The sequence below is a fragment of the Dendrobates tinctorius genome, unplaced genomic scaffold (assembly GCF_039654945.1).
Source record: "Dendrobates tinctorius isolate UK_male_01 unplaced genomic scaffold, ASM3965494v1 ptg000126l, whole genome shotgun sequence".
Lineage (NCBI taxonomy): Eukaryota > Metazoa > Chordata > Amphibia > Anura > Dendrobatidae > Dendrobates > Dendrobates tinctorius.
The window spans coordinates 28,569,298-28,713,476 of record NW_027361794.1 but is presented as its reverse complement, the minus strand read 5'-3'; the positions used below and the strand labels follow the sequence as shown (position 1 = coordinate 28,713,476).

Below are 144,179 nucleotides of genomic sequence, written 5' to 3'. Positions count from 1 at the left end.
ATAAATACACAAGCCACAAGCTGAGCACAGAGGACTGAACCAGAGGAGAACAGCGCTGTATCTGGCAGATTCCGGCCATGTGCTTTGCGCTTTAGTAGGGTGTGGTACTTTCCAATTGGCTGAAGTAGGGAGCAGATTACTCCAGCTGGACAGCAGGAACAGATCCCAGATGAGATTGGACACACCATATGCAGAAGCCCTAATATAACTAAATGCCAGAAAACCAGAATAGTAGAAATCCCCATAAAGTGATTCCATATTATTAATTAATTCACTAAGGGTTATAATCCTTAGGAGGAGTGAATATTTTGACTCCACAGCCACTTTCTGGAAATGAACATGCAGTGGATGTTGGAGAGTGAAAATTACACATTTGCCATTTTATTACCCAGCACATAGTGCCCAGATTGTGCTCCAGGAGACACACACCGCAAATTTGTCATGTCGGACGCTATTCACACCACAGCGTCCGGCAGGCAGCGGTAGTTCCATCTCCGTCCACTATAGCCGCAGTGGCGCCGGCTTGATTTTACTCAGGTTATCAGGGGTTAATCTAGCTGGAAATCAGGTGGGATGTTTAGTCACGCCCACGGTCTTTAAATAGTCGTGCTGGCCTATGGGCGTCGCCGATTATAGCTTGTGTTTTATGCCAAGTGGTTCCGGTCTGGAGAGGAGGTGTTGGAGAGAGAAATTCGTATCTGGTGGCGTATGATCCGTTGTTACCTTTTCGCCTTCCTATATTTGTGTTTTGTTTTGCCCTGTTCACATTACGGTATTGTCCTGTGTGTATGCGGCGCGGTGCGGTTTAAGTTCTCCCTGTCTGTCATTACTGTGGGGGCTTTGGTGGTTTGATGACTCACTGGGTGGAGGGTGGAGGGTTCAGCTTAGGGCTGAGCAGGAGATAAGGAAAGGTTGGAGGCTCAGGCATTTGCACCATTAGCAAAAACCCTGGGTTGAGGGTCAGACAGGGTTTTCCCTAGTTGGAGGGACTCCGCAGGGGCCCCGGGTATTTCAGCCTTCTTTGACCTAAGCCCCGCGTAACATTATAATCGGCCCACAATATTTTGGTAGTCCATGGATTTCATGACTTCCATAAACCGCCAGTTGGTGGCGCTGTCCTTACAGGTCACCGAGTTGAAGGGGGCAGTTCAGTAGCAGGGCCTGGTTGTAGCTAATGTGCAAGTTGCTTCTGCAGGTGCAGGTGCAGAGTCGAAGATTCCGCTGCCAGAACGATTTGCTGGGGAACGCAGCAAATTTGTCATCTTTCGGGAGGCCTGCAAGTTATACTTTCGCATGTGCCCTGTCTCCTCAGGTAATGAGGCTCAGCGGGTGGTTCTGGTGTTATCATTACTGAGTGGGGACCCCCAAGCATGGGCGTTTTCCTTACCAGCTGACTCTGCTATGTTTCATTCGGTTGAGAATGTTTTTTCATCACTCGGGCTCATTTATGATGATCCAGACAGATTGGCTCTAGCAGAATCTAAAATCTGCGCCCTCCGTCAGGGGGAACGGATGGCGGAAGACTATTGCTCAGAATTTCGCCGTTGGGCAGTAGACACACAGTGGAACGACCCAGCGCTGCGGAGTCAGTTTATTCATGGGGTTTCAGGAAGAGTTAAACAGGCCCTCCAGATGTATGAGACTCCTGCATCGTTAGAGTCTGCCATGAGTTTGGTTATTCGTATTGATCGACGTTTGCGTCAGGGGGCACAGGAGACGCTACCCCTGGGGGAAAGCAGGGGTGCAAGTGTGGTTACTGCAGGTGAGCCCACGGAACCTATGCAAATCGCTGGGGTATCACATGTTAAGCGTCGCGTTCCTGGGTTCAGGAAGCAAGGAGCATGTTTTTACTGTGGTAAAAGAGATCACTATGTAAATGCTTGTCCTGTGTTACCAAAGAAAGTCGCACCGGCGGAAAACTGGTAAGCTCAGAGGGTATGGAGGAGGCCCAGCTGAGCGTATGCATATCCTCCATGATGGTATCTCAATGTATGCTCCCTGCCAGGGTTATTATTGCGGGCAGAGAGCTACCAATATCAGTGTTTGTGGACAGCGGTTCCACCACCAATTTCATGGATGAGGAGTTTGCACGCACGGCCGGTTTTAAGATCGAAAAACTCCCTCATCTTATTCGCGTGGTTACCATTAATGCCGCTCCCCTCCCACAGGGGGAGATTACTGAGTTTGTAGCTGAGGTTAAACTCCACATTGGGGTCCTACATTCTGAGTGGGTTACATGTAGGGTACTCAATAATCTCCCAGCACAAATGGTCCTGGGTTTCCCATGGTTGTCCAAGCACAACCCGGTGATTGACAGGAGAACCCAGGACATAGTCCAGTGGAGTGGTTTCTGTCAGGAAAATTGCTTGGCCACATGTGTGTCCGCCGTGAAGTCCAGCCTTCCGGAGGCATTGCTGTATTTTGCAGATGTCTTCTTTGAGAGGGGATGCTCAGAACTACCTCCACATCGAACCTATGACTGTGTGATTAGGTTAAAACCCGGGGCCAAATTGCCAAAGGCTAGGATGTTTAGTATTTCTGGTCTGGAGAGACAAGCTCTTAAAGACTACATCGCAGAGAGTCTAAGTAAAGGGCACATCCGGCCTTCATCCTCGCCTGTAGCAGCGGGGTTTTTCTTCATTAAGAAGAAAGATGGGGGGTTACGCCCGTGTCTGGATTTCCGGGAGTTAAACCAGATTACGGCCCGTGATCCCTACCCGATGCCTCTGATCCCTGATTTGTTCAACCAGGTGGCTGGTGCGAAGTGGTTTTCCAAACTTGACCTCAGGGGGCGTACAACCTCATAAGGGTCCGTCAGGGGGATGAGTGGAAGACGGCGTTTAAAACCCCTGAGGGTCATTTTGAAAGCCTAGTTATGCCATTTGGGTTGACAAACGCACCTGCTGTTTTCCAACATTTCATAAATGATGTATTCGCTCATGTGCTGGGGAAATTTGTGATTGTGTACCTGGATGACATCCTCATTTATGTGAGTGACTGGGACACTCATTTAGAGCATGTCAGGCAGGTGTTACAATTGCTCCGTGAGAATAAGCTCTATGCTAAGCTTGAAAAATGCGTATTTTTTGTTCAGGAGTTGCCTTTTTTGGGATATATTGTGTCCGCCGCAGGGTTTAAAATGGACGCCGCGAAGGTGCAAGCGGTGCTGTGATGGGAACGGCCTGATAATCTAAAAGCGCTCCAGCGGTTCCTTGGGTTTGCCAACTATTATAGGAAGTTTATTAAGAATTTTTCTACTATAGCCAAACCGCTCACGGACATGACGAGAAAAGGTACCAATCTCGCTATCTGGTCTGAGGTTGTGGTGCGTGCATTTGAGCTTCTGCCCCCATTCTGGTGCAACCGGACGTACCTAAACCTTTTACTGTGGAGGTCGATGCGTCTGAGGTGGGAGTGGGGGCAGTACTGTCACAGGGCTCGTCCTTGAGCAATATGCTTCCATGCGTCTACTCCAAGAAGCTGTCGCCTGCCGAACGGAATTACGATATCGGCAACAAGGAGTTGTTGGCCATCAAATTGGCTTTTGAGGAATGGCGTCACTTCTTGGAGGGGGCGGCCCACCAGGTCACAGTCATCACCAACCATAAAAACCTGCTCTATCTGGAGTCGGCCAAGCGTCTGTCTCCCAGGCAGGCTCGCTGGGCATTGTTTTTTACACGATTTAACTTTCTGGTGACTTACCGTCCTGGGGCTAAAAACACCAAGGCGGATGCCTTGTCCAGGTGTTTTCCGGGGGGGAGAACCTCGGGAAGATCTGGTACCCATCCTCCAGGAAGGTGTAGTGGTTTCGGCTCTCACGACTGAGGTAGAGGCGGAGATTGCCGAGGCCCAGGAGGAGGTACCGCCAGGACTTCCCGCTAACAAGTCATTCGTACCCCTTCATGTTCATCTTAAGGTGTTGGGGGAACACCACGACTCTGTCCTGGCCGGTCATCCAGGGGTTAGGGGCACCTTGGAGCTGGTATCGCGCCGCTTCTGGTGGCCAAAAATCCGGCAGGACGTGGTCTCGTACATGGCAGCTTGCATCACGTGCGCCAGGGCCAAGTCGCCCAGATCCCGTCCTGCTGGCACTCTACAGCCTCTGGGGGTACCTAGTAGGCCATGGACAGAAATCTCCATGGACTTTATCACGGACTTGCCTGCCTCGGTGGGGAACACGGTCATCCTGGTGGTGGTTGATCGATTTTAGAAGATGGCGCATTTTGTGTCGTTGCCTTCCTTGCCCAACGCGAAGATGTTGGCTCAGGTTTTTGTGCAGGAGGTGGTCAGACTACACGGAGTTCCGTCGGACATAGTGTCTGATAGGGGTACCCAGTTTGTGGCGAAGTTTTGGAAAGCTTTTTGCTCACGATTGGGGATCAAGTTGTCTTATTCGTAGGCGTTTCATCCACAGTCAAATGGTCAAACTGAGCGCATGAACCAAAATCTGGAGCAGTATTTGCGATGTTTTGTGTCTGACAACCAAGAGGAGTGGTCGCGTTAAATAATCACCGCCAAGAATCATCGGGAGAGTCTCCGTTCTTTTGTGTTTACGGGCACCATCCTCAATTTTGTACCTTGCATCAGGGTGGCTCTGGGGGCGTCCAGGAGGAGGAGCAGCTTGGAGTTCAACTATCATCGGTCTGGAGGAGTGTGAAACAGCAATTGCTGAGCATGAGTGCAAGGTACAAACGAGTGGCTGACGCTAGACGCGTGCCAGGTCCGGACCTGTGTGTGGGTGATTGGGTGTGGTTAGCTACTAAAAACATAAAACTCAAAATTCCATCATTGAAATTGGGTCCAAGGTTTATTGGCCCTTTTAAGATTGCTGCCATCATTAACCCGGTTGCTTATCGGTTGGAACTTCCTGCGGTATACAAGATACACAACGTGTTTCACAGGGCTTTATTGAAAAAGGTGGTAGCCTCTGTGGACACGACGCCGATGCCACCTCCAGTCATGGTGGATGGCGATTTAGAGTTTGAAGTCTCCAAGGTGGTGGACTCTCGAGTACTGCGCCGTACTCTTCAGTATTTGGTACAATGGCGGGGGTATGGTCCGGAGGAGAGGTCTTGGGTACCAGCCTCGGACATACATGCGGATCGGCTGGTCAGTTCGTTTCACCGCCGTCATCCGGACAAGCCGGGTCCTATGAGTCTTGAGGGCCCTGGGGTCCCTCGTAGAAGACGGGGTACTGTCATGTCGGACGCTATTCACACCACAGTGTCCGGCAGGCAGCGGTAGTTCCATCTCCGTCCACTATAGCCGCAGTGGCGCCGGCTTGATTTTACTCAGGTTATTGGGGGTTAATCTAGCTGTAAATCAGGTGGGATGTTTGGTCACGCCCACAGTCTTTAAATAGTCGTGCTGGCCTATGGGCGTCGCCGATTATAGCTTGTGTTTTATGCCAAGTGGTTCCGGTCTGGAGAGGAGGTGTTGGAGAGAGAAATTCGTATCTGGTGGCGTATGATCCGTTGTTACCTCTTCGCCTTCCTATATTTGTGTTTTGTTTTGCCCTGTTCACATTACGGTATTGTCCTGTGTGTATGCGGCACGGTGCGGTTTAAGTTCTCCCTGTCTGTCATTACTGTGGGGGCTTTGGTGGTTTGACGACTCACTGGGTGGAGGGTGGAGGGTTCAGCTTAGGGCTGAGCAGGAGATAAGGAAAGGTTGGAGGCTCAGGCATTTGCACCATTAGCAAAAACCCTGGGTTGAGGGTCAGACAGGGTTTTCCCTAGTTGGAGGGACTCTGCAGGGGCCCCGGGTATTTCAGCCTTCTTTGACCTAAGCCTCGCGTAACAAAATTAAGTGGATTCTTCTCACTATAATATTGCTAAATACAGGGATCCTAAATGTAGTTTGCGCACACTGCAAGACTCCGAAGTGAGAGCGGATTTTGCTGGATTGGTTTATAGAAACTCTGTTGCTTTTCAGCAGCCTTTGAGCCACTAATAGTGTGGGAACCTCTGTTTTTCCACTGACAGATGATGGACCTGAGTGGGGACTTGTTTTTTGTGAGATGAGAATTGGTATTATTTTCACCTACATAGCATTGATTGGTTTCTTTATATTTTATATTTGGGAGGCAGAATGAACAAACAGTTGAACACCGCACACTACTGGTTCATCCAACAAGGTTTTCTATTAGACTGTGAACTGTCATTGTCTTGGGAAATAATTAAAGTTTTTTACATAAACTGTCCATAAAAATGGCAAGCTAAGTATAAATGTTCAAAAATATAAAACTGAAGGATATTTTATTAAAAAAATAATTGTTTATCTTAGCAGATGACTGTACCAGGAGATCAGAGGGACAGCTGACATCTTCAATTTTTAAATCTGATGATCTTGAGATCCTACAAGATACAACTGAAGTGATTGCTGTTACTCCAGATATACCATCATCCATTCACAGCAAAGATCTGTCATCTGATCCTATGAAACAGGTCCCATCTTCTGATTCATTACTGACTACTAAGGAAAATCAAAGTCACAGAAGAGGCAATAAAAAACAAACTGCTCCTAAAACAAAGAAGCCATTTTCATGTTCAGAATGTGGGAAATATTTTGCACAGAAATCAAATTTTGCTATTCACCAGAGAACTCACACAGGGGAGAAACCCTTTTCCTGTTCAGTATGTGGGAAATATTTTGCACAGAAATCACATTTTGTTATTCACCAGAGAACTCACACAGGGGAGAAGCCTTTTTCCTGTTCAAAATGTGGAAAATGTTTTAACAATAAATCAGCTTGTGTTAATCACCAGAGAATCCACACAGGGGAGTTGCCTTTTTACTGTTCAGAATGTGGGAAATGTTTTAACAGTAAATCAGATTGTGTTAAGCACCAGAGAACTCACACAGGAGAGAAGCCTTTTTCATGTTTAGAATGTGGGAAATGTTTTGCACAGAAATCAAATTTTGTTACCCATCAGAGAACTCACACAGGGGAGAAACCCTTTTCTTGTTCAGAATGTGGGAAATATTTTGCACAGAAATCACATTTTGTTACCCACCAGAGAACTCACACAGGAGAGAAGCCTTTTTCCTGTTCAAAATGTGGAAAATGTTTTAACAATATATCAGCTTGTGTTAATCACCAGAGAATCCACACAGGGGAGAAGCCTTTTTACTGTTCAGAATGTGGGAAATGTTTTAACAGTAAATCAGATTGTGTTAAGCACCAGAGAATCCACACAGGAGAGAAGCCTTTTTCATGTTTAGAATGTGGGAAATGTTTTGCACAGAAATCAAATTTTGTTACCCATCAGAGAACTCACACAGGGGAGAAGCCTTTTTCATGTTCAGAATGTGGGAAATGTTTTAGGCATAAATCAGATTGTGTTAAGCACCAGAGAACTCACACAGGGGAGAAGCCTTTTTCCTGTTCAGAATGTGGGAAATATTTTAATCAGAAAGTCCTTCTTGATCGCCATCAGCGCAGTCACACAGAGGAGAAGTCATTTTCATTTTCTTAATGTGGGAAAAATTTTACTTGGAAATCAACTGTTAATAAACATCAGAGATGTCACATAGGGGAGAAGCCTTTTTTATGTTCATAATGTTGGAATAGTTTTAACCAAAGTTGAATCTTCTTAAATGGGTTGTCTCTTGTCATTCCTCATGTTTGCTGACAAAAGGATAAAACTAAACCTTATTAATTCCAAATGTAAAGCTATACCTAAAATTCACCCCCTGAAGGTTAGTCGGAAAGTGACTAATAGAAAAAACATGTACCCCACATCTCAGTATATAGGGTGAGGTGACGTATACACACTCACTCTCCAAGTCTCTCATTTCTATGTGTTTCATTGTCCTCATCAAAGACGACTCATGAAGAGACTATTTAATATTGGCATATACTCAAGTGAGACTAGACAAAAAAAAACTAAAATCATGTATCATGTTATCCGAAACAGTCAGAAAACTAGCCACATATTGGCAGATCCCAGACCTCAAACTATATACTTCGGACGTGTATAAGCCACTCCAGTGTCAGGAATAGATAGTATGAATTTGAATTTACGAAATGGCTGCAATGAAACAATTTAAAAATTGAAAGGGGTCTGAATACTTTCCATACCCACTGTATCAGTAAAAATAACTCATCTTTATTAGGTAAAGTATAAAAGAATTGCACCATTTTCCGATACCCGTCGCGTCTCCATTTTTCATGACCTCGGGTTGGATGAAGGCTTATTTTTTGTGTGCCGAGCTGACGTTATTAATGGAGACCATTTTGGTGCAGATACGATCTTTTGGTCGTCCTTTATTGCATTTTAATGCAATGTTGTGGCGGCCAAAAAAAAGTAATTCTGGCGTTTTGACATTTTTTCTCGTTACGCCATTTAGCGATCGGGTTAATTCTTTTTTATATTGATAGATCAGGCGATTCTGAACGCCGCTATAACAAATATGTGTATGTTTGATTTTTAATTGTTTTATTTTGAAAGGGGCGAAAGGGGGGTGATTTCAACTTTTATACTTTTTTAAAATATTTTTTAAAACATTTTTTTTTTTACTTTTGGCATTGTGAAGACATACAGCATTGTATCTTAATTAACCAGACGATTTTTTTTAGCAAAAGAAGAATAATAGAATGTTATCTGTATGTTGGCTTTAAATTTAAGTCTTGATTTCTAGTTGGTCAAGAAAACAGACTTTTGTTTGTGTAAGCCGGTAATAAATGACTATTATTGTGCTTATCCTTGATCACTAGTGATGATTGCTGATATGCTAATTATGCATTGTGTTATCGAGCCAGTTTGTTGACTTCTAAAGCAGAGAGGGAAAAACTATGCAAATAGTTTACATAATCACCCTACACTGTCATTTCTGTCTGTGGTTCCACTATTACTCCCCAGCAACAGGCCCGCTGTCTTGGGGTCATACTTGACTCCGAGCTTTCCTTTGCCCCCCACATCTGATCACTGGCTCGCTCTTGTTATCTGCATTTCAAAAACATTTCTAGAATTCGACCTTTTCTTACTTTTGATTCCGCAAAAACTCTTACTGTTTCTCTTATTCATTCTCGTCTCGACTATTGTAACTCTCTTGTAATCGGTCTCCCTCTTACCAAACTCTCCCCTCTCCAATCTGTCTTGAGTGCTGCAGCCAGGATCATATTCCTTGCCAATCGTTACACCGATGCTTCTACCTTGTGCCAGTCATTACACTGGCTACCCATCCACTCCAGAATCCTGTACAAACTTATTACCCTCACCCACAAAGCACTCCATGGCTCAGCGCCACCCTACATCTCCCTTGTTTCAGTATGTCACCCTACCCGTGCCCTCCATTCTGCTGATGACCTGAGGTTAGCATCCTCAATAATCAGAACCTCCCACTCCCATCTAAAAGGTCAATATGATTAGTCCCCAATCCCTACAATTTTAAGCGTGCCCTGAAAACGTATTTATTCAGATTGGTCTACCGCCTCAACACATTAACCTAACTATGCCTGTGTGGCACAGTCAAAAGTTTTACCATAACCAGGTTCCCCGTATCATGTTCCCACATGCTTTATGCATCCATTAGCCCTCTGTGTCTGTACTGTTACACACTTAACATTATGGCTGGTCCATACAATCAGGGCAACTGTTACCACCCACCTTTCGTGTTTACCTTTTTTCCTCATAGATTGTAAGCTTGCAAGCAGGGCCCTCATTCCTCTTGGTATCTGTTATGATCTATGTGATTATTGTTATGCTGTAATGTCTATCGTCTGTATAAGTCCCCTCTGAAATGTAAAGTGCTGCGGAATATGTCAGCGCTATAGAAATAAAATGTATTATTATTTTAATCAAGTAATGCTATAATAATCTCATCTCCATTCTTACCCTTTATGTAAATACTGAATGAGGGACATTTGTTAAGTCTAAAAATAGGTTACATGCCTCTGTATAAAGAGACTGAGAGAGAAACAGCCAGAGAGATTCTGCCAAGATATCTATACATCCAAAGGACAAGAGACAGGACAGCAGCCACAACATCATCACAAGGGACACGGATCTATCATTCTATAGGAAACAACCTAGGGATTTTCAGCCTTGGCTGGAAGAATACAGTTCTGCTCCATTGACCATCATTGAACCATGGATACGTTTCGAGAAGCCAGATTGTGATCTTTGGATCAACTGGCCTTGCACCTTGTATGGACTGTCATCTTCCTACGCTTGTCGTTACTTCCTCTCTGTGTGTGTGCCACAGGTGGAGTAGTGACCCTGGAAGATCTGAAGTCACAGCAGCTATTATCCCAGTGGATCAGTTGCGGCAGTGATAAGCATAGAGGTCTGCTGGAGACCTCTGGTTATCATGTCAATCCATCGGTGACCCATGATCATTTGGCGGGGTCACCAATGGGCGGGATTTCTGGCGCGCTTGCTGGAAGTGCACATTAAATGCCAGTCAGAGGCTGTTCAGGGCAAATGGCAGCTGTTCAAAACAGCTGACGTGCCGGAAAAGATGTGGGCTCACCGCCGGAGCCCAGATCAAAGGGAGGAAGTACATTTACGCCCGATGTCGGAAAGGTGTTAAAGGAGATTGTTTTTACAGAGACAGAAGTGGTAATCAATCATGTATACATACAAATAATTACAGAAATACACAGCTTCTAATGATAAATAGTATAGAGTTACCACAAGAAAATATAATTTATGTAAACCATGTGTAGAGATAAAAATTCAGGCAAATGTCAAATGTTGTAGCGCCATCTAGTGGCCATGTGCAAAAGTGCCATCATAGAGTAACATGTATCCTAAGAGAGTGTCACTATCAAGGGGGAAATGAGATAAGTGCTCCGTATTTATTGAGTGTAAGATAAATCCATACATAGATATATGTAAGCGGATTGTAGATCTATCACTGGATATCAGTGTATAAGGGGAATAGATGCTGTGCACTTATAGATGAATAGCTTATATAATGATGACACGGGGGGGCGTGTCAGGATGAGGAGCTGAGCGGGCGCAGGGAACGCTAGCTCCGGGCCCCAGCAGCAACTAACGGTGGGGGAAACCAGGAATTCCACTCACCACGACCTCAGACGGGGTCCGTGCACTAATGGGGCGCGCAACGAGGAGCATTGGAGCAGCGCTGGGCAGGATGCCGTTCATTTTGCCGGAGCCTGGGAAAATCCAAGATGGCCGCCACAGCACTCACCATGCGGCCAGCGGTGGTGTTGAGCGCTCTGGGGGGTCTGATCTGACACTGGGCCAGACCTTACTGGAGAGGGGTATGAGTACAGAGGAGCAGGCACAGGAAAGATCGGGCAGCTCTTTACCCAGGAGCCCGGAGAAGCACAAAACGCAAGTATATGCACCTGACACAGGGAACCCCTCCACCCCTATCACTGAGGACACACTGAAGTCCCTGCTGGGAGATCTAAAGCAGGCTATACATAGTGACATTACCTCAGCCTTCACTGCACTACAGAAAGACATTGGGCACATAGGGGACAGAACAGCCATACTGAGGAGAAGCTGGAGGAGTCTCCACAGCCCACAACCACTTATTGGACTCTCATTATGAGGCAGATGAGATCACCGCCCTAAAACTAAAGCTGGTGGATTTGGAGGACTGCTCCATGCGCAACAATCTGCGCTTCAGATGGATACCAGAAAGCGTTACTGCAGACGCGTTGAAGAAGTTCCTAATATTTCTTTACCGCACTAGTCTCCGAGGCGGAACAGCGAGACCTCATAATAGACAGAGCGTACAGGTTCCCCAAACCCAAAAATGCCCCCGCTCTGTGCCCAGGGATGTAATTGCCAGGCTTCATTTTTATCATTTTAAAGAAACCATTATAAAAGCTGCAGCGGGCGGACCGGAGCTCCCAGAGGTTCAAGAGCATCATGGTGTTCACCGACCTATCCGCCGTCATCCTGAACAGAAGGCGGGTGTTCTCCACAGCCACGAAGATCCTACGGGACAACAGGATCACGTACAAGTGGGGCTACCCGGTGATCGTCACCAAGAATGGGGTCACACAGGTCCTGACTTCCCCCTGAGAGGCCATGTCTCTGCTGCAGAAGTGGTCGCTGGCGACGGTGGACGGGGATACCAGCTCCCCGCTGAAGAAGATGCCGCCCACCCTGATGAAGGAGTGGACATGAACAAGAGAAAAGAATACAAGACTATTTTTCACCATGGTCTGCGGAGGCACGAGAGGAGAGGTTTTTCTTTCTCTTCACCCCCCCCACTATATACTGGACAGAGGAGCATATCAGCCCCCAATGCCCCCACTATATACTGGATAGAGGAGCATATCAGCCCCCAATACCCCCCCACTATATACTGGATAGAGGAGCATATCAGCCCCCAATGCCCCCACTATATACTGGATAGAGGAGCATATCAGCCCCCAATACCCCCACTATATACTGGATAGAGGAGCATATCAGCCCCCAATACCCCCCACTATATACTGGATAGAGGAGCATATCAGCCCCCAATACCCCCCACTATATACTGGATAGAGGAGCATATCAGCCCCCAATGCCCCCACTATATACTGGATAGCGGAGCATATCAGCCCCCAATGCCCCCACTATATACTGGATAGAGAAGCATATCAGCCCCCAATACCCCCCACTATATACTGGATAGAGAAGCATATCAGCCCCCAATACCCCCCACTATATACTGGATAGAGGAGTATATCAGCCCCCAATACCCCCACTATATACTGGATAGAGGAGCATATCAGCCCCCAATACCCCCACTATATACTGGATAGAGAAGCATATCAGCCCCCAATGCCCCCACTATATACTGGACAGAGGAGCATATCAGCCCCCAATACCCCCACTATATACTGGATAGAGGAGCATATCAGCCCCCAATACCCCCACTATATACTGGATAGAGAAGCATATCAGCCCCCAATGCCCCCACTATATACTGGATAGAGGAGCATATCAGCCCCCAATACCCCCACTATATACTGGATAGAGGAGCATATCAGCCCCCAATACCCCCCACTATATACTGGATAGAGAAGCATATCAGCCCCCAATGCCCCCACTATATACTGGATAGCGGAGCATATCAGCCCCCAATGCCCCCACTATATACTGGATAGCGGAGCATATCAGCCCCCAATACCCCCCACTATATACTGGATAGAGGAGCATATCAGCCCCCAATGCCCCCACTATATACTGGATAGAGGAGCATATCAGCCCCCAATGCCCCCACTATATACTGGATAGCGGAGCATATCAGCCCCCAATACCCCCCACTATATACTGGATAGAGGAGCATATCAGCCCCCAATGCCCCCACTATATACTGGATAGAGGAGCATATCAGCCCCCAATGCCCCCACTATATACTGGATAGAGGAGCATATCAGCCCCCAATACCCCCCACTATATACTGGATAGAGGAGCATATCAGCCCCAATGCCCCCACTATATACTGGATAGAGGAGCATATCAGCCCCCAATACCCCCCACTATATACTGGATAGAGGAGCATATCAGCCCCCAATACCCCCCACTATATACTGGATAGAGGAGCATATCAGCCCCCAATACCCCCCACTATATACTGGATAGAGGAGCATATCAGCCCCCAATGCCCCCACTATATACTGGATAGAGGAGCATATCAGCCCCCAATTCCCCCACTATATACTGGATAGAGGAGCATATCCTGGAGATTCACTTAGAACCAAACTCTATTTTTGAAACTGTTACAGTTTTTTCACAAAATTAAAAAAAAAAAATTGTTATTCCCCCATTTTTTCCTAATTGTCTAGTGGTGACACATAGATTGTATTTGTAATCTGTACATGGTTCTTCACATTTCTAGCATTAATGTAAAGGGACTGAATAGTCCATTGAGAAGATCCCTTCTGTGGAAAGAGGCCCAATCCCTAAAAGCAGATGTATTGTGCGTTCAGGACACCCACCTATATAGCACTGACGCCCCCAGACTGCAGAATAGAAATTTCCCAAATGTCTTTCATTCCCAAGCAATTGACAAAAAAGAGGAGTAGTAATCGCGATAAAGAACACCGTCACCTTCCTGCTAATCACCAGCGTAGTGGATGACGAGGGCAGATACGTCATCCTAGTCTGCACCATAAATAACAAGACCTACACAATTGTCTCTATTTACAACCCTAACTCCAAGCAGATTTCATTTCTTAAAGACACCCTGGCGGTAGTAGCAAAGGTTAAAAAGGCGCCCTGTTAGTCTGCGGGGACTTTACCATCACCCGATGTCCTAACATTGACAAATCGGTGTCCCCTCAAAAGAAAGAAAATACCCGATCACTCTCTCAGACCCTCCTAGCGGAAGAACGCTATGATGTCTGGCGGGTTCTACATGCCTCCGAGCAGGATTACACCATCTACTCACACTCCCATAGAGGCGACTCCAGAATTGACCTAATGGTGACAGATAAATGGTTATTACAGGACGTCCAAAAGGCCACGATAGGGAACATCACCTGGTCGGACCATGCCCCGGTCTCCTGCCAAATTACAGAGGGACACAACTATCCGACATATTCCACATGGAGAGTAAATAACTACCGAATCACAACCCATAAAATTAGGCCCCAATTTCAGGAAGCATTATCAGAATATTTCACAATTAATATCACACCTGATGTGTCCGTATCTACAGTATGGTGCGCCCACAAGGCCAACATCCGGGGTAAAATAGCGTCCCAGAATAAAAAACCAACACTACACCAAATAGAGGAAATTAATCAAAACATAGCCGCCCTAGAAGAGGCACACAAACGTAGCCCCACAAACACAATCCTCCAAACATTACAGAAACTAAGGTATGAACTATACCAACTGCTCCAACACAAATACGAGCACAATCTACGGAAAAGTAAAGCCAAATATTACTGGCAGGGGAACAAACGGGCAAAATTTTAGCCAACAAAATCACAGCCAAAATGACCAAAGATTGTCCCACATACAGGGCGACCAAAAAATATATATAACCCTAAATTGCTAAAATCTTCTCAGAATACTATTCCACCCTCTGTAATCTGCAGGAAAATACCGCAATTCCACAACCCCACCCCCAACTAATAAATCAGTTCTTAAAGAGCGTAAAACTTACTAAAATACCGGAAGACGAATTACACATGTTGAATCAACCAATATTCCAAACAGAAATACAGCAAACAATTAGAGGGATGAAAAATAATAAGTCCCCCGCCCCGACGATCTAACGAGCGAATACTTCAAAATATTCCAAGATATGACATCAATTTTCCAAAATTTTATCCTTGTTTAACTCACTGAAAAAGATCAATTGATGGCGCATCGTATCCATTGACTGACACCTGAGTATAAGGTTTGCATGGAGGTAGTGAACATATTGTAAGAACTTCGGGCTGAGATTTTCCCTATCCAGGACTCTGTATAGAAGGGGCCATGACACTTTGTCAAAGGCCTTTTCGGCATCGAGACTCATCAGCATTGCAGGTGGCCACAATGTATCTTGAGCCAGGACCGTGGCTGCGACCGCCATGCGAATATTTGCCACACTGCTCAGTCCCTGGCTAAATCCTGTTTGAGCCTCACATAGGAGGCCAGGTAGCAGCATCTGCAGTCAGTTCACCAGGATCCTCGCCAAGAGTTTATAGTCGTGGTTGAGGAGTGAGAGTTGGCGATAAGATTGTGGCAATAGTGCGTCTCCTGAAGAAAAATCACATCTGGTCGGAATCATTTTATGTGTATTAAAACTGTTTTGCATTTAAGGGTGGTGTTAAGGCCCGTCACGTTCCATGGCAAGAATTGTAAGTGCGGAGAGGAGTAAATGGTGTCAGAATCTGGTGTCTGAGGTATACTTATCCTTGGTCCCAGGGCGAGGTCAGTGCGGAGTGTAGTATTAAGGTGTGACCATCCCTTTCAGTCCCAGGAAGCCGCAGGCATGAACAAGTATTAAACTATACCAAAAAGAGAAAAACGAAGGAACATGATCCCAATATATAACAAATTTTATTGCACCATGATTAAAAAGTATATATCATACAACACCATATTTTAATAGTACAGTACAGAGTATATAAGGGGAGAAAAATACCTCACCCTAATATCAGCAAACTTATGGTTAGTGGATAAGAGACAAACTGTATGACGATACCCAGCACCTAAATAGGGCGCAGCATAGGTCTATTATATATTGTTATGCTGAATATGCAGCCTAAAAATGACCTACAAGATGCAGCAGATTTGCTATAAGAAAAAGGCACACACAAAAATCGCCATATAGAGAAATACCAGTGTACCTGTAGTCATGCTGCCACCCAGGTGGAGGGGACCTGTGAACACACCCCGACGCGCGTTTCACCGCCTCTGCAGTTTCATCAGAAGTATTAAAGGTGGGTTCCGTATCCATTGGTGTTTGATCTAAGAAGGGGGAAACACAAGAGGATAGAGGTAACAGAGAACAATAAAAAAGTAAACAACATAGTTAACTTTACAAATCGGTGGTGGGAGCTCGCTGGGAATATACCAGGAGAGCCATGCCACCAGCAAAGAGAACACTCTATAACAAAAACAACAGTCCTCCTAGAGTGAGAAATAACATATATAGCAGGTTTCATAAATCATCCCACTGTGACGTCTCCATGGTGTTGTAATCTTCTGTATGCCATTGTAGGGAGATGGGCCGGGCCAGTAACATTCCTAATAATACATCCGGTACTACCCCCCCATGGCCAGCTAGGGTTGGTAAATGTTCCAATGACATTTCCCAGTGAATGCATTTGTATTGGTTGAAAGCAATGTTAAAGTTGAAAAACGCTTCAAAAATGCTGCGTCTGAACATAGCCCAAGTGGCAGAGGAAGATATTGGTCTGGGGTTAATTATTTTACCTTATATACAAGTCATTAACCTGGAAAGGATGCACCTTAACATATTTCCCAGCAAAATCCATTTTGGTTTCGTTTTTGTACGTTTATTGGTGAACCTGTAAAAATGGTATGAAACTCTGAGAACATTGTTTACAGCTGTGACCTAGGAGTGACAGATGCTTCCAGGGGTCTTCCCCATGATGTTCCCGTGTCATTTGAGCAGTGTTTCAATAATTTTCAGATGTTTTTAGACCTTAAAAGGACCCCTGGGGGATCGCGGTAAAAATGCTCGGGTCTCCCATAGACATTGGGCTCGTTGTTCTGTCCGAGTACCCGAGTATTCCAATTTGCTCGACCCGAGCAACCAGCACCCGAGCATTTTAGTGCTCGCCCATCACTAGCCATAACCAATGTGGACATGTCCAGTTCAATAATGTTGCAATGCTGACCCAAAGTAAGGGAGGATAAGATGAACCTACCACGCTCCCCCGACGCACGTTTAGCGTATCAGCTTTCTCAAGAGGAATTGCCATTGGAGTCCTGCCCCATTAGCTATTTATATGATAATCTCATCTGCCAATTACAGTGGAGCATGGTTACTCTTGTCCACGTCATTATGATTTGCTTCTACCCACCACCATCATAGCGGCGTGCGTGTCGGGTAAATCAAACCCAGTGACACCATAGACACGCATGAGTCACATAACAGATAACCTGACAGTGCAGAAAGGAACAGGAGCGCAGGGTGCAGGCGCACATTGGTGGCCATTTTTAAGAATTCAGCTGGAAACAGCCATGTATAAGGAGATTGTTCTGGCATAAAAGTCATGGAATCACATTGTAAGAAAAAAACAGACTTGAAGGAATGGGGAGGGAACAGAATGAAAGCTGCTACCAGGCGCCAATCAATAGGATTATATGTAACAAAAATTGTACAAAGTGTTGAGTGCCAGAGTCGGTGAATAAAAGTTATTAATGTGCACATACATCATGGTAACGACTTGTGGAAATATTAGCAAATAATATGTAAATGAACAAATACTGACACTGTGTGAAAGGGTGTCAGGACAAAGGGAGAAATAATGAGGAGAAAAAAATAAAATATGTGAAAAAAACAAAAATGAATGAAAAATAAGAATAAAATAAAAAGTGAAAATACGAGTACAAGTGAGGCTTAGGCCTCTTTCACACTTCAGTTTTTTGTTACAGTTAAAATCCGCCAAAAAGGCGGAAAAGCGGATCCGTTCCTATCTGATGTGAACGGATGGCACAGGATGGATTTTTTGACGGATCCGCAGAATGAAGAATTTTAAAGAAACCGCTGGCTGAGAGAGAGAGAATTTTTGTCCTCCGCCAGAAAGGATTTCAGGGTTAATTTTCTCCCTGACTTCCTTTCTCCGGGCATGCGCACTGGAAAATGCGGATCCAACAACAAAAAAAAGTTGCAAGGTCCGTCCAGGCATGCCGGCGGATGAAAAAATTTGGCGGATCCTCACAAAAACGGATCCAATGGATGGCCATCAGTCAAGATCCGCCAGTAATGCAACTCAATGGGGAAAAAAACGGATCCGCAAAAAAAATGGCGGCTCCGTTTTTTTCAAAACCTGGCGGATTTTGACTGATGGTCAAAAACGGAAGTGTGAAAGAGGCCTAAGAAGATGAGATACAGTAGATCTGTCAGTTGCTGAGCTCAATTCCCTCAATATCCATGGGTGAATGCCATCTGGGCCGGGGGATTTGCCACTGTTCAGTTTGCTCAGACGCTGGCGACCTTCTCTTGTGTTACACTAGCTACAGTAGTGTCCAATATAACAGCAGTCCAGTATGACTAACCCGATTAATCCGTTTTTGGTATAAATTAAATTACGTGTCACACAATTTACCAGTTGGTGCAGTAGATTCTAAGAAAACCACCAGACTCCGCATTCATGATCTGCAGGTTTTTGAGTCTGTGTATTAGAATAATTGAAAGGCGGTGATCACAATAATAGCGGTGTGGAGATCAATCAGTGAGGGCAATCATTCTGTGAAGAGACAGGTGGGAATCTGATGACCCTTATCTAAGGGTGAGGCCAGGACATGTTGTACATGCATTTCTCCTTGAAACCCTGAGAAATATGGGTCGCTCGAGACATTGTTCAGAAGAACAGAGTACTTTGATTAAAAAGTTGATTGGAGATGGTAAAACTTATAAAGAAGAGCAGACAATGATTGGCTGTTCAGCTAAAGTGATCTCCAATGCTTTACCATGGAAAGCCAAACCAGAGAGACATGGAAGAAAACGGAAAACGACCATTCAAATGGATGGAAGAATAGCCAGAATGGCAGAGGCTCCGCCAATGACCAGCTCCAGGATGATCACAGATAGTCTCACGCTACCTGTGAGGACTGTGACAGAAGACGCTTGTGTGTAATCTCTTACCAAGAAGTCCCCGCAAAATTCCACTGTTAATAAAACACATGTACGGAAGCGGACACAATTTGCCAAAGAAAACATCAACTGGCCTAAAGAGAAATGGAGAAACATTTCATGGGCTGATGAAAGTAGAATTGTTCTTTTTGGATCCAAGGGCCACACACAGTTCACCAGACATCTCCAAACTCTGTATTCTAGCCTCGGTACACTCTGAAGACAGTGACGCATGGTGGTGCCGGCATCATGATATGGGCATGTGTCTCTTACTATGGTGCCGGACCTATTTACCGCTCACCAGGGATCATGGACCAGTTTGTATATATTACAATATTTGAAGAGGTCACGCTGCCTTACGCTGAAGAGGATATGTCCTTGAAATGAGTGTTTCACCAAGACAACGACCCTAAACACCCCAGTAAACGAGCAAAATCTTGGATCCCATCCAACATAATTGACGTTATGGAGAGGCCAGCCCGATCCCCGGACCTCAGTCCGATAGAACACTTGTGGGGCGACATCAAAAATGCCGTTTCTGAGGCAAAGCCAACAAATGCCAAAAAATTGTGTGGGATGTAGTCCGAGCATCCTGGGCTGGAATAACAGCTGACAGGGGCCAGAAGTTGGTTTAGTCTATGCAACATAGATGTGAAGCCGGTCTAAAAATCTGTGGGTAACAACTAGTGATGAGTAAATTTGTCTGAAAAATGATTGCCAAACAGAAATTCGGCACAAATATGGTGCATTCGGATTTGTGATCGGAAACCCGAGCAAAATTTTTAAAAAAATCAAGAAAAATCGGTAACATTCGGTACAAAGTGCAGGAAAATATTTGCGTTGCCACAAAAATATTTTCAGCACTTTAGTAACAATAATGGTGGTGTATCATGAGCGTTTGGCACATGTTTGATGAGGGGAGGGGTGTGCAGAGCTCAGAGGCGCAGCGTTCTTGCAAGCACAACAGTCAGCCAATCAGGGTGCAGGAAACACAACGTCCTGACACTACGGCTTGTGTCATTGGCTGCTGAAATCACATGTCGCTCTCCATATAAATAGCGGACATCTTGTTTTAGCACCATTTGTACATTGTAACAGCGCAGAGAGGCTGCTCCTGACGCTGCCAATGTTTACAGCAAGATTTCAGCTATTTAGTTAGGCTGTTGTATGTCAGTCAGATCGTGTAGCTAGATAGTGTCCAGTGCGGCTGTAAAATTTACATTCCGGAATATTTTATTTTTTGGGGGCCATTACTAAGGTCCACAGACAAAGGCAGCAGGCACATGTCCTACAAGTGTGTTGTGCGCTGCTTCTATAGTGCTCCATGCACAACTATAGCATTCTAAATAAGATTATAGCAGTAGGTAAATGTGATAAAGCCTGCTGTATCCCACCTTGTCATTCAGTGCTGTGGTGATAAAAAACCTAAGGCACATATAAAAAAAGATTTTTAATTGCAAAAAGTTTGACAGCCCCGCACACATACACACAGCCCCACAGACCACTGCACACAGATACAGCCCCACAGACCACTGCACACAGATACAGCCCCACAGACCACTGCACACAGATACAGCCCCACAGACCACTGCACACAGATACAGCCCCACAGACCACCGCACACAGATACAGCCCCACAGACCACCGCACACAGATACAGCCCCACAGACCACCGCACACAGATACAGCCCCACAGACCACCGCACACAGATACAGCCCCACAGACCACCGCACACAGATACAGCCCCACAGACCACTGCACACAGATACAGCCCCACAGACCACTGCACACAGATACATCCCCACAGACCACTGCACACAGATACAGCCCCACAGACCACTGCACACAGATACAGCCCCACAGACCACCTCCGTCACACACATTTTCTGCCCATTAGACTTACATTGGACACTACGAGTACCCGAGTATTAGGAGCTACTCACTAATCCCTATCCCTGATCTGTGTGAATACCTCTCTAAGGCTGATGTCTGAATTCCTGGGCAATTGTGGACACCTCTGTCAGCAATGCCTGCATTTATGGGTAAGTAGTGACCTGCTGTAATTAAAATCACCACCTGGTGGAGGGCGGAGTGCTCGGTCAGTAAGCCAACATACAAAAGACAAAAAAACTGACTGGCACATCCAGACCAATGTGAATAGGTGCATACCAAGAGGAGCTACCCTCACATACAATATACAAAGAAAGGTTGCACTCTAGCATGCTAAAGCATGTCAATGTGGAATATATGACATTTGACATATTCCACATTGACATGCTTTAGCATGATAGAGTGCAACCTTTCTTTGTATACTTTGCCTGCTCCAGTCAAGTTGACGGAGATGCTGCCTTCAGCTGTAAAGGAACCGGACAAGCCTGCTTTTTTTGACTGATCAGAGAGAACGATCACACCACAAGTTTCTCAATCCACAGTAACATCTCCGCCTGCAACTTTCTCATGGTCCAGCAGTTTGTCCGGTTGACCGTACTTCACCCTCTCTCAGCACTGCAGCCAGCCCATGGTTCCACAGTTGTGGTCACGTAAAAGATTGCTTTGTCATGCGTAGGAGGAAACAAAGAGGATGAACTCCACTATCTCCAATTTGTTGGCCACGGAATGCTGCCTTTCTGCCTAATAGATACAGACATTTTCTGAAAGCGGATAGCCGTTGCAGTCCCCCAGTACCAATTACCCAGTTGCTATTACTTTTCTAAGAAAGCTGTGCCTGTGCTACACCAGCATATCTCAGACATCACCCGTTCCTTGACAAAATCGCTGCCTGCCAGAATGCATTTCACCACAGACACTTGGACGAGTAAGCATGGCCAAGGGCATTACATCTCGCTGACTGGGCACTGGGTGACTCTGGTGGCTGTGGCAACAGGTGCTGCTCCACAAGTCTTGGAATCCCCAAGGCTTGCAGGACAAACCTCTACATTTAACACTTCCTCCACTGCTTCTGCCTCCTCTATCTCCTCTAGGGCCTCCACCTGTGCCCTCAACCTCTGCCTTAACGAGACACGCATTCCAAATGCGGAGAAAACCCCCACCACCTCTGTACAGCTCAGCCAGGGCTCTCTGCAATCAGGCAGTCTTAAAATGGATGTCTTGGAGTTCGCAGTCATACAGCTGAAGAGTTGTGGACAGTTCTCCAGGCTCAGTTTGATCAATTGCTGTCTCTGCTGAACCTGCATGCAGGGAAGGTGATAACGGTGCAAACCTGGTGGCGGCCCTACGGCAAGTCCACACATGTGCCTTGCATGGCTCATGTCCTCAACTTGGTGGTACAGTGTTTTCTCAGCCACTATCCTGGCCTGGGTGAGCTGCTCCAGAAAGCACGCAAGTTGTGTGCTCATTTCCGCCATTCGCACCCCTCTCCTCATCGACTTGCATTGATACACGGTGGAATTCCACCCTGCACAGGTTGCAGTGACTGTGGCAGCAGCAACAAGCCCTGATGCAGTATGTCATGTTGTATAGCCTGGGCCAACACAGTATGGACATGGCGCATGTCACATTTACAGGGTGCACACAGATTAAGGACCTCTGCACCCTTCTGTGCTGTTTTGAAATGGCTACTGAGATGGTTATCACTGATGCCACTATCATCAGCATCACTATTCTGGTCATCTATATGCTGGAGAAGACTTTGAATAGCCAGCGGGAAGAGATGGTGGTCCCAGAAGAGGAGGAAGCAGTGGAGGATGCAGAAGGGATAATATTGTCTTTAAGTTCAAGACTGTCGCCACACAGGTGGGTGCCAAGGGAGGGTGGAGTACTGTGATCGATGAAGGCTGGTGATAACAGACAAGCTGTTATTGAAGGGGCAAGATCCAAGGAACAAATGGAGGAGAAAGAGGTGATGGGCGAGTAACTGTCAGATGAAGAGGATAATCCTCCCCTCTCTGTTGTTTGTGGTTGGTTGGAGGGATGGGACGGAGGAAACGAGCCTCATTGTTACTCAGTCACCACACCAACACAGCATGGGCTTGGACCTCATGGTAGAGCCCGACATGAGTGCCTTCTTGCTACACTATCTGCAACATGATCCCCGCATAGTTATGATTAGGAATAATGCTGACTGCTGGGTTGCCACTTTATTAGATCCACATTATAAAAACAAATTTTGCCAGATGATTCCTGCCCTAGAAAGGGAACAGTGAATGCTGGAGTATCGAAACACGCTTTTACACAACCTTAGGAGAGCTTTTCCCCAAGACAGCAGTGAATCACACCGTTCACATCGCAGCTGTAGACTTCCAACCTCCGGACCGTCAATTCTTCAACGCCAAAACATTAGCAGCAGCAGCGGTGGAAGTAGAAGCAATTTCTGTGAGTCCTTTGACACTTTTTTAGGCCAACGCATGACGTGGGTTACTTGCTTACGTATTTTACCCAAAATATTAACTAACACCTCTATTTTGTATGTGTTTTTTGCACTTTATTTTTTAGGGTGCAGTTGGGCCCATTCAGTCTTGTAAACTGTGGTGTCTGTTCACATTGGATGCAGTTGGATGGCGCTAGGCAGCCCGCCTAATCTAATAGTATGGGCGTAACTAATAGGCTGTTAGCCTGGATGCTGTGCATTACCATTGTGTGAACAGCGCCGCATACAAGTCTTCATTGTGCATTAATATACCAAGTAACCGCCCCTCTATACATTGGTAGGTTGTGAGCGGTTGTCTCATCGGTATTCTTGCACCTGTGTTGCCCCCATCCTAACTATATGGGCCCACTCACCCTGATAGTGCATTTGTTTGGAGGTCTGGGCAGGTCGGCATCTCTGCCTTTTTGCTGTGGTTTTGAACATTTGACATTTGCCTGAATTTTTATATCTACACATGATTTACATATTATATTTTCTTGTCTTAACTCTATACTATTTAACATTATAAGCTGTGTATTTTTGTAATTATTTGTACGTATACATGATTAATTACCACTTCTGTCTCTGTAAAAACAATCCCCTTTAACCCCTTTCTGACATCGGGTGTAAATGTACGCTGATATCGGACTCCCTCCTTTTGATGTGGGCCCCGGCGCTGAGCCCACATCTTTTCTCGCACATGATAGGTCAGAAACCCCGCACTTCAGTGACCGTCATGTGATCGCGGGTCACCGATGGGTTGACATGACAACCAGAGGTCTCCAGCAGACCTCTATGGTTGTCACTGCTGGATCCTATGAGTGCTGCCCAGTGGTTGGCGCTCATAGCAAGTAAGCAACTCTGCTACATGCAGGTGATCGGCTCTGCTACATACAGGCAATGCTCAGATCGGGTTATAGCAGCTTCTAGCCTCCCATTGAGACTATTGAAGCATGCCTGTGGAGACATTGGGTGGTCAGCGCGTACCCCGGTCCGCTGGCCGAAACCACATGGATCAGGGATCGTCCCACCGAACGCCGGCTCTCCCTTTAACATGGGCATAACGCTACTCAGACAACACACAGTGAGGGTAAAACAGTGTGGCAATGCTTTATTGAAGGCTTTACCACAAAACAGGCAGATAACACATAGAACAGTCACAGCAAAATACCCAACAGAGTGCACATTACAGAGTCTCACCCTTCCGCTGATTCGCTCCCAGGGTCGCTACCCCACCTGTGGCACGCACAGAGAGGCGGTAACAACAAGCATAGGAAGATGACAATCCATACAGTCCATACAAGGTAAAAGGCCAGTTGATCGGAGGATCACAACCTGGCTTCTCCAAACGTGTCCATTGTTCAGCGATGGTGAATGGAGCAGTTCTGTATTCTTCCAAGGCTAAAAACCCCTAGGGTGTTTCTCTGTAGAATGATAGATTTGAGTCCCTCATAATGTAAAAACTATACGAAGTATATAGTTTGAAGTCTGGGATCTGACAATATGTGGCTATTTTTCTGATTTGAATAACATGATACATGATTTAAGTTTTTTTGTCTAGTCTCGCTTGAATATAGATCAATATTAAATGTCACCTGATAAGTCACCTTTGGTGAGGACAAAGAAACCCGTAGAAATGAGAGGCTTGGAGATTGTGTATATGTCACCTCACCCTATATACTGAGATGTGGGGTACATGTTTTTTCTATTAGTCACCTTCTGACTAACCTTCAGGGGGTGAATTATGGGTATAGTGTATATTTGGAATTGATAAAGTTTAGTTTTATCCTTTTGTCAGCAAACATGAGGAATGACAAGAGACAACCCATTTAAGAAGATTCAATTTTGGTTAAAACTATTCCAACATTATGAACATAAAAAAAGGCTTCTCCCCTATGTGACATCTCTAAATATTTAACACATAAAAAAAAATGAAAAAGGCTTCTCTTCTGTGTGACTGCTCTGATGTCTAACAAGAAGCACTTTCTGGTTAAAATATTTCCCACATTTTGAACAGGAAAAAGGCTTCTCTTGTGTGAGTTCTCTGGTGAGGTGGCTCAATGGTTAGCACTGCAGCCTTGCAGCACTGTAGTTCTGAGTTTAATTCCCACCAAGGAAAACATCTGCAAGGAGTTTGTATGTTCTCGTGTTTACGTGGGTTTCCTCCCACATTGCAAAGACATACTGACAGGGAATTTACATTGTGAGCCCCATTGGGAACAGCGATGATAATGTGTGCAAACTGTAAACGGCTGCGGAATATGTTATCGCTATATAAAAAGAAAGATTATTATTAAGATTCCATTTCTGGTTAAAACATTTCCCACATTATGAACAGGAAAAAGGCTTCTCCCCTGTGTGAGTTCTATGGTGAGTAACAAAATGTGATTTACTTGCAAAACGTTTCCCACATTCTGAGCAGGAAAAAAGTTTCACTCCTGTGTGAGTTCTCTTGTGCTTAACACAATGTGATTTATGTGCAAAACATTTCCCACATTCTGAACAGGAAAAAGGCTTCTCCCCTGTATGAGTTCTCCGGTGGGAAACAAAACTTGTTTTCTGAGCAAAACATTTTCCACATTCTGAACAAGAAAAAGGCTTCTCACCTGTGTGAGTTCTATGGTGAGTAACAAGTTCTGATTTCTGATTAAAACATTTCCCACATTCTGAACAGGAAAAAGGCTTCTCCCCTGTGTGAGTTCTCTGGTGAGTAACAAAATTTGATTTACGTGCAAAACATTTCCCACATTCTGAACAGGAAAAAGGCTTCTCCCCTGTGTGAGTTCTCTGATGAGTAACAAAATGTGATCTTTGGTTAAAACATTTCCCACATTCTGAACATGAAAAAGGCTTCTCACCTGTGTGAGTTCTCTGGTGAGTAACAAAATTTGATTTACATGCAAAATATTTCCCACATTCTGAACAGGAAAAAGGCTTCTCCCCTGTGTGAGTTTTATGGTGAGTAACAAAATGTGATTTACGTGCAAAACATTTCCCACATTCTGAACAGGAAAAAGGCTTCTCCCCTGTGTGAGTTCTCTGGTGAGTAACAAAATGTGATTTCCATGTAAAATATTTCCCACATTCTGAACATGAAAATGGCTTCTTTCCTTTAGGAGCAGTTTGTTTTTTAATGCCTCTTTTGTGACTTTGATTTTCCTTAGTAGTCGGTAATGAATCAGAAGATGGGACCTGTTTCATAGGATCAGATGACAGATCTTTGCTGTGAATGGATGATGGCATATCTGGAGTAATGGCATTCACTTCAGTTGTATCTTGTAGGATCTCAAGATCATCAGATTTAAAAATTGAAGATGTCAGCTGTCCCTCTGATCTCCTGGTACAGTCATCTGCTAAGATAAAAAACAATTATTATTTTTAATAAAATATCCGAATTTTATATTTTTGAACATTTCTACTTAAACTGTCCATAAAAATGGCAAGCTATGTAAAAAACGTTATTTATCAAGACAATGACAGTTCACCGTCTAATAGAAAACCTTGTTGGATGAACCAGTAGTGTGCAGTGTTCAACTGTTTGGTTTCTTTTTATTCAATATTTGGGAGGCAGAATGAACAATCAGTGTTATGTAGGCGAAAATAATACCAATTCTCATCTTACAAAAAACCAAGTCCCCACTCAGGTCCATCATCTGTCAATGGAAAAACAGAGGTTCCCACACTATTAGTGGCTCAAAGGCTGTTGAAAAGCAACAGAGTTTCTATAAACCAATCCAGCAAAATCCGCTCTCACTTCGGAGTCTTGCAGTGTGCGCAAACAACATTTAGGATCCCTGTATTTAGCAATATTATAGTGAGAAGAATCCACTTAATTTGCGGTGTCTCCTGGAGAACAATCTGGGCACTATGTGCTGGGTAATAAAATGGCAAATGAGTAATTTTCACTTTCCAACATCCACTGCGTGTTAATTTCCGGGAAGTGGCTGTGGAGTCAAAATATTCACTCCTCCTACACATGTGGTCAAAGTTGTTGGTACTTGTCGTTTGATGACAAAAAACCTACAATGGTCACAGAAATAGCTTGAATCTGTCAAAAGTAATAAATAAAAAATCTATGAAAATTAACAAATGAAAGTCAGACATTGCTTTTCGGCCATGCTTCCACAGAATTTAAAAAAAAATAAAACTCATGAAATAGGCCTGGGCAGAAATGATGGTTCCTTAACTGAAATATTTTGCTGCACAACCTTTTGAGGCAATCACTGCAATCAAATGATTTCTGCAACTGTCAAGGAGACTTCTGCACCTCTCGACAGGTATTTTGGATCACTCTTGAAGAGCAACTGCTCCAGTTGTCTCGTGTTTGAAGGTTGCCTTTTCCAGACGGCATGTTTCATCTCTTTCCAAAGATGCTCAATAGGATTTAGGTCTGGGCTCACAGAAGACCACTTCAGAATAGTCCAATGATTTCCTCAAGGCCATTCTTGCATGTTTTTAGCTGTGTATTTTGTGTTGTTATCTTGTTGCAAGACCCATGACCTGCGACTGAGACCAAGCTTTCTGATACAGGGCAGCACATTTCTCTCTAGAATCCCTTGATAGTCTTGAGATTTCATTGTTCCCTGCACACATTCTAGACACCCTGTGCCAGATGCAGCAAAGTACTCACGGAACATAACAGAACCTCCTCCATGTTTCACATTAGGGACAGTGTTCTTTTCGTGATATGCTTCATTTTTCCATCTGAGAACATAGAGCTGATGTGCTTTGCCAAAAAGTTCCATTTTTGTCTCATCTGTCCATAGGACATTCTCCCAGAAGCTTTGTGGCTTGTCAACATATAGTTTGTCAAATTCCAGTCTGGTTTTTTTGTGATTATTTTCAATAATGGTGTCCTCCTTGGTCGTCTCCCATAAAGTTTACTTTGGCTCATACAACGACGGATTGTGCGATCTGACACTGATGTTTCTGGAGCTTGAAGTTCACCTATAATCTGTTTAGAAGTTTTCTGGGCTCTTTTGTTACCATTCGTATTATCCGTCTCTTGGATTTGTCATCAGTTTTCCTCCTGCGGCCACCTCCAGGGAGGTTGGCTACAGTCCCATGGAGCTTACATTCCTGAATAATATGTGCAACTATACTCACAAGAACATCGAGCTGCTTGGAGATGGTCTTATAACTTTTACCTTTAACAGGTGTCTATAATTTTCTTTCTCATCTCCTGAGACAACTCTTTCCTTCGCTTCCTCTGGTCCATGTTGAGTGTGATACACACCATGTCACCACACAGCACAGTGAGTATCTGTAGTCTCTATACAGGCCACTCACTGATTCCAAGATTGTAAACACCTGTGATGCTAATTAGTGGACACACCGCGATTTCACATGTCCCTTTTATCACATTATTTTCAGGGGTTCCATCATTTCTGTCCAGGCCTATTTCATGAGTTTTATTTAAAAAAAAAAATATCTGTAGAAGGGGTAACAACAATTTTGACCACGTGTGTATAGATTATAACACTCAGTGAAATAATTTATAAAATGGAATCACTTTATGGGGATTTCAACTATTCTGGTTTTCTGTCATTTAGTTATATTAGGGCTTCTGCATATGGTGTGTCCAATCTCATCTGGGATCTGTTCCTGCTGTACAGCTGGAGTAATCTTCTCCCTACTTAAGCCAATTGGAGAGTACCACACCCTACTAAAGCGCAAAGCACATGGCCGGAATATGCCAGACACAGCGCTGTTCTCCTCTGGTTCAGTCCTCTGTGCTCAGCTTGCGGCTTGTGTATTTGTTTCCTGCTGTGACCGTGGCCCGTTTACTGACTACTCTTGTGTCTTCTGATTCTGTATTCTGTCCTTCTGGTTCTGACCCAGCTACCTGACTATTCTTACCATCTAACACCACAGAATAGCAGGTAACACCATGGTACAAGCCTAGGGGTCCCTGTGTAAGTCCAGATTCCATGTGAGGGTGTTAAACGGCGATGAGCAAGGCAATCCTTGGGATATAGAAAGCAGATAAGATAGAGCCAAACATGTTCATGGTGGACATCTTTTGAGCTGCCAGGTGACCATGAACAGTGCTCCCAATACATTGTGTCTGCAAACTATTCCAGCTAGATCTGCATTCAAATAGCTAAATGGCGCTCCTTCCCTTCTGAACACTGCCATGTGCCCAGACAGTAGTGTATAATCGTATATAGGGTATAGTGTGAAGCTGGAAAATAATTTGTAAGATCCATCTGTTTTCTATTATCCTTTGTGAAGAATTCCAAACTTATCACCACATAAAGTGACACACGTCAGATATTAATAATGGGGCCTGATTAAGAACACAAAACTGGCTGCGGGAAGAGGTTAAATCAGAGGATTTTAGACACTACTGTAATCAAACACTGTGACTATAGACAATAACATCTACTGAAATGATCAAACTCCACAGTCTCCATCAGTAATAAATGAGCAGCTAGTGGTGAAACCTCTCTGGGTAATTAGAGTATGGGGCTCGGTGACGTCACAATCTAAACTATCGTAAGCTCCAATATTTTCTGTCAGATGAGTTTCAAGAAGAAATATTACACATTTATAGAGAACTGTGTATAATAGTGCAGAGCTGAGATGTCTTAAAGGGAACCTGTCAGCAGGATTGTGCTCAGTAACCTACAGACACTGTCAGGTCGGCACCGTTATACCGATTACAGTGATACCTGGTGATGAAATCCGTCTTGTGGTTGTTGTGTAATCTGTATTTGTAGTTTTCAGTTAATGAGATTCTCGTGCTCTGGGGCGGGGCTCGGCTGTGGGTGGGGCTTTATGTGGTGCTCTGATTACATATTCATCTGTATTGGCCTATGACAGGTCGCTGACCCCTCACTGACCTGCCCCCCATTATTACATTGCATATAATAGCACTGATATTATTGTTGATAATGCCTATAATATTGTGGCTATTGTGAGGCTTAGGAAAAAATTACATCCAGCACAATGTCACCGGTGATGGCGGCGCCTGCGCAGTAGCCTCTATAAGTAAGAGATAAAGGCTACTGGACAGGGGCCGGTGGTGACATAAAATCTCAGCTTTTATTCTTCCTCCAATACCCACAACGCGTTTCTACGGTCACAGCCGTCTTCCTCAGGTGGAATGAAGGAAGCATCAATTATTACAGCCTTTGTAGATAGCCCTAGTTGGAACAACCCACAATCCTATGTGACCTCCCCCTGGTATTGCGCGTTAACCCTTACATCCCCAATAAAAACACTGTGAAAAAAATATTCGTTAAACAATCATTATACATTTTGCAGGTTATGACATTCAGCCTCATCAATATTCCATGGGACACTTTCTCCCTCAACTGCTCTATGGGTTTCCTTAAATGATTGATATCTAAGAGAGATTCCCTGGCAGAAATAGCACTTGAGGGTGCCAGACACCTGAGGGAAAATTTGGAGATTTTGTCTTTGTCATCGGAATTTAGGACTTATGATGTAGGACTGAGAACCAAACTGAATAAATCTGAGGAAGATCTAATAAAGAGAAAAGCTGCCAAACTAAGGAGGGATAGGAAGGAGAACTCAGGGAGTGGGAATAGTCATGAAAAAGCAGAGGCTATGGATACTGGTGAATTTATGATATCCGAGGGGGGAAATGGTAATCAATCATCAAGCATTAATAATAATTATGAAAAAAAGGAGGAGAAAAATTATAAAGATGCCAGGAAGGATGAATCCTTTTCTATTTTAACATCTGAAAAACAAAGGGCTCACTCTGAGGAACAGAGGAGCAAACTGATTAATGGTCTGAGTAAAAGAAATACAAAATGGATTAATACAAACTGGAATGGGAAGGATGGGACTAGCACTGAAGGTAATAAGAGGAAAAATAGCAATAGGAATGAGGGAGGGTCTGGCAATCATACAGTACCAACAGAAATATCTAATTGTTCACCAATAAAACTGCGGGGAATATGCAAACCATTCTGGAGACCTCTGAAACACCGATGCAGGGGGAAGATATTATTTCAAGTGGCTTCACCAAAAAGGAAAAGAGAAATACAGATGGCACTCACCGGGTTAAAATCTGCTTTATTCTATTTCTTTAAAACATCGGCAAATTGTTCAATCTGACAGAAAAAGAGGTCAGACTGTTCTGGACTCACAATTCTCTTCAATCTTATGTGGAAGCAGGCAGAGTCCCGCGAGGCGTAAGGATTTTTAAAGAGCATCACATTTCAGAGAGGAGCCGTTATTTTTGGCTGAATGGCAAAAAATATTTTTGGAATGTTCAGAAAAATTAATGAAATTGGTTTATGAGTTTAATATGAAAAGTGACACTCAATTAAAAAAAACAAGGATGAGGTCAAATCTAGACTAACGGATCCACAGTGGTTATCCCTGAATAAGAAAAGGACCCTAAATTGATGACCATTCAGGCGAATGTGAAACAGGTCAAAAGGGACAAATGTATCCGTGACAAAAGTGATTATGACTCCAACCGCATTTTTTCATGGAATAAAAATAAGAATGAACATGAGAGTGGGAAACCACAAAGGTTCTTTCATTACAAGAGAAAATGGAATTAGACTTACCGGTAATTCGGTTTCTAGAAACCTTCCACGACAGCATAGGAGGATGTCTCCACGCCCTAATGGGGGACAGGAAGCGCGAGAGGTTAAAAGGTCCCACCCACCTCCCTCTCAACAGTGACTTATAACTGATTACCATAGCACCGGTTACCTTAAGATTCTCAGAATTTGTCCAAGAATGCAGGGAGGGAAATAGTGGTGTCGTGGAAGGTTTCTAGAAACCAAAATTACCGGTAAGTCTAATTCCATTTTCACTAGCAACCTTCCACGACAGCATAGGAGGCATAACAACCTATACTGCACTAGGGGGGGGGGGACAACGGCCTGAAGAACTTTTCGGCCAAAGACTAGATCCCTGTTGGACACAAGGTCCAACCTGTAGTGTTTAGTGAAAGTATGTAAGGAGGACCAGGTTGCTGCCTTACAAATCTGCTCTGAAGATGCACCTGCCCTCTCAGCCCATGAAGTAGAGGTAGATCGTGTTGTATGCGCTTTGATCCCAGCAGAGGGAGTGATGTTTTGCGCCAGGTATGCTTCAGAGATAGCCTTTTTAATCCAATTGGCAATGGTGTTCTTTGCCACCTTCTTTCCTCTGTTTGGACCAGAGGTATGGATAAATAGGTTGTGGTCGATTCTATATGGTTTGGTGTACTCCAAGTAGTGGAGAAATATACGTCTTACATCCAGCGTGTGAAACATCTCCTCTTAGGGGTTTGCTGGGTTTTGGCAGAATGAAGGTAGAATTATTTTCTGAGACCTATGAAAGTCAGACACAACCTTTGGTAGAAAAGATGGATCAAGAGAGAGAACTATGGAATCGTCTCTAACTGTTAGGTAGGGTTCCTTGACAGAGAGCTTGAAGCTCTCCTACTCGCCTTGCTGAGGTTATTGCTATAAGGAAGGCTACTTTATAGGTGAGGAGCTGAGAAGTACAGGATGACAGAGGCTCAAAGGGTGATTGAGTGAGTCCCATAAGCACCACATTCAAGTCCCATGGCGGAACAGAAACTAGTTTTTTTGGATGTAGCCTAGCGGCAGATGTCATGAATCTTCTTATCCACCTGTGGTTAGCCAAGTCACAGTCAAACATAGAGCTTAATGCTGATACCTATACTTTCAGTGTGCTAGGTTTTAGACCTAGTTCCAGCCCCCTCTGTAAGAAATCCAGGATACAGGAAATGTTAGGGTTCTCTGGGTCGGGAAGGTCTGGCAGACACCATGAGGAGAATTTTTTCCATATTTTATTATATATGGCAATGGTGACCGGCTTCCGAGATTTCTGGAGGGTTTTAATTACCGCCTCTGATAGCCCCTTGGCCCTCAAGATCTGGGCCTCAGAAACCAGGCCGCTAACCTCATTCCCCGGAGGTTTGGGTGATATAGAGGGCCCTGCAAGAGAAGGTCTTCTTCTATGGGTAGGATAAATGGCCCGTCTACCTGTAGTTCTGTGATTAGTGAATACCAGCTCTTTGGCCATAGCGGAGTTACTAGAATGGTTGGGGTCTGATCCTCCCTGATTTTCCTCAGGGTTGCAGCAAGGATTGGAACTGGCAGGAAGGCATATGCCAGATGGAACCTCCACCTGTGGGCGAAGGCGTCCACTCCCAGGGATCTGTCCCTGGGGTTCAGGGAGTAGTCCCTCACTTGAGCATTCTCTCCTGAGGCTAGTAGGTCCACCTCCAGGAGGCCCCACCTGCTGACTAGTGTTTGAAAGATTCTTCCATTCAGGGTCCACTCGCCGGGCTGGATGCGTTTTCTGCTCAGGAACTCTACCTGAAGATTGGCCGTACCCTTCAGGTGGACCGCTGTCAGTGAATGGAGGTGTCTTTCGGCCCAGCAAAATATTCGGCCTGAGAGGCCCTCCAGGTCGCTGGATCTTGTGCCGCCCTGGTGCCTGAGATGTGCCACTGTTGTTATGTTGTCCGAGTAGACTCTGATATGTTGGTCTTGGACCAGGTGTCTTGCTGCCAGGAGAGCTTCCTCCACTGCCTTCAGCTCCCTGAAGTTTGAGGATCTTGCACTCATTTTCTGCCTCCATAACCCTTAGAATGGCTGTCGAGACACTACGGCTCCCCAGACTTATTTTCTGGTGTCTGTCGTTACTGTAACCAAGGGGATCTGGGACCAGTTAATTCCCCTGCACAGGTTTTTGCGGTCCATCCACCATGCTAGCGAAGCCCTCACTATTCCTGGGGTCTGGACTCTTTTGTTCAGGCAGGTATGATCCCTGTTCCAGTTTCTTAAGATATGGGACTGGAGTGTTCTGGAGTGGGCCTGCGCCCAGGGCACCTACTGGATGCAGGAGGTCATTAACTCTAGTATGGACATGGCTGACCTGAGGGTCGGGGACCTCTGACCCCTGAAATCTGAGACTCTTGACATTACTGATCTCTGATGTTCCTCCGGTAGGAAGGACATTTGATTCTTTGAATCTAGTAGGATTCCCAAGAATTGTACCTCCTGAGAGGGTTGAATTTGTGATTTCTTTATATTTGGGATCCACCCCAATGATTGGAGAATGTCCAGAGTCTGGGCTACCTGGTCTTCCAGGGTCTGGTAGGAGAACCCTATTATCAGTAGGTCATCCAGGTAAGGTACAATAGATATACCCCGGCTTCTGATGTAGGACACAGCTTCTGTCATAATTTTGGAAAACACTCGAGGGGCAGAGGATATTCCGAAGGGAAGCACATTGTATTGAAAGTGCTTGACTTCCGGACCCTTACGAATCGCAAACCTCAGATACTTCTTGTGGGAAGGATGTATGGGGATGTGGAAATAAGCATCCTTCAGATCTATGGTTGCCATGAAGTACGACGGCCCTATCAGTGGAATGGCGGTCTTTACTGACTCCATCTTGAATTTGAGGTATGCAATGTGTCGGTTGAGGCCTTTCAGATTTACTATTCTTGCCTCCCCTGTGGGCTTTTTTACTAGGAACAATCTGGAATAATGCCCCCTTCCTTGTTCCTCCACAGGGACCCGAGAGATGGCATTTGAGTGTAGAAGCCGAATGTCGGATTTTAGTGCTGGGGTCTCCCGAGGTGGTAGGGAGGTAACTCTTATACCCCGCGGGGGGGGGATTCGAGCTCTAGCAGTAGACCCTCTCTGATCACACTGAGGACCCAGGGGCTGTTGGAAATCAACTGCCAAGAAGGAAAAAACCTTGAAAGCCTTCCCCGACTGGGGTCGAGTCATTGTTTTTCTTGTGATTGCTGCTGCTGCTGCTGGGGGACCAGGATGTTCCTGCCTCTCCCTTTAGCGTAGCTCCATCTTCCCGTCTTTCCCTTTCCTCGCGGTTGGGATGACTGACTCTGGGGGGCTCGAAAAAGATGCTTTCTTGTGGTCCTCTGCTCTGGAAGCACCTTCTTTTTATCTGTGGCCTTTTCTAGAATTTCATCTAAGGCCGGGCCGAAGACATGTTCACCTTTGAAGGGTAAAGAGCAGAGTTTAACCTTGGATGTAAAGTCCCCGCTCCATGTTTTAAGCCAGAGGGCCCGCCTGGCGGAATTTGACTGGACCATAGCCCTGGCAGAGGCATGGATCATCTCCATTGATGCATCTGCCAGGAAACCCGTAGCTCTCTGCAAGATAGGGAGGGAGTTAAGGAGGTCACTCCTTGAGGTACCACGAGAAATATGGCTCTCTAGCTCCTCAATCCATTGGAAGGGGGACCTAGAGACACAAGTGGATACGATTCCTGATTTTAAAGTAAAGGCAGAGGTTTCCCAGGCTTTTCTTAGGAGGCTTTCTGCTTTACGGTCCATCGGGTCTCTAAGCTGGGATACATCATCAAACGGCAGAACCGTCTTTTTTACCACCCTTGCCACCTGGACATCAACTTTCGGGATGTCCCATTTAAATTCCTTTCCCTCCAGGGGAAATCTATGTCGGATTTCTGAAGGGGCCGAGTAGCGTTTTTCCGGATACTCCCATTCCTGGGAAATCATATTTGCTACGCTCCTGTGAACTGGAAAACATGTTCGTTTAGGCCCCTCATATCCGCCGAACATGCGATCCTGTGCTGTCTGCGTGACGGGTTCGTCCTCTAGGCCCATAGTTGCACGTACTGCACTGACCAGCTCTTCCACATATTCCGTGAAAAGGAGGCACTTCCTAGTGTCGGCTGACCTAGAGGTTACCGGTTGTTCCCAATTCTCGGATCCCGAATTGTATGATCTTTCTGATTCGGACCCGAATCGTCTATTTGAATTTTCCATTTTTTTTGGGGGTGGTGAGCCCACAATCGGAGGGAGTGGAGGTGGTGGAGGGGGGGGAAGGGCAGCTAAAGAGGTTTGAACCTGATGGGTAACCAAGCTGCGGATTTCGTCGATCAAAGACGGGTGCTCAGCCCTAACCACCTTATCCTTTGTCGATCAATGACAGATGCTCAGCCCTAACCACCTTATCCGTGCAAGCTTGACATAGCTTCTCCCAATTTGAGGGAAGTTTTGTGCTGCATATTGCACATTTGGCCGACTTACTGGATGTATTGGTGCTCTTATGGGCAGACTTTTTTCCCTATGGAACAAGGGGGAGAAGTATTTTGAGGACCTAAACCCTGGACTGCACCACTAGGAACCACACCAGGACACTTACTGTGGCAGCGCTGGGCTCTGCAGACGCAGGGCAGGAAGACCCGTCCATGCTAACAGGGGATTCTGCATCTTACCTGTCGGCGTCTTCCGGTGGGTTAATAACAGATTAACCCCGCCCTCAGCGCAGTCATTTGTTTCCCCCTCCTCCTCGACGGGTCCCGAAGCAGGCCCAGCAAGCGCTGGCGAGCTCCACGCGCCGGCAACAGGATAGGGGCCACCATGACAGCGCATCCTCCACATAACCCGGAAGTGACCCTGCACCGCACGCAGGGGGAGGAGGAGAGACCGGAGAGCTACAGGAGGCCTCCGGTCAGGGATCACTGGCCCGCTTTACTCCCCATAGGGGAGCGCGGAAGGGTCAGGAACGGTCCCCAGTTCAGGAGAAGACGGGAGCAGATCGGAGGGAAGGCAGCGCCACCGACCACCACTGCCCGGCTTTTGGATCTTTCAGGTACGCTGCAGCAGCCGGCCACACAGCATACCGACCGCTCCATGCCCCATGGGGGACAGGAAAGTCACTGGTGAGAGGGAGGTGGGAGGGACCTTTTAACCTCTCGTGCTTCCTGTCTCCCATTAGGACGTGGAGAAATCCTCCTATGCTGTTGTGGAAGGTTGCTAGAGAAATAATAGGAAACATGGTGGCAAGAAATATAGGAATGAATATCTGACAAGAGTCTGACTCAAGTGCACAAGAAGAATCCCTCACTTCACCAGGCTATTCAGAAAGGACTTATGCTAATGCAGCAGATTCCGCTCCGGCGCCCCCTTTAGGCGGAGAACGCGCAGAGGGGAGAAGGGAGAGAAGGCGCAGGACGCCAGTGGAAAAGGAAACGTGTGTCATGGAGGCAGAAACAGCAATAGACTCTTGTGATAACATGGTGTTGAATTTAACTGATCATGCTCTGAATAGCTCACACGTGTCTGTTCTTTCAAAGGGATTGGGTTTTTGTGTTTCAGAAGCGTTTAACTTTATGGACTTTAAAATAGATCTTTTCAGGGCTATGCGAAAAATTAATTTACACAAATCATTTGCTTCAGGTGTTTCAGAGGAAACAGTATTAGAAGGAGAGAGTCCGTGTCAGGTGGGCCCCTTGGGGTTTCTTGCTGGCACCAATTCACTGGCCGATGTCAGGACGGATGCCCAGGTTTGGTGCGATCTGACTGCTCCAGAATTGGCTCATTCTGTAGTTTCAGACTCCTTAGAACTCTTTACAGGAGGTGTACCGTCCACTTTCATGCCCCAGGTGGCCCCTGGGAATATTATCGATTTATTTGAAACACAGGTGTTGAAGAATGTTGAGTCCATTGTATATCTGACCGCCCCGCCCAATCTGTCGGCCTCTGAAAGACGTGCCCTCTTTGAGATTAGAGAGTGGTTGGATGTGGTCGTGAGGAACGCTGATAAGGGTGGCAATGTAGTCCTATTAAAAAACGAGCAGTACATGATGGAGGCTATGAGAAAGTTATCTGACACATCCACATATTTAAAATTGGCAAAAGATCCGACGATCAAGTATAAAAATGAATTGCCGAGCTTTTTATGGAAAAACGTGGAATTAGGTGTGTTGTCTAAGAAAAAGGCTGAAAGGTTATTACCGGAGTTCCCACGCCGACCCCATTGGTATTATATTCCAAAGGTGCATAAATCCCTTATTGCTCCACCAGGACGCCACATTGTGTCAGGGATCGGATCCCTCACAGAACCATTGTCACAATACATGGATTGGCTGTTGCGCCCCGTATTGCATGATATCCCTTCCTACATCAAAGACACTGATGAATTTTTGGGGGCGCTTAGAGGCATTACATAGCAAACAGGCTTCTCTTTGGTGTCGATTGATGTAGAAAGCCTATACACGAGGATCCAGGTATTGTGGTTTTGACGATTTTGGGGTCTTTGAAGAGAAGTGACAGTTTTGTCAACTTTGTATGCAAAGGGGTTGACTTTGTTTTAAAACATAATGCATTCAAGTTTGAAGACGCATGGTTTTTCCAATGCACTGGGACCGCGATGGGAACTCCGGTCGCTTGCACTTTCGCAAACCTTTTTCTAGCTGTGTTGAAGGAGGACTAGGTGTATAACGTGGGGAATAATTTTCTGAGACATATCAGACTTTTTGTGAGCTATGTGGACGATATACTCATGATATGGGACGGACCCCGTGAATCATTTGATGAATTTGTCTAGTACCTCAATAAGTCCAATGGCATGAATATGTCGTTTACGTCGAGATATGGAGGTCTTAACCTCGATTTTTGGGATGTACAGATTAGTGTTGTAGATGGTGAGTTGCAGACCAAGGTATTTCATAAACCCTCCACCACAAATACCGTTCTGCGGTTTGATAGCTTCCATCCAAATCATGTAAAACGGTCTCTCCCTTACAGCCAATTATTAGGATTGAAGAGGATTAATAATACCCAGGAAGGTTATATCCAGCAAGCAGAGGAATTATGTGATAGCCCCTACAAGGGAACCTATCCTAATGGTCTTCTCAATGAGGCTAAGGCTAGGGCTGATCAGGCAGGAGGTCGCAATCGTAGTCCTGCCTGTGGATCTGAAAGAGATTTGTTTTTTGTTTCAAATTTGGCCCTATGGATGGGGTTATACGATCTGCCATTTGCAGGAACTGGCATATTTTGGAGCGTGATAAGGATATCGTAGAGGTAGAAGCAAGGGGTCCCATTATTTCTAATAGACGGGGTACTACCTTGGGTGACAGTAAAAAAATGGATGGTGAAGCAACAAAATAATTGGTTAAGCAAGGGTGTTCCACATGGCAATTTTAAGTGTGGCCATTGTCCTTTCTGTAATTACCATATTGTAGATAGAACACTGTGCATCGGGGGAGCGTCTCACGTTGTCAAGGATTTTATCACCTGCAAAACAACTCACGCGGTTTATGTTGTTTTATGTTGCTGTAAAGCTTTTTACATCGGTAAGACCATTCGCCCCCTACATGTGAGATTCAGGGAGCACTATAACTCGGTTGGAGCAGGTAAAGGTGTCCCACGCCTAATGAAGCATGTCAGGGAATCTCATGGAGGAAATCCAGAGGTACTTTCTTTTGCTGGCATGGAAAGGGTGTCTCTTCCAGTACAAGGGGGAGATTTACATAAACTTCTATTGAAAAGAGAGGCCATATGGATCATGTGCACTCGGGCACAAGAATCTGCTGGTCTAAATGAGAGATTGGATAGGTCTGTTTTCCTATAATAAGCTTTCATGATTGTATAGGTGTTTATTTTTTTCTAAAATCTTTTGTCATTGATAATTGCTGCATATGTGTTGAAGCCGTGGGTGTGAGGTTTGATTAAGAGGTGAGACTGGGCTCACTCCCCTCTGAGACCAGTAGAAGCGCTACTGCAGCGCGAAACAGCTGTCGCCATCTCCACTCCTGCTCCCATCCTCCCTATGCCCATGTTTTAAAGAAATAGAATAAAGAAGATTTTGACTGGTGAGTGCCATCTGTATTTCTCTTTTCTTTTTTGGTGAAGTTGCTGTACTTACTACTTTGGAGTGGCACCCCGGTCCATGGAGAACTTCTTATACTGCACGCTTTTCTAGGCGGCAGTTCACACAGGCATGTGCACAATGAATGCAATTTCTTGCAGTGCGGATTGATTTCATGTTGGAGATATTATTTCAGGTGGTATGGATTTATCCATTTTTACAGTACATGATGTCACCTCCACTCAAACACTGGAGAAGGGGTCTGGAGTTCTTGGGAATAATACAGTGTTAGAATTTATAACCAATCCCTCAAAAAGCTCAATTACAACGGAAGGGACCCCATTCTCAGGGGATTTGATAGGTGAGAACAGTGGGGATCCAACAGGTGCATTGGAAGAACCCCATGGTCCTTCAAGGGATGGGGGTTCTAATAATCAGGTTGATCTATCTAATTTGACTATAAATAGCTCTTTATCGATTATGCCACTGGTAAGAGAGACCGCAAGGGTGAGCTCTTATGGGGTACATAATGTGGTGGATACCCCGATAGCATTAGAAGAGATTCTAAAGGATTCCAAAATCACCCAGCTTTTTCGGGTGGCTCCAGGCCGTCACCCCAAGAGAAAAAGGGGAGAAGAGGGTGTAGGAGGAGTGGATGTTCCAGAAAAGGGGGACACTCAAAATCAGGAGACCACACTGAAGCGATCAAAAGCAGCCAGCCCCACAAGGGATTAGATGTAGTAAAAGAGGGTTGTACTGAAAAGGAATTGGGGATTTATAATCTTTCCAAATACACTCTCACACAGGAGGAGAAATCCCTTTTGGGAAAGGGACTCTCTTTTTGCCCCACTGCGAATTTAGTTACTTTTTCATTATATTTGGATCTCAATGAATTTTTCCGGAAGCTCACCATACAAAGGCATTTTATATTAGAAGAGAAAAACAAAAGTAGAACCAATATTCAGAAATTTCCCAGTGTCCAAGAAGAGTCAGAGCCCATGAAGAACATGCTACATGTTGATGTTAGGAATCCCAATGATAAATTCTATCCTCTTCGTCATAAGGGGCCCCATATTGAGACATTCCAGCAACTGGTTGTGAAAGAAGTTAGGGCAATTTCACAACCAAAAAGGAGGTGCAATCTAAGTAGGGGTGAGAGAGAAGCTATTACCTCCATTAGGGATAATGAAAATATCGTCATACGTAGTGCCGATAAGGGGGGGGTAGTTATAATGGACAGGGCATGGTACATAGAGGAAGGGAGAAGGATTTTAGAAGATGAAGATTTTTATGAGAAATTAGAAGATGATCCAAATATCAAAATGTTTTTGAATTATAATTCTTTGATTAAGGGAGCCTATGAGAGGGAAATCATTAACAGAAAAGAACGCAAATTTCTTGATATTGCCCAATATAAAAGTACCATTTCTATATTTTCTACCCGAATTGCACAAGGACCCGAGTAACCCCCCAGGTAGGCCCATCATATCGGGCATCGGGCCCATAACATGCAAGTTATCTCACTACATATATTTATTCTTACAGAAATATGTAAAACAGTTAAAATCCTTCGTGTGGGACTCATCGCAACTTATCAGTGAGCTGAGGAATTTACCCCCAATGACGGGATGCATCCTGATAACACTGGATGTCACAGCCCTTTCTAACAATATATCGCATGAACTGGGCCTTAAAGTGTTAATGAATGATACTACCATGCCAGCTGAACAAAGGGAATTCATACTGAAAGCCATCTTGTTCATCCTGAGTAACAATGTGTTCTCTTGTGAGGGGGAACTCTACCGCCAGGTGAAGGGCTGCGCAATGGGGACGAGATTCGCACCAAGCTATGCTAATTTATTCATGGGTGCGGTGGAGTCCGTCCTCATTGCGCAGCCCAGTCTTGAAAAAGAAGGGGTGGCCTTTTATCGAAGGTTCATTGATGATTTGTTTATCCTGTGGAGGGGTCGGTTGAAGAGGCAGAAACATTTGCTAACAATCTCAATCTCAATATGAATGATCGGGGACTAACCTTTACGGCTACCATTTCCACCGATTCCATCCATTATTTGGACTTATGGGTGCGGCTTGATGACCTGGGGATGTTGTCCACTGCAACACATTTCAAACCGGTTGATGTCAACAGCTACCTTGGGTTTGACAGTGGGCACCTCCCCGGGTGGGTGAAGAATGTACCCTGTGGCCAATACTGGAGAATTAGGAAGAATTGCTCTTCTGACCAAGACATCCAAACTGAATCTAGAACACTCAGGATGAGGTTTGTGGAGAAAGGATACCCAAAAAACCTTTTAAAAGATGCTTATAAGAGGACATGCAATTTTACACAAGATTTGTGCATAAAAATAATGGAGGATAAAAATAGGACACCTGGGGTGAATTTGGAGAGGAATAAATGGAGTTTGATAACCACCTTCTGTCATTCGAGATCAATTGTGCGTAAATTGCTGGAGAAACATTGCTTCATCCTACAAGGAGATCCTCTTTTGGCCCCAATGATTCCCGATAAACCAAATATTATTTATAGAAAAAATAGAAGTTTAAAGAACTTGGTAGCACCAAGCAACATAACGCGGAAATATAAAACGCCATATGGAAATGATAATAGCAGCTGGGGCTGTTTTGCATGTAAAGTACCCAAATGCTTGTGTTGTGGAGTGATCCAGGATAATGCGAGGGATTTTCATTCTAATACTACCAATGAGACATTCCAGATCAAGCACAAGGTTACTTGTCAGTCCACCTATATCATCTCTTTGTTGGAATGCCCTTGTGGGCTTCAATATGTGGGAAGGACCATCCAAACAGCACATGCAAGATGGAATAAGCACAGACAGAACATCCGCTCGGGTTACCAATTACACAGTGTATCCCGACACTTTGCAGGGAGTCACAAAAAGGATCCAGGAAAGATAAGATTGACCATCATTGACCATATCAAGGAGCTTGGAGAAGAGAGGCTGAGTAACCTTATTAGAAGAGAAAGCTACTGGATGTTCAAGTTGGTTCGTTATATCCGGAGGGACTGAATCTCACTATAGAGAACGTTTCCAGGTAGGGTTAATAGTTTAGTGATTATGACTGATTTCTTTTTTTATATGTGCAATTTGTATTTTTTTTTTAATTTCCCTTTTTTTCTTTGGGGGGGGTTATTACTTGGATAGGGTTTATTATAATTTTTTTATGGAATATTGATGAGGTTGAATGTCATAACCTGCAAAATGTATAATGATTGTTTAACGAATGGTTTTTTACAATGTTTTTATTGGGGATGTAAGGGTTAACGCGCAACACCAGGGGGAGGTCGCATAGGATTGTGGGTTGTTCCAACTAGGGCTACCTACAAAGGCTGTAATAATTGATGCTTCCTTCATTCCACCTGAGGAAGACGGCTGTGACCGTAGAAACGCGTTGTGGGTATTGGAGGAAGGATAAAAGCTGAGATTTTATGCCCTTTTTCTGGTTTCTGCCTCTCCTTTAGCGCTCCTATAGACCGCTTTTTTTGTTGCATCGCATTGAATTTTCCTCTCTGAGGATCAGCGGCAGGAGCAGCTTAGAGGGCAGCTGTTTGTGGGTGAACCTGTGATTGCTGGGCGGTGCTGGGAAGCTCCGGGACCCTTGGTGTTCACTTACGGCTGGGATTGGTCTCAACATCACGTCCGGAAGCCAGTGAGAGATGGACTGACCAGGAGAGCGGAGATTGCTGACACCCACGTGCAGTGCCCTTCTGGGCTGCGAGGACACGCTCCCCAACTACCATTCACACTCACACCGTGGTTGTGCAAGAGAGGCACAACCCTGTAAGGTGAGCACCCTGCTGATTCAGTTAGGGAATTTAATTCTAACAGGTACACTCATTGCGCCTCTCTTTGCATTTTATTTTTCTTGTAGGGACCATGAGACATTCAGCAGCACAGAAGGAAGAGAAGATTCATCCGATAAGATCTCAGGGATCTAGGAAGCCAACAGCATCATTAAACCCCGCTTTCTCTTACAGGCCCAGCATAAGATTTTTCTTCAAGTGATTTTCTATCTTGTCAGCACATTCTACGTACACTGTCATTTGGCTTTATAGTTACAGAGCTGGGCACGTAACGGTCAGCGTCTCCTAATCTCAGGGGGTAGGTGGATCTTCTAGGTGACAAGTTCTATAGAAAAGGGCTTTCAATGCCCAAAGTCATTTGAACAGTTTTGGGTGGAGGAGAATGTTGTGGTCTAGAGGCAAAATGGTGATCATGGTAATACGGCCGGACTACACCACCGATAAAGCAGCCACAGCCGGTGACTGAGAGGAATCTGTGACTTCTCTGCATTCAGTGGTTACTACTCACCTGGGTAGTCATATGTGGGAATCTCCTCTTTACACCACTCATCACCTCTCACATATGTCTCTGTTGTATTAATATGGGTCAGATCTTCACCCTGAAACAAATATTGTAAAAGTCACAGACAGATGGAGAAGTCCCATCTATGATCAGCTCTAATCCTGCCATTTCCACCGTTCTCATTACACAAGTATAAAACATATAATACTGGTGGATAAAACAAGACTGAGCACAAGACCTTCACAGCCGTCTACACATCACAGGGGAGATCTCCTGACACCTTCTCTCCATCTACCTGATGATCCTGAGGAGCACTGGGATCTTCTTGGTTACAGTCCTGTGGAAGAAGAGGACGGGGACATCTCTCTGGTGTTGTCCTCTTACTGGATAGATCTGGAGGAAACACATACAGGGACTGAATTCATTCTCTACATACAGATAATTATAGGCCGTGTGTATTTAGCCCTGTCTATTACCTGGTGTTGTGAGGGGATGGGGAACCTCCATTATGACGTTCTTGTACAGATCTCTGTGTCCTTCTAAATACTCCCACTCCTCCATGGAGAAATAGACAGCGACATCCTGACACCTTATAGGAACCTGACACATACAATGATACCGTCATCCCCCGATCCCTTCATAGTGTTACTGTATAATGTCCCAGCATTCCCAGCAGTGTCACCTCTCCAGTCAGCAGCTCCATCATCTTGTAGATGAGTTCTAGGATCTTCTGGTCATTCATGTCCTCATGGATCAGGGGGTGAGGAGGAGGCCCTGTGATTGCGCTCAGGGGTCTTCCACATCCCTCAGACACAGGGTCCTGACAGCGATCACTAGAGGTCTTCTTCACCACTGTGTAATCCTGGTTATGGAGAGACACATTAATAAATCTCACTACAGACATTTCCAGAGTCCTCACCTCTCCAGTTCTGTCCATCTGTTACTCCCATAGATAAGAATGATGGAATGTGACGTCATCAGAATCTCTCACCTCTCCAGTGAGACGGAAGAGGATCTCTAGGGTGAGGTGTAACATCCTCTCCGCCATCTTGTCTCTGTCCATATCCATCCTTGATGGGTAAATCAGGAAAATTCTCTTCTGTAGAAGATCTTCACTGAGAGGATCCGATATTGTAGAGACCTGAATGAGAAGAAGATGATCCGATGTAACATCATAAGAATCCTGTGTAATAATACAATTACTGGAGATAATAAGGGAAACATAGGAGGAGATTTATTATCTTACAGGGTTTAGTTTTCTTCCCTGACATCTACTAATAAAACCTATATATTTAGGCCACAGACAACAAGCAGTTTCCTCCTCGGAGTCGGCAGCTGAACACGTTCCTCATAGACTCATCTTCCATAACGCTAATTCTCCTCTCATTACTGACACTGGAATCAGCATTAGCAATACAGTGAGGCCGTACTGGGGGCCACAGGCCATAAAAGTGAGGACAGCATGACGGGGTTGAGAGGGACTATAGGGTAGGATATTTGTTAAGAGGGACAGGCTAGTAAGGGTTAAGGAATTTGAATGTGGATATCTGATAGGGCTGAGGGGGTAGAAGGCGGGGTTAAGGTGTATACAAAAAAAGGGGGTAGGCATTTTGTAGGGCAACCATTTTAGGTTCCCGTATCACAGAGAACACAACCTCACACCCACCCGCCCTTGAAAATGGCATCGATATGCAGTTAATTCATAGTAATCTCATCTATGTTACTACTAACATTTATGTATAACTTGTCATAGCAGCGTGGCGTGGGGGAGGTGGTCCTCGAGGTTGGTGGTGATAGTAATTGGCGGCTTGGAAGGGGGGGGGATCTCTAATGTCCTGGTTTCCCCCTTGGTTGGATTACGTAAAAATATTGGATCACTGGGAATTCATGACGGATAATGGCCGGGGGTCTCTTATTGTCTCTGAGCTGGTGCCTACTGGCTAGAGGCAGGACTCAACCTGGAGGCCAAGTTTATTATTACGGGACTGGAACCTGAGGCGATTACAATTTGGGGCCTCGAGGACCGCCCCCTTTTTCAATAACGTTTAAAGGAACTGTTATGTTAAATGTTTTAATAAATGGCTGCTGTGGCCAATTTATCCAAATACGGTGTTGAGTCACTTTTGTGGCGGGTCTATGGTATTCAGATGGGGGGAATTACGGGCTGAGGGTAGTTTTGGGAAAGGGGGGTAAAACCCAACAGGAATCTCAAATATCCAACCGTCGTGCAGGAGATATTCATTACACGCGACATGAGAAATAACTCCTTCATGATGAGGACGACATCTTCATCTCCTACTGCGGCTCTAGAGACAGATGTGGCCAGAGTCGGTCACTGCCTCCATCCCCACCGGCCGTCTATATGAAGGTTTCCCGTCTTCCCCGCACTGGAATCTTCTCTCACGTTAGATCTCAGCTCTGAGTCACACACAGAAGTTTGAGGCTTTTCTGGAAGAACAGGACAGGAGAGATCTGAGGCCGATGTCTCCTTGTACAGGGTTTCCCCTCGGGATAAGAGGCTTTTCTATCCCTTTCCCCCAATTAGAGGGGACACCTGTGGATATCGGGGTCTTTACCGGCTGCAGTCCTGGGGGGATTTACTCAGTAACGTGGACGTTGGACAAACGTCACCATCAATTCCCATCAGAGTGAAGGAACATCGCTCCTCTATTCAGCTCTATGGATCCGGGATGAAATCCACTGCGGCCCCTGCAAGAAAAGAGCGAAGTCTGGTGAGACCCCCGAGGCCGGAGATTTCTACAGCTGCTCTGTGCGCACAGGACCTGTGATGAGGTCACAGGAGGGGAGGAGTCAGGGGTCACATGATCAGGGGCCTCAGTGTGTGCAGGACTCTGCTGTGCTGGTTGTCATGGTGCTGGATGAGGGGAAGTTTCTGTGTGGGGTCAGGAGGGGTTTACAGGGTGGATGTAGCAGAGCCGTGTGTGTGCGAGGTGTACGGAGCGGATCCGTGTGTGTACGAGGTGTACGGAGCGGAGCCGTATGTGTACAAGGTGTACGGAGCGGAGCCATGTGTGTACGAGGTGTACGGAGCGGAGCCATGTGTGTACGAGGTGTACGGAGCGGAGCCATGTGTGTACGAGGTGTACGGAGCGGAGCCGTGTGTGTGCGAGGTGTACGGAGCAGAGCCCTGTGTGTACGAGGTGTACAGAGCGGAGCCGTGTGTGTACGAGGTGTACGGAGCGGAGCCGTGTGTGTACGAGGTGTACGGAGCGGAGCCGTGTGTGTACGAGGTGTACGGAGCGGAGCCGTGTGTGTACGAGGTGTACGGAGCAGAGCCGTGTGTGTACGAGGTGTACGGAGCGGAGCCGCGTGTGTACGAGGTGTACGGAGCGGAGCCGTGTGTGTACGAGGTGTACGGAGCGGAGCCGCGTGTGTGCGAGGTGTACGGAGCAGAGCCCTGTGTGTACGAGGTGTACAGAGCGGAGCCGTGTGTGTACGAGGTGTACGGAGCGGAGCCGTGTGTGTACGAGGTGTACGGAGCGGAGCCGTGTGTGTACGAGGTGTACGGAGCAGAGCCATGTGTGTACGAGGTGTACGGAGCAGAGCCGTGTGTGTACGAGGTGTACGGAGCGGAGCCGTGTGTGTACGAGGTGTACGGAGCGGAGCCGTGTGTGTACGAGGTGTACGGAGCAGAGCCGTGTGTGTACGAGGTGTACGGAGCGGAGCCGTGTGTGTATGAGGTGTACGGAGCGGAGCCGTGTGTGTACGAGGTGTACGGAGAGGAGCCGTGTGTGTACGAGGTGTACGGAGCGGAGTCGTGTGTGTACGAGGTGTACGGAGCGGAGCCGTGTGTGTACGAGGTGTACGGAGCGGAGCCGTGTGTGTACAAGGTGTACGGAGCGGAGCCGTGTGTGTACGAGGTGTACGGAGCGGAGCCGTGTGTGTACGAGGTGTACGGAGCGGAGCCGTGTGTGTACGAGGTGTACGGAGCGGAGCCGTGTGTGTACGAGGTGTACGGAGCAGAGCCGTGTGTGTATGAGGTGTACGGAGCGGAGCCGTGTGTGTACGAGGTGTACGGAGAGGAGCCGTGTGTGTACGAGGTGTACGGAGCGGAGTCGTGTGTGTACGAGGTGTACGGAGCGGAGCCGTGTGTGTACGAGGTGTACGGAGCGGAGCCGTGTGTGTACGAGGTGTACGGAGCGGAGCCGTGTGTGTACGAGGTGTACGGAGCGGAGCCGTGTGTGTACGAGGTGTACGGAGCGGAGACGTGTGTGTACCAGGTGAACGGAGCGGAGCCGCGTGTGTACGAGGTGTACAGAGCAGAGCCGTGTGTACAAGGTGTACGGAGCGAAGCCACGTGTGTACGAGGTGTACGGAGCAGAGCCCTGTGTGTATTAGGTGTACGGAGCGGAGCTGTGTGTGTACAAGGTGTACGGAGCGGAGCCGTGTGTGTACGAGGTGTACGGAGCGGAGCCGCGTGTGTACGAGGTGTACAGAGCAGAGCCGTGTGTACAAGGTGTACGGAGCGAAGCCACGTGTGTACGAGGTGTATGGAGCGGAGCCCTGTGTGTATTAGGTGTACGGAGCGGAGCTGTGTGTGTACAAGGTGTACGGAGCGGAGCCGTGTGTGTACGAGGTGTACGGAGCGGAGCCGCGTGTGTACGAGGTGTACGGAGCGGAGCCGTGTGTGTACGAGGTGTACGGAGCGGAGCCGTGTGTGTACGAGGTGTACGGAGCGGAGACGTGTGTGTACCAGGTGAACGGAGCGGAGCCGCGTGTGTACGAGGTGTACAGAGCAGAGCCGTGTGTACAAGGTGTACGGAGCGAAGCCGCGTGTGTACGAGGTGTACGGAGCAGAGCCCTGTGTGTATTAGGTGTACGGAGCGGAGCTGTGTGTGTACAAGGTGTACGGAGCGGAGCCGTGTGTGTGCGAGATGTACGGAGCGGAGCCGTGTGTGTACGAGGTGTACGGAGCAGAGCCGTGTGTGTACAAGGTGTACGGAGCAGAGCCGTGTGTGTACCAGGTGAACGGAGCGGAGCCGCGTGTGTACGAGGTGTACAGAGCAGAGCCGTGTGTACAAGGTGTACGGAGCGAAGCCGCGTGTGTACGAGGTGTACGGAGCAGAGCCCTGTGTGTATTAGGTGTACGGAGCAGAGCCGTGTGTGTACAAGGTGTACAGAGCGGAGCCGTGTGTGTGCGAGATGTACGGAGCAGAGCTGTGTGTGTACAAGGTGTACGGAGCGGAGCCGTGTGTGTACCAGGTGTACGGAGAGGAGCCGTGTGTGTATGAGGTGTATGGAGCAGAGCCGTGTGTGTACGAGGTGTACGGAGCGGAGTCGCGTGTGTACGAGGTGTACGGAGCGGAGCCGTGTGTGTACGAGGTGTACGGAGCAGGGTCGTGTGTGTACGAGGTGTACGGAGCAGCCATGTGTGTACGAGGTGTACAGAGCGAAGCCGTGTTTGTGTGGACCCCTCTGTGTACTCTGTATATACCCCATCTTCAGTCACAGACCCCTCTGTGTATGCTGTATACCCCCAGCTTCGGTCTCAGACCCCTCAGTGTACGCTGTATACACCTGTATTCACTCAGCTTCGGTCGCAGACCCCACAGTGTGCTCCTTATACACCCGTATACCCCCAGCTTCGGTCGCAGACCCCTGTGCACACTGTATGCACCCATATACCCCCAGCTTCAGTCGCAGACCCCTGTGTATACTGTATACACCTGTATACCCCAAGCTTCAGTCACAGACCCCACGTCTCTCACACTATATACACCCGTATACCCCCAGCTTCAGTCTCAGAACCCTGTGTGTATGCTGTATACACCCGTATACCCCCAGCTTCGGTCACAGACCCCTCCCTTTACGCTGTATACACCCGTATACCCCCAGCGTCGGTTGCAGACCCCTCTGTGCACGCTGTGTACACCCGTATACCCCCAGCTTCTGTCACAGACCCCTCTGTGTAAGCTGTGTACACCCGTATACCCCCAGCTTCGGTCACAGACCCGTGTTCACTGTTTATCCCCAGTTTTGGTCGCAGACCCCTGTGTATGCTGTATACACCCGTATACCCCCAGCTTCGGTCGCAGACCCCTCTGTGTACGCTGTGTACACCCGTATACCCCCAGCTTCGGTCACAGACCCCTGTATTCACTGTATACACCTGTTTATCCCCAGTTTTGGTCGCAGACGCCTGTGTACACTGTATACACCCATATACCCCCAGCTTCAGTCACAGACCCCTGTGTATACTGTATTCACCTGTATACCCCCAGCTTCAGTCACAGACCCCTCGCCTCTCACACTGTATACACCCAGCTTCAGTCTCAGAACCCTGTGTGTATGCTGTATATACCCGTATACCCCCAGCTTCGGTCATAGACCACTCTGTACGCTGTACACACCGTATACCCCCAGATTCGGTCACAGCCCCCTGTGTTCACTGTATACACCCGTGTATCCCAAGTTTTGGTCACAGACCCCTGTGTACGCTGTATACACCTGTATACCCCCAGCTTTGGTCACAGACCCCCCCGTGTACGCTGTATACACCTGTATACCCCCAGCTTTGGTCACAGACCCCCCTGCGTATGCTGTATACACCCGTATATCCCCAGCTTCGGTCACAGACCCCTGTGTACGCTGTATACACCCGTATACCCCCAGCTTTGGTCACAGACCCCTATGTATGCTGTATACACCCGTATACCCCCAGCTTCGGTCACAGACCCCTCTGTGTATGCTGTATACACCCGTATACCCCCAGCTTCGGTCGTAGACCCCTGTGTATGCTGTATACACCCCTTTACCCCCAGCTTCGATCACAGACCCTGCATCTCTCACACTGTTGAACTGACGCCGGATGCACACGGTAAAACTGCGGTCGTCGGTCTCTCATCTCTCGCACTTATACTGATAACATAAGATGGAGTCAGACGAACCCTCCTACAAAACGTGAGAACAAAGTCATTACTACAGGACTGTGTGAGAAAGGGATTTATTCTACAAGAAACGCTGGGGCCACAAATGAGAGTAACATAATGTCGTTCATCTTCTCTTTCACCATAGATATTGACAGTGAGGGCGACTTCCACTTTACCGCAATGTGGATTTTAGTGGCCATACATAAGTAGTTTACTAGCTTCTATAAGCTTTCTGGAAGCCGGGAAGGCCTGGTTCCCAGTAAAAGGGTAGAAGGTTCCAGATCAACCGGTCCACCATACATCTGTGCTATCAGACGCTTCACCTACTCCCAAAGCCCAGAAACCACCATACAAGACCACCAAATATGTCTCATGTCACCAGATATTCCACAGCCCCTAAAACAGAGATTTTAGGAAAAATGCTGTGAATTTTTTCCTGTACATAATAGACTCTGTGCAGTAGTTTTAAGGAGGTCTCCACAAGGGAAGTCTGGTGACTACCTTCTGATAGGGTGTCATAGCTACGATACCATTCATCAATTGACTGATCAAACCCCAGATCCTCCTCCCACTGTAACATACTATATACTTCAATTTTTTTTATCATTTTGTGGAGAATTTCTAGCATAGTAGATCAATGAGATCGTTCCCCTGCCCAAAGGGTCATTTAGACATTTATTTTCAAAACTCGTTGCCCTGAGAGTAGTACCGCTCGGGAGGATCTGCTTTGCAAAGTGGGAGATCTGGTTCAAGCGCATTACCTCCCGAACTGGCGGTTCAAATTTTTGAACAAATTCCTGTCTGTCAAGTAAGATATTAAATGGGGAACACAAATGTTTAAGTATATGAATACCTTTCAGCTACCACCAAGAAAAAAATTGTGGCTCAATGCCTGGCGGGAACATGGGGTTTTGTAATATAGCAGTCAGGGGAGAAGGGCTTTATTGTAAGTTATATTTAAACCGGACTTTCCTCCAAAGAAGCATCGAGTGGACTGTAAAAGGAGCCACATTCATTAACCCCCGTGGAAGTCGGTCTGTGGTCCACATTAGGCCTGATAAAGAGAATGGTTTGGAGAGAAATGATTCCAGAATAACCCATCTCGGACTATTGGGATATGAACACGCACTTATTAATGGAGCAATCTGTGCCGACTTGTAATAAAGTGTGAAATTAGGGAGGGATAAACCCCCTTCTTTTCTATGACGGAACATAAGTTTTTGCACAATTCTGGGTTGTTTTCCAAGCCAAAGAAACTTAGACATCACAGAGTGTAAATGAGTGAACGTTCTGGCTGGTACCATAATTGGGAGGGACCTAAATAGATATAAGAAGCGAGGCAGTGACAACATTTTTAATGCATGTGTTCTGCCAGGCCAGGATAACTTTGAGGAAGCCCATCTATCCAGGTCCCTCTGGAAGTTTTGGATCAGTGGAGTGTAATTCCACCTAAACAGAGGTGACCTGTTGGCTGTTAAGTTGATACCCAGATATGTTAGATAATGTTCTTTGTGTATAAACCCAAAATGGGAGGCTATATTAGATTGCTCTGTCTTAGGAAAATTTACAAATAATGCTTCGGATTTATCAATGTTAATCTTTAACCTTGAGATCTTCTCAAATTTGTGAAGGAGGGAAAACAAGTGAGGGAGTGTAGTGTGGGGACTTATTAATGTTAGCAGGAGATCATCCGCAAAGAGGCTGACTTTATATTGGTCTCCCATATTCTCAGGGCCCAGGATATTCTGATCTCTCCTTATTGCTTCCGCAATGGGTTCCATTGCAAGTGCAAAAAGATCCGGAGATAGAGGACAGCCCTGCCTGGTACCCTCTGAATATTAATTGGAGGGGGGTGTGGTGACGGGAGTTTTACATAAGCGATAGGGCTATCATATAACAATTGGAGGCACTTTATAAGTTTAGGGGAGAATCCGACTTCCGATAGAACCGTAAAGAGATATGTCCAGGACGCCGAATCGAAAGCCCTCTCAGTATCTAATGCAAGCAGGAGAAGTCGCTTTCTCTGTAGGTTAGTTGTATGAATAATATTTAACCCTCTCCTAATATTATCTGGGGCCTGTCGCGCTGGTATAAAACCAACCTGATCCCGATGGATGAGGTGAGGGAGGATTGATCCTGTTAGTCACAATGGATGTAAAGATTTTGAAGTCAATGTATAAGAGGGATATAGGTCTATAATTTGTGGTGAGATGATCTTTCTTAGGATTAGGGATTACGGTTACATGCGCCACGTAGAGCTCAGGGGGCAGCTGTGAGCCATTTAGTAGTGAATTACAGAGGTTTTTATATGTGGTGTCAGCACATCGCTGCATTTTTTATAATATATTGCTGTAAGACCATCCGGCCCCGGGGCCTTTCCTCTTTTTAGTTTTTTGAGTGTTGAAACTATTTCCTCCTCAGAGATGTGTGAATGGAGTTGTTGTGCCGCGGACTCAGTCAGGTTAGGTAGATGTAGTGTGTGAAGGAATGACTCCAGTAGTGAGGGGGGTGATTGTGGGGCCGAATACAAACTCTGGGGGTATTCATTATAAGTGCTATACATGACATCGGGGTGGGCTGAGGTCTGACCCTTAGGGTCTTTTATAGAGGAGATTATATGCAGTGACTCTCTCATTCTGAGCTTACGAGCGGCATCTTATTAGGCTTATTGGCATGGTGATAAAACGCGGCTTTACTCCAAGTTAGCGCCTCTCCGTTCTGGTGGTGAGAATGGCGTCTAATTGTCATTTCATAGCTTGTATTTGTGTAGATAAGTATAGGGGTGAAGAGCGCTGATTGTCCAATTCTAACTCCTGCAGTTTCTCCTCCAGTCTGGGCTGTAATTCAGACCTTTCTTCTTCCTGTCGGCCGATAACTTATCACAGAACCGGGAATAGATTTTCTGTGCGCGAGTCACATTGCTCCAAGTGAGGCCTCCTCCGCTGTGTGAGTTTAGGGGAAATTTGTTATATCTTCTCTTATAGCGGTTACATTAGAGATTTGGGCATTTTAGCTCCTGGTGTGGAGTCGATAGCACAATCATATGCCGCCATATAGTAGACGGCCGGTAACTGGTGAGAATTCCCTCCTGTGTGGGGTCTATTTCCCTCCAGAGAAATCACACGTCACATTCCACACATAACACTGTGTAGAGAAGGCGGCGCGGGGTAATTGTGCCAGTAGTGAGGGGCGAATAATGGCGGGAATGTCAGTGACTGAGGAGAAGGCTCCATGGAGGCAGGGCCAGCGTTTCCACCAGGCAGACCAGGCAGATGCCTGGGGCCCCCACCTACAAAGGGGGCCACCTGCATCTGCTGCCCATTTATGAAGTGCCCAGAGGATGTACAACAGTGAATAATGTTGTGCATTGCTCTGAAGTCTTGGAGCGTCTCTCGCAAATCCCCTTGAGCCCCCCCTGTCTCTTTCTCCCTGCAGTCAGGTTAGGCCTCTTTCACACATCAGGTTTTCGCCGTCAGGCGCGATCCGGCGCTTTTGACAGAAACCGGATCCGGCGAAATGCAATGCCGGATCCGGTTTCCCCCCCATTGACTTGCATTTGCGCCGGATCGCGCCGGATGGCCATGAGTTTCATCCGGTTTTCGCCGGATCCGGCAATGTGTCGCGATCCGGCGTCTGGAAAAAACGTCTACTGTAACGTTTTTTGTCTCCGGCGAAAAAGCCGGACACGCCGGATCCGGCGCGTCCGGCTTTTTCACACAATGAAAGCCTATGAGCGCCGCAATGCGCCGGATCCGGTTTTTTGGTCTGAGCATGCTCAGTAGCTCTGCCCACAAGACATATATAAAAGCAAGACAGTGGGACCCACAGCCACACCCAACATGCCACCCAAGAAAGCAACCAAGCGAAGCAGGAGAAGGCAGGAGACCACTGCAGCACCATCCGCACCACCACCACCCCAAATGGAGCAGCAAATAGAACATGCTGAGGAGGGGAGGCCAGCAGCAGATGAGAGACGGTAATTATCAAATAACCCATTCCTCCAAACTAGGGCTATTGAATATCAAGATATTCATTGGCCCTTTGTTTCTCTTTATTCAACAGCCGCCCAATAGATGCAGCAGCAGCAGCAATGGCAGCAGCTGGAACACCACCCACAGGCATGGAGTGTGGCCACCAGGAAGACAGCACATCATCTTCTGGGAGCCCTCCCTCGCATCGTCAGCGTTTGACGGTAAGTTTTTATTTCCAAAATCCATCATCTCTGTAATATATGTCTATTCATTGCCTTTTATTTCAAAACAGGAATCACAAGATGAAGAGGAGCTCCCAGAAGAAGAAGGAAGGGGTGGACAGACACCTGGAGTGGGCTCACAATTGGTAAGTTTTTTGCATCAAACGCAGAAACACAACATCACACTACACACAACACATAGAAAACAATGTTCTGCAGACCACACACAGCAAACAAATGCCTACATCCAAAGACATAACATTTTTTGTTTTCTCCTCTAGTCTTCCCAATCTGGTGCTTGGCCAAGAGGTCCTCGCAGTGCCTCCCAGGGTCGTCGGCGACAGCAACGCGGCGGTCACCAGCGTGTAAGTATAAATATTTTTGCTTTGTTTTTTTCCATTTTTATTTCATTTCTTTTGTGGAGGCTAATTATGTTATTTTTGTCTTTTTCTTTAACAGCCTTCACAGCGTGCTCCCGACTCTGACGGGACCGCAATAAATTTGTATTCCGCGTCAGCGATGGCCATGAGGACAATTGAAAAATATTTCTTGTAATTGAAATATTCCGATCCCGATCCAGCTGGCTTTACAATGCGGATATGTTTCCCGTCCACAGCGCCCAAGCAGTTGGGAAACTGACATATCTGTTGAAACTTGTCAGCAATTTCAATCCACCTCTCTGTTGTGGGCTCTGGTAAAAACTCTTCAGCTAAGGAGTCCCACAGTGCACGGCATGTGTACTTCACAATTCCAGATATGGTGGAAATCCCGAGTCTGTACTGGAAATGCAGTGACGAAAGGGATTCTCCAGTTGCAAGAAATCTGTGGGGAATTAAAAAACAATAAATTAGTTTTAAATCACAGCATTACATACCAAAACTCAGCTCTAACACTTGGAGATACAAATTACCACCAACAAGATTGCAGTGAAAGTGTGCTCTGATGCGATCATATCCAATAAATGTGGCTTACCTTAAAGTCACCATCAGACGCTCTGCGGGTGAAACAGAGAAGCGGCAATAGGTGTCCGCTTTTCTTATGAGGTGTGCAATGCGCTCCACCAAGTAATCAAAATTCTCCATTTTCATCCGAACATATCCAAAAAATTTATCCGGGTTTCGTCGAAGGTCCATGCATAGTGTAGAATAGACCCCACGCGTCATTCTCTTGGCTGTGATGGGGTGGATCCACAAACGTCGTCTACGATGCCTGATGCGCTGCTGTCTCGCTCTCTCCTTCTCCAGAACAATCACCCTCAAACGATTCGCCTCCGCTGTAAAATCCGCCAAATTCTTCAAAATATTTCCAATCACAACATCCATCTTCGCCAGTAACTTGCTCTTCTCTCCAACCTGCACTTTCTCCTCTACAACCTGTCAAAGAAGGGCTGTAGGAACATGCTATATAAAGTTTTCCAGTAGCCAATCCCGTTCGGAAGGCCACAAGGGTCAATTTTAAAAACCGGATCCGGCGTAATCCGTCGAAAAACGGATAGAAAAACGGATGAACCGGATGAGACGGATCCGGTTTTGTCTGTCCAGAAAAAGACGGATCCGCCAGAAAACCGGATCCGTCACATCCGGTTTTACGAAACATTTGCCGGATCCGGCGTTCCGGCACGACGCCGGATCGCGCCTGACGCCGAAAACCTGATGTGTGAAAGTAGCCTTAAAAGTTGAGAGTGAGGGGGAGGGGTCGATTACAGCACAATGACAGCCAGGAGATGCCTGCAGCTCTGTATGTCTCCTCCATAGTCCTGATCATGGCTGCTCCTAGCACTGTCCTGAGAATGGATATGCCAAAGTGAAGCCGCAGAACCTGGTAAGAGCAGCAATAACACATTAGAGTGCAAGGATTTTCTCACTGTGGTCCCAGAGCTCTGTGCTGATTGCTGTAGGATCAGGACTCACAGCCACATACAGCAGCGATCAGCATCAGCTCTGACCACAGTCACTAATCACTGCTTGTAATGTGACAGGGCGACCTCCTGTCACTGCTGTCCGGATGACACAAGACAGGGATATTGTCTGCTGAATCAGGGGATTTATAATATAGAAATAAATGAATTCCCATGTGAAATAATAAGGGTAAACCATACGTATATATAGTACAGGTGTGCATAGGAATCAGCGTTTTTGGTGCATTTTTTTTGCAGCCAAAGCCGGCTCTCTTGGCAGTAAAAACACTGCTTTCAAAATGCCCATTTTTTAGGGTATGTGCAGACGATCCGGAAATGGCAGCACTTTGGACGCAGCGGACATGTGCTCCATCTGTTGAATGCAGGTGATTCCACGAGTGGTCACTGAACCGTGCAGAATCACTGCACCCAATACATCGTAGGGGTGAGATTTCTCTTGCAGAGACTCGCATCTATGTTAGATAAATTGACATGCTGCGGTCTGGAGAGTCGTGCTGCATGTCCGTCTCTGCGGGTGAGGTGCGGGAGTATGTGCACGCATAGTGGACATGGAATTTCTAGAAATCCCCCCCACTATGCTGTAACATCTGGCTGCTGCGCGTTGGATGCTGCAGATGTACGCAGCATCCAGAGTTTACTGATTGTGGACACAGACCCTAAGAGCTTTGCTGTTTTTTATTTTACAATGTTCATTTTGTCTACAGTACATGTTTAATAAAGTTTGTTTTATTCATCAAAAACGCAGCGAAAACAACGTTGCGACATTTGCAGCTTTTCTTAAACTTTTTCATTGCTTTCTACGGGTGAAAAAAATTGCTGAAAGAAGAGACACGCTGCGGATTTAAAAACGCTGCAGTTGTGAAATTCAGTCAGGAGAAAATAAAAGGGTGTGAGGAGATCTCGGAAAATCTCAGTCTTTGCTTGTGCTATAAAATGCCGTAAACTTCTTATTTGCAGAAGAAAAAGCTGCAGAAATTCTGCATATGAACACGGTCAAAAGCTGCTTTATAAAGTGCCAGCGAAACATATGAGATTTCCGAATTCTCCTGCATGCGCTTAAATCTGCAGCTTGTCACTTCATTCAGTGTGTTTTCACCCGTAGAAAGCAATGAAAGAATAAAAAAAAAACTGCAGATATTTCAACGGCATTTTTCGCTGCAATTTTTTAAGTGTTTTTGGTGAATTAAACTATTAAGTCTCATTTACACGTTCAGTATTTGGTCAGGATTTCACATCAGGATTTGTAATGCAGAAACAGCAGTGGAGCAATCAGAGGAAAAGTATAGTAGAAACACAGCACCGCTTCTGGATTTCTCACCCGCCTGGTTTTGACTTGCATATACTGAACGTGTGAACGTGGCCATTAACATACTGTAGACAAAGCAAACATTCACACTTTAAAAAAAGCTGAAAAAAGTGTAAAGAACACCAGAAACAAGCTGAAAAACAGGTGTTTTGAATGCAACATTTTTACTGCCAATAGAACATGTTTTGGCTACTGAAAAAAATGCATGTGAACATAGCCATAGCGTTTCAGAGTAAGATTATCTGTGGTGTTACATAGGACTACAGGTGACATCTACTATATTATCTGTTCTCCGAGAGTTATCTCTGCTATCTCTGGTGTTACATAGGATGAGGTCACAGTCATATGACTGGTCACGTGAGCCAGGGAGGGCTTCTGTTCTGGAGTGTGTTGTGCATAGAGGGAATTATATGGCGATCCGGACACAGCCCCTTCTGAAACGACAGGTGGGCATGGTGGCTGATTCGCAGCGCGGGAAAACTGCAATCCCGGCCGGGATAGCGGGTGGGAGTGTCAAAACTGGACTGTCCCGCTGGATCCAGGACAGTTGGGAGCCCTGCTGTGTTATCTGCAGTGTTAAAAAAACAAATTAAAGGGAATCTGTCACCTACTTTTGGAGGGCTATTTAAATGAGGTCGGTCCGGTCCGATGGGTGGTGTTTCCGATCTTGCCGCCTCCCCATCCTTGGCAGCCGTCCGCAGTTTTTTCATGAATAGGAGTAGGTGTCCACCATTTTTCGTGCATGTGCTAAGCATTCTTGGCTCGCGCATGCGCAGTATGCTTTGCCCAACTGCGGGCAAAGCCGAAAAGCCTGACTGCGCATGTGCCGCTTAATTGGGCCCAGGAACACAGCAAAATACTTCTGGGGCTTAGTTAACTGGCGCATGCGCAGTCAGGCTTTTCATTTTTGCCTGCAGTTGGGCAAAGCTTACTGCACGTGCACAAGCCAAGAATGCTTAGCGCACACGCAAAATATGGCGGACACCTAATCCTATTCATGAAAAAACTGCGGCCGGCGGCAAAGGATGGGGAGGCAGCAAAGATCGGAAACACCGCCCATTGGACCGGACCAACCATTGGACCGGACCGACCTCATTTAAATAGCCCGCCAAAAGTAGGTGGCAGATTCCCTTTAAGAGGGGGTTGGGGGACAACGCTTTGTCTTGGGGTTGGGCCCCCCAATCTTTTCTGACCCTAGCAATGCTCCTGTGTAATGCTATTAGTGGAAGACCCATTGGCTGATATAAAGCCCCTGAATATGGGGACCACAGTGCCAGCACTGGCTCCAGGCCCCTCTGCCACCTGTATCCGCATCCTGCTCATGTATTGTAACCTAAATGTGTGTTTTTACAATGTTACCATTTGGGGCCCTACTTTAAACTTTTGCCTAGGGCCCCAATTTGTCTAAAACCGGCCCTGGGAGTGAGGGCCTGTTCCCAGGAGCTACAGTCGGAGGAAAGGGCTAAAAAGCCTTCACTAGACCCCTGTACAGCTGTATAATGAGGCCCAGACTTTATAGTGAAGGGACAGGAGTGAGGGCCTGTGCTCAGGAGCTACAGACCGAGGAAAGGGCTAAAAAGCCTTCACTAGACCTCTGTACAGCTGTATAATGAGGCCCAGGCTTTATAGTGAAGGGACAGGAGTGAGGGCCTGTTCCCAGGAGCTAAAGTCTGAGGAAAGGGCTAAAAAGCCTTCACTAGACCCCTGTACAGCTGTATAATGAGGTCCAGGCTTTATAGTGAAGGGACAGGAGTGAGGGCCTGTTCCCAGGAGCTACAGTCTGAGGAAAGGGCTAAAAAGCCTTCACTAGACCCCTGTACAGCTGTATAATGAGGCCCAGGCTTTATAGTGAAGGGACAGGAGTGAGGGCCTGTTCCCAGGAGCTACAGTCTGAGGAAAGGGCTAAAAAGCCTTCACTAGACCCCTGTACAGGTGTATAATGAGTCCCAGGCTTTATAGTGAAGGGACAGGAGTGAGGGCCTGTGCCCAGGACCTACAGTCTGAGGAAAGGGCTAAAAAGCCATAACTAGACCCCTGTACAGCTGTATAATGAGGCCCAGGCTTTATAGTGAAGGGACTGGAGTGAGGGTCTGTGCTCAGGAGCTACAGTCTGAGGAAAGGGCTAAAAAGCCTTCACTAGACCCCTGTACAGCTGTATAATGAGGCCCAGGCTTTATAGTGAAGGGACTGGAGTGAGGGCCTGTGCTCAGGAGCTACAGTCTGAGGAAAGGGCTAAAAAGCCTTCACTAGACCCCTGTACAGCTGTATAATGAGGCCCAGGCTTTATAGTGAAGGGACAGGAGTGAGGGCCTGTTCCCAGGAGCTACAGTCTGAGGAAAGAGCTAAAAAGCCTTCACTAGACCCCTGTACAGCTGTATATGAGACCCAGGCTTTATAGTGAAGGGACAGGAGTGAGGGCCTGTTCCCAGGAGCTACAGTCTGAGGAAAGGGCTAAAAAGCCTTCACTAGACCCCTGTACAGCTGTATAGTGAGGCCCAGGCGTTATAGTGAAGGGACAGGAGTGAGGGCCTGCTCCCAGGAGCTACAGTCTGAGGAAAGGGCTAAAAAGCCTTCACTAGACCCCTGTACAGCTGTATATGAGACCCAGGCTTTATAGTGAAGGGACAGGAGTGAGGGCCTGCTCCCAGGAGCTACAGTCTGAGGAAAGGGCTAAAAAGCCTTCACTAGACCCCTGTACAGCTGTATAGTGAGGCCCAGGCGTTATAGTGAAGGGACAGGAGTGAGGGCCTGTGCCCAGGAGCTACAGTCTGAAGAAAGGGCTAAAAAGCCTTCACTAGACCCCTGTACAGCTGTATAATGAGGCCCAGGCGTTATAGTGAAGGGACAGGAGTGAGGGTCTGTGCCCAGGAGCTACAGTCTGAAGAAAGGGCTAAAAAGCCTTCACTAGACCCCTGTACAGCTGTATAATGAGGCCCAGGCTTTATAGTGAAGGGACAGGAGAGAGAAAAGTGGGGAAAGGAGCCAGAAGAGCCGGACTGCCCATCACTAACCTGCAGAGCCGCACTCCACATATATGGCTGCTCTGTGCACAGGACCTGTGATGAGGTCACAGGAGGGGAGGAGTCAGGGGTCACATGATCTCCGGAGTGAAGGCGCTCCATGGAGCCTTCTCCTCAGTCAGTGACATTCCCGCCATTATTCGCCCCTCACTACTGGCACAATTACCCCGCGCCGCCTTCTCTACACAGTGTTATGTGTGGAATGTAACGTGTGATTTCTCTGGAGGGAAATAGACCCCACACAGGAGGGAATTCTCACCAGTTACCGGCCGTCTACTATATGGCGGCATATGATTGTGCTATCGACTCCACTCCAGGAGCTAAAATGCCCAAATCTCGGTTATTTCCCCCCTTCCAGAGTCCGGCTGAGGCCGGGGTCACACTTGGGAGAAACTCGCCCGAGTCTCGCTCCTCAGTGCCCTTGTGGATTAGCCTCTGTAGGGGAAACGACACCGGCTGTCAGGGACAGGGGGCCCCAACATAAATCGGATATTCGTTGTAAGAAAACCCAACCTGATGCCGCCATTCGGGGTAACCAATGCTCCGGCAGTCTGTGACAATGTCAGTAATTGTATTTTTCTCAGTGATTGGTAGATTTGTGGTAATTTTCCTGGATGATATAGTGATAGTGTTGAGCGATACCATCCGATATTCAGAAAGATCGGATCGGATTGGATTGGCCCGATATCCCAAAAAGTATCGGTAACGCCAATTCCGATACCGGAAGTCCCATTCAAGTCAATGGGACAGAAATATCGGAATTAAAAAAAACCCTTTCTTGCCTTGTACATCCTGTTCGGGAGGGGGGAAGAGTGTGGGCGGTGCATGGACGGACACTGTGCGTGTCTGTGTGTGCGGGCGGGGTCTGTGTGGGCCTCTCGGGGGTGTGTGCCGACTGTCGGGGGCCTGTGCCGGCTGCCGGTGGTCTGTATGTGCCTCTCGGGCAGAGGCGTATCTAGGCTTTCTGGCACCCGGGGCAAGAATTCGGTTCGGCTCCCCCCCCCGCCCAAGTACATATGCGACTTGCACACTTAGCCATGTACCTGCGAGCTGCTCTCCCTAATGCTCTCAATGTTCAGTAAAAAACTGAAAGCAGGAAGAGAAGCTCGTTGTCACAGGACCATAAGTATGAAAATCGCATATGAGTGAAGTGTCCGTGTGACGACTACTGGAACCTGCAGAGCTGAATCCTGACATTGCAGCTTCTGAATTCTCACAACGAATGCACTGCACACTTTTAGGATTCTCCCTGGCCGATGTACAGACATGTCAGCACAAGTATGTGATTTATATACTTCTGGCCACATTCCGACTAGACGTGCCCGGCCTCGCTCTGTTCATTTTCATTGAGTGAGGCCACACACGTCTAGTCAGCATGTGACTGCATGTATGTAAATTACCAGCATGAGAGAATCCTGACAGCGTTCAGTGAGCACTGTGAGAATTCAGAAGTCTGCAGTCACAAGGAATGACTGCAGACTCAGCACAAACCTGGACAACCCCTTTAATGTTCCTGACAAATAAAAACATGAGAATTAGTCAGTATCACAAATAACATTTACATCCAGGTACCTTATAGATGACGTCGTCTCTGCAGTCAGTCACCTTTTCTTCTAGACCCCATGATGAGTTTTCTCATCCACATCTCTTTTCTGCAGACTTCCATCTTCTCCGGTCTCCTGCAGAAAATCTCCACACGACACCCTTAAAGATAGAAGTGTCATTATAATGCTCCTAAATAAAAATGTCTGCAATATACTGTCACCTCACACTATTCCCCTCTAACATCCCACCTGTTCACCATACTGTCTCCTCATATATTTACCCCCTCACTCGCTATACTGTCTGCTCACACATATCCCTGACTCCCCATACTGTGTCGATCCACATACATTAACCCATTCGCTCCCCATACTGTCTGCACCAATCCCCCATACTGTTTCCTCATACATACTCTTTATTTTGTGTCCTCAAATCTCCCCACACATTAAATCCCCCCATCCCCAATCCCCCACACACATTAAGTACCCCCATCCCCATTCCAAATCCCCCCCACACATTAAATAACCCCCCATCCCCACTCCAAATCCCCCCACACATTAACCCAATCCCCACTCATTAACCCCCACCCCCACTCCAAATACCCCCAAACATTAACCCCAACCCCACTCATTAACGCCCCCACACATTAACCCCCATCCCCATTAATTAACCCCCGCACACATTAACCCAATCCCCACTCATTAACCCCCACACACATTAACCCCCATCCCCACTCATTAACCCCCATCCCCACTCTAAATACCCCCACACATTAACCGCCATCCCCTCTACAAATCCCCCCCCATCTCCACTCATTAACTCCCCCTGATCTCCCATCTTCGGTGGTTCTTCAGCTCCACAGAGGAGCACACTTACCACCAGCGTTTGCTTTGGGCGCCGGGGAGTGACGTCAGCAGCGTGATCACATGACCTGATCACGCTGCTGACGTCGCTCTGGCCCGGCGGTCAGAGCTTCAATTGTACTGGTGTCTGTATAGACGCCAGTACAATTGTTCCCTGGGAGCCGGCACGGCCTCCTTCTCTGCCCCGGCTGTCAGCTTGATAGCTGACACAGAGAACCGCCGACTCTCAGGCGGGGGGCGGCAGAACGCAGCCGCCAAGGAGGACACTGCGGACCGCTGCATTAGGCGGCCCGACTCCGCCCCCCTGCTGGCTGCGCCCGGGGCAACTGCCCCGGCTGCCCCCCCTAGATACGCCCCTGCTCTCGGGGGTCTGTACAAGCCTGTCGGGGGCCTGTGCCGGCTGCCGGTGGTCTGTACAGGCCTCTCGGGGGTCTGTACAAGCCTGCCGGGGGCCTGTGACGGCTGCCGGTGGTCTGTACGGGCCTCTCGGGAGCCTGTTCCGGCTGTCGGTGGTCTGTGCCGGCTGCTGGGGGCCTGTGGCGATGGTCTGCACGGGCCTCTCGGGGGCCTGTGCCGACTGCCGGGGGCCTGTGCCGGCTGCCAGTGGTCTGTGCGGGCCTGCCGGGGGTCTTGTGTGTGTGCAGGCATCATCCGATGGGACTACAAGTCCCATCGGGCGATGCCTGCTACAATGACAGTGATTGACACATTAGCCAATGATGGGACAGTAGTAGTCCCATCATCCGTCTAATTTGTTGAATGTAAAAAAAAAAATACTACATACATACTACATATATACTACATTCATACAACATACATACATACTACATACATGCTACATATATACAACATTCATACAACATACATACATACTACATACATGCTACATATATACTACATTCATACAACATACATACATACTACATACATACTACATATATACTACATTCATACAACATACATACATACTACATACATGCTACATATATACTACATTCATACAACATACATATATATTACATACTACATACATGCTACATATATACTACATTCATACAACATACATATATACTACATACATACTACATATATACTACATTCATACAACATACATACATACTACATACTACATACATGCTACATATATACTACATTCATACAACATACATACTACATACTACGTACATGCTACATATATACTACATTCATACAACATACATATATACTACATACATACTACATGTATACTACATTCATACAACATACATATATACTACATACATACTACATGTATACTACATTCATACAACATACATATATACTACATACATGCTACATATATACTACATTCATACAACATACATACATATATACTACATACATGCTACATATATACTACATTCATACAACATACATATATACTGCATACATACTACATATATACTACATTCATACAACATACATACATACTACATACTACATACATGCTACATATATACTACATTCATACAACATACATACTACATACTTTGTACATGCTACATATATACTACATTCATACAACATACATACTACATACTACGTACATGCTACATATATACTACATTCATACAACATACATATATACTACATACATACTACATATATACTACATTCATACAACATACATATATACTACATACATACATGTATACTACATTCATACAACATACATACATACTACATACATGCTACATATATACTACATTCATACAACATACATACATACTACATACATGCTACATATATACTACATTCATACAACATACATATATACTACATACATACTACATGTATACTACATTCATACAACATACATATATACTACATACATACTACATGTATACTACATTCATACAACATACATATATACTACATACATGCTACATATATACTACATTCATACAACATACATACATATATACTACATACATGCTACATATATACTACATTCATACAACATACATATATACTGCATACATACTACATATATACTACATTCATACAACATACATACATACTACATACTACATACATGCTACATATATACTACATTCATACAACATACATACTACATACTTTGTACATGCTACATATATACTACATTCATACAACATACATACTACATACTACGTACATGCTACATATATACTACATTCATACAACATACATATATACTACATACATACTACATATATACTACATTCATACAACATACATATATACTACATACATACATGTATACTACATTCATACAACATACATATATACTACATACTGTACATACTACATGTATACTACATTCATACAACATACATATATACTACATACATACTACATATATACTACATTCAAACAACATATATATATACTACATACATACTACATGTATATTACATTCATACAACATACATATATACTACATACATAATACATATATACTACATTCATACAACATACATATATACTACATACATACTACATATATACTACATTCATACAACATACATACATATATACTACATACATACTACATATATACTACATTCATACAACATACATACATACTACATACATGCTACATATATACTACATTCATACAACATACATACATACTACATACTACATGCTACAGACATACAACATATATACTACATTCATACAACATACATAGATACTACATACATACATACATACTACATACATACATACATACACACTACATACATGCTTCATATATACTACATTCATACAACATACATGCATAGTACATACTACTACAGACATACAACTTACATACAACATACTACATACATACTACATACAATGCATTCATACATTCATACAATACATACATATAGACATACAGTACATATAACATAGAGTACATACTCACCATCACTTGTCGCTTTGATCCCCGAAGCCAGTGTCATCTATAAAAAATTAGAAAATAACAAACAACCGATATACTTCCTGATCCGCAGAAATCCACGAGTGTCCCACGCCGATTTCCCGTGGAGAACAGCAGCATCAGCTGATGCGACCGCTCTCTAGGGGCTTCAATAATCCAATGATGGGAGGTAGGTATCCTTCCGCACTGTATTCCTCCGCCACTGTAAAAAAATAGTCCCTAGTCTCACTTTTGGCATTGCTGTGTGAGAAAGTTCCCACGCAGCTTTTGCCATAAAGTGAGACCAGGGACTATTTTTTTTACAGTATGTATGTATGTTGCATGAATGTAGTATATATGTAGTATGTATGTAGTATATATGTATGTTGTATGAATTTAGTATATATGTAGTATGTATGTATGTTGTATGAATGTAGCATATATGTAGTATGTATGTATGTTGTATGAATGTAGTATATATGTAGCATGTATGTAGTATGTATGTATGTTGTATGAATGTAGTATATATGTAGCATGTATGTAGTATGTAGTATATATGTATTATGTATGTAGTATATATGTATGTTGTATGAATGTAGTATATATGTAGTATGTATGTATGTTGTATGAATGTAGTATATATGTAGTATATATGTAGTATGTATGTAGTATGTATGTATGTTGTATGAATGTAGTATATATGTATGTTGTATGAATGTAGTATATATGTAGCATGTATGTAGTATGTATGTATGTATGTTGTATGAATGTAGTATATATGTATGTTGTATGAATGTAGTATATATGTAGCATGTATGTAGTATGTATGTATGTTGTATGAATGTAGTATATATGTAGCATGTATGTAGTATGTAGTATATATGTATTATGTATGTAGTATATATGTATGTTGTATGAATGTAGTATATATGTAGTATGTATGTATGTTGTATGAATGTAGTATATATGTATGTTGTATGAATGTAGTATATATGTAGCATGTATGTAGTATGTATGTATGTATGTTGTATGAATGTAGTATATATGTATGTTGTATGAATGTAGCATGTATGTAGTATGTAGTATGTATGTATGTTGTATGAATGTAGTATACATGTAGCATGTATGAATGTAGTATATATGTAGCATGTATGTAGTATGCATGTATGTTGTATGAATGTAGTATATATGTATGTATGTTGTATGAATGTAGTATATATGTAGCATGTATGTAGTATGTATGTATGTTGTATGAATGTAGTATATATGTAGCATGTATGTAGTATGTAAGTATGTTGTATGAATGTAGTATATATGTATGTATGTTGTATGAATGTAGTATATATGTAGCATGTATGTAGTATGTATGTATGTTGTATGAATGTAGTATATATGTAGCATGTATGTAGTATGTAAGTATGTTGTATGAATGTAGTATATATGTATGTATGTTGTATGAATGTAGTATATATGTAGCATGTATGTAGTATGTATGTATGTTGTATGAATGTAGTATATATGTAGCATGTATGTAGTATGTATGTATGTTGTATGAATGTAGTATATATGTAGCATGTATGTAGCATGTATGTATGTTGTATGAATGTAGTATATATGTAGCATGTATGTATGTTGTATGAATGTAGTATATATGTAGTATGTATGTATGTGGTATGAATGTAGTATATATGTAGCATGTATGTAGTATGTATGTATGTTGTATGAATGTAGTATATATGTAGCATGTATGTAGTATATATGTCCCTGATGAAGAAGGCAGTTTGCGCCTTCGAAATGCGTTGGTTTGCTTTTTGGCCTGTTTACTGCCCCGTACAGGCTGTGACGTCAAACGCCCAGGTACTCTCGGGTGGCCGTTTCTAAGCGGGTTTCCAGGGAAGCCTTCGGCCAGGGCTTTCCCTTCCCGCTCCTTTCACTTCCTGCTCTCCCCTGTGCCTTGTGCACACGCTTCTTGTTTTGGCAGCACGCCATCTGTGCACGGACTTCCTAAGTCATTATCGTCCTGTACTGTGCTCCAGTCACTTCTGCCTGGTATGTAACCCCTGCTGTCTTTGTAATATATGTCCTTGTTTATTCCGAGACACACTCAGCTTTTTTTCCACAGTGTTGTTTCATGCACAAATCAGCATTGTTACCGCCACTGTGTGATTGACCCTCTGCAGCTCTCATGACGTTGGTATTGTCAAGTATTTACCTCGTGGGGATAGCAAGCATCTTGACTTACCCCCAAAAACCCCACCGTGACCATAAAACCACCACCACCACCTCGGCGCCAACTAATACACAGACACCGGTATTTCTTTTGGAATTTTATGGCCACAGCAGCCTTTTATTATAACAACAAACAAACAATAAACACTGTATCATAAATAACATAAGTACAATGAATTTAACCCTGGAAGGAGAAGTCCTTGAAGCCACAAGATCATGGTGAAATAGTCCAAAATATTGTGAACAACCCCCAACCATTTGCTTCCAGCCGTTACCCCACAGGCTCGGGCGCACCAGCACACCAATAGATGTTGTCCACAAACTCCTTGGAGATCCGCCCTCTTCCAACAGAAAACTCCCCATCCACCTTTCACCAGATCACGACCAGCATACCTTTAAACAAAGGAGACCCTACCCACAGTCTCCAAAACCAATTTCCGCCGACTTCAAGGACTCCCCCCTCCCCCAAAACCGCCATGACCCAAAATAGAATCACGCACCACTGTCCCAAAAGAAAAAAGGGAGGGAGGGTGGGACTGTTCTGGAGCTGGGAGAAACAGGAACAGAGGGCGGGCACCCCCCAGTCACCGTCTTAAATACCCCCTAGCTCCCCCTCCCCTTTAACCCTTCCCTCACTAAACTTACAACCCCCCGTCATGATGGCCTCTGCCCACGCCTCCTGCAGGGGGTCGGGAGGCTCACTCCGGCCATTTCTTCATCATCATCCCCCTTTTTTCTGGTGAGTGCATGCTTGTTTCCTTGATGAGTGTTTAGTGCTATTGTTTTATGTGTGATTATGTATAGTATTTATAGTTTGTACCTTTATTGAACTGGTACATGTTTACTTAGGTGCCTTTGTACATCATTTGTCCACTTTTGCTGCCTCTATTTAATCCTTTTAGTGCAGGTCTCTTTGTTTGTTTTGGATTAGTATATATGTATGTAGTATGTATGTAGTATGCATGTATGTATGTTGTATGTATGTAGTATGTATGTAGTATGTATGTATGTATGTTGTATGTATGTAGTATGTATGTATGTTGTATGAATGTAGTATATATGTAGTATGTTTGTATGTTGTATGAATGTAGTATACATGTATGTTGTATGAATGTAGTATATACAGTGCCTACAAGTAGTATTCAACCCCCTGCAGATTTAGCAGGTTTGATAAGATGCAAATAAGTTAGAGCCTTCAAACTTCACACAAGAGCAGGATTTATTAACAGATGCATAAATCTTACAAACCAAAAAGTTATGTTGCTCAGTTAAATTTTAATAAATTTTAAACATAAAAGTGTGGGTCAATTATTATTCAACCCCTAGGTTTAATATTTTGTGGAATAACCCTTGTTTGCAATTACAGCTAATAATCGTCTTTTATAAGACCTGATCAGGCCGGCACAGGTCTCTGGAGTTATCTTGGCCCACTCCTCCATGCAGATCTTCTCCAAGTTATCTAGGTTCTTTGGGTGTCTCATGTGGACTTTAATCTTGAGCTCCTTCCACAAGTTTTCAATTGGGTTAAGGTCAGGAGACTGACTAGGCCACTCCAACACCTTGATTTTTTGCCTCTTGAACCAGGCCTTGGTTTTGTTGGCTGTGTGCTTTGGGTCGCTGTCTTGTTGGAAGATGAAATGACCACCTATCTTAAGATCCTTGATGGAGGAGCGGAGGTTCTTGGCCAAAATCTCCAGGTAGGCCGTGCTATCCATCTTCCCATGGATGCGGACCAGATGGCCAGGCCCCTTGGCTGAGAAACAGCCCCACAGCATGATGCTGCCACCACCATGCTTGACTGTAGGGATGGTATTCTTGGGGTCGTATGCAGTGCCATCCAGTCTCCAAACGTCACGTGTGTGGTTGGCACCAAAGATCTCGATCTTGGTCTCATCAGACCAGAGAACCTTGAACCAGTCTGTCTCAGAGTCCTCCAAGTGATCATGAGCAAACTGTAGACGAGCCTTGACATGACGCTTTGAAAGTAAAGGTACCTTACGGGCTCGACTGGAACGGAGACCATTGCGGTGGAGTACGTTACTTATGGTATTGACTGAAACCAATGTCCCCACTGCCATGAGATCTTCCCGGAGCTCCTTCCTTGTTGTCCTTGGGTTAGCCTTGACTCTTCGGACAAGCCTGGCCTCGGCACGGGAGGAAACTTTCAAAGGCTGTCCAGGCCGTGGAAGGCTAACAGTAGTTCCATAAGCCTTCCACTTCCGGATGATGCTCCCAACAGTGGAGACAGGTAGGCCCAACTCCTTGGAAAGGGTTTTGTACCCCTTGCCAGCCTTGTGACCCTCCACGATCTTGTCTCTGATGGCCTTGTATGTAGTATGTTTGTATGTTGTATGAATGTAGTATACATGTATGTTGTATGAATGTAGTATACATGTAGTATGTATGTAGTATGTATGTATGTTGTATGAATGTAGTATATATGTAGCATATATGTGGTATATATGTAGTATGTATGTATGTTGTATGAATATAGTATATATGTAGTATATATGTATGTTGTATGAATGTAGTATATATGTAGCATGTATGTAGTATGTATGTATGTTGTATGAATGTAGTGTATATGTAGTATATATGTATGTTGTATGAATGTAGTATATATGTAGTATGTAGTATGTAGTATATATGTATGTTGTATGAATGTAGTATATATGTAGTATGTATGTATGTTGTATGAATGTAGTATATATGTAGTATGTATGTAGTATGTATGTATGTTGTATGAATGTAGTATATGTGTAGCATGTATGTAGTATGTATGTATGTTGTATGAATGTAGTATATATGTAGTATATATGTATGTTGTATGAATGTAGTATATATGTAGCATGTATGTAGTATGCATGTATGTTGTATGAATGCAGTATATATGTATGTTGTATGAATGTAGTATATATGTAGTATGTAGCATGTATGTAGTATGTATGTATGTTGTATGAATATAGTATATATGTAGTATGCATGTAGTATTTTTTTTTTTTTACATTCAACACATTAGCCGGATGATGGGACTACTACTGTCCCATCATTGGCTAATATGTCAATCATTGTCATTGTAGCAGGCATCGCCCGATGGGACTTGTAGTCCCATCGGATGATGCCTGCACACACACAAGACCCCCGGCAGGCCCGCACAGACCACCGGCAGCCGGCACAGGCCCTCGGCAGCTGGCACAGACCACCGACAGCCGGCACAGGCCCCCGAGAGGCCCGTACAGACTACCGGCAGCCGGCACAGGCCCCCGGCAGCCGGCACAGACCACCGACAGCCGGCACAGGCCCCCTAGTGGCCCGTACAGACCACTGGCAGCCAGCACAGGCCCCCGAGAGACCCATACAGACCACCGGCAGCCGGCACAGGCCCCTGACAGGCCTGTACAGACCCCCGAGAGGCATGTACAGACCACCAGCAGCCGGCACAGACCCCCGAGAGGCCCGTACAGACTACCGGCAGCCGGCACAGGCCCTCGGCAGCTGGCACAGACCACCGACAACCGGCACAGGCCCCCGAGAGGCCCTACAGACTACCGGCAGCCGGCACAGGCCCCCGGCAGCCGGCACAGACCACCGACAGCCGGCACAGGCCCCCCAAGTGGCCCGTACAGACCACTGGCAGCCAGCACAGGCCCCCGAGAGGCCCATACAGGCCACCGGCAGCCGGCACAGGCCCCCGACAGGCCTGTACAGACCCCCGAGAGGCATGTACAGACCACCGGCAGCCGGCACAGACCCCCCGACAGTCGGCACAGACCCCCGCTGTAGGCGCAGACCCCCCGCAGTCAGCACAGACCGCGCATAATGATGACATCATTTCAGCAGCCAATCACAGCCACAACAGTGGCTCATTGCATTATGGGGACTTCCGATACCGGTATCCGATATTGAAAAAATATTGGTACTCGGTATCAGAATTCCGATACAGCGAATATCGGCCGATACCCGATATTTGCAGTATCGGAATGCTCAACACTATATATTAAGTTACTCGCGTCCTCCGGAGGAGCATGCTGAGCATGTCAGACAGGTTCTCCAAGTTCTACGTGACAACTATTTATTTCGTAACCTGGAGAAATGTCAATTTGTGGTCCTGCAGGTCCAGTTCTCAGGACATTTGGCTTCTGCATGGGGGTCTCAGATGGACCCCATTACGGTTCAAGCAGTCCCTTCATTGGTTTGTACTATAAGCCGCACTGGACCATAAGACGCACCCCAAATTTTCAGAAGGATAATAGGGCAAAAGTTAATGTGTCAAATGGGGGTCTGTCCCACAGTCTGAATTCAGTAAACCCGGGGGGGGGGATCGGCAGCGCTGGTGGAGCTGAGTCACAGGAGCTCCCGATGTCGATCAAAGCCAATTTATAACCCTCCTGCCAATCTATACCGGACACAATTCTCTATAAATCTCCGGTGTCCTTGATGTGAGCAGGTGCTATTCTCAGTAATGGTCTCACACACCGGTCTATAAATGTAGATAAAGATTCTGTTACTGATCCGACCCCGCGCACTATCGGGCGGCCTGGTGGGGGCGCTGCGTCTTTGTGGACTTTAGGAATATAACACCAATGCGGCTTGTGTGGAAATTCAGGGAAGAGTTTCTCTGATATTAGACAATCGTCCCTTCTCTATGTGAAATCTCAGAGAAGATCTTAGTTGTTCCTTCTCGTTATTTGTGGGATCAGCGCTTGTTTTTCTCTGTGCTGCTCTCTGATCGCTGTCTTTCTGCTCCTTACTATATTGTCCATTGCTACTAACACTACATTATTGCCTTTATCGGCTTCTCTAATAACAGGATCTTGGCAGTTTTTATCTCCTTCAGTGCTCGCTGTTCTTTTTTGTTACATTATCTGTTGTTTTTGTACAGCACTGCCTGTGTGTCTTTTACCGCTCTGTAAAAAACATAAAAACAATTAACCCGATCAGTAAACACCGGAAATAGAAAAAATGTGAGAATGACAAAATTACGTATTTATGGATGGCACAATTCCACAAAAAATGCTGTAACGAGCGATCACAATTGTACTAATAAAAACGTTATCTCGTCCTGCAGAAAATAATCCATCATACAGCTCCACCGGAGGAAAATAACAATGTTACGGGGCTCGGGAAATGGAGGAACTGCTCCAAAAATGTTTCTTTCCAAACCTCAGATTTTTTTTCTCCACTAAAAGAATAATAAAAGCTGGACATGTTCGGTGTCGCCGTAATCATAGTGATGAGGAGAATCATATTACATGGTCAATTTTACCACAAAATGTACAAAAACAATTCACAATAAACAATGTCAGAATTGTTTTTTTCACAATTTCACCGCACTTGGAATTTTTTCCTCGTTTTTGAGTACACTATGTGGTAAAATTAAGGGAGTCATTGAAAAGTACAACTCGCCCCGCAAACATCAAGCCTCATATGTCTATGTGGACAGAGAGATAAAGAGTTATGGCTCTGGGAAGAAGGGAAGGAAAAAATAGAAACAAAAAACGAAAATGGGCAGCGGCATGAAGGGGTTAATTGCGTCTTTCTGCCACTTACAGGGAAAGTTAGAAATTAGTTGTGTCAGGTCAGCGTTATGTTCATGGCTTCTGATTTAGAGGAGTTGACTATAAAACACATACCTGTGATTCCAGCTTACTCTGTGTCTCTGGCACCGGTAGGGTCCTGGTTACCAATAGGGGGCGACTGGAAAAGATCTGGTCACTATTAGAGACTAAATGGATCCGGCAATTAAATCCCTGACATCCCAATGGTGTAGATGAAGTTCTCCGCTTCTCCCCTTTCCTATAGGGGGTTTGGTGGAATTCGTTCTCTACACTCTTTATTACATAGAACAGTTTTCTCTGATCTCAATGTGTCTTATTTGTTTCTTATCTCCCCATAATACAACGGTCACAAGATCGCCGATCTGCACTTTACTCTCCGATGGTGACGATCCTCTAGACATCCGGACAGTCAGGAGCATTGGACCCCATCTGTGTCTCCCCACTATTCTAACAATGGACGCTCTCTCCGCCATCATTTCCTCCTCTATACGGTTATTACGGGGAATGACGCTGTGATGACTTCTCTTCTGGGAGAGACACAGATCACAGGTGACTAATATTGCAGTGTGAATATAAACTTATATTTCCGGTATTTTTCTGACCTTACATTGTGGGTTATGAGGTGTTTGGGGCTTGTTTTTTGTTCCGCCCTTTTCCCTTTGTTGTTATCTTTCCAGTTGGTAATTGGGATTCTAATATAAGCCCATATATCCCGGGAAGTGTCAGGTGCTGGGATCTCATTATATTATTAATAACAATTTCATTCCCGATTATTCCCGTCATTTATTGCTCGTTACATTCTCTCTATAAAATAACAGATTCCTCTTTGTTACACGTCCTAATACTGATCATTTATATCTCTATATTGTAGAGGAAACATTTCTAGGAGTGTATACACTTCACCACAAACTCTTTCCATAGATTTTATTATCCATCACTGTTATTAACCCCTTAATGACCGCCGATACGCCTTTTAATGGCGGTAATTAAGGGTACTAAAACCACAGCGCCGTTAATTCACGGCGCTGTGATTTAAGTGAATAGCGCCCCCCAGTGTCGGATTTTCTCCGGGATCTCGGCTGCCAGGGGTAGCCGAGACCCCAGAGAACATGAATCGGTCGGTTTTTACCGACCCCCACTTTTGCAATCGCCGTTATTAACCCTATAACGGCGACCGCAAAAAAAAAAAAAGCCGCGATTTTACATTTAATTTCTCTCTCCTCTGATGTGATCGCACATCAGAGGAGAGAGAAATAGGGTCCCTGATCCCCCCCCGGTACCTCTCCGTGGCCCTCCATCCCCTCCCGGTGGTCCCACGTCCCGCCGGCATCCTCCGATGGGCGCCGCCATCTTGAAAATGGCGGGCGCATGCGCAGTGCGCCCGCCGGGAATCTGCCGGCTCCGGCTGGCAGATTCCATTCATTATTTTGATCACTATGATAAACGATCATAGTGATCAAAATAAAAAAAAAGTACATAACCCCCCCGTTTATCACTCCCTTATAGAGGCCAATATAATGAAATAAAGAAAATATTTTTTTTTTCAGTTTTCCATTAGGGTTAGGGTTAGGGTTGGGCTAGGGTTAGGGTTAGGGTAGGGTTAGGGTAGGGTTAGGGTTGGGCTAGGGTTAGGGTTGGGCTAGAGTTAGGGTTAGGGTTGGGCTAGGGTTAGGGCTAGGGTTAGGCTAGGGTTAGGGTTGTGCTAGGGCTAGAGTTAGGGCTCGGGTCACGACTAGGGTTAGAATTAGGGTTAGGGCGAACTAGAATTAGGGTTAGAATTAGGATTAGGGATTAGGGTTGGGATTAGGGTTAGGGTTGGGATTAGGGTTAGGGGTGTGTTGGGGTTAGGGTTGGAGCAAGAATTGAGGGGTTTCCACTATTTGCCAACTTTGGGGGTCTAAAAATTGGGGTCTAAAAAAATCACTTTTGTGGAAATAAAAAAAGACTTTTTATTTTCACGGCTCTGCGTTTATAAACTTTTGTGAAGCGCTTGGGGGTTCAAAGTGCTCACCACACATCTAGATAAGTTCCTTAGGGGGTCTAATTTCCAAAATGGGGTCACTTGTGGGGGGTTTCCACTGTTTAGGCCCATCAGGGGCTCTGCAAGCGCAACATGATGCCCGCAGACCATTCCATCAAAGTCTGCATTCCAAAATGGCACTCCTTCCCTTCCGAGCTCTCCCATGCGCCCAAACAGTGGTTCCCCCCCACATATGGGGTATCGGCGTACTCAGGACAAATCGCATAACAACTGTGCGGGTATGATTTCTCCTGCTACCCTTGTAAAAATAAAAATTTGGGGGCGAAAAGATCATTTTTGTGGAAAAAAAATGGATTTTTTATTTTCACGGCTCTACGTTATAAACTTCTGTGAAGCACTTGAAGGTTCAAAGTGCTCACCACACATCTAGATAAGTTCCTTAATGGGTCTAGTTTCCAAAATGGGGTCACTTGTGGGGGTTTCCACTGTTTAGGCCCATCAGGGTCTCTGCAAGCGCAACATGATGCCCGCAGACCATTCCATCAAAGTCTGCATTCCAAAATGGCACTCCTTCCCTTCCGAGCTCTCCCATGCGCCCAAACAGTGGTTCCCCCCCACATATGGGGTATCGGCGTACTCAGGACAAATCGCATAACAACTATGCGGGTATGATTTCTCCTGTTACTCTTGTAAAAAATAAAAATTTGGGGGCGAAAAGATCATCTTTGTGGAAAAAAATAGATTTCTTATTTTCACGGCTCTACGTTATAAACTTCTGTGAAGCCCTTGGGGGTTCAAAGTGCTCACCACACATCTAGATAAGTTCCTTAATGGGTCTAGTTTCCAAAATGGGGTCACTTGTTGGAGGTTTCCACTGTTAAGGCACATTAAGGGCTCTCCGAACGCAACATGGCATCCGATCTCAATTCCAGCCAATTCTGCGTTGAAAAAGTCAAACGGCGCTCCATCCCTTGCGAGCTCTGCCGTGTGCTGAAATAGTGGTTTACCCCCACATATAGGGTATCGGCGTATTCAGGAGAAATTGTACAACAAATTTTGTGGTTGATTTTCTCTTTTAACACTTGTCAAAATAAAAAAAATTGGTTCTGAAGTAAATTTTTTGCAAAAAAAAGTTAAATATTAATTTTTTCCTTCCACATTTCTTTAGTTCCTGTGAAGCACTTAAAGGGTTAATAAACTTCTTGAATGTGGTTTTGAGCACCTTGAGGGGTCTAGTGTTTAGAATGGTGCCACTTTTGGGTATTTTCTGTCATGTACACCCCTCAAAATGACTTTAAATATGATGTGGTCCCTAAAAAAAATGGTTTTGTAAATTTTGTTGTAAAAATGAGAAATCGCTGGTCAACTTTTAACCCTTATAACTTCCTAACAAAAAAAAATTTTGCTTCTTTTGCTTCCAAAATTGTGCTGATGCAAAGTAGACATGAGGGAAATGTTATTTATTAAGAAATTTGTGTGACACATCTCTCTGATTTGAGGGCATAAAAACTGTTTATGTGACCACCGCCGCCTCACACTCCAACGCGCGTTTCACACATAGTTTCTTCCCTGAAGAAACTACGTGTGAAACGCGCGTTGGAGTGTGAGGTGGCGGTGGTCACATACACAGTATGAATTCAGGTGGGTAGTTTTTGATTAACCCCACACTATCATGGCCTAATTACCTTACATTTAAAATGCACTATGCACTTTATGCTTTTTTATACTAATGATAAATTTGGCCATATAATAAATTGATTTTTGATAATATGATAAAAATTGATGGGATAAATTGACTATATGTAATATAACATTGTATGATATATTTAAAATCCCTCCTTTTTTTCCCTTTTGGGATATAAAATTATATATACGATCTTTTGATTGCCTGTTATTGCATTTTAATGCAATGTCGCGGCGACCAAAAAGACGTAATTCTGGCGTTTTGAATTTTTTTCTCGCTATGCCGTTTAGCAATCGGGTTAATGCTTCTTTTTATTGATAGATCGGGCGATTCTGAACACAGTGATACCTAATATGTGTATGTGGGATTTTTTTTTACTGTTTTATTTTGATTGGGGCAAAAGGGGAGTGATTTGAACTTTTATTTTTTTTATTTTATTATTTTTAAACATTTTTTTTACTTTTGGCATGCTTCAATAGCCTCCATAGGAGGCTTGAAGCATGCATAACCCGATCGGCTCTGCTACATATGGGCTTTGAGCAGATCGCCCATATGTAGCAGATTTACTGCTGTGCTTTGAGCACCGACCACCGGGCAGTGCTCAAAGCCATCTGCCTGGAACAACCATAGAGGTCTCTAAGAGGCAACGTGACGCTGACCCCCGATCACATGACAGGGGTCAGCGATGAGCTCACTTCCGGCCCAGCGGCCAGAAGTGCTATTCAAATGCCCGCTGTCAGCTTTAACAGCGGGATTTAACTAGTTAATAGGCGTGAGCGGACGATGATTCCATTCGCACCTAATGCGGGCACATGTCAGCTGCTCATAACAGCTGACATGTCGCGGCTTTGAGGTGGGCTCACCGCCGGAGCCCACCTTAAAGCATGGGACCTTACCGATGACTAACTATTACTTCATCGGTAAGGAAGGGTTAAACTATTTGCACAGTTTTTCCCTCTCTGCTTTAGAAGTCAAAAAACTGACTCCATAACACAATGTATAATTAGCATATCAGCAAACATCACTAGTGATCAAGGATAAGCGCACAATAAAAGTCACTATCACCGGCTGACACAAACAAAAGTCTGTTTTCTTGACCAACTAGAAATTAAACACTTAAATTTAAAACCAACATACAGATAACATTCTATTATTCTTCATTGCTAAAAAATAGTCGTCTGGTTCATTAAGATACAATGCTGTAATATTAAAAAAAAATGTAAAAGTTCAACTCACCTCCTTTAAAAATAAAACAATAAAAAAAAACCATACACATATTTGTTACAGCCGCGTTCAGAATTGCCCGATCTATCACTATAAAAAAGAATTAGCCCGATCGCTAAATGGTGTAACGAGAAAAAATGTCAAGACTCCAGAATTACTTTTTTTAGTCGCTGCAACATTGCATTACAATGCAACAAAGGACGACCAAAAGATCGTATCTGCACCAAAATGGTCTCCATTAATAACGTCAGCGCATTATGCAAATCATCTCTTCAGAGAGGAAGAGGACTAGAACTCTAGTGCCACCTATTGGAAGTAGCAATCCTAAAAGTCAATGTTGACCCTTTAACGAGCCTCGTTACATGACAGGATAAAAGCCAAGCCAGAATCTTCGTATTCAGACCCCTTTAAATTTTTCACTCTTTGTTTCATTGAAGCCATTTGGTAAATTCAAACTGATGCTATCTATTCCTGACACTGGAGTGGCTTATAAACTTCCGAAGTATATAGTTTGAAGTTTGGGATCTGCCAATATGTGGCTAGTTTTCTGTTTCGGATAACATGATACTAGTTTTTTTTTTTCGTTTAGTCTCGCTTGAATATAGGTCAATATTAAATAGTCTCCTGATGAGTCATCTTTGGTGAGGACGATGAAACCCGTAGAAATGAGAGGCTTGGAGAGTGAGTGTGTAAATGTCACCTCACCCTATATACTGAGACGTGGGGTACATGTTTTTCTATTAGTCACTTTCCGACTAACCTTCAGAGGGTTAATTTTGGGTATAGTTTTACATTTGGAATTAATAAAGTTTAGTTTTATCCTTTTGTCAGCAAACATTAGGAATAATAATACATTTTTATTTCTATAGCGCCGACATATTCCGCAGCACTTTACATTTCAGAGGGGATTTGTACAGACAATAGACATTACAGCATAACAATAATCACATAGATCATTACAGATACCAAGAGGAATGAGGGCCCTGCTCGCAAGCTTACAGTCTATGAGGAAAGAGGGAGAGAGGAATGACAAGAGACAACCCCTTAAGAAGATTTAATTGTGGTTAAAACTATTCAAACATTATGAACAGAAAAAAGTCTTCTCCCCTGTGTGACATCTCTGATGTTTATTAACAGTTGATTTAAAAGTAAAATATTTCCCACATTAAGAAAATGAAAAAATCTTCTCTGTGTGACTGCTCTGATGTCGATTAAGAAGCACATTAACAGGAAAAAGGCTTCTCCCCTGTGTGGATTCTCTGGTGCTTAACACAATTTGATTTAGGCCTCATACTCACTGGCGATGAAATCGGACGATTGCAATCCAATTTTTAATCGGATTGCAATCGGACCCATGTTAGTCAATGGGTGACATCTCACTTGCGATTTTTTTCTCAGTCAAAATCGGTCTGAGAAAAAAATTGCAGCATGCTGCGATTTGCTGCAATTTTCGCCAATACAAGTCAATGGGTGCGATTAAAAAAACGGACCAAAAATGGACCATCCATTTTCCATCCGTTTTTAATGGATACATCACCATTCTGTGGTATAGAACACTGTAAATGGTCCTGTAAATGACTGTAGAAAAAGAGTGGCTGGAAAAAAAAAAATCACATGACACTGGCATAACACTCCACCCTTTTTTCCAGTCCAGAAATCGGACTGTTTTTTTAATCGCCAATGGGTATGAGGCCTTATTGGTAAAACATTTCCCACATTCTGAACAGGAAAAAGGCTTCTCCCCTGTGTGAGTTCTCTGGTGGGTAACAAATTGTGATTTCTGTGCAAAATATTTCCCACATTCTGAACATGAAAAAGGCTTCTCCCCTGAGTTCTTTGGTGGAAAACAAAATATGATTTCTGTGCAAAATATTTCTTTGTATATTGTATGTGAGGGTAGCTCCTCTTGGTATGCACCTATTCACATTAGTTTGGATGTGCCAGTCAGTTTTTTGTCTCTTGTATGTTAGCTTACTGACCGAGCACTCCGCCCTCCACCAGGTGGTGATTTTAATTACAGCAGGTCCCTACTTACCTATAGATGCAGGCATTGCTGACAGAGATGTCCACATTCACCCAGGAATTCAGACATCAGCCTTAGGCTGGAGTCACACACAACCAATAAAAAATTGGTCCCATTTTAACGGTCCGAAATCGCACAAAGGTATCTTAACCAGTGTTGCGTTTTTGATGCGATTTATCTTCATTGATGCGATTTTAATCGCATGTAAAGATCCTTTTGACATCCGTCTGGCGAGATTTTCTCGCAGGAAAGCAAAATGGACATATAATGGAGCCCAATGACAGGTTTCCCCACACAGAGAATGAATAGATATAGACACATTATATATATATATATTATACATGTTATAGAGACACATTAATATCTATATTTCTAGTTCATACAGTTCTTAATTGCAGAATAGCCGCTGACACATTAGCCGGCTTTTGTATAACATTCTCCTGCCCGACATGAAATGACACATGGTTTACATATAGTTAACCATTTCATTTCATGTTTTGTTTTTTTTATGTCTATCACTATTATTTATATGAGGGCTTGTAGGTTAAATTTTGGGCTTGTAGGGGTTCATTTAAGGGGTTAATTCGTTGTATTAAATTGCGGAGACTCCCGCTGACGTCACTGAGGCTGCAGAGAGTCCCCGTAATTTACAACAAATTAACCCCTTAAATGAACCCCTACAAGCCCAAAATTTAACCCACAAGCCCTCATATAATTAATAGTGAGAGACATAAAATAAAAAACATGAAATGAAATGGTTAACTATATGTAAACCATGTGTCATTTCATGTCGGGCAGGAGCAGAATTATACAAAAGCCGGCTAATGTGTCAGCGGCTATTCTGCAATTAAGAACTGTATGAACTAGAAATATAGATATTAATGTGTCTCTATAACATGTATAAAATATATATATATATTTATTTAATGTGTCTATATCTATTAATTCGTTGCTTTATTTAACTGAACACTGTGATTTTACTGTCTTTAGGGAAAAAAAATTGCCGGCTTTTGGTGCGATTTTTATCGCAACTCACACATCGGTTCCGTTTTTACTCCCATTTTTTCTCGCCCCCATAGACATGCATTGTCGAATCCGATCCGAAAATCGGTGACAATCGCAGCATGCTGCGATTGTCTCGGTCAGAGGATCGGATGCGATAAAAAATCGCATGATGGGAGCTGCCCCATAGAATAACATGGGTTCGAATGCAATGCGATTTTTTATCGCATTGCATTCGACCGTTTTAATCGCTAGTGTGACCCCGGCCTTAGAGAGGTATTCACACAGTGTAGGTACCCATCAGATTTGAGGCTGCCTTGACGATGGCTGGTGGGCAGATATTTGGCCAAATTTTATGCTAAGAGTCTCATATATTTTTTCTATAATTCTAAAGCTGTATTGCAAATCTAATTACATATATTCCACATTGACATGCCTTAGCATGATAGAGTGCAACCATTCTTTGTATATAGTTTTATCCTTTTGTCAGCAATCATGAGGAATGACAAGAGACAACCCATTTAAGAAGATTTAATTGTGGTTAAATCTAGTCAAACATTATGAACAGAAAAAAGTCTTCTCCCCTATGTGACGTCTCTGATGTTTATTAACAGTTGATTTAAAAGTAAAATATTTCCCACATTAAGAAAATGAAAATGGCTTCTCCTCTGTGTGACTGCTCTGATGGCAATTAAGAAGCGCTTTCTGGTTAAATATTTCCCACATTAACAGGAAAAAGGTTTCTCCCCTGTGTGGGTTCTCTGGTGCTTAACACAATTTGATTTATTGGTAAAACATTTTCCACATTCTGAACAGGAAAAAGGCTTCTCCCCTGTGTGGGTTCTCTGGTGCTTTACACAATCTGATTTATTGTTAAAACATTTCCCACATTCTGAACAGAAAAAAGGCTTCTCCCCTGTGTGAGTTCTCTGGTGCTTAACGCAATATGATTTAGTGTTAAAACATTTCCCACATTCCGAACATGAAAAAGATTTCTCCCCTGTGTGAGTTCTCTGGTGGGTAGCAAAATCTGATTTATGTCCAAAACATTTCCCACATTCTGAACAGGAAAAAGGCTTCTCCCCTGTGTGAGTTCTTTGGTGAGTAACAAAATTTGATTTCTGTGCAAAATGTTTCCCACATTCTGAACAGGAAAAAGGCTTCTCCCCTGTGTGAGTTCTGTGGTGGGTAACAAAATTAGATTTCTTGTTAAAGCATTTCCCACATTCTGAACATGAAAATGGCTTCTTTGCTTTAGGAGCAGTTTGTTTTTTATTGCCTCCTTTGTGACTTTGATTTCCCTTAGTAGTCAGTAATGAATCAGAAGGCGGGACCTGTTTCATAAGACCAGATAACAGATCTTTGCTGTGAATGGATGATGATATATCTGGACTAACAGCAATCCCTTCAGTTATATCTTGTAGGATTTCAAGATCATCAGATTTAAAAATTGAAGATGTCAGCTGTCCCTCTGATCTTCTGGTACAGTCATCTGCTAAGATAAAAAACAATTATTATTTTTTAATAAAATATCCTTGAGTTTTATATTTTTGAACATTTCTACTTAAACTGTCCATAAAAACGGCAAGCTATGTAAAAAACTTTCATTATTTACCAAGACAATGACAGTTCACAGTCTAACAGAAAACCTTGTTGGATGAACCAGTAGTGTGTGGTGTTCAACTGTTTGTTCATTCTGCCTCCCAAATATCGAATAAAAAGAAACCAATCAATGTTATGTAGGCGAAAATAATACCAATTCTCATCTCACAAAAAACAAGTCCCCACTCAGGTCCATCATCTGCCAATGGAAGAACAGAGGTTCCCACACTATTAGTGACTCAAAGGCTGTTGAAAAGCAACAAGGTTTCTATAAACCAATCCAGCAAAATCCGCTCTCACTTCGGAGTCTTGCAGTGTGCGCAAACAACATTTAGGATCCCTGTATTTAGCAATATTATAGTGAGAAGAATCCACTTAATTTTTGGTGTGTGTCTCCTGGAGAACAATCTGGGCACTATGTGCTGGGTAATAAAATGGCAAATGTGTAATTTTCACTCTCCAACATCCACTGTGTGTTAATTTCCAGAAAGTGGCTGTGGAGTCAAAATATTCACTCCTCCTATAGATTATAACCCTCAGTGAATTAATTTATAACATGGAATCACTTTATGGGGATTTCTACTATTCTGGTTTTCTGTCATTTAGTTATATTAGGGCTTCTGCATATGGTGTGTCCAATCTCATCTGGGATCTGTTCCTGCTGTCCAGCTGGAGTAATCTGCTCCCTACTTCAGCCAATTGGAAAGTACCACACCCTACTAAAGCTCAAAGCACATGGCCGGAATCTGCCAGATACAGCGCTGTTCTCCTCTGGTTCAGTCCTCTGTGCTCAGCTTGCGGCTTGTGTATTTATCCTCTGTTGTGACCGTGGCCCGTTTACTGACTACTCTTGTGTCTTCTGATTCTGTATTCTGTCCTTCTGGTTCTGACCCGGCTACCTGTCTATTCTTCTTGGCATCTAACACCACAGAATAGCAGGTAACACCATGGTCCAAGCCTAGGGGTCCCAGTGTAAGTCCAGATCCACGTAATGGTGTTAAAGGGCGATGAGCAAGGCAATCCTTGGGATATGGAAAGCAGAGAAGAAAGTGCCAAGCATGTTCATGGTGGACATCTTTTGAGCTGCCAGGTGACCATGAACAGTGCTCCCGATACATTGTGTCTGCAAACTATTCCAGCTAGATCTGCATTCAAATAGCTAAATGGCGCTCCTTCCCTTCTGAACACTGCCATGTGCCCAGACAGTAGTGTACAACCGTATGTAGGGTATAGTGCGAAGCTGGAAAATAATTTGTAAGATCCATTTGTTTCCTATTATTCTTTGTGAAGAATTCCAAACTTACCACCACATAAAGTGACACACGTCAGATACTAATAATGGGGCCTGATTAGGAACTACTGAAATGATCAAACTCCACAGTCTTCATCAGTAATAAATGAGTAATTAGTGGTGAAACCTCTCTGGGGTAATTAGAGTATGGGTCTCGGAGACTTCACAATCTATACTATCCTAAGCTCCAATATTTCTGTCAGATGAGTTTCAAAAAGAAATATTAGGCAATTAAAGAGAACTGTGTATAAGGCCGGTTTCACTCGTCCTGATATTTCTGGTACCCGAGATGTCCATGTGTGTAACACTTGTGGCACATGTGTGTAACACTTGTGACATCCGTGTGCAGCATCAGTACCACATGGATGGCCACATGGAAGAAGCGGTACAGTAAGCGCTGTTCCCCGGTGGCGGGTGCTGAAGACGCTCTCATCATTCTCCCCTGCTCTGCCGGCAGGGAGAATGATGAGAGCTATATTAAAGTCAGAATGATGACAGCAGGTGGGGGCTTTTGGGACTATTACTCCCATCAACCTACACCTGCTGCTGCTAAGAACAGTGACAGCAGGAGCGGATGAAGGGAGTATTCCTCACCCACTGCCTGCACTATAACTAAATAAATGAATGAAAAAAACAGCGTGGGTTCCCCTGTATTTTCTATAACCAGTCTGACAAAACTCACAACTGGGGGCTGTAACCCTCAACTGTCAGCTTCAGCAAGGCTGGTTATCAAGAATAGAGGGGTCCCAACACTGTTTTTTTAATTATTTAAATAATAATTTAAAAAATCAGCATGGGGTCCCCCCCATTTTTGACAACTAGCATTGCTAAAGCTGACAACTGGGGGCTGGTATTCTCAGGCTTGTAAGGGGCCATGGATATTGACCCTCCCAGGATAAAAAAGCAGCTTGCAGCTGCCCAGAAAAGGCACATCTATGAGATGCGCCAATTCTGGCATTTTGCTTGACTCTTCCCACTTGCCCTGTAGTGGTGGCAAGTGGGGTTCATATTTATGGGGTTGATGTCACCTTTGTATTGTCAGGTGACATCAAGCCCACGGCTTAGTAATGGAGAGGTGTCTAGAAGACACCTCTCCATTACTAATCCTATAGTTATATGGTAAATAAAGACACAGCCAGAATAAAGTCTTTTATTAGAAATAAAACAAAACGCAGTTTTCATTTTTTATTTAAAAATAACACAGAGAATTCTCACGGTGATCTGCTGTGAAGTCACTTAGCTTGAACTGTGGTGACCTCATCACTGACTTTTTCCCTCGGTCCTGAGGTCACTGCAGTTCAGCCTGGCTGGAAACCTCGATGATGTCACCGCTAGGGATGGGGAATCCTGAAATACTCGGAATCGCTAGACTCTAACGAGTCTGACTCGGAAACTCGCTACTCGATGCGAGTCTAGCGAGTCCAATGTTAATGAATGGGGATGCGAGTATTGCAGCGATTCCTGTGCTGCCATCTTTTTTGTTCCGCTTACTTCCCGCATGTGGCTGTGCACACCATGCGGGAAGTAAGCAGAACATTTGCGGATGGTACCCACGGTCCGGAGGAGAGGAGACTGTCCTCCGGGCTTTGGGCACCATATCCCTGTAAAAAATAGAATTTAAAAATAAAAAATATTGTTATTCTCACCCTCCGACGTCCCGCGCAGCCTTCCCGCCTCTCCACGCATCCGTTCCCAGTAGTCCTTTGCGAAAATGCCCGCGATGGCGTTCGTTCTCGCGGGATTGCGAAGTCTCGCGGTCATTCGCGCGATGTCATCGCGAATCACCGCGAGACATCGCGATCCCGCGAGAACGGACGCCATCGCGGGCATTTTCGCAAAGGACTACTGGGAACGGATGCGTGGAGAGGCGGGAAGGCTGCGCGGGACGTCGGAGGGTAAGAATAACAATATTTTTTATTTTTTTTACATTTTATCTTTTATTACTGATGCTGCATAGGCGGCCTCAGTAGTAAAAAGTTGGTCACACTTGTCAAACACTATGTTTGACGAGTGTGAACAATCTGTCAATCAGTTCTCCAAGCGATGCTAGAGATCGCTTGGAAAACGCTAGCATTTGCATTGGACTCGTTACTGTGCGAGTAATCGCTTGGAAACTCGCAGAGTACCGACTCCTGCGAGTCCCCTACTACTCGCAGAGTAACGAGTCCTAACGAGTAGATTCGCCCATCCCTAGTCACCGCTGGTCAATGATGCTGCGCTTGCAGCAGCTCATTCATCAGTGGTTCTCTGCCTGCATGGTTGCATCTTGGCACCGTCCAGGTTGAAAACTAATTATCCCCCAGACATGGATTACGGCGTGTGACAGAGCGACAGACAGGTATGGTATAGTGTTGATTTTTATTTTTATTACAGGAGAACGAGGTCTTCGGTGGAAATAGGCGTTAGGTGAGTATAACTGTGTTTGTTATTTTTAAATAAAAAAGGAAAACTGTTTTGTTTTATTTCTAATAACAGACTTTATTCTGGCTGTGTCTTTATTTACCACTAGCTGAAGAGCCCGGCGCTGCCCGGGCATAGTAACCAACTGTGGTTAGTTATCACAAATTATAATGATTATATTGCACATAAAAACATTTCACATCATATATTCAACACTACAGATTTGCAACACAAATTAACTAAGGCTATGTGCCCACGTAGCGTTTTAAAACGCACAGTGAAAATCGGACTCCTTCCCAGAAATTGCACGTTTTTTTTCAGCGCGATTCTGCCGCGATTTTCGCGTGCGATTTTCTCAAGCACTTTCCAAGCGATTTGAAGCATCGCTTGGAAAGTGATTGACAGGTTGGTCACACATAGTGTTTGACAAGTGTGAGCAGCTTTTTACTATTGAGGCCGCCTATGCAGCATCAATAGTAAAAGACAGAATGTTAAAAATGATAAAAAAATAAAAAATTGGGGTATATTTACCTTCCGACGTCCCGCGCTGCCATCCCGGGCCTCAGCGTTCCCAGTAATGCCGTTGGTCTCGCGTTACTATAGCGATCTCACGAGACCACGTCATCACAGGACCTTGCCGCAAGGCATTACTGGGAACGCTGAGGCCGGGATGGCAGCGCGGGACGTCGGAAGGTAAATATACCCCGATTTTTTATTTTTTATTCTTTTTTTTTACAGGGGTATGGTACCCAGGGCCTGGAGGACAGTCTCCTCTCCTCCACACCGTGGGTACCAACCGCACATGAGACTCTTAACTTCCCGCATGGTGGGCATAGCCACATGCGGGAAGTCAGCGATTCTCATGCATTCCTATGGGTGCGGAATCGCGGCAATTCTTTGCGATTCCGCACAAAAGAATGAGCATGCTGCGATTTTTTCCGCGATGCGATTCCGCCGCGGAAAAAAGCACAGCATGTGCGGAATGCCATAGGAATGCATGGGGGGCGTTCTGTACACGATTTTTAAATGTTTCCGCAGCGTTTTCGCGGCAAAAACGCTTAAAAATCACATCGTGGGCACACAGCCTAAACGATTACCCAAGTATTGATAGTATTTTAATTTCAACTCATTCAAGAGCCTTTTGATAAACAACATGTGCATCTGTGTATCTAATCCTATCCTGTGTGATACTGTCTGCTGAGCCGTGTATCTAATCCTATCCTGTGTGATACTGTCTGCTGAGCCGTGTATCTAATCCTATCCTGTGTGATACTGACTGCTGAGCCGTGTATCTAATCCTATCCTGTGTGATAATGTCTGCTGAGCCGTGTATCTAATCCTATCCTGTGTGATACTGACTGCTGAGCTGCGTATCTAATCCTCTCCTGTGTGATAATGTCTGCTGAGCTGTGTATCTAATCCTATCCTGTGTGATACTGTCTGCTGAGCCGTGTATCTAATCCTATCCTGTGTGATACTGACTGCTGAGCCATGTATCTAATCCTATCCTGTGTGATAATGTCTGCTGAGCCGTGTATCTAATCCTATCCTGTGTGATACTGACTGCTGAGCTGCGTATCTAATCCTCTCCTGTGTGATAATGTCTGCTGAGCTGTGTATCTAATCCTATCCTGTGTGATACTGTCTGCTGAGCCGTGTATCTAATCCTATCCTGTGTGATACTGACTGCTGAGCCGTGTATCTAATCCTATCCTGTGTGATAATGTCTGCTGAGCCGTGTATCTAATCCTATCCTGTGTGATACTGACTGCTGAGCCATGTATCTAATCCTATCCTGTGTGATACTGACTGCTGAGCCGTGTAGCTAATCCTATCCTGCGTGATAATGTCTGCTGAGCCGTGTATCTAATCCTATCCTGTGTGATACTGACTGCTGAGCCGTGTATCTAACCCTATCCTGTGTGATAATGTCTGCTGAGCTGTGTACCTAATCCTCTACTGTGTGATACTTTCTGCTCAGCTGTGTATCTAATCCTATCCTGTGTGATACTGACTGCTGAGCAATGTATCTAATCCTATCCTGTGTGATACCGTCTGCTGAGCCGTGTATCTAACCCTATTCTGTGTGATACTGTGTGCTGAGCTGCGTATCTAATCCTCTCCTGTGTGATACTGACTGCTGAGCTGTGTATCTAATCCTATCCTGTGTGATACTGACTGCTGAGCTGTGTAACTAATCGTCTCCTGTGTGATAATGTCTGCTGAGCTGTGTACCTAATCCTCTACTGTGTGATACTTTCTGCTCAGCTGTGTATCTAATCCTATCCTGTGTGATACTGACTGCTGAGCAATGTATCTAATCCTATCCTGTGTGATACCGTCTGCTGAGCCGTGTATCTAACCCTATTCTGTGTGATACTGTGTGCTGAGCTGCGTATCTAATCCTCTCCTGTGTGATACTGACTGCTGAGCTGTGTATCTAATCCTATGCTGTGTGATACTGACTGCTGAGCAGTGTATCTAATCCTATGCTGTGTGATACTGACTGCTGAGCCGTGTATCTAATCCTATCCTGTGTGATACTGACTGCTGAGCCGTGTATCTAATCCTATCCTGTGTGATACCGTCTGCTGTGCCGTGTATCTAACCCTATCCTGTGTGTTACTGACTGCTCAGCCGTGTACTTAATCCTATCCTGTGTGATACTGACTGCTGAGCCATGTATCTCATCCTGTCCTGTGTGATACTGACTGCTGAGCCATGTATCTAATCATATTCTGTGTGATACTGTCTGCTGAGCCGTGTATCTAATACTATTCTGTGTGATACTGTGTGATGAGCTGTGTATCTAATCCTCACCTGTGTGATACTGTCTGCTGAGCTGTGTATCTAATCCTATCCTGTGTGATACTGACTGCTGAGCCATGTGTCTAATCCTCTCCTGTGTGATACTGACTGCTGAGCTGTGTATCTAATCCTATCCTGTGTGATACTGTCTGCTGAGCCATGTATCTATTCCTATCCTGTGTGATACTGACTGCTGAGCTGTGTATCTACTCCTATCCTCTGTGATACTGACTGCTGAGCTGTGTATCTAATCCTATCCTCTGTGATACTGAATACTGAGCCATGTGTCTAATCCTATCCTGTGTGATACTGACTGCTGAGCTGTGTATCTAATCCTATCCTGTGTGATACTGACTTCTGAGCCGTGTATCTAATCCTATCCTGTGTGATACTGACTTCTGAGCCGTGTATCTAATCCTATCCTGTGTGATACTGGGCTCCCACTGCAGTCTGTGTCAGAGGGAGGTCTGTGTTGGCACGGTAATAAATTGTGTTTTTTCCAGCTTTACAGAAGGACGATAACACCATAGAAATGATAAGAATAATAGGCAAAATTGTTTGGTGAATTGGAACGCGCAGGGTTAAAATTTCACCTCACAACATAGCCTATGACGCTCTTGGGATCCAGACGTGTGACTGTGCAAAATTTTGTGGCTGTAGCTGCGACGGTGCAGATGCCAATCCCGGACATACACACATACATACACACACACACATTCAGCTTTATATATTAGATGTATAGACACCTTTCCATTACTAAGTCCTGGGCTTGATGTCACCTGACAATACAAAGGTGACATCAACCCCACAAATATGAACCCCACTTGTCACCACTACAGGGCCAGTGGGAAAAGTCAGGCAAAGTGTCGGAATTGGCGCATCTAATAGATGTGCCTTGCTTGGGCTGGTTAATGTTTAATCTTTATTTGTAGTTTTCAGTAAATGAGATTCTCATGCTTCGGGGTGGGATTGTGGGAGTGGATGTGGGTTGGGCTGTGGGCGGGGCCTTATGTGGTGCTATGCGTACATATTCATCTGTATTGGCTTATGACACAGATCCTTCAGTGACCTGCCCCCTATTTTACATAAAAAATTACATCCAGAAAAATGTCACCGGCGATGGCTCCTGCGCAGTAAAAACTATAAGAGATAGATGCTACTGGACAGGCGCCGCTGGTGTCCCTTGTAAAAAAATTTTTCTAGGCGTCACAGTAGCCACAATATTATAGGCGTTGTCAACAATAATATCAACACTATTATATGCATTATGTAAAAATGGGGGGCAGATCAGTGAGAGGTCAGCGACCTGTCATAAGCCAATACAGATGAATATGTAATCAGAGCACCACATAAAGCCCCGCCCACAGCCCCGCCCACAGCCCCACCCCAGAGCACGAGAATCTCATTAACTGAAAACTACAAATACAGATTACACAACAACCACAAGACGGATTTCATCACCAGGTATCACTGTAATCAGTATAACGGCGCCGACCTGACAGTGTCTGTAGGTTACTGTGCACAATCCTGCTGACAGGGGCACTTTAAATTTAGATCTCAGATATTTGGAAGAGGCAATGGAGAGATTTTTTAAAGACTATCAGGGAGTTACAGACTCACATTAGGCAGGAAGGCCGATCCCACCACAATCAAACTATCATACAGAAGGAACAGGTAGAAAAAGACAGAATAAAAAAAATGTTACATCCCCAACAACAACGTATGTACGAGGGAAGAACACTAAACTGGAGCTGCCCTCATTTATGGTGGACCATTGGAGCCACTATGAGTCCTGACCGGAAGAGTAGAGAAAGTATTAGCGCCCCCATTACAGGAGAGATTGTGCAGTAATCTGAATTCCTTAGGATGGAAAACATAATGGAATTCATGACGTTTAGTAAATCTATGACACCAGGGCTGGAGCCAACACATCTCCTGCAGGCGGGAATAAATGTATATTACAGCCATCAGCCACGCACAGCTTAGAGATCTATCATGGCACAGGTGGAATGTTTGTCCTGTAGATTATCACAATCCTCCTTGAAATTACCGTATTTGTGGACTATAAGACGCACCTAGGTTTTAGAGGAAATTAGGGGAGAAAAAAGGAAGCAAAACATGTGGTCAATTCTGTACTTAATATCTCCTATCCTGGTGTATATGGCCCTCTCATCCCTATCCTGGTATGCATGGCCCCCTCATCCCTGTCCTGGTATGCATGGCCCTCTCATCCCTATCCTGGTATATATGGCCCCCTCATCCCCATTCTGATACACATGGCCCCCTCATCCCTACCCTGGTATGCATGGCCCCCTCATCCCTCTCCTGATATGCATGGCCCCCTCATTCCCATCCTGGTATGCATGGTTCCATCCTTATCCTGGTGTCACGATCCATTTTTCAGGTCATCGGGGGTTAATATTAGTTTTTGCAGCTGGTGTTACTGCATGTTTAGTTGGTCTTCTGGTGAGTTTTTCCCCTGGTGGCCGCTGGTGTTACTGCATTGTGATTAATTACCTATGCAGGCGGAAACCACTCCCACCGTCCTACATAAGCTCACCAGGTGCACCAACTGTTGGTGATATTGTTTCTCCTTGGAGACCAACCAAGCTGGAGTTCAGGAGCTGACAGAGTCCTGTGGATCTTCAGTTGTCTGCTGTTTTCAAGTGGCTAACTCTGCTGTCCTAGAGCATTGCAGGAGAGGGACAGGTCGGAGACTTGGGCCTCACTACCATTAAGCGTACCCCCAAGTTAAGGAAAGTCAGAGCACCCCCTTAGTCTTAGAGGCAGTTCAGGGGCCGTGGTTCCATATCCCCTGTTTTCCCCTTACTGCCCCGTGACACCTGGAATGAAGGGACACAATCTTGTCCTGGTATGCATGGCCCCATCCCTATCCTTGTATGCAGGGCCCCATCCCTATCCTGGTATGAATGGCCCCATCCATATTCTGGTGTGCATGGCCCCATCCTTATTCTGGTGTGCATGGCCCCATCCTTATCTTGGTATGCAGGGCCTCCATCTTGTCCTAGTATGCATGGTCCCATATCTCATCCTAGTATGCATTGCAACTCATCCTTATCCTGGTATGCATGGCCCCATCTCGTCCTGGTATGCAGGGCCCCATCTCGACCTGGTATGCAGGGACCCATCTCGTACTTGTATGCATGGTCCCATCTGGTCCCGATATGCAGGGCCCCATCTCGTCCTGGTATGCAGGGCCCCATCTCGTCCTTGTATGCATGGCCCCATCTCATCCTTGTATGCATGGCCCCATCTTGTCCCGGTATGCAGGGCCCCATCTCATCCTGGTATGCATGGCCCCATCCCTATCCTTGTATGCAGGGCCCCATCCCTATCCTGGTATGAATGGCCCCATCCATATTCTGGTGTGCATGGCCCCATCCTTATTCTGGTGTGCATGGCCCCATCCTTATCTTGGTATGCAGGGCCTCCATCTTGTCCTAGTATGCATGGTCCCATATCTCATCCTAGTATGCATTGCAACTCATCCTTATCCTGGTATGCATGGCCCCATCTCGTCCTGGTATGCAGGGCCCCATCTCGACCTGGTATGCAGGGACCCATCTCGTACTTGTATGCATGGTCCCATCTGGTCCCGATATGCAGGGCCCCATCTCGTCCCGGTATGCAGGGCCCCATCTCATCCTGGTATGCAGGGCCCCATCTCGTCCTGGTACGGAGGACCCCATCCTTATAAGTGGCCCCCACCCCCATGCCTATCCTGATATGTGTCGCCCCATCAAAAAACATTAAAAAAAAAACATTATACTTTCCTACCCGGCGCTACCTTGCAGCATCCTGCTCCGGTGCCAGCAACTGCATTATGCTTGTAAGCAGCGCTGAGAATAGTGAGTATTCATGAAAATTCAAGTCTCTTAAGTAGCGGCACACGTGACCGCCGGTAGCAGCAGGAAGCCAGTGGCTGACACTGCGTGCTACTGAAGAGCAATGAATACTCACTGCTAGAGTTGAGCGATACCGTCCGATACTTCAAAGTATCGTATCGGATGGTATCGGCCGATCTTTAAAAAAAGTATCGGTATCGCCGATTCCGATACCGGAAGTCCCATTCAAGTCTATGGGACTTCCAGTATCGGAATAAGAAAAACCCTTTCCTGCCCTTGTACAGCCTCTCTGGGGTCTGTACGGGCCTTTCGGGGGGCTGTGCCGGCCTGCCAGGGGGTCTGTGCAGGCTCCGGTGGTCTGTGCCGGCCTGCCGGTGGTCTGTGCAGGCGCCGGGGGGCTGTGCCGGCCTGCCGGGGGGCTGTGCCGGCCTGCCGGGGGGCTGTGCCGGCCTGCCGGGGGGCTGTGCCGGCCTGCCGGTGGTCTGTGCAGGCTCCGGGGGTCTGTGCAGGCATCGTCCGATGGGACTACAAGTCCCATCGGGCGATGCCTGCTACCATGACAGTGATTGACACATTAGCCAATGATGGGACAGTAGTAGTCCCATCATCCGGCTAATGTGTTAAATGTAAAAAAAAAAAAAAAAAAAATTACATGCTACATACATACAACATGCATACTACATACATGCTACATTCATACTACATACTACATACATGCTACATTCATACTACATGCAACATACATACTACATATATACTACATGCATGCTACATACATACTGCATGCTACATACATACCACATATATACTACATACATACTACATGCATGCTACATGCATGCTACATGCTACATACATAACACATATATACTACATGCATGCTACATACATACTACATGCTACATACTACATATATACTACATGCATGCTACATACTACATGCTACATACATACTACATATATACTACATGCATGCTACATACATACTGCATGCTACATGCATGCTACATACATACTACATACATACATGCTACATACATACTACATATATACTACATACATACTACATGCATGCTACATACATACCACATACATAACACATATATACTACATGCATGCTACATACATACTACATGCTACATACATACCATATACATACTACATGCATGCTACATACATACTACATGCATGCTACATACATACTACATGCTACATACATACTACATATATACTACATGCATGCTACATACATACTACATGCTACATACATACTACATATATACTACATGCATGCTACATACATACTACATGCTACATACATACTACATATATACTACATGCATGCTACATACATACTGCATGCTACATGCATGCTACATACATACTACATACATACTACATGCTACATACATACCACATATATACTACATACATACAATACATTCATACAATACATACATAGACATACAGTACATATAACATAGAGTAACATACTTACCAATACTTGTCACATTGTTCCCCGAAGCCATTGTCTTTCCGGAATAAATATTAACATAACAAACCACAAAAATACTCACCCACGATCCGAAGCAGTCCACTTAAAAAAAAAAAAAAGTCCCTAGTCTCACTTTATGCCATTGCTGTGTGGGAAATTCCCACGCAGCAATGGCATAAAGTGAGACTAGGGACTTTTTTTTTTTTAAGTGGCGGAGGAATACAGTGCGGAAGGATACCTACCTTCCGTCATTGGATTCCTGCAGCCCGTAGAGAACAGCAGCATCATCTGATGCTGCAGTTCTCTACCCAAGATCGTCGTGGGACACACTCGTGGACTGCTTCGGATCGTGGGTGAGTATTTTTGTGGTTTGTTATGTTAATATTTATTCCGGAAAGACAATGGCTTCGGGGAACAATGTGACAAGTATTGGTAAGTATGTTACTCTATGTTATATGTACTGTATGTCTATGTATGTATTGTATGAATGTATTGTATGTATGTAGTATATATGTGGTATGTATGTAGCATGTAGTATGTATGTAGTATGTATGTAGCATGCATGTAGCATGTAGTATGTATGTAGCATGCATGTAGTATATATGTAGTATGTATGTAGCATGCATGTAGTATATATGTAGCATGTATGTAGTATGTATGTGGTATGTATGTAGCATGTAGTATGTATGTAGCATGCATGTAGTATATATGTAGTATGTATGTAGCATGTAGTATGTATGTAGTATGTATGTGGTATGTATGTAGCATGTAGTATGTATGTAGCATGCATGTAGTATATATGTAGTATGTAGTATGTATGTAGTATGTATGTGGTATGTATGTAGCATGTAGTATGTATGTAGCATGCATGTAGTATATATGTAGTATGTATGTAGTATGTATGTGGTATGTATGTAGCATGTAGTATGTATGTAGCATGCATGTAGTATGTATGTAGCATGCATGTAGCATGCATGTAGTATGTATGTAGCATGTATGTAGTATGTATGTAGTATGTATGTAGCATGCAGTATGTATGTAGCATGTATGTAGTATATATGTAGTATGTATGTAGCATGTAGTATGTATGTAGCATGCAGTATGTATGTAGCATGCATGTAGTATATATGTAGTATGTATGTAGCATGCATGTAGTATGTATGTAGTATGTATGTAGTATGTATGTAGCATGCAGTATGTATGTAGCATGTATGTAGTATGTACGTAGTATATATGTAGTATGTATGTAGCATGCATGTAGTATGTATGTAGCATGTAGTATGTATGTAGCATGCATGTAGTATGTATGTAGCATGTATGTAGTATGTATGTAGTATATATGTAGTATGTATGTAGCATGTAGTATGTATGTAGCATGCATGTAGTATGTATGTAGTATTTTTTTTTTTTTTTTTAACATTTAACACATTAGCCGGATGATGGGACTACTACTGTCCCATCATTGGCTAATGTGTCAATCACTGTCATGGTAGCAGGCATCGCCCGATGGGACTTGTAGTCCCATCGGACGATGCTTGCACAGACCCCCGGACATCAGCACAGCCCCCCGGCAGGCCGGCACAGCCCCCCGGCAGGCCGGTACAGACCCCCACAGGGTGCACAGACCACCGGCAGGCCGGCACAGCCCCCCGGCAGGCCGGCAGAGACCCCGGGCAGTCCACACAGCCCCCCGGCAGGCCGGCACAGCCCCCCGGCAGGCCGGCAGAGACCCCCGGAAGGCCCGAAATGACGGCGCATCATGATGCGCACACACCGCGCATCATGATGACGTCAGGCCGTCAATCAACTGAACTTCCGATTCCGATGCCGAATTCCGATATTGAAAAAATATCGGAAGTCGGTATCGGAATTCCGATACAGCAAGTATCGGCCGATACCCGATACTTGCGGTATCGGAATGCTCAACACTACTCACTGCCCTTTGTGTGCACAGTCCTGGCAGCTGTTCTCTGCTTGTGAGCAGCGCGTGACATCCCTGCCATGTGCTACTTACAAGCATATAGCGGTTTCTGGCACCGGAGCAGAACGCTGTGAGGGAGCGCGGGGTAAGTAAGTGTAATGATTTGTTTTTAAATGTTTTCTGATGGGGCCATGCATACAAAGATTTGGATGGGGATGGGGGTGTGGGCCAATTATAAGGATGGGGCCATGCATACCAGGACTGGGGTTGGGGGCTAATCATATCAAGATACTATTATTAAAGATAAATGAATATTCATTGCCCTCCAAGCCCATGGGCGTGGAATGCAGTGAATATTCATTTCTAGTGTTGAGCATTCCGATACCGCAAGTATCGGGTATCGGCCGATATTAGCGGTATCGGAATTCCGATACTGACTTCCGATACTTTTGTCATATCGGATACCGGAATCGGAAGTTCCCATCATGCTATGAGCCTGCTTGCTTTGATTAAGCCAATGGGAATCCTCCGAAGTGTGGGCACATCCTGTTAGGCATGTAGGCATGTTAACTATTGGCATGGCTGTGATTGGCTGCCGAAATGATGTCATGATGCACTATAAAAGCCACCGCAGCCGCCATTTCTGGTTCACTCTGCTGTGAATTCAGTTAGGGACAGGCTGCTGTAGAAGACTGTGAGGTACAGTTAGAAATAGCGATTCCACCAAACATCTAGTGCTTTACCCAGGCTACATAAACCACCACTGTAGCCTTCTTTGCCCTAGCAGCAGTGTTCACAGCTGTCTGCAAGGGCTGTGTGAGTGCAGCTCACGCTGTGGAGTGGGTCCTGCAGCCACGTCAGGCTGTAGGCCACCCAGTGTGATCACTGCTGCCTCATACATCTTTTATTTTTTGAGCTGCATTTTTTACATAATTTCAATCTAGTGTGCTTCCATCCGTATCCATATACGTTGGTTGCAAACACTAGTAGTAGACAGCAGAGCCTTTCTGCAGCCATTCAGTGCTAGTGTCCACTTTGCTGCACTGTTCACGGCTGTCTGAGAGGTCTCTGACTGTGTGTGAGTGCCGCTCACGCTGAGTAGTGTGTCCTGCAGCTACGTCTGGCTGTAGGACGCTCAGCGTGCGTCAGTGCCTCACACATATTTTTATTTGAGTGCAGCTCATTTTTTCTTCTATTAGTGTGCATCCATCCGTCTCCATCTACGGTGGTTGCAAACACTATATAGGAGTACACAGCGGAGCCTTTCTGCAGCCTGTCAGTGCCAGTGCCCACTTAGCTGCACTGTTGACGGCTGTCTGAGAGGTCTCTGACTGTGAGTGCAGCTCATGCTGAGTAGAGTGTCCTGCAGCTACGTCTGGTTGTAGGACGCTCAACGTGCGTCACTGCCTCACACATATTTGTCTTTGAGTGCAGCTCATTTTTTCTTCTCCTATTAGTGTGCATCCATCCGTATCCATCAACATTGGTTGGTTGCAAACACTATATAGGAGTAGATAGAGGAGCCTTTTTTTCTGGCTTGTGCCCTGCCGGCGCAGCCAGATTAGTATTACCCAATTTTTTTGGAGCCTCATCTTTTGCATTGTAGGTTACCTGACTGCATTGTAATAGCTCCAAAAAGTTGGTGATACTGTCAGTTTCAATTCTTTGTTCACATACTTTGAGTTTGTTTCCAACAAAGAAACCACAAAAAAGTTCACCAAACACTACATTTGGAACTTGTGTAGGCCACATCAGCTCCTATTAAAGTGTAGTCCACACACACACACTTCATAAAATTAGTGTTTCTTGTACCTGTAACCAGTTGTTCAGGAATAAGCACACTAAGGCCCCCCGTTGTACTTTTCTGCCTATCTTAAGCAGTCTGGCAAGATGAAGAAGGCAGGGAGCAAGGCGCGTGGGCGTGGAGTTTCAGCAGGGAGAGGACGTGGGGATTCTGCAGGGAGAGGACGTGGGGATTCTGCAGGTAGAGGACGTGGGGATTCTGGGCCTGCTGCGGGCACCAGTGGATCAGCATCCCCCAGTTTTAGCAGGCAACAGTCCTTTATGCGCAGCTTTGTAGGACCTCAACGTACCCCACTGCTGCGGGAGGAACAAATTGAAGCCGTTGTCGGATGGATGGCAGCTAACGCATCGACTTCAATTACTTCCACAGCCTCTCAGGACCAGAGCACCGAAGAGCGACCATCTGTCTCTTCACCACCTGCCAAAGTGCCCAGGCAGTCAGAGAGACATGGACAGGAGCCATCACAGTCTCTACTTCTGTTCTCGGAATCTGTTGGCTTGGAAAGAGGGGGCCAGCCAAGCAGCATTCCTGAATGTGAAGAAGAGGGAGTATGCAGTGATGCGCAACTTCTTTGTCCCTCTGAATCTGAAGAGGCGAGTGGGCCAGTGCCTATGGTCAGCACACCTCAGTACGCATCAGATGATGACGAGACTCAGTTGCCACTTTCTGGTGCGTACGGTGCTGGCGAGACAACCCCGGAGAAGCAGCTGTTTGAAGAGGGGAGGGAAGATGATGAGGTCCTTGACCCATCATGGCGTGAGGAACAGGAAGGTGGAGGGAGCAGCTCGGAGGAAGAGATTCCCCTACCGGCCAAAACAGGAGGCAGAGGGGGGGGGAAGACTTGGTTGCCTGTACCCTCCACTTCGGCACCCGTTAGGAGCATTCCTCATTCCAAAGGCAAAACGGGCGCTCCCAAGACTTGCAGTGTGTGGTCCTTTTTTGACACAGTTGCAGATGACATTTGCTTTGTCAAATGCAAGCTGTGTCATCAGATAGTCAAAAGAGGGAGAAATGTCAGCAACCTCAATACCACAAATATGTGGAAACATGTGCGCACCAAGCACGAGTTGGAGTTGCAGAGACACCCTGAAGACGTAGGCCAACGTACAGCATCACCTACCACCTCTTCAGTTCGTGTTGGGGCCTCTTCCTCCAGCTCACACACTGCTGGTTCGGCTTCCTCACAGGATCGCCAAGGAAGAACCTCTGCCACTGTTGTCCGGAGACCCTGTCAGATTCCACCCATAGCAGCACGTTCCCATCCATCACAGCCATCGGTAGCACAGGCATGGGATAAAAGGCGCCCTTACTCGGCAAACCATCCCCGAGCACAGTCTCTGAATGCTGGCATTGCCAAACTTCTGGCAGTTGAAATGCTGTCATTCAGGCTGGTGGACACTGACACCTTCCGGGACTTAATGGCATTGGCAGACCCCCAATACAACGTGCCCAGCTGCTTTTTTTTCAGCAGGCGAGCCGTCCCTGCCCTGCAGAAACATGTTGAGGGCAAAATAAAACATGCGCTACTAAACGCCGTTAGTAGCAAGGTCCACCTGACCACCGATGCTTGGACCAGTAACCATGGACAGGGACGATACCTTTCCCTCACTTCCCACTGGGTCAATGTTGTGGAGCCGGGTACAGATCTGGAGAGTGGCGCTGTACGTGTTCTTCCAAAGCCACGGATTGCAGGACTCCAGTCTGTACACATAGACTCCTCCTCCTACTCAAGTTCCTCAGAAACAGCAGAGCAGGAGCCTGTTACGACCGATATGAGCACAGCCGTGGCCAAACGTCAACAGGCTGTACTCAAATTAATTTCTTTGGGGAATCGAAGCCACACAGCGCAGGAGCTCTGGAATGCTATCAAGCTGGAGAGCGATGTGTGGTTTGGGCCAGCGAATCTCCAGCCGGGCTTGGTAGTGTGTGACAATGGCCGAAATCTGGTGGCAGCTCTTGGCCTAGGCAACCTCACACACATCCCATGTCTGGCACATGTGCTTAACTTGGTCGTGCAGAGCTTTCTGAGGGACTATCCGGATCTTGATGCACTGTTGCACAAGGTCCGCATAGAGTGCGCTCACTTGCGGCGTTCCAGCACGGCAAGATCGCGCCTCGCTGCTCTGCAGCGACGATTTGGCCTTCCGAAACATCGCATCATATGTGACCTACCCACCCGGTGGAATTCAACGTTACATATGTTGGAGCGGTTGTGTGAGCAGCAGGCAGCAGTCATGGAGTACCAGCTGCATCAGGCGCAAACAAGTCGCACTGTGCGCCGTTCACACTTCAGCACCATTGAGTGGGCCTCTATGAAGGACATCTGCCTCGTTTTGCGTGCCTTCGATGAATCCACGCGGATGGCGAGTGCAGATGATGCACTAGTCAGCATGACTGTCCCCCTTATCTGCCTGCTTCAACAAACACTGCAAGCACTAAGGGATGAGGTTTCGGAAGAGGTGGAGGATGAGGAGTCCCAAATGCCATCTGCTTCTGGACAGTCTGCGCTACGTGTTTCCTCACAAAGGCCTAGGCAGGGGACACTTTGTGAGGAGGATGAGGAGGAGTCGATGGAGGAGGAAGACATCTCTCCAGAGGAGGGAGGTACACAAACCTCTACTCAGTATGTACAGCGAGGGTGGGGTGATGCAGAGCAGGCCGAGGTCACGCCTCAAACAGGGGACAGCGGTTCTTTGGCAGTTGGGAGTCTGCAGCACATGGTTGACTACATGCTGCAGTGCCTGAGAAACGACCGCCGCATCGCCCACATTCTCTTCTCGGCTGATTACTGGGTGTACACCCTCCTAGATCCTCGCTACCGGGACAGCGTACAAAGGCTCATACCAACGTTGAACCGGGAGCGTAAACTGCGGGAGTACGAAGAGTCACTGGTGCAGTCCATAATGTTTTCCATTCCACCCGACAGCATTGTTGCTACTGCTTTACAAAGCAGCTCTGTGCGTCGAGGCAGTGGAGGAAACTCTGCACAAAGAGGGAGCAGAGGCAGCGCCGCAGCACAAGGCAAGACCACTATGGCCCAAATGTGGCAAAGTTTTGTGTGTCCACCACAATTGTCTACACCATCAGCGACGCCTCGAGTCAGCAGGAGGCAACGCTTCCGTCAGATGGTGTCAGACTACATGTCTTGCCCTGTCACTGTACTCCCAGATGGCTCTTCCCCCTTCAAATTTTGGGTCTCTAAGCTGGATACATGGCCAGAGCTTAGCCAGTATGCATTGGAGGTGCTGGCTTGCCCTGCTGCCAGTGTATTATCGGAACGTGTCTTTAGTGCCGCAGGTGGTGTACTAACAGACCGTCGCACGCGACTATCTTCCGATAATGTTGACCGGCTGACTTTTCTGAAAATGAACAAGGCCTGGATCTCCAAAGACTTTGCCATTCCTCTTACAGACTAAATTAGTGGTTGTCAACTGTATCCAGGTCTGCTGGTGTGTTCATTTTTCTACCACCTGAACTACAATCCCTGTGCTTCAACACAGCCAGTTGTCATTCAGATGTGTCGTCTGCACAGAGAAACACACTAGCTCCTGTGTTAGTGGGGTTCAGTAACGCCAGCTGATCCCCTGCTGTGTGGACGGCAAAGTCACCAGCTCCATCAACATTCAAACCACTACTGATTTTTAACCGTGCCCAACTTAGGTCTCTGGCTCCACTGTCTCTACTATTTCCCCTGGCCTCCAACCCCGCCATCTACATCTCTGAAGTGGCGTCAGCACAATCTACACTTGTTCCTGTGTTCCTGTGGCTCAGTCCCATCAGTTTATCCCCTGATGTGTGTCCGGCAAGGTCTCCTGCTCTGTCCACATTCCCATAACCAGTAGTGGGAATGAGAACAGAGCTGGCGAACTTGCCGGACAAACATCAGGGGATCAACTGACGGGACTGAGCACCAGTAACACAGGAACAAGTGTAGATTCTGCTGACGCCACTTCAGAGATGTAGCTGGCGGGGTTGGAGGCCAGGGTAAATAGTAGAGACAGTGGAGCCAGAGGCCTAAGTGGAGCATGGTTAGAATCAGTAGTAGTCAACAACCTCCATAAAAACCGCTGCCCATTGGCCTCTGCATGCGGCATGCGTAATCCTGGGCTCCAACAGTGTCAGTTGGTGTTCAGAAGTGTCGTCTCCACAGAGCCAAACACATTCGTTCAAGTGTTAGTGGGGTTCAGCACTGCCAGCTGTTCCCCTGCTGTGGAGATGGCAAGTCTCCTGCTGCCTACACCAGCCAAAATCCAGTAGGCCCCAGCCTGCTCCACGCCTGATCCTGGGCTCCAACAGCGTCAGTTGGTGTTCAGAAGTGTCGTCTCCACAGAGCCAAACACATTCGTTCAAGTGTTAGTGGGGTTCAGCACTGCCAGCTGTTCCCCTGCTGTGGAGATGGCAAGTCTCCTGCTGCCTTCACCTGCCAAAAGCAACAGGTCCCAGCCTGCTCCTCGCCTAATCCTGGGCTCCAACAGCATCAGTTGGTGTTCAGAAGTGTTGTCTCCACAGAGCCAAACACATTCGTTCAAGTGTTAGTGGGGTTCAGCACTGCCAGCTGTTCCCCTGCTGTGGAGATGGCAAGTCTCCTGCTGCCTTCACCTGCCAAAAGCAACAGGCCCCAGCCTGCTCCTCGCCTAATCCTGGGCTCCAACAGCGTCAGTTGGTGTTCAGAAGTGTCGTCTCCACAGAGCCAAACACATTCGTTCAAGTGTTAGTGGGGTTCAGCACTGCCAGCTGTTCCCCTGCTGTGGAGATGGCAAGTCTCCTGCTGCCTTCACCTGCCAAAAGCAACAGGCCCCAGCCTGCTCCTCGCCTAATCCTGGGCTTCAACAGCGTCAGTTGGTGTTCAGAAGTGTCGTCTCCACAGAGCCAAACACATTCGTTCAAGTGTTAGTGGGGTTCAGCATTGCCAGCTGTTCCCCTGCTGTGGAGATGGCAGTCTCTCCTGCTGTCTCCGCATTCCAAAGACAGTAGGCCTCTGCCTACACCCTCCTATTTCCTGGGCTTCAACACAGCCAGTTGTAGCTCGGAAGTGCCGTCCACACGGAAAGAGACACTTGCTGCCGTGTCTCAGTGGGGTTCAGTAACGCTAGCTGATCCCCTGCTGTGTGGATGGCAAAGTCTCCTGCTGCCTACACAGTCCTACTACTACTGATTTTAGCCGTGCTCCACTTAGGCCTGTGGCTTCACTGATTTTCGTATTTCCCCTGTCCTCCAACCCCGCCAGTTACAGCTCCGAAGTGGCATCTGCACAATCCACACTTGTTCCTGTGTTACAGGTGTTCAGTCTGGTCAGTTAATCCCCTGATGTGTGTCCGGCAATGTCGCCTGCTCTGGGAATGTGGACAGAGCAGGCGACATTGCCGGACACACATCAGGGGATTAACTGACCGGACTGAACACCTGTAACACAGGAACAAGTGTGGATTGTGCAGACGCCACTTCGGAGCTGTAACTGGCGGGGTTGGAGGACAGGGGAAATACGAAAATCAGTGAAGCCACAGGCCTAAGTGGAGCTTGGTTAAAATTAGTAGAAGTCTACAACCGATCTTAAAATTTCTTCAATGCAGCCTCAGCCTGCTCCGTGCTTGCCCCTGGGCTTCAACACAGCCAGTTGTAGCTCGGAAGTGCCGTCCACACGGAAAGAGACACTTGCTGCCGTGTCTCAGTGGGGTTCAGTAACGTCAGCTGATCCCCTGCTGTGTGGATGGCAGTCTCTCCTGCTGTCTCCGCATTCCAAAGACAGTAGACCTCTGCCTACACCCTCCTATTTCCTGGGCTTCAACACAGCCAGTTGTAGCTCAGAAGTGCCGTCCACACGGAAAGAGACACTTGCTGCTGTGTCTCAGTGGGGTTCAGTAACGCCAGCTGTTCCCCTGCTGTGTGGATGGCAGTCTCTCCTGCTGTCTCCGCATTCCAAAGACAGTAGACCTCTGCCTACACCCTCCTATTTCCTGGGCTTCAACACAGCCAGTTGTAGCTCGGAAGTGCCGTCCACACGGAAAGAGACACTTGCTCCCGTGTCTCAGTGGGGTTCAGTAACGTCAGCTGATCCCCTGCTGTGTGGATGGCAGTCTCTCCTGCTGTCACCACATTCCAAAGACAGTAGGCCTCTGCCTACACCCTCCTATTTCCTGGGCTTCAACACAGCCAGTTGTAGCTCAGAAGTGCCGTCCACACGGAAAGAGACACTTGCTCCCGTGTCTCAGTGGGGTTCAGTAACGTCAGCTGATCCCCTGCTGTGTGGATGGCAGTCTCTCCTGCTGTCACCACATTCCAAAGACAGTAGGCCTCTGCCTACACCCTCCTATTTCCTGGGCTTCAACACAGCCAGTTGTAGCTCAGAAGTGCCGTCCACACGGAAAGAGACACTTGCTCCCGTGTCTCAGTGGGGTTCAGTAACGTCAGCTGATCCCCTGCTGTGTGGATGGCAGTCTCTCCTGCTGTCACCACATTCCAAAGACAGTAGGCCTCTGCCTACACCCTCCTATTTCCTGGGCTTCAACACAGCCAGTTGTAGCTCAGAAGTGCCGTCCACACGGAAAGAGACACTTGCTGCTGTGTCTCAATGGGGTTCAGTAACGCCAGCTGTTCCCCTGCTGTGTGGATGGCAGTCTCTCCTGCTGTCTCCGCATTCCAAAGACAGTAGGCCTCTGCCTACACCCTCCTATTTCCTGGGCTTCAACACAGCCAGTTGTAGCTCAGAAGTGCCGTCCACACGGAAAGAGACACTTGCTGCCGTGTCTCAGTGGGGTTCAGTAACGCCAGCTGTTCCCCTGCTGTGTGGATGGCAGTCTCTCCTGCTGTCTCCGCATTCCAAAGACAGTAGGCCTCTGCCTACACCCTCCTATTTCCTGGGCTTCAACACAGCCAGTTGTAGCTCAGAAGTGCCGTCCACACGGAAAGAGACACTTGCTCCCGTGTCTCAGTGGGGTTCAGTAACGTCAGCTGATCCCCTGCTGTGTGGATGGCAGTCTCTCCTGCTGTCACCACATTCCAAAGACAGTAGGCCTCTGCCTACACCCTCCTATTTCCTGGGCTTCAACACAGCCAGTTGTAGCTCAGAAGTGCCGTCCACACGGAAAGAGACACTTGCTCCCGTGTCTCAGTGGGGTTCAGTAACGTCAGCTGATCCCCTGCTGTGTGGATGGCAGTCTCTCCTGCTGTCACCACATTCCAAAGACAGTAGGCCTCTGCCTACACCCTCCTATTTCCTGGGCTTCAACACAGCCAGTTGTAGCTCAGAAGTGCCGTCCACACGGAAAGAGACACTTGCTGCTGTGTCTCAGTGGGGTTCAGTAACGCCAGCTGTTCCCCTGCTGTGTGGATGGCAGTCTCTCCTGCTGTCTCCGCATTCCAAAGACAGTAGGCCTCTGCCTACACCCTCCTATTTCCTGGGCTTCAACACAGCCAGTTGTAGCTCAGAAGTGCCGTCCACACGGAAAGAGACACTTGCTCCCGTGTCTCAGTGGGGTTCAGTAACGTCAGCTGATCCCCTGCTGTGTGGATGGCAGTCTCTCCTGCTGTCACCACATTCCAAAGACAGTAGGCCTCTGCCTACACCCTCCTATTTCCTGGGCTTCAACACAGCCAGTTGTAGCTCAGAAGTGCCGTCCACACAGAAAGAGACACTTGCTCCCGTGTCTCAGTGGGGTTCAGTAACGTCAGCTGATCCCCTGCTGTGTGGATGGCAGTCTCTCCTGCTGTCACCACATTCCAAGGACAGTAGGCCTCTGCCTACACCCTCCTATTTCCTGGGCTTCAACACAGCCAGTTGTAGCTCGGAAGTGCCGTCCACACGGAAAGAGACACTTGCTCCCGTGTCTCAGTGGGGTTCAGTAACGTCAGCTGATCCCCTGCTGTGTGGATGGCAAAGTCTCCTGCTGCCTGCACAGTCGTACTACTACTGATTTTTAACCGTGCTCCAATTAGGCCTGTGGCTCCACTGTCTCTCGTATTTCCCCTGTCCTCCAACCCTGCCAGTTACAGCTCCGAAGTGGCGTCTGCACCGCCTGCTCTGTCCACATTCCCATGGGAATGTGGACAGAGCAGGCGACATTGCCGGACACACATCAGGGGATTAACTGACCGGACTGAACACCTGTAACACAGGAACAAGTGTGGATTGTGCAGATGCCACTTCGGAGCTGTAACTGGCGGGGTTGGAGGACAGGGGAAATACGAATATCAGTGAAGCCACAGGCCTAAGTGGAGCTTGGTTAAAATTAGTAGAAGTCTACAACCGATCTTAAAATTTCTTCAATGCAGCCTCAGCCTGCTCCGTGCTTGTCCCTGGGCTTCAACACAGCCAGTTGTTGCTCGGAAGTGCCGTCTTCACAGAGTAAAACACTAGCTCCTGTGTTTGTGGGGTTCAGTAACGTCAGCTGTTCCCCTGCTGTTTTGATGGCAATCTGTCCTGCTGCCTCCCAATTGACAGCACATCAGGCCTCAGCCTGCTAAGTGCTTGTCCCTGGGCTCCAACATCGCCAGTTGCTGCTCATAACTGACTTTGGCACGGGTACTCCCTCCTGCCCAGCTTGGTTCGAGCCCTGCCTGCTGTTTCCGGGAAGTGTCAATGTCAGTTTGCCACCCCAAGTTGCCATGTCGTGTTGCGGTTGGGTTAGCCGAGGCTAGGGTGCCAGCAGTTTAGGTGCTTCCTATGTGGACTGCGGGTTCTGGTAAGAAAGGCTTGTTCCGTAATGCCAGTAGGACAAGCACCCCCTGTAGGACTGTGTGATTCGGTAACTGCGGCCAGCTTGCGGCATGCCAACTTTGCTTTTCAGGGGTAACTTCAGCTGCCCCTCCGGGTTCCAGCACCGTCAGCTGGTTCTCGTCAGATCCTTTGGCCTAGGTGCCTCCATCTCGGTATCCGAGTTCCGGCAACGTCTGCTGGTCCTTGGTAGTGCTTTGTAGCACAGGTACCTCCTGCTTAGTAACCGGGTTCCAGCACCGTCAGCTGGTCCTCGGTTGTGCCATTGGCTCTTATTCCTTCTGCTGCCCCTCCGGGTGCCAACACTGTCAGCTGGTCCTCGCTATTTCCATTTGCTCTTGCAGCTTATGCTACCCCTCCGGGTTCCAGCACCGTCAGCTGGTTCTCGTCAGAGCCTTTGGCCTAGGTGCCTCCATCTCGGTATCCGAGTTCCGGCAACGTCTGCTGGTCCTTGGTAGTGCTTTGTAGCACAGGTACCTCCTGCTTAGTAACCGGGTTCCAGCACCGTCAGCTGGTCCTCGGTTGTGCCATTGGCTCTTATTCCTTCTGCTGCCCCTCCGGGTGCCAGCACTGTCAGCTAGTCCTCGCTATTTCCATTTGCTCTTGCAGCTTATGCTACCCCTCCGGGTTCCAGCACCATCAGCTGGTTCTCGTCAGAGCCTTTGGCCTAGGTGCCTCCATCTCGGTATCCGAGTTCCGGCAACGTCTGCTGGTCCTTGGTAGTGCTTTGTAGCACAGGTACCTCCTGCTTAGTAACCGGGTTCCAGCACCGTCAGCTGGTCCTCGGTAGTGCCATTGGCTCTTGTTCCTTCTGCTGCCCCTACGGGTGCCAGTACCGTCAGCTGGTTCAAGAGGACAAAGAACAGGAAGACAACCACCAAGATGCAGAACAACAAGAGAGAGAAGACAAAGAAGCATAAAAAAACAAAGCAGAAGAACATTAAGCATAAGACTAATACTCTGAGCAAATGATATTATCTTATTTATAAGCAGAAGAAGACTAAGCAGTGTATGGGGGTGAGTCCGTTCCTCCTCGTGGTGCCCCTGGAAAAGGCCTGCTGCTGCAGGCCAAACTGAACGCGGACAAATCCTGTTGTAAATCTTTTGTGACAGGCAGAACGGAAGGTGTAAACTTCTAACTTTTCTAGATAACAACTACAGGAATGCCTGACACAAACAAGAATATGATGAAGAAGAATAGGAAGAAGATGAAGAAGTTGAATATGTAGAATAATAATTGCTGAATAAGAAGAATATGAAGAATGTAAGAAAAGGAAGAAGAAGAAGATTGTAAAAAAAGGAAGTAGAAGAATTTAAAAAAAGGAAGAAGAAGAAGAATGTAAAAAAAGGAATAAGAAGAAGAATGTAAAAAAAGGAAGTAGAAGAATGTAAAAAAAGGAAGAAGAAGAAGAATGTAAAAAAAGGAAAAAAAAGAAGAAGAAGAAGAAGGTAAAAAAAGGAAGAAGAAGAAGAAAGAAGAAAGAAGAAGAAGACATACATGTCTGGCAAAATATAAATGAGGCTAACATAGTCAATATCTTTGTAACTCCTAACGTCTTTAAAAAAAAAGTTTAATTCCTGCTATTCCATTTGATTGGGCTTTAATGTCTCCTCCACCTCCCACAATACATTCTACATTATTCTTAGTTGTTTTTCTTCATGTAGAATTAACCTACAAGGAAAAAAAGGGTTTTTTTTAATTCCGATATTTTGGCCCCATTGACTTGCATTGGTTCCCGGTATCGGAATCGGCGATACCGATACTTTTTTTTAAGATCGGCCTATCCATTCCGATCCGATATTTTCAAGTATCGGCTGGTATCGCTCAACTCTATTCATTTCGCTTTAGCAGCGGGAACAGGAGTTAGCCGCAGTCACCTGCTCCGCCGATGCTGTTCCCCCACCTCCCCACCACAGCCAGAGCCGGTACATCCAGACTATAAGACGCACCCCCTATTTTCCTCCACATTTTTGAAAGAAAAAAGTGCGTCTTATAGTTTGAAAAATACAGTAGTGTTAATACAAATTGAAAAGTCAGGATAAAGGGAAACTCTGCTGTTATTATACAGAAATTCACACTTGGCCTCACTGCACATTTACTGTTGTCGCTTATAAAAGGGAAGTTTGGCCAGAAAGACTGGACCTGGTCTTGTAGGGACCATGAGACATTCAGCAGCACAGAAGGGAGAGAAGATTGACCCGACAAGATTTCAGGGATCTAGGAAGCCAACAGCATCATTACCCTCCGCTTTCTCTTACAGGCCCAGCATAAGATTTTTCTTCAAGTGATTTTCTATCTTGTCAGCACATTCTACGTACGCTGTCATTTGGCTTTATAGTTACAGATCTGGGCAGGTAACGGTCAGCGTCTCCTAATCCCAGGGGGTAGGTGGATCCTCCAGGTTGTAAGTTCTATAGAAAAGGGCTTTCAATGCCCAAAGTCATGTGAACAGTATTGGGTGGAGGAGAATGTTGTGGTCTAGAGGCAAAATGGTGATCATGGTAATACGGCCGGACTACACCACCGATAAAGCAGCCACAGCCGGTGACTGAGAGGAATCTGTGACTTCTCTGCATTCAGTGGTTACTACTCACCTGGGTAGTCATATGTGGGAATCTCCTCTTTACACCACTCATCATCTCTCACATATGTCTCTGTAGTATTAATATGGGTCAGATCTTCACCCTGAAACAAATATTGTAAAAGTCACCGACAGATGGAGAAGTCCCATCTATGATCAGCTCTAATCCTACCATCTCCACCGTTCTCATTACACAAGTATAAAACATATAATACTGGTGGATAAAACAAGACTGAGCACAAGACCTTCACAGCCGTCTACACATCATAGGGGAGATCTCCTGACACCTTCTCTCCATCTACCTGATGATCCTGAGGAGCACTGGGATCTTCTTGTTTACAGTCCTGTGGAAGAAGAGGATGGGGACATCTCTCTGGTGTTGTCCTCTTACTGGATAGATCTGGAGGTAACACATACAGGGACTGAATTCATTCTCTACATACAGATAATTATAGGCCGTGTGTATTTAGTCATGTCTATTACCTGGTGATGTGAGGGGCTGGGGAACCTCCATTATGACGTCCTTGTACAGATCTCTGTGTCCTTCTAAATACTCCCACTCCTCCATGGAGAAATAGACAGCGACATCCTGATTCCTTATAGGAACCTGACACATACAATGATACCGTCATCCCCCCGATCCCATCATAGTGTTACTGTATAATGTCCCAGCATTCCCAGCAGTGTCACCTCTCCAGTCAGCAGCTCAATCATCTTGTAGGTGAGTTCTAGGATCTTCTGGTCATTGATGTCCTCATGGATCAGGGGGTGAGGTGGAGGCCCCGTGATTGGGCTCAGGGGTCTTCCCCATCCCTCAGACACAGGGTCCTGACAGCGATCACTAGAGGTCTTCTTCACCACTGTGTAATCCTGGTTATGGAGAGACACATCAATAAATCTCACTACAGACATTTCCAGAGTCCTCACCTCTCCAGTTCTGTCCATCTGTTATTCCCATAGATAAGAATGATGTAATGTGACGTCATCAGAATCTCTCACCTCTCCAGTGAGACGGAAGAGGATCTCTAGGGTGAGGTGTAACATCCTCTCCGCCATCTTGTCTCTGTCCATATCCATCCTTGATGGGTAAATCAGGAAAATTCTCTTTTGTAGAAGATCTTCACTGAGAGGATCCGATATTGTAGAGACCTGAATGAGAAGAAGATGAGCCGATGTAACACCATAAGAATCCTGTGTAATAATACAATTACTGGAGATAATAAGGGAAACATATGAGGAGATTTATTATCTTACAGGGTTTAGTTTTCTTCCCTGACATCTACTAATAAAACCTATATATTTAGGCCACAGACAACAAGCAGTTTCCTCCTCGGAGTCGGCAGCTGAACACGTTCCTCATAGACTCATCTTCCATAACGCTAATTCTCGTCTCATTACCGGCACTGGAATCGGCATTAGCAATACTGCAGGAGATATTCATTACACGCGACATGAGAAATAACTCCTTCATGATGAGGACGACATCTTCATCTTCTACTGCGGCTCTAGAGACAGATGTGGCCAGAGTCGGTCACTGCCTCCATCCCCACCGGCCGTCTACATGAAGGTTTCCCGTCTTCCCCGCACTGGAATCTTCTCTCACGTTAGATCTCAGCTCTGAGTCACACACAGAAGTTTGAGGCTTTTAGAAAAGATTTTTTGTTTCCACAATCACAACGGACAGAAATGATCTGATCCCAAAGTCTCCATGTACAGTGATTTATGGGGATTATTTCTGGCCTTAGGCTTTCCTAATTAGCAAACGACATAATTCCTTATGGAAACATATTATATAGACAAAGAGGATGTCCCCAGAAGTTCCATAGGATTCGGGAAAGGTGGTGTAACTCACCCTTGTCACACTTGGCTCCTAATGCCATGGTCTCCTCCATCTCGGATACAATCCCTGATGTATATCCCTTCCAGAGTATGAAAGTGGTGATATGTGTGTACTTGGGAATATGTGTCTATTATAACCTGACCTGGTACGAGCTCATAACTCTGATAACGGACCTGTTGGTGAGGAGGAGCAATGCTTTATAGAGCACATTATGGTGAATGCTGTGTCTCATTCGTTTTGTTTATTTCTGAAAGTGTGATATTATATCTCTGTCACTGTGGACGGTGATTATACGGATTATTCTGATCTTACACTGCATTGTCATATGTTTGTCATCTTATTTTGTGGAATCTTTCAATAAAAAGAGTTTAAAAAAATAAATAATCCGTCACTATATGGAAAACAGAGTCACTGCACAATGTTAGTTATGTCTCGTCCTTAACGATTTTATTGTACCCCATTATCCTATACACTGTGGAGAAGATAGAAATCATAGGTCTGACAGCAATAGCTGGAATTGGAGCCCTCAACTTAAAATGAAAAAATATATATAATATATATAATATATATACACACACACTCACAGGGTCGGACTGGCCTGGCGGGGTATCGGGGAAATCCCCGGTGGACCCTTGGCTGTGGGAAGAAAAGGAGGAGAAGAAGAAGAGAAGAAGAGAGAAAGAAAAAAAAGTCTGCGGTTTTTAGGGGCGTGGGCCTTTTAAAAGCGCAGGCAGAGTACGTGCAGGGGTGCGCGCATGCAGGGGTCATTACCTGAACCGCTGCGGCGCATGTCCCAATCAGTACTGAAGAGTGTGCGCTTGCCGTCACTGGCATATGACATCACCGTTACACGCCACAAGCGATGTGCGCACACATTCACTGCCGGCCTCTGCTATGTCGGAGGCCATTTTACTAAGTGCATTCCGGACCTGCAGAGGAGGAGGACGCCGCACAGTGCTGGAAGCGCAGGAAGGTAAGAGAAATCTTTTTTTTGTCCTCTCTCTCTGTACATGAAGCCAGGACAAGGAGCCAGGATGGATACACATGGGGGCCAGGATGGGTATACATGGGGGGCCAGGATGGATACACATGGGGGGGCCAGGATGGATACACATGGGGGGGCAGGATGGAGACACATGGGGGGGCAGGATGGAGACACATGGGGGGGCCAGGATGGATACACATGGGGGGCCAGGATGGATACACATGGGGGGGCCAGGATGGATACACATGAGGGGCCAGGATGGATACACATGGGGGGGCAGGATGGAGACACATGGGGGGGCAGGATGGAGACACATGGGGGGCCAGGATGGATACACATGGGGGGCCAGGATGGATACACATGGGGGGCCAGGATGGATACACATGAGGGGCCAGGATGGATACACATGGGGGGGCCAGGATGGATACACATGGGGGGCCAGGATGGATACACATGGGGGGCCAGGATGGATACACATGAGGGGCCAGATGGATACACATGGGGGGCCAGGATGGATACACATGGGGGGGGCCAGGATGGATACACATGGGGGCCAGGATGGATACACATGAGGGTCCAGGATGGATACACATGGGGGGACAGGATGGATACACATGAGGGGCCAGGATGGATACACATGGGGGGACAGGATGGATACACATGAGGGGCCAGATGGATACACATGGGGGGCCAGGATGGATACACATGAGGGGCCAGGATGGATACACATGAGGGGCCAGGATGGATACACATGGGGGGCCAGGATGGATACACATGAGGGGCCAGGATGGATACACATGGGGGGACAGGATGGATACACATGAGGGGCCAGATGGATACACATGGGGGGCCAGGATGGATACACATGAGGGGCCAGGATGGATACACATGGGGGGGCCAGGATGGGTACACATGGGGGGGCCAGGATGGGTACACATGGGGGGCCAGGATGGATACACATGGGGGGGCCAGGATGGATACACATGGGGGGGCCAGGATGGATACACATGGGGGGGCCAGGATGGATACACATGGGGGGGCCAGGATGGGTACACATGGGGGGCCAGGATGGATACACATGGGGGGCCAGGATGGATACACATGGGGGGGCCAGGATGGATACACATGGGGGGCCAGGATGGATACACATGGGGGGGCCAGGATGGATACACATGAGGGGCCAGGATGGATACACATGGGGGGACAGGATGGATACACATGAGGGGCCAGATGGATACACATGGGGGGCCAGGATGGATACACATGAGGGGCCAGGATGGATACACATGAGGGGCCAGGATGGATACACATGGGGGCCAGGATGGATACACATGGGGGGGCCAGGATGGATACACATGGGGGGGCCAGGATGGATACACATGAGGGGCCAGGATGGATACACATGGGGGGGCAGGATGGATACACATGAGGGGCCAGGATGGATACACATGGGGGGCCAGGATGGATACGCATGAGGGGCCAGGATGGATACGAATGAGGGGCCAGGATGGCTACACATGGGGGGGCCAGGATGGATACACATGAGGGGCCAGGATGGATACACATTGGGGCCAGGATGGATACACATGGGGGGCCAGGATGGATACACATGAGGGGCCAGGATGGATACACATGGGGGGCCAGGATGGATACACATGGGGGCCAGGATGGATACACATGAAGGCCAGGATGGATACAGATGAGGGGCCAGGATGGAGACACATAGGGGTTAGGCTGGATGCATATGGGGGCCAGGATAGAGGCACATGGGGGACCAGGATGGAGACATATGGGGACAGGAAGGATACACATTGGGGGCCAGGATGGATACACATGAGGGGCCAGGATGGATACACATGAGGGGCCAGGATGGATACACATGAGGGGCCAGGATGGATACACATGAAGGCCAGGATGGATACACATGAGGGGCCAGGATGGATACACATGAGGGGCCAGGATGGATACACATGAAGGCCAGGATGGATACAGATGAGGGGCCAGGATGGATACACATGGGGGGGCCAGGATGGATACACATGGGGGGCCAGGATGGATACACATGGAGGGCCAGGATGGATACACATGGGGGGCCAGGATGGATACACATGGGGGTCCAGGATGGGTACACATGGGGGACCAGGATGGATACACATGGGGGGGCCAGGATGGATACACATGAGGGGCCAGGATGGATACACATGAGGGGCCAGGATGGATACACATGAGGGGCCAGGATGGGTACACATGAGGGGCCAGGATGGATACACATGGGGGGCCAGGATGGATACACATGAGGGGCCAGGATGGATACACATGGGGGGGCCAGGATGGAAACACATGAGCGGCCAGGATGGATACACATGAGGGGCCAGGATGGATACACATGGGGGGCCAGGATGGATACACATGGGGGGCCAGGATGGATACACATGGGGGGACAGGATGGATACACATGGGGGGACCAGGATGGGTACACATGGGGGGGCCAGGATGGATACACATGGGGGGCCAGGATGGATACACATGGGGGGGCCAGGATGGATAGACATGGGGGGGCCAGGATGGATACACATGGGGGGCCAGGATGGATACACATGGGGGTGCCAGGATGGATAAACATGGGGGACAGGATGGATACACATGGGGGCCAGGATGGATACACATGGGGGGCCAGGATGGAGACACATAGGGGTTAGGCTGGATGCATATGGGGGCCAGGATAGAGGCACATGGGGGACCAGGATGGAGACATATGGGGACAGGAAGGATACACATTGGGGTCCAGGATGGATATATGGGGAAGGGCAAGGATGGACATATATGGGGGCAGATTGCATATATGGGGATATGGGGGAAGAACAAAAGACCAGGAAGCATATATATATGGGGTCCAGGTTGGACATATATGGTGGATAAGGATGGATATATGGGGGAGCCAGGAAAAGGGACCAGGAAGGATATATGGTGGCCCAGGAAAGATATATAGGGGCAGGATAAGACACATATGAGGGCCAGTATGTATAGCTGGTGGAGCAGGATGGATATCTGGGGGCCAGGCTGGACAAGGGACATAGGGGACCAGGCTGGGGCATATCATAAAATAAAGAGGGCCAGGCTGGGTGAGATTATTAAATAAAGGGGGCCAGGATGAGGGACTAAATTACTGTTTGAGGGGCAGAATGAGGAACACGCTATATTAGTGCAATCATATAATCCCTTTAAAAACATGAAACTTTAATAAATTGAGGTAAAAAACACCCCCCTAGTGCAATAACACAATTAACAAACTATACAATAATAACCTACGATAGCCCTACGCTAGCCTGCTATCCCTTCCTGACAGTGGAGGTTGGCACCCTAAAAGATACGATTTGGCACCCCCACCCCGCGGCGGCTCTCCCAGACTTGCCCTAAATGACCCTTATAAACTACAGGTGGGAAAACAAAAAGCAAATAAAAGAGATGAAAAAGATAGTGCTTAATAAAATACACAGGCTGTTAATGTACAATATATAAAAGACAGGCTGTTACCGTATTTTTCGTTTTATAAGACGCTCCGGATTATAGGACGCACCACAAATTTTGAGGAGAAAAATAGGAAAAAACGTTTTTTTAATAAAATGGTGGTGCCTCCAGGTGTCTTATTGCTTATCGTGGGTGGTGGCTGCGGTGAAGTGGGGTCCCAGGGTCGCTGCTGGAGGAGGCAGGAGTGGGGTGATACTGCAGACCGCAGGAAGGGATGAGAGGGTGCTCCGATGTGCAGTGCGCTGCCAGGGGGGCTCGTGCTGCTACCAGGGGGGCTCGTGCTGCTACCAGGGGGGCTCGTGCTGCTACCAGGGGGGCTCACGCTGCTGCCAGGGGGGCTTGCGCTGCTGCCAGGGGGGCTCATGCTGCTACCAGGGGGGCTCATGCTGCTACCAGGGGGGCTCATGCTGCTGCCAGGGGGGCTGTACTGCTGCCAGGGGGGCTCGTGCTGCTACCAGGGTGGGCTTGCGCTGATGCCAGGGGGGCTGTACTGCTGCCAGGGGGGCTCATGCTGCTACCAGGGGGGCTCATGCTGCTACCAAGGGGGGCTTGCGCTGCTGCCAGGGGGGTCTGTTCAGCAGCCCGGGGCTATGCCCACATTTACCGGGTGTCCGTCGGCGCTGTGGGTGTCTCCGGGTGCCCAGCCGTGTCTTCACGTGCCCAGCGGTGTCTCCGGTTCCAATCCCGGGGCTCTGGCGACATTTTGCGACAGGCCAGAGCCCCGGGGCTCCCTCTCGGTTCCCTCTGTTTTGGGCTCCGGCAATATGGCGGCCGCCGCCGGGGACGGCGCATGCGCTGATGGTGATCTCGGGACTGAGATCTCGAGAGATGAGATTTCAGAGAGATGCACTTACAAAGCGGAAAATACGGTACATGTAAACATAGAGTAACGTCTTGTATAACCAGTAGATAGTAGCACATCTTGTCTTTTTGGGTATTAATAGACCCCAGAAAATATAGATTCCATAAGCTACCAGTAGATAGTGGCAACCTTGTCTTTTTGGGTATTAATAGACTACAGAAAACATAGATTCCATATGCATTATCAGATAAAGCCAAAAAAAGAAAAAATCTCTCTGCAGTAAAATCAGACAAGCACAGACAAGAGGTAAAAAATAGCGTGGTTCAATAAAGGAACACCAGAATTATATCCATATTGGTTCCGATAGAAGGCAATGAATGATATCAATTGCCAGAAAAAAAATCAAAGAAACAGCTGGGGGTTAACCCAAACTTAGCTTCCAGCCTCGATGCGTTTCCCCGTTCACGGTTCATCAGGAGGCACAATAAGGAACTGTAATGATCCCAGTGCAGGTTTTGACCTGCACGTCAGGGGTTAATGTCTGGAGCCCAGTGCAGGCTTTGACCTGCATGCCTGGGGTTAATTATTGTGGCCTCTGTTTGGTTCAGGGAGAGTTTCTTCTACCCCTGAGAAACTCCAATCCCCGTCAGTTATACTTTTGCCTTTGGCCGAGTGTGTTGACCCCTGTGTGCCTGTTCGTTGTCTTATAGCTTGCTTATATGGTTCTGACCCGGTTCTGTCCCCGTTGTGAGTTTGCCTGTTGATTCTGTACTGCGCTACCCTCTCTGTGTATGACTCATTGCCTGTGACCTGACTATTCTCTGCTCGCCCCTCTTGTACTTTGCAGCTATCTCCGTGTATGACTTATTGGCTACGTCTTGACTTTCCGTTCTGTCTAATCCTCTGGTATTGTCGTGCTATCTCGTGCTTTGACCCCGGCTTGATCTGTTATCGCCCCTGTCTATGCCCCTTGGTAACTTTGTCCCGTAGTTACCCTGCTATGAGTTTTCCTGCAGCTCCTAGCTCTCTGAGGTTTAGGCCACGCCCCCAGCAGTCACGTGCTTCAGGTCCTGCTGTTCTGAAGTACGCACCTTCTCTGCTGCTGCCGGCTCCACAGGTATCTCTGAGCACAGTTTGCTTTACTCAGGACACGCACACTGGCTCAGTGAGCAAGTTCAGTGCGGTGTTCCTGACAGGAACCAGCCAATTCATGGATATGAGGTGTCCAGATAGAAAGGCAAACCTGTCCAAATGCCATAAAGGACTAGTTTATATATCCTAACATGGAGTCCAAGGACCAATCATGTCCAGCCAAGACAAACACACCCACATTTCCCAGGTCGCACCAGGTCATAGATAGTCTCCTTAATGAATTTGAACAAAGAAAAAAATGAAAAAAACCCACACATCAAACCCTATTTCCAGCGGTATAAATCAAAAAGGGGATAGAATGAATTTCCAGCGGTATAAATCAAAAAGGGGATAGAATGAATTTCCAGCGGTATAAATCAAAAAGGGGATAGAATGATATTATGTACAAAGCAGGAGACATAGAATGAATGAAATACCTGAAATCTACGCTGAGGGTTTCACAATCAAGTCACTGTGATGTTTCCATAAACGGTCATAAAATATAACATGTCTCGACAGTTATAGACGTGCGCTCCTGATGATTACAATACAAGCTGAGCGTACGAACATGGTCGCCCCCAATGTCCTGTGGTGCTCCTCCGAGCAGGCGCAGACAGGCGTCTCATACTTGACGATTGCAGGCGTGCGCTCCGGTGTGGAACGCCAGCCACTTTCTGTATACTAGGAGATGGCAGGTTTTTGGACATGCGCAATGAAGGTTTTAGGCGGCGAACCAGGATAGATATTTGGGGGAGCCAGGAAAAGGGACCAGGAAGGATATAAGGGGGCAGGATAAGACACATATGAGGGCCAGTATGTATAGCTAGGGGTGCAGGATGGATATCTGGGGGCCAGGCTGGACAAGGGACATAGGAGGCCAGACTGGGGCACATCATAAAATAAAGGGGGCCAGGCTGGGCAAGATTATTAAATAAAGGGGGCCAGGATGAGGGACTAAATTACTGTTTAGGGCCAGAATGAGGAACACGCTATATTAATTTATGGTGACAAGTGGGAAACATAATTTCTTTACGGTCCAATTAGGGACATTATTACTACTGTAATATAATTTACTTTTTAGGAAACACATTGGAGATCCGCACGACGGAGGCAAGCGCAAGCAAAAGGCAACAGGATTAACCACCTCTAAGATTTCGTAAGGACCAATAAACTTGGGACTCAACTTAGCAGAAGGAACCTTCAAACTTATATTCTTGGTCCTTAACCGTACCTTATCGCCCTCCTGGAATGCCAGCGCCACCAACCACAAACACCACACAGAATCACGGCCCCCACAGCACCTCACACAGTATTATGGCCACCACACCCTGCTACAGAAAATAAGGACCCCCAGTCACTATGGAGGCATTTACAGTCCAAAACAACCCCTTGCTCAGTATAATGGCCCGTACCAGCCACACATTCAGATTCCTCTTGATAAAGCGACCTGAGGCGCCGCGAAACACGCGTCGGGGGTGGCACAGCCTGGTTCTCCCTTCCTCCCTGTCTCGGTAAGCTCCCCTGTGGTCTGTCTTTGATATTATTTGGTTGCATCTTGCAGCGGGTCACTATACTACACTAGCGCCCTCTCTCTCTTCATCTTTTGATGTTTAATTCTGGATTTACTGTTTGGGCGCTTCTATCATACTATTACTTGCAGGACATGGGCCCATATGGGGATGCACACTGGGGCTACCTTTCCACCTTGGTGTAAGAGTAGGGTATTTTGGGTTGATACCGTCTATTTTGTCTGACTAGCACATTGTTATATACAGTATGTATTATCTGTAGTACTTTTTTCTAAGAAAATGTGACTCTTTTATATGCTATTTATCGCATGCTCTTATTCTTTCTCCTGGTTTTCACAGTGTATTTTGAGCTTGTGCAATTGGCGCTGGTGTTTGCGTTGCTCTTCCCCATCTCCATTACGCCACATTATGTCCAAGGGATTTTTGTTGCCAGCCACACATTCAGTATGAGAGTCCCAACAGCTCTTCCCTTAATATTAAGCCTCCACAATTCCTGATTTAAAAACACACACTATTCCCCCAACCCCGTTCCCGAGGTGAACTGCTCCGGTCTGTGCGGTGTGAGTACTGAGGCTCCATACTACAGGTGTGATGTAGTGACGCCATTGTGCCTGCAGTGCACGGAGTCTCAGACTCACAGGTGAAGGCTGAATGGTGGATCAGGAGCTTTTGACTCTGACTCACTATTCTATTCAATGGTGTCACCGTCATGGGAGTGTGGATATCGCTGAAATTGTGATGATGGGAAGGAGAGGGCGACCAATACCAAACCCCACGAGCCCTCTCAATGTATGGGCGTCATAGCAACCGAGTGGGCTACCTTTATGGATGATACACTCCTGCCTATCCAACTACTGTATGGTAAATATCTCATAGGTCTGGGGTTCATTAGTATCTGCACCAAGAATGAGGCGAAGTGACTCTACGGAATCACTGGGAAGAGGGAGAGTTTCAGGGAGGAAGAGTCTAGATGGTGCACCAGGTCTGGTGACCTTGTTGACCCAGCTTCCTGTTATTATAAAGGCCATAGCCTCAAAGGAAAGGGGTGCGGGGAGGAATCTGAGGTACCGGCCATGGTAAAGTGCCCGAGGCAGCTGGGTGTGGGACAGAACCCTGCTTACAGGGGCATAATGGGGGCATTACACTGTGTGGGGCCAAGAAAGGGGCCCTGTACTATGGGAACACTCCGTCTCCTCACTGCCTGTCCTCCATAGTGGGGTCGTATGTATCTATTACAGGAAATAGAAACGTGAGGATTCTTATAGAGTCTCAGTGCAGAAGGAGTTAATGTCCCCCGCGCTCAGTAATGGGGAATCTCCACATACCTCCACCTGCAGAGCCGCACTCCACATATATGGCTGCTCTGTGCACAGGACCTGTGATGAGGTCACAGGAGGGGAGGAGTCAGGGGTCACATGATCTCCGGAGTGCAGACCTCCATGGAGCCTTCTCCTCAGTCAGTGACATTCCCGCCATTATTCGCCCCTCACTACTGGCACAATTACCCCGCGCAGTGGCGTAGCGGGGTGGTGGCGGCACGTGTGTGGGGGCGGGGGTGGCGTAGGGGGCGGGGGTGGCGTAGCGGGGTGGTGGCGGCACGTGTGTGGGGGCGGGGGTGGCGTAGGGGGCGGGGGTGGCGTAGCGGGGGGCGGTCCGCCCCAGGCGGCACGTGTGTGGGGGCGGCGCGGCAGCAGCAATTCAATTCCTCTCCTCTGACTGGGAGAACAGCGCGGACTCCGCGGAGGCCCAGTGCAGGCGCTTCCTACCTTCTACGCCACTGCCTTGCTGGACTCGGAGCCCCGGCTGCTTTCCGCTCCTGAGCCGGTGCTGGGCGGAGGTGTTCGGTCGGAGCTGCCAGAAGAACACGTGGCGTGTGGCTGAGGTGACGCAGGAGGAGCGGATCCCGGGACACAGGAGCCGGTGAGTGAGGGGGACGGCGGGGAGCGCTGCCCAGCCTGCCCATGATGTCTGTGAGGGGAGGGAGACACCGCAGTATGTGATTGCCCCTTGAATTTCATTCCATCATGTAATGTTATGCTACAGGGGGCGGCATCTAAGTAATTACTCCCTCTCCCCCATTTACTAATTCTAAAGTTGAGGCTCCCTAATCCTTGGAGTTGGATTGCCTACATCTTCATATAGCTGATATTATGCAAAAGAGTTGGGCTCTGTAGGGAGAGGACATGGGGGCTGTGCAGAGGAGGACATGGGGGGGCTCTGTAGGGAGAGGACATGGGGGCTGTGCAGAGGAGGACATGGGGGGGCTCTGTAGGGAGAGGACATGGGGGGCTGTGCAGAGGAGGACATGGGGGGGCTCTGTAGGGAGAGGACATGGGGGGCTGTGCAGAGGAGGACATGGGGGGGCTCTGTAGGGAGAGGACATGGGGGGCTGTGCAGAGGAGGACATGGGGGGGCTCTGTAGGGAGAGGACATGGGGGGCTGTGCAGAGGAGGACATGGGGGGGCTCTGTAGGGAGAGGACATGGGGGGCTGTGCAGAGGAGGACATGGGGGGGCTCTGTAGGGAGAGGACTGGGGGGGCTCTGTAGGGAGAGGACATGGGGGGCTGTGCAGAGGAGGACATGGGGGGGCTCTGTAGGGAGAGGACATGGGGGGCTGTAGGGAGAGGACATGAGGGCTGTGCAGAGGAGGACATGGGGGGGCTCTGTAGGGAGAGGACATGGGGGGCTGTGCAGAGGAGGACATGGGGGGGCTCTGTAGGGAGAGGACATGGGGGGCTGTGCAGAGGAGGACATGGGGGGGCTCTGTAGGGAGAGGACATGGGGGGCTGTGCAGAGGAGGACATGGGGGGGGCTGTGCAGGGGGAGGACATGGGGGGCTGTGCAGGGGGAGGACATGGGGGGGGCTGTGCAGGGGGAGGACATGGGGGGGGCTGTGCAGGGGGAGGACATGGGGGGGCTGTGCAGGGGGAGGACATGGGGGGGGCTGTGCAGGGGGAGGACATGGGGGGGGCTGTGCAGGGGGAGGACATGGGGGGGGGCTGTGCAGGGGGAGGACATGGGGGGGGGGCTGTGCAGGGGGAGGACATGGGGGGGCTGTGCAGGGGGAGGACATGGGGGGGGGCTGTGCAGGGGGAGGACATGGGGGGGGCTGTGCAGGGGGAGGACATGGGGGGGGCTGTGCAGGGGGAGGACATGGGGGGGGCTGTGCAGGGGGAGGACATGGGGGGGGCTGTGCAGGGGGAGGACATGGGGGGGGCTGTGCAGGGGGAGGACATGGGGGGGCTGTGCAGGGGGAGGACATGGGGGGGGCTGTGCAGGGGGAGGACATGGGGGGGCTGTGCAGGGGGAGGACATGGGGGGGGGCTGTGCAGGGGGAGGACATGGGGGGGGCTGTGCAGGGGGAGGACATGGGGGGGGCTGTGCAGGGGGAGGACATGGGGGGGCTGTGCAGGGGGAGGACATGGGGGGGGCTGTGCAGGGGGAGGACATGGGGGGGCTGTGCAGGGGGAGGACATGGGGGGGCTCTGTAGGGGGAGGACATGGAGGGGCTGTGCAGGGGGGTACACGGGGGAGGGGGGCTGTGCAAGGGGAGAACATGAGGGCTCTGTAGGGGGTGTACTGTGGGTCTGTGCAGGGGGAAGACACGTGGGTCTCCTTACACTGTTTTATGGTGCAGCTCTCGGCAGGGCAGTGGTGGAGGTTCAGTAGGGTCATCACGCTAATACATACACATACACTCACTGGCCACTTTATTAGGTACACCTGTCCAACTGTGTGTTAAGACTTAATTTCTAATCAGCCAATCACATGGCGGCAACTCAGTGCATTTAGGCATGTAGACATGGTCAAGACAATCTCCTGCAGTTCAAACCGAGCATCAGTATGGGGAAGAAAGGTGATTTGAGTGCCTTTGAACGTGGCATGATTGTTGGTGCCAGAAGGGCTGGTCTGAGTATTTCAGAAACTGCTGATCTACTGGGATTTTCATGCACAACCATCTCTAGGGTTTACAGAGAATGGTCCGAAAAAGAAAAAAAATCCAGTGAGCGGCAGTTCTGTGGCCGGAAATGCCTTGTTGATGCCAGAGGTCAGAGGAGAATGGGCAGACTGGTTCGAGCTGATAGAAAGGCAACAGTGACTCAAATTGCCACCCGTTACAACCAAGGTAGGCAGAAGAGCATCTCTGAACGCACAGTGCGTCGAACTTTGAGGCAGATGGGCTACAGCAGCAGAAGACCACACTGGGTACCACTCCTCTCAGCTAAGAACAGGAAACTGAGGCTACAATTTGCACAAGCTCATCGAAATTGGACAGTAGAAGATTGGAAAAACGTTGCCTGGTCTGATGAGTCTCGATTTCTGCTGCGACATTCGGATGGTAGGGTCAGAATTTGGTGTAAACAACATGAAAGCATGGATCCATCCTGCCTTGTATCAACGGTTCAGGCTGGTGGTGGTGGTGTCATGGTGTGGGGAATTTTTTCTGGGCACTCTTTGGGCCCCTTGGTACCAATTGAGCATCGTTGCAACGCCACAGCCTACCTGAGTATTGTTGCTGACCATGTCCATCCCTTTATGACCACAATGTACCCAACATCTGATGGCTACTTTCAGCAGGATAATGCGCCATGTCATAAAGCTCGAATCATCTCAGATTGGTTTCTTGAACATGACAATGAGTTCACTGTACTCAAATGGCCTCCTCAGTCACCAGATCTCAATCCAATAGAGCATCTTTGGGATGTGGTGGAACGGGAGATTCGCATCAGGGATGTGCAGCCGACAAATCTGCGCCAACTGTGTGATGCCATCATGTCAATATGGTCCAAAATCTCTGAGGAATGCTTCCAGCACCTTGTTGAATCTCTGCCACGAAGAATTGAGGCAGTTCTGAAGGCAAAAGGGGGTCCAACCCCTTACTAGCATGGTGTACCTAATAAAGTGGCCAGTGAGTGTATATATATAGAGAGAGAGAGAACTGCCAGAAGATGAAAGTTTAGAAATAATAACAGCAGAGTTAGTAGTAGACTAAAAATTAGATCTTTGAGTGTAGTGTGGGCTCTTCGGATTCTTCCGGATTATCAGCGACCAAAGGGGCGGCAAATTTTTCGACCGCCCCGGGCGCCACAAAGAGTTGCTACGCCACTGACCCCGCGCCGCCTTCTCTACACAGTGTTATGTGTGGAATGTAACGTGTGATTTCTCTGGAGGGAAATAGACCCCACACAGGAGGGAATTCTCACCAGTTACCGGCCGTCTACTATATGGCGGCATATGATTGTGCTATCGACTCCACACCAGGAGCTAAAATGCCCAAATCTCTAATGTAACTGCTATAAGAGAAGATATAACAAATTTCCCCTAAACTCACACAGCGGAGGAGGCCTCACTTGGAGCCATGTGACTCGCGCACAGAAAATCTATTCCCGGTTCTGTGATAAGTTATCGGCCGACAGGAAGAAGAAAGGTCTGAATTACAGCCCAGACTGGAGGAGAAACTGCAGGAGTTAGAATTGGCCAATCAGCGCTCTTCACCCCTATACTTATCTACACAAATACAAGATATGAAATGACAATTAGACGCCATTCTCACCACCAGAACGGAGAGGCGCTAACTTGGAGTAAAGCCGCGTTTTATCACCATGCCAATAAGCCTAATAAGATGCCGCTCGTAAGCTCAGAATGAGAGAGTCACTGCATATAATCTCCTCTATAAAAGACCCTAAGGGTCAGACCTCAGCCCACCCCGATGTCATGTATAGCACTTATAATGAATACCCCCAGAGTTTGTATTCGCCCCCACAATCACGCCCCCCACTACTGGAGTCATTCCTTCACACACTACATCTACCTAACCTGACTGAGTCCGCGGCACAACAACTCCATTCACACATCTCTGAGGAGGAAATAGTTTCAACACTCAAAAAACTAAAAAGAGGAAAGGCCCCGGGGCCGGATGGTCTTACAGCAATATATTATAAAAAATGCAGCGATGTGCTGACACCACATATAAAAACCTCTGTAATTCACTACTAAATGGCTCACAGCTGCCCCCTGAGCTCTACGTGGCGCATGTAACCGTAATCCCTAATCCTAAGAAAGATCATCTCACAACAAATTATAGACCTATATCCCTCTTATACATTGACTTCAAAATCTTTACATCCATTGTGACTAACAGGATCAATAAAATCCTCCCTCACCTCATCCATCGGGATCAGGGTGGTTTTATACCAGCGCGACAGGCCCCAGATAATATTAGGAGAGCGTTAAATATTATTCATACAACTAACCTACAGCGAAAGCGACTTCTCCTGCTTGCATTAGATATTGAGAGGGCTTTCGATTCGGCGTCCTGGACATATCTCTTTACGGTTCTATCGGAAGTCGGATTCTCCCCTAAACTTATAAAGTGCCTCCAATTGTTATATGATAGCCCTATCGCTTATGTAAAACTCCCATCACCACATCCCCCTCCAATTAATATTCAGAGGGTACCAGGCAGGGCTGTCCTCTATCTCCGGATCTTTTTGCACTTGCAATGGAACCCATTGTGGAAGCAATAAGGAGAGATCAGAATATCCTGGGCCCTGAGAATATCGGAGACCAATATAACGTCAGCCTCTTTGCGGATGATCTCCTGCTAACATTAATAAGTCCCCACACTACACTCCCTCACTTGTTTTCTCTCCTTCACGAATTTGAGAAGATCTCAGGGTTAAAGATTAACATTGATAAATCCGAAGCATTATTTGTAAATTTTCCTAAGACAGAGCAAACTAATATAGCCTCCCATTTTGGGTTTATACACAAAGAACATTATCTAACATATCTGGGTATCAACTTAACAGCCAACAGGTCACCTCTGTTTAGGTGGAATTACTCTCCACTGATCCAAAACTTCCAGAGGGACCTGGATAGATGGGCTTCCTCAAAGTTATCCTGGCTCGGCAGAATACAGGCATTAAAAATGGTGTCACGGCCTCGCTTCTTATATCTATTTAGGTCCCTCCCAATTATGGTACCAGCCAGAACGATCACTCATTTACACTCTATGATGTCTAAGTTTCTTTGGCTCGGAAAACAACCCAGAATTGGCCAAAAACTTATGTTCCGTCACAGAAAAGAAGGGGGTTTATCCCTCCCTAATTTTACACTTTATTACAAGTCGGCACAGATTGCTCCATTAATAAGTGCGTGTTCATATCCCAATAGTCCGAGATGGGTTATTCTGGAATCATTTCTCTCCAAACCATTCTCTTTATCAGGCCTAATGTGGACCACAGACCAACTTCCACGGGGGTTAATGAATGTGGCTCCTTTTACAGTCCACTCGTTGCTTCTTTGGAGGAAAGTCCGGTTTAAATATAACTTACAATCAAGCCCTTCTCCCCTGACAGCTATATTACAAAACCCCATGTTCCCGCCCGGCCTTGAGACACAAATGTTTTCTTGGTGGAAGCTGAAAGGTATTCATATACTTAAACATTTGTGTTCCCCATTTAATATCTTACTTGACAGACAGGAATTTGTTCAAACATTTGACCCTCCAGTTAGGGAGGTAATGCGACTGAACCAGATCTCCCACTTTGCAAAGCAGATCCTCCCGAGCGGTACTACTCTCAGGGCAACCAGTTTTTAAAATAAATGTCTAAATGACCCTTTGGGCAGGGGAACGATCTCTCATTGACAGTAGTGTAGCTACCGGGGGGGCAGAGGGGGCGGTGGCCCTGGGCCCCGCACTCTGATGGGGCCCACCCGAGCTATGCTATGTAACTATATCGGCGTGCAGATCGCACCGATACAATTCCATGCTGCAGCAGGGAGTGAGTCATGTGACCGCTCTTCTGCAGAGGAGAGGGGGAGGGGAGGTCACTCACCCAATCCTGGCTGAGCGCGCTCTCCTTGAAAGCTCCCTGCTGCAGAGAAGTCATCAGCTCCAGCAGCAGCCTGGACGCAGGGGGCTCTGCCTCTGCCTGTGAGCTGAGCTCCCTGTCTGCACTTGATTGCTTCTGACTGACAGGAGCCTGACAGCTGAGGAGCCGCTGCTCCAGGACCAGTGGACACTGCACACAGCATGGGGATTGATGAGTATCTATGTTAATTACTATTTGAAGTGTCTAATCTGTTGCTTTGGATATATACATACAACTTACTGCTATTGGGGTGTAATGTTCATTACATGATGCTCTCCTTACATGTCACATAGTTTTCAGGCACTTTGCAGCGGTCACTGATGCGCTATATGGCGATGCTTTGTCTTGGCCTGGGAATTTACTGCACTTTGGGACTGAGAGAAAACCAGGAAAAGTGCAAACTAGAGATCGCACTGCTGGCTGCAGGCATTGAGCTGTGCAGAGAGAGCGGCGCATCCTCCCTGGCAGGCAGAGGGAGGGTTAAACCAGTGTATCACCTTATCGCGCTGTTTGTGCTGGCGTGTAATTATTAACCTACCCGTTACCAGGCTGACAGCGAGTCCTAGAGGATTAGGGGATGTGCACACGTTGTGGATTACCCCGAGACATAAAAAAGCCAGGCTGGAGTTTGCCAAAACTTACCTGAAAAAGCCTAAAACATTTTGGAAGAATGTTCTCTGGTCAGATGAGACAAAAGTAGAGGTTTTTGGGCAAAGGCATCAACATAGAGTTTACAGGAGAAAAGAAGAGGCATTCAAAGAAAAAAACACGGTCCCTACAGTCAAACATGGCGGAGGATCCCTGATGTTTTGGGGTTGCTTTGCTGTTAAATGACCGGCGTTTTACCTGAGATTTAGTGCAGATTTAGTGCGGATTTCCCCTGCGTTTTTTACACCTGCGGATTCCTATAATGGAGCTGGTGACAAAACGCTGCGGATTCCGCACAAAGAATTGACATGCTGCAGATTTAAATCCGCAGAAAATCCGCAGCGTGTGCACTGTGTTCTTCATTTCTCATAGACTGTACTGTACAACGCAGCAGAAACTGCTGCAGATCCGCAGGACCAAATCCACTGCAGATCTGCAGCAGAATCCGCAACGTGTGCACACACCCTAACTAGTGTTTGCTGCTCCTACTGGAAAGTGAAGTCTGGCACTTGTAGTGCCGCAGCAGCAGTTAGTGCTTGGTGACAAATAGCTGTGGAATAGTGTGTTTCTATACAGCGATTGTTAGTGGCATGGACATGTTACTAGTGTGATACAGTTGTGGCCAAAAGTATTGACACCCCTGCAATTCTGTCAGATAATACTCAATTTCTTCCTGAAAATGATTGCAAACACAAATTCTTTGGTATTATTATCTTCATTTAATTTGTCTTAAATGAAAAAACACAAAAGAGAATGAAGCAAAAAGCAAAACATTGATCATTTCACACAAAACTCCAAAAATGGGCCAGACAAAAGTATTGGCACCCTCAGCCTAATACTTGGTTGCACAACCTTTATCCAAAATAACTGCGACCAACCGCTTCCGGTAACCATCAATGAGTTTCTTACAATGCTCTGCTGGAATTTTAGACCATTCTTCTTTGGCAAACTGCTCCAGGTCCCTGATATTTGAAGGGTGCCTTCTCCAAACTGCCATTTTTAGATCTCTCCACAGGTGTTCTATGGGATTAAGGTCTGGACTCATTGCTGCCCACCTTAGAAGTCTCCAGTGCTTTCTCTCAAACCATTTTCTAGTGCTTTTTGAAGTGTGTTTTGGGTCATTGTCCTGCTGGAAGACCCATGACCTCTGAGGGAGACCCAGCTTTCTCACACTGGGCCCTACATTATGCTGCAAAATTTGTTAGTAGTCTTCTGACTTCATAATGCCATGCACATGGTCAAGCAGTCCAGTGCCAGAGGCAGCAAAGCAACCCCAAAACATCAGGGAACCTCCGCCATGTTTGACTGTAGGGACCGTGTTTTTTTCTTTGAATGCCTCTTCTTTTCTCCTGTAAACTCTATGTTGATGCCTTTGCCCAAAAACCTCTACTTTTGTCTCATCTGACCAGAGAACATTCTTCCAAAATGTTTTAGGCTTTTTCAGGTAAGTTTTGGCAAACTCCAGCCTGGCTTTTTTATGTCTCGGGGTAAGAAGTGGGGTCTTCCTGGGTCTCCTACCATACAGTCCCTTTTCATTCAGACGCCGACGGATAGTACGGGTTGACACTGTTGTACCCTCGGACTGCAGGGCAGCTTGAACTTGTTTGGATGTTAGTCGAGGTTCTTTATCCAACATCCGCACAATCTTGCGTTGAAATCTCTTGTCAATTTTTCTTTTCCGTCCACATCTAGGGAGGTTAGCCACAGTGCCATGGGCTTTACACTTCTTGATGACACTGCACGCGGTAGACACAGGAACATTCAGGTCTTTGGAGATGGATAGCCTTGAGATTGCTCATGCTTCCTCACAATTTGGTTTCTCAAGTCCTCAGACAGTTCTTTGGTCTTCTTTCTTTTCTCCATGCTCAATGTGGTACACACAAGGACACAGGACAGAGGTTGAGTCAACTTTAATCCATGTCACCTGGCTGCAAGTGTGATTTAGTTATTGCCAACACCTGTTAGGCATCACAGGTAAGTTACAGGTGCTGGTAATTACACAAATTAGAGAAGCATCACATGATTTTTCCAACAGTGCCAATACTTTTGTCCACCCTCTTTTATGTTTGGTGTGGAATTATATCCAATTTGGCTTTAGGACAATTCTTTTTGTGTTTTTTCATTTAAGACAAATTAAATAAAGATATTAATATCAAAGAATTTGTGTTTGCAATCATTTTCAGGAAGAAACTGAGTATTATCTGACAGAATTGCAGGGGTGCCAATACTTTTGGCAACAACTGTATATTAGTATCAGTTATGCAGGTGACTTATTGTTGGAGTGAATCCTACAATGTGGTGAGATACAGGGGGGAGGGAGGTCACCCCGGGACCAGCGCTCTGAGGGGACCCAGCCACAGCACGCCGATAGTGTTACATTCTGCGGCAGATCAGGCAGAATCGATCTCCCCGCTCTGCCACCCGGCCGCTATGGGGCCCGTGAGCAGGCGCTAGGGCCCTGCGCCAGCAGTGGGTCCCCACCTGTCATTGCAAAATCAACTGTGTTGGCTGGAGGCCATTTCAGCTGACTCCATTGATGAGAGAAGGAGCATTACACTTCCTCTCCCATCATCCCCCTCTCATCAGCTTCTGATGTCACTAACGCCAACACTGACAGTGGGTCGCAATGACGTCACTACTCGGAGCCTACAGTCCGGAGATGTGCGGGAGCTCGCAGCAGTGAAGAAACCAGGAAGAAAGGTGAGTTTTGGATTTATTTTTTTGAGGCTGCCTATGGGGTGCATTATATAAAGGGCTGCATTATTCTATAGGGTCTGCCTATGGGGAGTGCATTATACTATACTGAGGACTATAGTGAGACTTGTCTGGCACATTATACTATATGGAGGCTATCTAGCGGGCCATCATACAGTGTGGAGATTACAGTGCTGGAGCTATCAAATAATTTGGGGAATACTAAGCGGTCAGTGTATATACAGTGAGGGGGGATTAGAATGTGTATAAGAGAGCATCATACTGTGTATAGGGGAGCATCATACAGTGTATAGGGGAGCATCATACAGTGTATAGGGGAGCATCATAATGTGTATAGGGGAGCATCATACTGTGTATAGGGGGGCATCATACAGTGTATAGGGGAGCATCATACAGTGTATAGGGGAGCATCATACTGTGTATAGGGGAGCATCATACAGTGTATAGGGGAGCATCATACAGTGTATAGGGGAGCATCATACTGTGTATAGGGGAGCATCATACTGTGTATAGGGGAGCATCATACTGTGTATAGGGGAGCATCATACAGTGTATAGGGGAGCATCATACTGTGTATAGGGGAGCATCATACTGTGTATAAGAGAGCATCATACAGTGTATAGGGGAGCATCATACAGTGTATAGGGGAGCATCATACTGTGTATAGGGGAGCATCATACAGTGTATAGGGGAGCATCATACAGTGTATAGGGGAGCATCATACTGTGTATAGGGGAGCATCATACTGTGTATAGGGGAGCATCATACTGTGTATAGGGGAGCATCATACAGTGTATAGGGGAGCATCATACTGTGTATAGGGGAGCATCATACAGTGTATAGGGGAGCATCATACAGTGTATAGGGGAGCATCATACTGTGTATAGGGGAGCATCATACAGTGTATAGGGGAGCATCATACAGTGTATAGGGGAGCATCATACTGTGTATAGGGGAGCATCATACAGTGTATAGGGGAGCATCATACAGTGTATAGGGGAGCATCATACTGTGTATAAGGGAGCATCATACAGTGTATAGGGGAGCATCATACTGTGTATAGGGGAGCATCATACAGTGTATAGGGGAGCATCATACAGTGTATAGGGGAGCATCATACAGTGTATAGGGGAGCATCATACAGTGTATAGGGGAGCATCATACAGTGTATAGGGGAGCATCATACAGTGTATAGGGGAGCATCATACTGTGTATAGGGGAGCATCATACAGTGTATAGGGGAGCATCATACAGTGTATAGGGGAGCATCATACAGTGTATAGGGGAACATCATACAGTGTATAGGGGAGCATCATACTGTGTATAGGGGAGCATCATACTGTGTATAGGGGAGCATCATACTGTGTATAGGGGAGCATCATACAGTGTATAGGGGAGCATCATACAGTGTATAGGGGAGCATCATACAGTGTATAGGGGAGCATCATACAGTGTATAGGGGAGCATCATACTGTGTATAGGGGAGCATCATACAGTGTATAGGGGAGCATCATACAGTGTATAGGGGAGCATCATACTGTGTATAGGGGAGCATCATACAGTGTATAGGGGGCCATCATACAGTGTATAGGGGAGCATCATACAGTGTATAGGGGAGCATCATACAGTGTATAGGGGAGCATCATACAGTGTATAGGGGAGCATCATACAGTGTATAGGGGAGCATCATACAGTGTATAGGGGAGCATCATACTGTGTATAGGGGGCCATCATACAGTGTATAGGGGGCCATCATACAGTGTATAGGGGAGCATCATACAGTGTATAGGGGAGCATCATACAGTGTATAGGGGAGCATCATAAAGTGTATAGGGGAGCTGTACAGGGGGGAGACTCATGACATTATTAAATGTAAAGTGGGCACTTACTGTTATAGGGAACTCAGGTAACTGTGACTGTCAAAGGGGCACAAATGGCGCTATTACTTTCTAGGGGACAAAATATGGGCACTGTTTTCGAGAGTTGCTTTAGAATTTAGAGGGCACAGAGAACCACACAGCAGGTACAGTTAAAGGGACACATACAGCAGCAGCGGCTCAGCATTGGGGTGTCAGCAGGGTAAGGAGTTTGTGCAGGTAGGGAGTAGTCCCATTGGTGACAGTGCTGAAAATATGAGACATGAAATGAATCTTTGTTGTAATCTCTGCAGACGAGTCCTGGCTGGAAGAAGTTGTCATGTTGGTCTGGGCCAGATGGAAAAGTGAACGATTCCATCAGAAAGAACGTCAGCTGTAAGTCACCATCTGTAACTGTGCTGTGATCTCTTATACGGTATGTTGTGCAGGACAGGTATCTACCACTCACTATATGGCGGTAATATCAATATTGGTCTTTATTTAGAAACTAGCTGAAGAGCCCGGCGCTGCCCGGGCATAGTAGCTAAATGTGGTTAGTTATAGAAAATTATAATTATCCTCCATCCCATAGTCCCGTGCCCATATACCCATCATACATATCCACGATCCCATAGGCCCGTGCCCATATACCCATCACACATCCTCCATCCCATAGTCCAGTGCCCATATACCCATCATACATATCCCCCATCCCATAGTCCAGTGCCCATATACCCATCACACATCCTCCATCCCATAGTCCCGTGCCCATATATCATATCCTCCATCCCATAGTCCCGTGCCCATATACCTGTCATACATATCCTCCATCCCATAGTCCCGTGCCCATATACCTGTCATACATATCCTCCATCCCATAGTCCCGTGCCCATATACCTGTCATACATATCCTCCATCCCATAGTCTGGTGCCCATATACCCGTCACACATCCTCCAATCCATAGTCAACCATTATGACATAATGAGCGGTGGCAGGGCTTGCAACCTTTGATGACATCAGCGTCGCCATGGCAACCAAGGTTACCTGGTTGGGGGCCCACTCAGAAGTTTCGCCCCCCCCTGAACCAAAACCATAGCTACACCTCTGCTCATTGATCTACTATGCTATAAATTCTCCACAAGATGATAAAAAAATTGAAGTATATGTTACAGTGGGAGGAGGATCTGGGATTTGAACAGTCAATTGATGAATGGTATCGTAGCTGTGACACCCTATCATGAGGCAGTCACCAGGCTTCTCTTGTGGAGACCTCCTTAAAACTATTGCACAGAGTCTATTATGTACCGGAAAAAATTCACAGCATTTTTCCTAAAATCTCGGGAGACTGTTTTAAGGGCTGTGGAATATCTGGTGATATGAGACATATTTGGTGGTCTTGTACGGTGGTTTCTGGGCTTTGGGAGAAGGTGACGCATCTGATAGCACAGATGTATGGTGGACCGGTTGATCTGGAACCTTTTACCCTTTTACTGGGAACCAGGCCTTCCCGGCTTCCAAAAAGCTTTCAGAAGCTAGTAAACTACTTATGTATGGCCACTAAAATCCACATTGCGGCAAAGTGGAAGTCGCCCTCACTGCCAATATCTATGGTGAAAGAGAAGAAGAACAACATTAGAATCATAGAATCGTAGAGTTGGAAGGGACCTCCTGGGCCATCTGGTCCAACCCCCTGCTCAAAGCAGGATTCGCTAAATCATCCCAGTCAGATGTCTGTCCAGCCTCTGTTTGAAGACTTCCATTGAAGGAGAACTCACCACTTCTCGTGGCAGCTTGTTCCACTCATTGATCACTCTAACTGTCAAAAAGTTTTTTCTAATATCTAATCTGTGTCTCCTCCCATTCAGTTTCATCCCATTGCTTCTAGTCTTTCCTTGTGCAAATGAGAATAAAGTTGATCCTTCTACAATGTGACAGCCCTTTAGATATTTGTAGACAGCTATTAAGTCTCCTCTCAGTCTTCTCTTCTGCAAGCTAAACATTCCCAAATCCTGCAACCTTTCCTCATAAGACAGGGTTTGCAGACCGGTCACCATTCTGGTTGCTCTTTTCTGAACTTGCTCCAGTTTGTTGATGTCTTTTTTAAAATGTGGCGCCCAGAACTGGACACAGTATTCCAGATGAGGTCTGACCAAAGAGGAGTCGAGGGCAATAATGACTTCATGTGATCTAGACTGTATGCTTCTGTTAATACATCCTAGAATTGCATTTGCCTTTTTTGCTGCTGCATCACACTGTTGACTCATATTCAGTCTGTGATCTATTAGTATACCCAAGTCTTTTTCACATGTGCTGTTGCTTAGGCCTATTCCTCCCATTCTGTATATGCTTTTTTCATTTTTATTGTCCAGATGTAGTACTTTGCATTTTTCCCTGTTAAAAATGTTATTCTCATTTGTGGCCCCAGCGTTTCTTGTAGAATAAATCCCTTTCTCACACAGTCCTGTAGTAATGACTTTGTTCTCACGTTTTGTAGGAGGGTTCGTCTGACTCCATCTTATGTTATCAGTATAAGTGCGAGAGATGAGAGACCGACGACCGCAGTTTTACCGTGTGTGTCCGGCGTCAGTTCTACAGTGTGAGAGATGCAGGGTCTGTGACCGAAGCTGGGGATATATGGGTGCATACAGCATACACAGAGGGGTGTTATGATTGAGTCACCGTAGGAGGCAAAAACAGTAATGCTAGCTAAGTCCAGAAAACCAGAGAAGTTGGCAGCTATCGGATTGCAGACCCCTGAACCTATCAACACAACTAGCAGTAGCCGTGGGGGGCTCCTACGATGCCCTAGGCCCCTCGATCACAGCCGGAGGACTACATAGCCTAAAGACAGAAAGGGGAAATCTAAACTGCTCCAGAGCAGACCCCAAAGTAAACGGCAGCCCCCAACATATAATGACGGTGAAGCAAGAAGAAAGAACAAAACACAGACAGAAAGATAGACTGAGCAAAGATGGGCCCACACTAGTTTAGATAGGAAAGGACAGGAAGGCTGCTGTCTGCAATCCGTGAAAAGCCCTATGAAAATAAGCGCCAACAAACTGACAGTAAAAAAGGCCCTGAAGACGCTAGGCTTCAAAAAAGCTATGTCAGTACTCAGGAATATTCTGAAGACAGAGCAACAGGCAAAAGGAGTTTCAGCTAACCCCAGCAGGGAATGGCAGAATCCAGAAAAGCAAGGAAAACAAAACACTAATGCAAAAAGGCAAAGCAGAAATCTTAGCTTTAGATGAGCAGGAATCAGACTGGTTTCCTAGAAGTCCACAGAGAAATCACCCACAGGCCAGAAGGGCGTTGGCAGCCTTATATCCAGTCATCAACTCCACTCAGTCAGTCATCATCATCAGCCCCAGGTGTTTGACAATCAGGCTCACTACCTTTCTTCACCAGAAGAGGGAGTTCCTCAGGCCTCAGTAGTGAAGGGGAAAATGAACTCACAACAGAGGGGTCTGTGACCGAAGCTGGGGGTATACGGGTGTATACAGCATACACAGGGGTCTGCGACCAAAGCTGGGGATATACGGATGTATACAGCATACACAGGGATCTGTGCCCGAAGCTGGGGGTATACGAGTGTATACAGCATACACAGGGGGGGGTCTATTATTATTATTTTCATGCACGCATGCTTCTTGGTCAGTCGTACTACATATGCATTGATCATATCAAACTGCTGCTTTTTTGTCTTCACCTCTGCTTTCTAACAACTCGCCTGCCCTTTTACACATTCTGTGCACTCTCTGCATATCCACCCCTCCCTTTTCCCCTCTCCCATGTATAACTCTGAGGCTCTATTGACATTTCTTACCCACACCAAACCATCCAAAACCACCATGCAGCACTCAAAACGTTCATACAAATCATCCCACCACCTGCTTTTTCTGTTTTTTCTCCTTTTAATAGTTGCAGGTGACATCTCCCCCAACCCTGGGCCTCCCTCCACCAGCATACGTTACTCTCCTCCATCTGCATATAGAAACCCTGCTAATCTTATTAACATTCAGTGCATGCCTTCTCCTCTCACTTTCCAATGTGCTCTCTGGAATGCACGGTCTGTGTGTAACAAACTGACTTACATTCACGATCTTTTTCTCTCTAATTCCCTTAACCTTCTGGCTATTACAGAAACCTGGATCCAGCATTCTGACACCACCGCTGCTGCCGCTCTCTCGTTTGGTGGGCTAAAATTTTCACATACCCCCAGACCTGAGAACAGACAGGGTGGAGGTGTTGGTTTGCTCCTTTCATCACAATGTGCTTTCCAGGTCATCCCCCCGGTTCCCTCACTTACATTTCCTTCCTTTGAAGTCCACGCCGTCAGACTCTTTAAGCCCTTCTCCTTACGAGTGGCGGTCGTTTATCGCCCTCCAGGCTCCTCCCGCCAGTTTCTAGACCAATTCACCACCTGGCTTACTCACTTTCTATCCTGTGACATCCCCACCCTCATCATGGGAGACTTTAACATCCCCATCAATGATCCGCTCTCCCAGTCTGCCTCTCATCTTCTTTCTCTAACTTCTTCATTCGGCCTCTCACAGTTTACTAATTCTCCTACACATGAGGACGGGAATACTCTGGACCTGGTTTTCTCCCGTCCCGGCTCGCTGCACGACTTTACTAATTCACCCCTCCCGCTCTCGGACCACAACCTTCTTTCCTTCTCTGTCAAAAATTGTCTCCTCACCCGGAACACCCCCACTTACCACACTTATCGGAATACACGTACCATTAATACCCAACAGCTTAGGGACAATCTCCACACATCTTTAGCCCCCATCTCCACCCTCTCCTGTCCAGACATAGCATTGTCACACTTCAATAATACACTGAAGAATGCCCTAGATGAAGCAGCACCTTCTATACGCAGAAAGACCCGACACAGACAACGGCAGCCCTGGCACACAACGCAAACACGCTTTCTTCAGCGCTGCTCGAGGTGTGCAGAGCGGCAGTGGAGAAAATCTCTCTTAGCAGAAGACTTCATCCACTATAAGTTCATGCTCAAAACCTATAACTCTGCCCTTCATCTGGCCAAACAATCCTACTTCACCACCCTCATCACCTCACTATCCAACAACCCAAGACGACTTTTTGAAACCTTAAACTCCCTCCTGAAACCTAAAGTACAGGACCCCATCACCAACCTCAGCGGTGAGGATCTGGCCACTTATTTCCTAGAAAAAAATCAACCACATCCATCAGGATATCTCAGCCCTATCTCCTCAGTGCCTGGATCCCCTTCCCTGCCGCACCTCAAGCTCACTAGACATCTTTGAGCCTGTTTCAGAAGAAGAAGTTTCCAAGCTCCTCGCTTCTGCTCGGCCTACAACCTGCAACAGTGACCCTATTCCTTCACAGCTCCTGCAGTCTCTCTCACCAGTGGTCACCACTCACCTGACTAAAATATTTAACCTCTCCCTTTCTTCAGGTATATTTCCCTCCTCATTTAAACATGCCATCATAACCCCTTTACTTAAAAAGCCATCCCTGGACCAGAACTGCACTGCTAACTACAGACCTGTCTCTAACCTTCCCTTCATCTCTAAACTCCTGGAACGCCTGGTCCACTCCCGTCTAATCCGCTATCTCTCGGATAACTCTCTTCTCGACCCCTTACAATCTGGTTTCCGCTCTTTACACTCTACTGAAACTGCCCTCACTAAAGTCTCTAATGATTTAATAACAGCTAAATCGAAAGGTCATTGCTCCCTGCTGATTCTCCTGGATCTCTCTGCCGCATTTGACACTGTGGATCACCAGCTCCTCCTCACTATGCTCCGCTCTATAGGCCTCAAGGACACAGCCCTCTCCTGGTTCTCCTCCTACCTCTCTGACCGCTCCTTCACTGTATCTTTTTCCGGCTCCTCTTCCTCTTCTCGTCCCCTTACTATCGGGGTCCCGCAGGGCTCAGTCCTAGGCCCCCTCCTCTTCTCTTTATACACTGCCCCTATTGGACAAACAATCAGCAGATTTGGGTTCCAGTATCATCTCTATGCTGATGACACCCAATTATACACTTCTTCCCCTGACATCACCCCTACCCTAATTCAAAATACCAAGGATTGTCTGTCTGCTGTCTCTAGCATCATGTCCTCCCTCTATCTGAAACTAAATCTCTCTAAAACTGAACTTCTTGTGTTTCTCCCCTCTACTAACCTCACTCTACCTAACATCGAAATAACCCTGGAGGGTTCAACCATAACTCCCAAGCAGCATGCACGCTGTCTTGGGGTCATATTCGACACTGAACTTTCCTTTACTCCGTACATCCGATCACTCAGTCGCTCTTGTCACCTGCATCTTAAAAACATCTCCAGAATCCGACCTTTTCTCACCTTTGAAACTGCTAAGACTCTTACTGTCGCTCTTATTCATTCTCGCCTGGACTACTGCAACTCTCTTCTGATCGGTCTCCCTCTTACCAAACTTTCTCCTCTCCAATCCATCTTGAATGCGGCAGCCAGGGTCATATTTCTGTCCAGCCGCTTCACCGATGCCTCCATCTTGTGCCAGTCATTACACTGGCTACCTATTCGCTACAGGGTCCAGTATAAACTCATCTCTCTCACCCACAAAGCTCTCCACTGTTCTGCACCGCCTTATATCTCCTCTCTCATCTCTGTCTATCGCCCTACACGTGCCCTCCGTTCTACAAATGACCTAAGACTAACATCCCCCGTAATCCGAACCTCGCACCTCCGCCTCCAAGACTTCTCTCGTGCTGCTCCAGCTCTCTGGAATGCACTTCCCCAGGCGATCAGACTGATACCTAGCCCTGACCTATTCAAGCGCGCTTTGAAAACCCATCTCTTCAAACAAGCCTACCACATCAACTACCCAGCAAGCTAACTTTGCCCTGTTCCCTCCTTCCAAATATTATTCTGAATCTGCACCCTACTATTCATCTGTCTCCACACCCTTCATGCACAGGATAACTGCACTTGATACTTGTCTATTGCACTTAAACACACGGGCTGATGACCGGATCATGCAGCTTTATATGAAAATCCCTATTATAATTGCCAGACCTGAATTAACAAGCATTTTTCACCTACTGTGTCCCCCCATTTCCTTGTAGATTGTAAGCTTGCGAGCAGGGACCTCACTCCTAATGTCACTGTTTGAATTGTCTTAACTTGTATTGAATTTATTGTCTGTACATGTCCCCGCTTAATTGTAAAGTGCTGCGGAATATGTTGGCGCTATATAAATGAAAATTATTATTATTATTGTTATAGCGCCATTTATTCCATGGAGCTTTACATGTAAGGAGGGGTATACATAAAAACAAGTACAATAATGTTAAACAATACAAGTCACGACTGGTACAGGAGGAGAGAGAACCCTGCCCGCGAAGGCTCACTATCTACAAGGGATGGGTGAAAATACAGTAGGCGAGGGTAGATCTGGTCATGGTCTATGACTGAAGCTGGGGGTATACGTGTGTATACACTGTACACAGGGGTCTGCGCCCAAAGATGGGGGAATATGGGTGTATACAGGGCACACTGAAGGGTCTGCGACCGAAGCATGGGGTATACAGAGAACACAGAGGGGTCCACACAAACACGGCTTCGCTCCGTACACCTTGTACACACAGGGCTCCGCTCCATACACCTCGTACACACAGGCCTCCGCTCCGTACACCTCGTACACACGCGGCTCCGCTCCGTACACCTCGTACACATGTGGCTCTGCTCCGTACACCTCGTACACACGCGGCTCCGCTCCGTACACCTCGTACACTCACGGCTCCGCTCCGTACACCTCGTACACACACGGCTCTGCTCCGTACACCTCGTACACACAGGACTCCGCTCCGTACACCTCGTACACACACGGCTCCGCTCCGTACACCTCATACACACGGCTTCGCTCCGTACACCTCGTACACACACGGCTCCGCTCCGTACACATGCGGCTCCGCTTTGTACACCTCGTACACACGCGGCTCCGCTTCGTACACGTCGTACACACACGGCTCTGCTCCTTACACCTCGTACACACACGGCTCCGCTCCGTACACCTCGTACACACATGGCTCTGCTCCGAACACCTCGTACACACAGGACTCCGCTCCGTACACCTCGTACACACACGGCTCCGCTCTGTACACCTCATACACACGGCTTCGCTCCGTACACCTCGTACACACACGGCTCCGCTCCGTACACCTCCTAAACACGCGGCTCCGCTTTGTACACCTCGTACACACGCGGCTCCGCTTCGTACACCTCGTACACACGCGGCTCCGCTTCGTACACCTCGTACACACACGGCTCTGCTCCGTACACCTCGTACACACACGGCTCCGCTCCGTACACCTCGTACACACACGGCTCTGCTCCGTACACCTCATACACACACACGGCTCCGCTCCGTACACCTCGTACACACACGGCTCCGGTCCGTACACCTCATACACACACGGTTCCCCTCCGTACACCTCGTACACACACGGCTCCGCTCCGTACACCTCGTACACACAGGGCTCCGCTCCGTACACCTCGTACACACACGGCTCCGCTCCGTACACCTCATACACACACGGCTCCCCTCCGTACACCTCGTACATACACGGCTCCGCTCCGTACACCTCGTACACACACGGCTCCGCTCCGTACACCTCGTACACACACGGCTCCGCTCCGTACACCTCGTACACACGCGGCTCCGCTCCGTACACCTCGTACACACACGGCTCCGCTCCGTACACCTCGTACACACATGGCTCTGCGACATCCACCCTGTAAACCCCTCCTGACCCCACACAGAAACTTCCCCTCATCCAGCACCATGACAACCAGCACAGCAGAGCCCTGCCCACACTGAGGCCCCTGATCATGTGACCCCTGACTCCTCCCCTCCTGTGACCTCATCACAGGTCCTGTGCGCACAGAGCAGCTGTAGAAATCTCCGGCCTTGGGGGTCTCACCAGACTTCGCTCTTTTCTTGCAGGGGCCGCAGTGGATTTCATCCTGGATCCATAGAGCTGAATAGAGGAGCGATGTTCCTTCACTCTGATGGGAATTGATGGTGACGTTTGTCCAACGTCCACGTTACCGAGGAAATCCCCCCAGGACTGCAGCCGGTAAAGACCCCGATATCCACAGGTGTCCCCTCTAATTGGGGGAAAGGGATAGAAAAGCCTCTTATCCCGAGGGGAAACCCTGTACATGGAGACATCGGCCTCAGATCTCTCCTGTCCTGTTCTTCCAGAAAAGCCTCAAACTTCTGTGTGTGACTCAGAGCTGAGATCTAACGTGATAGAAGATTCCAGTGCGGGGAAGACGGGAAACCTTCATATAGACGGCCGGTGGGGATGGAGGCAGTGACCGACTCTGGCCACATCTGTCTCTAGAGCCGTAGTAGAAGATGAAGATGTCGTCCTCATCATGAAGGAGTTATTTCCCATGTCGCGTGTAATGAATATCTCCTGCAGTATTGCTAATGCCGATTCCAGTGTCGGTAATGAGACGAGAATTAGCGTTATGGAAGATGAGTCTATGAGGAACGTGTTCAGCTGCCGACTCCGAGGAGGAAACTGCTTGTTGTCTGGGGCCTAAATATATAGGTTTTATTAGTAGATGTCGGGGAAGAAAACTAAACCCTCTAAGATAATAAATCTCCTCATATGTTTCCCTTATTATCTCCAGTAATTGTATTATTACACAGGATTCTTATGATGTTACATCGGATCATCGTCTTCTCATTCAGGTCTCTACAATATCGGATCCTCTCAGTGAAGATCTTCTACAGAAGAGAATTTTCCTGATTTACCCATCAAGGATGGATATGGACAGAGACAAGATGGCAGAGAGGATATTACACCTCACCCTAGAGATCCTCTTCCGTC

The 144,179-nt window shown here is 46.6% G+C and overlaps 1 protein-coding gene and 1 long non-coding RNA gene across 2 annotated transcripts in view; both read right to left on the bottom strand.

Annotated features, from left to right (window-relative positions):
* Positions 1-16,380, bottom strand: part of LOC141047121 (uncharacterized) — a 24,547-nt gene extending 8,167 nt beyond the window's left edge. The window contains exon 1 of the long non-coding RNA XR_012219761.1: positions 16,265-16,380. This is a non-coding gene — a long non-coding RNA (uncharacterized lncRNA). The remainder of the gene's footprint in view (positions 1-16,264) is intronic.
* An 8,314-nt stretch (positions 16,381-24,694) lies between these two features.
* Positions 24,695-84,455, bottom strand: LOC141047154 (uncharacterized). Its single transcript, XM_073542112.1, has 2 exons — positions 83,649-84,455; positions 24,695-26,963 (listed from the first exon to the last, which is right to left on the bottom strand). Exons 1-2 carry the CDS (start codon positions 84,255-84,257, stop codon positions 25,938-25,940), a joined length of 1,635 nt encoding a protein of 544 aa, XP_073398213.1. The 5' UTR covers positions 84,258-84,455; the 3' UTR covers positions 24,695-25,937.
* Between the last annotated feature and the right edge of the window lie 59,724 nt (positions 84,456-144,179).

Excerpts from the sequence above, each read along its gene's own strand:
- LOC141047154 (XM_073542112.1), bottom strand. The coding sequence starts at position 84,257 with ATGAAACAGGTCCCGCCTTCTGATTCATTACTGACTACTAAGGGAAAT. Across the intron at positions 26,964-83,648 it reads ACACAGGGGAGAAACCTTTT|GCAGATGACTGTACCAGGAG; the intron begins TCCTGTTAATGT and ends TTTTTTATCTTA.